This window comes from Oncorhynchus tshawytscha, linkage group LG09, assembly GCF_018296145.1.
Source record: "Oncorhynchus tshawytscha isolate Ot180627B linkage group LG09, Otsh_v2.0, whole genome shotgun sequence".
In the NCBI taxonomy this organism is placed as follows: domain Eukaryota; kingdom Metazoa; phylum Chordata; class Actinopteri; order Salmoniformes; family Salmonidae; genus Oncorhynchus; species Oncorhynchus tshawytscha.
In genome coordinates this window covers 17,982,149-18,101,575 of record NC_056437.1, presented here as the reverse complement: position 1 = coordinate 18,101,575, position 119,427 = coordinate 17,982,149, and the positions used below count along the sequence as shown (strand labels likewise).

General features: G+C 43.5%; 1 protein-coding gene across 5 annotated transcripts; it reads left to right on the top strand.

Annotated features, from left to right (window-relative positions):
• The first annotated feature begins 13,924 nt into the window (after nucleotides 1-13,924).
• Nucleotides 13,925-117,466, top strand: LOC112257267 (ras-specific guanine nucleotide-releasing factor 2-like). Of its 5 annotated transcripts, XM_042326644.1 has the most exons (26): nucleotides 13,930-14,700; nucleotides 23,353-23,459; nucleotides 24,231-24,378; nucleotides 26,195-26,284; nucleotides 26,395-26,648; nucleotides 26,768-26,847; nucleotides 36,575-36,768; nucleotides 36,956-37,065; nucleotides 39,800-39,918; nucleotides 40,091-40,254; nucleotides 40,417-40,483; nucleotides 40,644-40,780; nucleotides 40,961-41,043; nucleotides 41,179-41,427; nucleotides 41,770-41,862; nucleotides 43,980-44,527; nucleotides 44,688-44,927; nucleotides 45,053-45,159; nucleotides 102,505-102,617; nucleotides 109,188-109,248; nucleotides 115,383-115,486; nucleotides 115,571-115,655; nucleotides 115,818-116,095; nucleotides 116,228-116,345; nucleotides 116,440-116,508; nucleotides 116,613-117,466. In XM_042326644.1, exons 1-26 carry the CDS (start codon nucleotides 14,362-14,364, stop codon nucleotides 116,706-116,708), a joined length of 4,053 nt encoding a protein of 1,350 aa, XP_042182578.1. In that variant the 5' UTR covers nucleotides 13,930-14,361; the 3' UTR covers nucleotides 116,709-117,466. The 5 variants fall into 5 exon arrangements, 4 of the variants coding, with proteins under 4 accessions (XP_042182580.1, XP_042182581.1, XP_042182578.1 ...); XM_042326645.1 differs by lacking the exon at nucleotides 41,770-41,862; XR_006084043.1 differs by lacking the exons at nucleotides 115,818-116,095; nucleotides 116,228-116,345; nucleotides 116,440-116,508; nucleotides 116,613-117,466 and adding an exon at nucleotides 109,780-109,876 and having other exon boundaries at nucleotides 13,925-14,700.
• Nucleotides 117,467-119,427: the final 1,961 nt, after the last annotated feature.

The following is a 119,427-nucleotide window of genomic DNA, read 5'->3' as shown; positions in this document are numbered from 1 at the left end:
CTACTTATATCAGTACTCTCATAACAACCTTAGTATTACGAATCTTTTATTCGATCAAATAAGCCACACGTAGCAAACAAGACATGTATTTGTTTGTTGACCTCCATACAAAACCTCCTCGCTCGGCAAGAAAATATCAATTTAAAAAACGCCACCTGCTGGAGAAGACAGATTTTGGATACAGTTAACCCTCTCGCGTTGCCTCTTCCTCTCTGGTGTAATCAAATACAAATACAAAAAATGTTTATGAATTGTTTATGTTTATGAATGGCACTGCATGCTAAATAGTGCCTAAATAGACTCAGATGTGAAGTAGTCCAGTCTTATTTGTCTGCTTTGGGGATTGGGGACATAAATATAGTAAATCTTTGTTTCTTTAATAATGCTTTGTTTCACAGTCAAGTGGAGCATATTAGCCCACTGAGGGAGCCAACGGAAGTCTTCAGGTCTCAGGCACAGCGTGGTTTCAAACTACCTATATTACACTTCACCATCACCCTTGTGTTCCAATAACACGTTGTGTTAGCTAATCCAAGTTGATCATTTTAAAAGGCTAATTGATCATTAGAAAACCCTTTTGTAATTATGTTAGCACAGCTGAAAACTGTTGTGAAGAAACAAAGAACTTTCTTCTGAAACTCATCAGTCTCAAAAAAAAAATGTAGACCTCCACAAGTCTGGTTCATACTTGGGAGCAATTTCCAAACGCCTGAAGGTACCATGTTCATCTGTACAAACAATAGTACGCAAGTATAAACACCATGGGACCACGCAGCCATCATACCGCTCAGGAAAGAGATGTGTTCTGTCTCCTAGAGATGAACGTACTTCGGTGCGATAAGTGCAAATCAATCCCAGAACAACAGCAAAAGACCTTGTGAAGATGCTGGAGGAAAAAGGTACAAAAGTATCTATATCCACAGTAAAACGAGTCTTATATCAACATAACCTGAAAGGCCGCTCAGCAAGGAAGAAGCCATTGCTCCAAAACCGCCATAAAAAAAAGCCAGACTACGGTTTGCAACTGCACATGGGGACAAAGATCATAGTTTTTAGAGAAATGTTCTCTGGTCTGATGAAAGAAAAATATAATTGTTTGGTCATAATGACCATTGTTATGTTTGGAGGAAAAAGGGGGAAGCTTGCAAGCCGAAGAACACCATCCCAACCGTGAAGCACGGGCGTGGCAGCATCAGGTTGTGGGGGTGCTTTGCTGCAGGAGGGACTGGTGCACTTCACAAAATAGATGGCATCATGAGGGATGAAAATTATGTGCAACATCTCAAGACATCAGTCAGGAAGTTAAAGCTTGGCCGCAAATGGGTCTTCCAAATGAACAATGACCCCAAGTATACTTCCAAAGTTGTGGCAAAATGGCTTAAGGACAACAAAGTCAAGGTATTGGAGTGGCCATCGCTAAGCCCTGACCTTAATCCCATAGAAAATCTGTGGGCAGAACTGAAAAAGCATGTGCGAGCAAGGAGGCCTACAAACATGACTCAGTTACACCAGGTCTGTCAGGAGGAATGGGCCAACAGTCACCTAACTTATTGTGGGAAGCTTGTGGAGGAATACCTATGTGAGAATGCTGTTCATCGACTACAGCTCAGCATTTAACACCATAGTACCCTCCAAACTCGTCATCAAGCTCGAGACCCTGGGTCTCGACCCCGCCCTGTGCAACTGGGTACTGGACTTCCTGACGGGCCGCCCCCAGGTGGTGAGGGTAGGTAACAACATCTCCACCCCGCTGATCCTCAACACTGGGGCCCCACAAGGGTGCGTTCTGAGCCCTCTCCTGCACTCCCTGTTCACCCACGACTGCGTGGCCATGCACGCCTCCAACTCAATCATCAAGTTTGCGGACGACACTACAGTGGTAGGCTTGATTACCAACAACGACGAGACGGCCTACAGGGAGAAGGTGAGGGCCCTCGGTGTGTGGTGTCAGGAAAATAACCTCACACTCAACTTCAACAAAACAAAGGAGATGATTGTGGACTTCAGGAAACAGCAGAGGGAGCACCTATCCACATCGATGGGACAGTAGTGGAGAGAGTAGTAAGTTTTAAGTTCCTCTGCGTACACATCATGGACAAACTGAATTGGTCCCACCCATACAGACAGCGTGCCTCTTCAACCTCAGGAGGCTGAAGAAATTCGGCTTGTCACCAAAAGCACCAACAAACTTCTACAGATGCACAATCGAGAGCATCCTGTCGGGCTGTATCACCGCCTGGTATGGCAACTGCTCCGCCCACAACCGTAAGGCTCTCCAGAGGGTAGTGAGGTCTGCACAACGCATCACCGGGGGCAAACTACCTGCCCTCCAGGACACCTACACCACCCGATGTCACAGGAAGGCCATAAAGATCATCAAGGACAACAACCACCCGAGCCACTGCCTGTTCACCCCGCTATCATCCAGAAGGCGAGGTCAGTACAGGTGCATCAAAGCAGGGACCGAGAGACTGAAAAACAGCTTCTATCTCAAGGCCATCAGACTGTTAAACAGCCACCACTAACATTGAGTGGCTGCTGCCAACACACTGACTCAACTCCAGCCACTTTAATAATGGGAATTGATGGAAATTTATGTAAAATATATCACTAGCCACTTTAAACAATGCTACTTAATATAATGTTTACATGCCCTACATTACTCATCTCATATGAATATGTATATACTGTACTCTATATCATCTACTGCATCTTTATGTAATACGTGTATCACTAGCCACTTTAAACTATGCCACTTTGTTTACATACCCTACATTACTCATCTCATATGAATATATTGTACTCGATACCATCTACTGCATCTTGCCTATGCCCTTCTGTACCACCACTCATTCATATATCTTTACGTACATATTCTTTATCCCTTTACACTTGTGTGTATAAGGTAGTAGTTTTGGAATTGTTCAGTTAGATTACTCGTTGGTTATTACTGCATTGTTGGAACTAGAAGCACAAGCATTTCGCTACACTCGCATTAACATCTGCTAACCATGTGTATGTGACAAATACATTTGATTTGATTTGTGGAAGGCTACCCGAAACATTTGACCCAAGTTAAACAATTTAAAGGCAATGCTACCAAATACTAATTGAGTGTAAACTTCTGACCCACTGGGAATGTGATGAAAGAAATAAAAGCTGAAATAAATCATTCTCTCTACTATTATTCTGACATTTCACATTCTTAAAATAAAGTGGTGATCCTAACTGACCTAAGGCAGGGAATTTTTACTAGGATATAATGTCAGGAATTGTGAAATACCAAGTTTATTTTTTATTTCACATTTATTTAACCAGGTAGGCTAGTTGAGAACAAGTTCTCATTTGCAACTGCGACCTGGCCAAGATAAAGCATAGCAATTCGATACATACAACAACACAGATTTACACATGGAATAAACAAAACATACAGTCAATAATACAGTAGAACAAAAGAAAACAAAAAGTCTATATACAGTGAGTGCAAATGAGGTAAGTTAAGGAAATAAATAGGCTATGGTGGCGAAGTAATTAAAATATAGCAATTAAACACTGTAATGGTAGATCGGCAGAAGATGAATGTGCAGGTAGAGATACTGGGGTGCAAAGGAGCAAAATAAATAAATACCAGTATGGGGATGAGGTAGGTAGATAGATGGATGGGCTGTTTACAGATAGGCTAAGAACAGGTGCAGTGATCTGTAAACTGCTCTGACAGCTGGTGCTTAAAGCTAGTGAGGGAGATGTGAGTCTCCAGTTTCAGAGATTTTTGCAATTGGTTCCAGTCATGGGCAGCAGAGAACTGGAAGGAAAGACGACCAAAGGAGGAATTGGCTTTGGGAGTGACCAGTGAGATATACCTGCTGGAGCGCGTGCTATGAGTGGGTGCTGCTATGGTGACCAGTGAGCTGAGATAAGGCGGGGCCTTACCTAGCAGAGACTTGTAGATAACCTGTAGCCAGTGGGTTTGGCGACGAGTATGAAGCGAGGGCCAACCAACGAGAGCGTACAGGTTGCAGTGGTGGGTAGTATATGGGGCTTTGGTGACAAAACGGATGGCACTATGATAGAGGTCTGTCAGAGGTCCAGACAACAGGCCCTCCGATTTGACACATTGAACTCTTTCAGAGAAGTAGTTGGTAAAACAGTCTAGGCAATCATTTGAGAAACCAAGGCTGTCGAGTCTGCCAATATGAATGTTGTGATTGACAGAGTCGAAAGCCTTGGCCAGGTTGATGAATATGGCTGCACAGTAATGTCTCTTATCGATGGCGGTTATGATGTCGTTTAGAACCTTGAGCGTGGCTGAGGTGCACCCATGACCAGCTCTGAAACCAGATTGCATAGCGGAGAAGGTATGGTGGGATTCGAAATGGTCAGTAATCTGTTTGTTAACTTGGCTTTCGAAGACCTTAGAAAGACAGGGTAGGATAGATATAGGTCTGTAGCAGTTTGGGTCTAGAGTGTCACCCCCTTTGAAGAGGGGGATGACCGCGGCAGCTTTCCAATCTTTGGGAATCTCAGACGATACGAAAGAGAGGTTGAACAGGCTAGTAATAGGGGTTGCAACAATTTCGGCAGATAATTTTAGAAAGAGAGGGTCCAGATTGTCTAGCCCGGCTGATTTGTAGGGGTCCAGATTTTGCAGCTCTTTCAGAACATCGGCTATCTGGATTTGGGTAAAGGAGAAATGGTGGGGGCTTTGGCGGGGTGCTGTGGAGGGTGCCGGGAAGTTGACCGGGGTAGGGGTAGCCATGTGGAAAGCATGGCCATCCGTAGAGAAATGCATATTGAAATTCTCAATTATAGTGGATTTATCAGTGGTGAATGTATCGGTTTAAATGTATTTGGCTTAGGTGTATGTAAACTTCCGACGGACATGCCAGTGGCATTCTCGGGAATATAGATTTCCAGGAGAGTTCTATGTTTTATCACCAGAGAGTTCTATGTTTTACACACATAGAGCATCTGAACAACATTTTTTTAAGCAATTAGGCAGCTATGGGCTATTTCCAGGCACTCCGCGTTGCATCGTGCATAAGAACAGCCCTTAGCCATGGTACAGTATATTGGCCATATACCACAAACCCCAGAGATGCCTTATTGCGATTATAAACTGTTTACAAATGTAATTAGAACAGTAAAAATTAATGTTATGTCATACCCGTGGTATACGTTCTGCTATACCACAACTTTCAGCCAATCAGCATTCAGGACTCAAACCACCCAATTTATGATCTGTGATAAAGTCTATGGTTGAATCATTTGGCTGAACTCTGTAAAAAAAAAAAATTGCCTGCTTTATGAATACAGGATAATACATTGTAAATGTCATTGAGTCTCAATGAGAAGGCATGCACGTGAAATGAGAGGGGTGCACTGGTCTTGTCCAGCCCTAGTCTGACCGACCTGTCTGCATCAACAGGAGACTGGCTGGGAAGAAGAGAGATGGCTGGTCTGATGAATGTCACCCCCACTGTTTATTTTTCACCCACACTACCAGCCTCTCTCTCATCAACCTTTTCTCTCTCTCTCATAATATTTACCATTTAGCAGACACTTTTATCCAAAGCAACTCACAGTCACACGTGCATACATTTTAAGTGTGGGTGGTCCCAGGAATCAAATCAAATCAAAGTTTATTTGTCATGTGCGCCGAGTACAACAGGTGTAGTGAAATGCTTACTTACAGGCTCTAACCAATAGTGCAAAAAATATATTAGGTGAACAATAGGTAGGTAAAGAAATAAAACAACAGTAAAAAGACAGGCTATATACAGTAGTGAGGCTATAAAAGTAGCGAGGCTACATAAAGACCTATGGTAGTGAGGCTGATTGAGGTAGTATGTACATGTAGATATGGTTAAAGTGGCTGCATATATGATGAACAGAGAGTAGCAGTAGCGTAAAAGAGGGGTTGGCGGGTGGTGGGTGGCGGGACACAATGCAGAGAGCCTGGCTAGCCAATGTGCGGGAGCACTGGTTGGTCGGCCCAATTGAGGTAGTGTGTACATGAATGTATAGTTAAAGTGATTATGCATATATGATAAACAGAGAGTAGCAGCAGTGTAGATGCGGGGTTGGGGGGGGATGCACACAATGCAAATAGTCCGGGTAGCCATTTGATTACCTGTTCAGGAGTCTTATGGCTTGGGGGTGAAAACTGTTGAGGAGCCTTTTTGTCCTAGACTTGGCACTACCTCTTGCCATGCGGTAGTAGAGAGAACAGTCTATGACTGGGGTGGCTGGGGTCTTTGACAATTTTACAGGCCTTCCTCTGACACCGCCTGGTGTAGAGGTCCTGGATGGCAGGCACCTCTACACCATCCATACCCACTATCCTGGAGATGCAAGCGTCATGCTTTACCAACTGAGCTACAGACAACCACGTCTCATCATCTCTCTTTCCAAACTAAACATATAGGAATTTATAAAATAGATGAAAGCGAAATAATCTCTCTCTTTCTCTCCATCCCTCGCTCTCTTTTGCCGTTAACAAAACAAAACAGATTGTGGAGTGGTGGGTCATTTTAGAGATTCATGGCCTGGGTGGGGTTGATGGACAAGACATACAATACAGTATCGGTAATCCCCCATAATTCTTCAGTGCTGCCTCTGCCCACTGAGGAGAAAGAAAGGTTTTGAATGCCCCTACAAGACCACTATCTCTGTCTCTCCTCTAGTCTAATATCAACGGTGGTCACTTAAAAATACATTCAAAAGAAATGAAACCGTTTCTGTTTCTTTGGTTATTTCCTGTCTGCTTTTGAGATGGTCGCTGTCCACTGACAGGTGGTCTTGAACCGACACTGTAGTAGTCACGTTCCACGGCAATTCAGCATCACTGTGATGACAATGGCTGTTCCGGAATTCCACAGTTCAGCACCACAGGACAGTGGACAGTGAGCATCTCAAGGTCAGTCACAAACAACTGAGTGGATGGGAGGTATGCCTATGGCTTGACCAGGAAGTAAAAAGCCTAGAAGCTTGGAAGGGGAAGGCTCCCCATGAACTCTAGCCTGATTTGAGAATATTTACTTTTCCAAACAAACTTTACAATTCTAAATAATAAAGAATAAATTGCCACTAATCTAAAATATAACTATCCATTGTTCCTTTAAAATCCCATCATACAGCCTGCTCTGACTGTATATTTGGTGTTAGATTGTAACGGCATTCCTCCTCCTCTTCTGAGGAGGAGTAGCGAGAAGGATCGGAGGACCAAAGCGCAGCGTGGTAAGTGTTCATGATGTAATATTTAATGAAACGAACTGAACACTGAAATACAAAACAATAAAGTTAATGAACGAAAACCGAAACAGTACCGTGTGGACCAAACACTCACATGGAAAACAAACGCCCACAACTCAAAAGTGAAACCCAGGCTACCTAAGTATGATTCTCAATCAGAGACAACTAACGACACCTGCCTCTGATTGTGAACCATACTAGGCTGAACTCAAAACCCAAACATAGAAAAACACACAGACTGCCCACCCCAACTCACACCCTGACCATACTAAATAAAGGCAAAACAAAGGAAATAAAGGTCAGAACGTGACATAGATGGTTGCTTCTTACTGACCCTATCCTCTGCCTCTCTCCAAAATGCCTACATCATCATAGAAAAGGCTATTTATGTTTCATAATTTCTATTCCATTTCACAGCAACACTGTGAGGTCCAGCTCAGTAAAACAAGGGGCGGAATTAGGCCATCTGGCAAATCTGGATGTCAGATGGGCTGGACCTTTTTTTAGTTGGGTGGGCTGGTAAAAATGGACAAAAGAAATGTAATAATTACATTTTGGGCTGGCCCAGTTTTCTGAGGTAACGCAAAATCATGTTCAAAGTCAAACGTGGCATTAGCATAGAGACTTACTCCAACTCATCAGTTAGACAGCCAAGATCATGGATCGTAACAAAGGAAAAGGGTGCCTATACTGTAAACGTAGAAAGAGCTAATTCTACTATGTCACCTCACTCAAAAAGTCCTATTTTTGGGGTGGCTAATGGCTTGGTCAAACAGTAAAGGTTTCTTCATGATTCATGTAAGGAGGTGTCTGTCCTGCCCCTGTACCTCTTTTGCTTTGCTGGGGCCTGCTGCTGTGATGATTGAGCCACTCTCCTCTCCCCCCACGCGCTCTAGAGAAAAATGTGTTCTGATTGTATAACATTTCAAAATGCAATTGCAGGAAAAACACAGTTTTACAAGCTTTGTCCCCTTGTCCCTGTCAAAGTGAGGAGGGCCTCAGCTTTCTCTTGGTATAATTTTATTTCTCAACTCTCAATATTTAATTGGATTTTTATTTCATATTCAGCTCAATAGCAACTATTTTACAACCAAGATAGCTTTGAGATATGGAGCGGCGTGGGCACGAAATGTGCACCAACCATTGCAAGGGCATAGGCCTATATGTCTCATGGGTAGTAGCCTACAACTGCAAAAAAAATTTAACATTGCATTTACTGTTGGATGAATACATGGCTACTAGCAGTGGGTATTATATTTATAGTTAGCGATCTAGTTGATGTGTTTTGAGTTTCCACTTCTTCAGGTGTTGAACCCCAAATTAATTAGCCTATTATATTAGTTAGTGCACATAAAGATGTACAGTACCAGTAAAAAGTTTGGACACATCTACTCATTTGTAACGGGGTGAGTGACTGGTTGCCGGGAAGTCAGGCGCAGGAGAGCAGAGATGGGTGATAACAGGAGAACTTTAATATACACCCTGGCCCAAAGGCACAGGCGAGGCAGCACAAAGCACAACCACGGTAACATGAACCGGATTAAACAAAACAAACAAACCTAGGTTTGAAACAAACCTAGCGCAAGCCAGCCTGTAGCGTAACACCCTACACAAAGAACAATTCCACACACATATATGGGGAAACAGAGGGTAATATACATTTAGTCTGATGAGGGAATGTGAACCAGGTGTGCGGGAAAACAAGACAAAACAAATGGAAAATGAAAGGTGGAGCGGCGATGGCTGGAAGACCGGTGACGTCGACCGCCGAATGCCGCCCGAACAAGGAGAAGGACCGACTTCGACGGAAGTCGTGACATCATTCAAGGGTTTTTCTTTATTTTTTATTATTTTCTACATTGTAGAATAATAGTGAAGACATCAAAACTATGAAATAACACATATGGAATCATGTAGTAACCAAAAAAGTGTTAAACAAATCAAAATATATTTTAGATTCTTCAAAGTAGCCACCCTTCGCCTTGATGACAGCTTTGCGCATGCGGTAGTCACCTGGAATGCATTTCAATTAACAGGTTTGCCTTGTTAAAAGTTCATTTGTGGAGATTCTTTCCTTCTTAATGCGTTCAAGCCAACTGGCTGTGTTGTGGCAAGGTTGTCACTGGCTGGTGTCACTGTCTGGTGCCACCCACTGTTAAAGTTAGTGGCACCAGTGACACCAGGGGAAAATGTTATTCTGGAGCCCTGTAATAGTAATTCACACTTAGGGTAGATGTTGATTCAGGGGAACACATATGTGGCACTAATTTGAAACAGTGGAGGCTCCTCAGAGGAGGAAGGGGAGGAACATCCTACTCAGTGAATTTCAGAAGAAATGAAATAGTGAAACATTATCATTTTTAGATAAAACTATACTAAATATATTCACGTCACCAAATTACTGATTACAACACACTGTTCTGCAATGAAGGTCAATAGCCTTCAGTAGCCTCAACAGCACTCTCTGGGGTAGCACCAAGGTGGAGCCGGAGGACAGCTAGTTTCCGTCCTCCCCTGAGTACATTGATTTCAATACAAAACCTATGAAGCTCTTGGTCTAGAGCTAGTTAATTTAGCCTACTCAAACACCCGGCTCAAGCAGAGAGGAATGCTGTTTATGTTATATAGCTGGCTAAGAATATCCAAAACTGGAACTCTTCCAAGTCAAGGTAAACTTTTGGCTTTATAAATGTATTGCCACCAGGGCCTGCCTGTGTAACTGCTAAAATGCTTGCTGTACACGGTACTGCGTGATTGTATCGGGTTTACTAACGGGTTAGTTGTAGTAGCTATGTTGACTATGACATCAGCTAATATGGTGACAACGATGTAGGCTGTGTGTAGCGGTTAGTGGTTATGGTATGAAGGTTTGGCTTGGAAAGGTTTTTTCACCTGGTCACATACAGCTGTTGTATTTTGCACTGAAATCCACAAGTGAAGGGAAGAGGTGAGAAGATGCGAGAAGAGATTATACAATGAGCAAAGTGATAAGGCTTTTTGTATGTGGCTGCTATGAAAGTGAATTGTGTTTGCGGGTGACCAGGGGTGTTTTCATTCTGCCAATTCTGCTGAAAAACTTTTCTTAAACGGAAGCAAACGTAATGAAACAGGGATAAACCTACCTGAATTTGTCCAATAGAAACTCTTGTTTACAACAGTTTGGACTAATGATTACACCCTAGATCAGCTAGATGCAGGCAAGTGTGTGCAAGGTGATATTGAATGTATCACTGTCTGTCACCTTGATTACTCCAATTTGTCTCTCGACCTAAACTTTCATTCATAGGTTATGTCGTAGCAACCTCATGATGGGTAAAGGGACATTTGAGTATCATGTAGTAGCCTAAACCTCTCGATGTTACATTGAGCTGGGGTGATGGAATATGCATGACAGTCATCTAATATGCTGTAATAGAAATATGGCCGTGCTCATAAACAAAATCCTCCCCTGTAATCTTAAACAGCACCGACCGCCACTGATTTGCAATATAGCCTAGGTCGTTACCTTTGCTTTAATAACGTACAGTGGGGCAAAAAAGTATTTAGTCAGCCACCAATTGTGCAAGTTCTCCCACTTAAAAAGATGAGAGAGGCCTGTAATTTTCATCATAGGTACACTTCAACTATGACAGACAAAATTAGAAAAAATAATCCAGAAAATCACATTGTAGGATTTTTAATTAATTAATTTGCAAATTATGGTGGAAAATAAGTATTTGGTCAATAACAAAAGTTTTCTCAATACTTTGTTATATACCCTTTGTTGGCAATGACAGAGGTCAAACTTTTTCTGTAAGTCTTCACAAGGTTTTCACACAATGTTGCTGGTATTTTGGCCCATTCCTCCATGCAGATCTCCTCTAGAGCAGTGATGTTTTGGGGCTGTTGCTGGGCAACACGGACTTTCAACCCTCTCCAAAGATTTTCTATGGGGTTGAGATCTGGAGACTGGCTAGGCCACTCCAGGACCTTGAAATGCATCTTACAAAGCCACTCCTTCGTTGCCCAGGCGGTGTGTTTGGGATCATTGTCATGCTGAAAGACCCAGCCACGTTTCATCTTCAATGCCCTTGCTGATGGAAGGAGGTTTTCACTCAAAATCTCACGATACATGGCCCCATTCATTCTTTCCTTTACACGGATCAGTCGTCCTGGTCCCTTTTCAGAAAGACAGCCCCAAAGCATGATGTTTCCACCCCCATGCTTCACAGTAGGTATGGTGTTCTTTGGATGCAACTCAGCATTCTTTGTCCTCCAAACATGAGGAGTTGAGTTTTTACCAAAAAGTTATATTTTGGTTTCATCTGACCATATGACATTCTCCCAATCTTCTTCTGGATCATCCAAATGCTCTCTAGCAAACTTCAGACGGGCCTGGACATGTACTGGCTTAAGCAGGGGGACACGTCTGGCACTGCAGGATTTGAGTCCCTGGCGGCGTAGTGTGTTACTGATGGTAGGCTTTGTTACCTTGGTCCCAGCTCTCTGCAGGTCATTCACTAGGTCCCCCCGTGTGGTTCTGGGATTTTTGTTCACCGTTCTTGTGATCATTTTGACCCCACGGGGTGAGATCTTGCGTGGAGCCCCAGATCGAGGGAGATTATCAGTGGTCTTGTATGTCTTCCATTTCCTAATAATTGCTCCCACAGTTGATTTCTTCAAACAAAGCTGCTTACCTATTGCAGATTCAGTCTTCCCAGCCTGGTGCAGGTCTACAATTTTGTTTCTGGTGTCCTTTGACAGCTCTTTGGTCTTGGCCATAGTGGAGTTTGGAGTGTATCTATGGTGAAAATTACAGGCCTCTCTTATCTTTTTAAGTGGGAGAACTTGCACAATTGGTGGCTGACGAAATACTTTTTTGCCCCACTGTATAAGTCTTTAGTAAGCAGACAGGCTGTCACGTTCGCTGGAATAATTACCGGACCAAGCTGCAGCGCGATATGGTTTCCACATATTATTTATTAGAAACAATATCCCATCAAACACAGGTGGAAAAAATGCTACTTAAAAATGATCCCCAATTAGAGACAACGATAGCCAGCTGCCTCTAATTGGGAATCATACCAAACACCAACATAGAAAAACTAAACTCGAACCCCACATAGAAAATAATAACTAGAAAACCCCCCAGTCACGCCCTGACCTACGCTACCATATAAAATAAGGGCTCTCTATGGTCAGGACGTGACAGTACCCCCTAAAGGTGCGGACTCCGGCCGCAAAACCTGAAACCAAAAGGGAGGGTTAGGGGGGGTGTCTAGTGTCGGTGGCGGCTCTGGTGCGGGGCGAAGTACCCGCTTATCCCGCGGATCCGCCAGCATCGGGGGCGGCTCTGGTGCGGGATGAAGAACCCGCTCAGCTCGCAGATCCACCATCTTTGGTGGCAACTCTGGTGCTGGCCCGAAGAACCCGCTCATCCCGTGGATCCAGCCATGGACCTGGGCTAAACACTGTGCCTAGACTGGACCTCGGTATCAATGAAGGCTCCTGCCATGGAGCGGGACTGGGCACATGATCTGGACTGGACATCAGTGAAGAGGAAGGCTCCTGCCATGGAGCAGGACTGGGCGCCGTATCTGGACTGAGCACCGGCACGGGAGAAGGCTCCGGACATGGAGCTGAACTGGACGCCTGGACTGGGCATCGGCACAGGGGAAGGCTCCGGCCATGGAGCTGGAGGGTCCGGACCGAGGACCGTCGCAGGAGGTTCCGGACCGTGGACCGTCTCAGGAGGCTCCGGACTGGGGACCGTCGCCGGAAGCTCTGGACTGGGAAGGTACACTGGAGGCCTGATGCGTGGGGCCGGCACAGATGGCACCGGACTGGCGACATGCACCTCAGGGCGAGTGCGAGGAGCAGGCACAGGACGCACCGGACTGGGGACAGGCACTTGAGGGAGAGTGCAAGGAGCAGGCACAGGACCGGCACAGGTTGGCACTTTTTGTGTCCTTATCCACACTCCAACACTCAGGCATCATATACAAACTGAGCATTTGTATTTAGTGAGTCTGCCAGATCAAAGGCAATATGACCAGGGATGTTCTCTTAATAATTAATAAGTGTGTGAATTGGACCATTTTCATGTCCTACTAAGCATTGAAAGTGTAACGAGTACTTTTTGGTGCCAGGGAAAATGTATGGAGGAAAAAGTACATTATTTGATTTAAGAATGTAGTGAAGTAAAAGTAGTCAAAAATAGAAATAGTAAAGTACAGATACACACAAAAAATGACTTAATTAGTACTTTCAAGTATTTTTACTTCAGTACTTTACACCACTCGTGAGCTGTATCTCCAGTGGTGTGTTTACATCTTGTATTTGTTTTCAACATGAGCTGGTTAAAAAAGAGGAAGAGGACCATGTCTCACCAGTCACTGGTACAGAAATGGTCGCGAAATCTGTACTGTACTGCCAATGTTATATGTCAGCACTACTGCCTGTGTCTAAATCGGGTGTGTAGGGTCAGGGTGTAGGGTGTATTTGTGGTGATGGGTTGTGTGTGTATGGTTAGCGATGAGTTGGTGGCAGATGCAGTGATGTGGGCTGGTGTGGATAAAATTCCAAGGCAGAATTCTTGTCCCAGTCCGCCCCTACAACTGAGCGCGAGGGAGGCGCAAACGCTGCAACTAGACTGTACAATGACCGTCAGTCGTCCCGCACCGAAGGACAGACAGTAACCAGGCTATGCTACAGTGACAGACAGTAGCTCTAGTCCAGAGCGACCTGTCAAATCCGATTAGCGCTGTTTTCACCGTTTGTTCCCTCAATCTATTTTGGTTTTACGCACCTACAGCCTGAACGATACAATTGTGCGATTTTCCATTGTGTATATACATTTTCTTGTCATTTGGGTCCGTTCAGAACACTTTCTGAAAGTTTGAGGCATTGCAACGTGGGTCTATAGATTAATTTCTGGTTGGTGAGTCCTTCTGAGTGAGTAGAAGGCGCTAGTGTCTGCTGCTTTGCAGCGCGCTGCGTGGATAGGACTCCAAACTTTTCCCTGCACGTCAGTGGTAAACTTGGATTACCTCTTTCGCTCCTCCACATCTACTTCCTCTCCCTCATTTCCTGTCCAACTCTCTTTGAAAATATGAGAGAGATGTCACAGATATGACATCAACAACAATGATCACTTATCGAAATCGACAGCGAGAAGGGGTCTCACGGAAAATGCAGAAGAGCGTGCGATATAATGAGGGCCACGCTCTATATCTGTCGGTTGTCGCGCGCAAAGAGGGCACAAAACGCGGTATCCTGAGCAAGAAGTCTACGGAGAACAGTCGGTGGAACGACAAGTACTTCGCTCTCTACCAGAATGTGCTCTTTTACTTCGACAACGACCAGAGCACGCGGCCCTCTGGGATCTACTTGCTGGAGGGGTGCACGTGCGAGAGGGTTCCCGCGCACAAAGGCTCCGCGGTCAGCAAGGAGACTGTGGACAAGCAGCAGGTGGGTTAGGTACCCTAGTTACCACTGTAGTGCAGTGCACCAGACATGGTTCTGTGTTTTGGTCTCTGCTCGCAGTGTTGACACAGGTTTGTCTCCCTGTTTTCTTGCATAAAACAGATTAAGGACGAGGATTAAGCAGAGAAGGTGCACTTTAGTTGAGAGGAGAGGTGGGATTGAGGGATGACAATTGATTTCCTCCATAGGCTACCTGGAATACATGTAGAATGTGTAGAATATTTCTAAATGTGGCTTTACACTAGAAGTGTTGTGATTTTAGAACATGGCAGTGCAGACTACTTTGCCATATCCTCATGACAGTTGCTGTACTATATTCCAATGTAGTGAACTAAAGCTAAATATGGAAATACTAGTCAAGTAGCCATATGAAGAGCTCCATTACTGGCCGACATCTTTGTTATTGTGATGAGCTGCATGGAGTCAGTAACTGGCAACAAGACAGTTTTCCTGTTTACTTTACATCCTCACATTTGGAGAGTGGAGACAGCATGTTCACTTTCTCTGTATACAGTACAGTAGTCTACCTTTGGATACGCACATCAATGCAAATGTTTCTTATATAAATGTTTTTCCATTAATCTGTATTTGTATATATCTCTGTGTTTCTCAAGCTCTTTGCATACTCAGTATCTGTCTGTGTATCTCCAATGTGTGCCTCTTGACGCGGTACGGTATTCAACCCCTGCCTTTGAAATGACCCTGAAACCAACACCTGCATCCGTGTCCTGTACTAAATATAGGCTACTCACTTCATATTAACATCACTTTACAGCCTCTAAATCAGGGGTATCAACATCATTTAGCTTCAAAAATCATGTCCAGGTCCTTGTGCTTATTACATTTTTATTTTAGTTGAAAACACTAATTAGATCAGAAGTGTCAGAAAGGTGAAAATAGGACAACAACAAAAAATCCCCAACACACCACCGCAATCATCATCTAGTAAGACAGTGATTAGCTCATAGCCTGGAGGCACCAGGAAGAGGGATTTTTATTGTCACATCAGATCTTGCCATGTTATCTGAGAGGTTGGTGGTTGCTGGTGTTGGGAACACACATTGATTAGATAACATTTGGCCACATCAGATGGCCCCCGCACCCCATGTCTGACACCCTTATCTAGCTCTCACAGCTAGCTCTGGTGGTACTCAGTTATAGTCATATGTCTCCATTAAACATTGACCAAACCTTACTGCAACATGAGAAATTGCAACTGTAGTATATAACTCTCTTTCCCCCCCTCAGATTCTGTTACTCCAGTGATTGCATGTTGTAAATGAGGTCACTGAACCTCCTGTGTGCACTGTATTCTGCTCAGCTCAGGTGTGTGTGTGAAATGTGATGTGTGCATGTGGTTTATAGCAGAGGTTCCCATTCTAGGGGTCGTGCCCCCCAAAGTTACCTGGGAGCGTGGAACTTTCCGTGATTTGAGGGTTATTTGCGATTTTATATACCGATCTATAACGGCACTGAAATCTGTGATGCTTTTGGCTAGAAACAAGCTGTAAACCGCTGGGGGAAGACGCAACTCTGATGCACATGGGGGATATATGGTCTGTCTCTATGACATTCAGAATCTGAGCTACGGCTTAAATTCAAGCAGTTATACAATGTGTGACTCTGTCGCTATCAATTGATATATTCCCTTTCTGTAAAAGACTATGTATAATTAAATAGAGGGTTAATATAAATTGGGAGACAAAAGTTGGGAATGGGAACCCCTGGTTTATAGTGTGTGTGAGGTCAACGTTTTGACCACTTGGTAGGGAACATGCTCCTTAACAGGTTTGATACAGCTGAGCAGCAAACAGGTATAGAACAGTCTTATAACAGTATTATAACAATAGATATTATTACAATGTTATTACTAAGGTGTTGTAAACCTAATTAATTTCTACCTGGTGCTTCAGCTTAGCATATTCATGGTACATCCCAAACAATACAGTGTTTGATCCTGTTGGATAAAGGCCACTTAGTGGACAACAAACACACAACTCCAAAGGCTGCAAAGTGAGAGGGGTTTAAAAACGCACACACAAAAACACACACAGACACTCAAACAGTAACACACATGCAAACACAAACACACACGTGCACACATGCACACATTAGATACTTTATTTGAATCCTATGTATCACAATTACAGTCGAAAAGGATTCAAACAGGTCAAAGGTCAAAGATATCTGGACACTCATGGATTTAGAAAGCACCCTCTTTTCCATAGGCCTACAGCTAGGCTGCCCATGACCGCACAGAGAAGTACCTTGCTAGCTGCTTTGCCTTTAAACGTTTAAACCAGACAAAAACAAACACACACAAACCACACACAGACAAAAACATTGCAGATACACACACACACACACACACACACACACACACACACACACACACACTGAGCAGTTTGGAATATATTGTGCCTAGCAGCAGCCTCATCTCCTTAAAGTTGCTGTTGTCATCATTTAAAAAACTTTTATCAACTACTGTAGCAACTGTACATGTCTGGGGGGTTTGGGCTGTGCATTGTGTTAATGTCTCTGGTCCTGGTTGTCTGTGTGTGTGTGTGTTTGAGTGTGTGTGTGTATGTGCGAGTGTGTGTGTGGTGTTGGTCTTGTGAGGTAGTGGAGGATAGCATGTGTCTCTGTAGCCTTGCTGTGGGCTCTGAGGCTGTAGACAGTGTGTGAGAGGGGAGATAGTTCCATGTGAAGGCTCAGTCGCTGGTGAAAAGGCAGGGTTGGGGGGGGGTCAGACTGTAAATTAGCAAACAGCAGCAGTTTGGGAATCAGTGTTTCCTTTAATGCTTTTGGGAGGGGGGGGCATGCAAAGGACCCTGAAGCAACATTGAGAGCTACAGATGCAAATGAGGCCAAATAAAGCATGAATTGTTTTATATGGAGGACGAGCGAAGGAGGGTAGGGAGGGGCTGCAAAAAATAGGGAATACTGGCTGCCTGTAAGTGTTCTGTCTGTCTGTCTGTCTGTCTGTCTGTCTGTCTGTCTGTCTGTCTGTCTGTCTGTCTGTCTGTCTGTCTGTCTGTCTGTCTGTGTCTCTCTCTGTCTGTCTCACTGCCTGTCTCTGTCTCTCTCTCTCTCACGCACGCTCTCTGTCTGTCTGTCTGTCTGTCTGTCTGTCTGTCTGTCTGTCTGTCTGTCTGTCTGTCTGTCTGTCTGTCTGTCTGTCTGTCTGTCTGTCTGTCTGTCTGTCTGTCTGTCTGTCTGTCTTTCTGTCTGTCTGTCTGTCTGTCTGTCTGTCTGTCTGTCTGTCTGTCTGTGTCTCTCTGTCTCACTGCCTGTCTCTGTCTCTCTCTTGTGCATGCTCTCTGTCTGTCTGTGTCTCTCTCACTGCCTGTCTCTGTCTGTCTGTCTGTCTGTCTGTCTGTCTGTCTGTCTGTCTGTCTGTCTGTCTGTCTGTCTGTCTGTCTGTCTGTCTGTCTGTCTGTCTGTCTGTCTGTCTGTCTGTCTGTCTGTCTGTATCTCTCTGTCTGTCTCACTGCCTGTCTGTCTCTCTCTCGCGCACGCTCTCTGTCTCTCTGCCTGTCTGTCTCTCTCTCTGTCTCTCTCTGTCTGTCTCACTGCCTGTCTCTGTCTCTCTCTCTCGTGTTCTCTGTCTCTCTATCTCTGTTTTTCTCTCTCTTTCTGATCTCTCTCTTTATGTAAGTTGTTATATAATATACCTCTCCGCAGAGGAAAGTTCTTTGTGCTAATAAGATGACTACTTCAGCGCCAGCCAGTCGGCTGATTGAGGGGTTACCATGGTTACTATGGTTGTTGAAGTGGCACAGTTTTAGAACACATCATACACACACACACACACACACTCACACCCACACATCGCTGTCAACACACCACGCACAGCATACACACAGAAGCACTTCAAGAAATGTTATGTAAGGTAGCCTACAAGTTTTCTCAGAAAGAGGGGGAGAGATAATTAGAGAAAAAGAGAAGGAGGGAGAGAATGGGAGATGATAAGGCTAAGAGGAGGCTGGGGAAATAGTGAAAGAGGGATGGGCTGAGGGAGAGAGAGAGAGGCTAAAGATGAGTAGAGAGAAATATAGATGAGGAGAGAGAGAGCGCTGGGATGTGATTGACAGTATTTATTATGATGAGAAGAGGAGGAGGGACTGAAGGGAGGGTTTTTAGAGGTTTTGTGTGTGAAACTCTGCTGTGACAGTGTCTGACTGACTGTGACAGTTACAGAGAGACTGAGAGAAGATGAGAGACCATTTTGTTACGTCAAGTAAAGCAATGAAACTACATTTAGAACCAGCATATAATACCACAAAAATCCACCAGAGAGAGAGGGGGCGGGCGGGCGGGGGGGGCATGTTTGTGTTTTGCTGCTGTAAACAGCCATGGTAGCCAGCTAACCAGCAGAAATCATTCATCTGTCCTCACATTAACACACATTAAATGCATGAACACACACACACATTCACATACACACAAGACCTGGGTTCAAATACTATTTCAAATATCTGTTACTTTCACACACTTTCAAAGTAAGTATTCAAAAATATTTTTGGACAAGTAGTTTAATGTATTTGGAAATACTCAAATACACACCCATGCATTTATCCCAGGTACTTGAAAATAGCATTACAAATAAGTATTTGAAAATACCCTCGAATACAATTTGGTAGACTATTTGGTTTTTACAAATAACCATTCAAATATTAAAATAAAAGTACTTGTTTTGGGCCAAATACTAAAAATAAAGTACTCTCTCTCATTTTTATCCCCCAGCTGACAGCAGACCTTAGGCTGGGGAGGCCGGATGAGCAGCAGTAAGAAGCTGCACAAGCCCTGGTCGTTATGTAACCTGCACACACACATACATCCACACACACACACATATGCACACACAACACAAACAAGCCCCCAAGCCTCTCTCTGCTCACACTAGTGTCTCTTACCCGCCTATATACATGCACATTTTTGTATCATCTGATTTTATTTGATATAAACAACGGCTTGTGGTGGAATTTGAATCTAATTCTATGAAAACATATTGTCATTGAGTCCAGCCTTTTATGTATCGCATACAGATTCACATCTTTTTTTTCTAAATTAGCAGATCATTGGTGACATTATATTAATAATTGTATTAAATGACATTCTAATTTAAAATAGAAATTGAACATTCAAAATGTAACAATATTGTCAAATAGAATAGAATAGAATAGAGACATTCTTTTCACAGTCTTTCTTACATAAACAGTCACTCTCCTTTCCTCCCAAGGAATGAGTGGGCAGAAGTTACCCACAGTAGTTACCCAGCAAACATGTCCACATTGACAAAATGGTTTGATTTGATTTGATTGACAATGTGGGCCCAGTCCGGGCTAAAATATTGTCCCCATGTAGGCTGCCCACATTAGGTCGATGAGCCTTATGTATTAATTGGGCTGATGTGGGATTGCTGTGGGCTAGCCCGTGCCCACCTTGCCCACTGAATATCCATATGGGGCCAATGGGGTCATGTTTGCTGGGTAAATAAGACAATTGTTTATTTTGCAGGAAACCTGGTTCTGTACTATGACCTTTATAGCACTCTCCTGTTCCCTCTAATGTGTTTTGGTCAGTGAACTGAGTCACAGATAGAAGTCATTTGGGACGACATTTCCTGCTTTTCATGCCCAGTGGCAAGGACTCAAGAAATGTTCTCTACATTTTTAAAAACATTTTAAACAATTAACTCATTCTTTATATTCTGAGAGTATTGTTTATGTGGTGGGAACGCCTAACATGGAGGAAATTGCGTGTTTATTGGATTCCTGTCAGAGAAAGAGCAACTTGTGTGTGTGTGTCTACGTGTGTGTGTGTGTGTCTATGTGTTTGTGTGTGTGTGTGTGTGTGTGTGTGTGTGTGTGTGTGTGTGTGTGTGTGTGTGTGTGTGTGTGTGTGTGTGTGTGTGTGTGTGTGTGAATGTGTGTGAGCTTGAGCTTGTGTGGCATTCCAGGACATGCTGCTGTGCAAATCAAACACTTCTGAAAGCACTACAAACATCTTTTACTGCTACTCTCTGTTCATCATATATGCATTGTCAATTTAACCATATTTACATGTACATACTATCTCAATCAGCCCGACTAACCAGTGCCTATCTATAGCCTCGCTACTGTCTATAGCCTCGCTACTGTATATAGCCTCGCTACTGTCTATAGCTTCGCTACTGTATATAGCCTCGATACTGTATATAGCCTCGCTACTGTATATAGCCTCGCTACTGTATATAGCCTCGCTACTGTTATAGCCTCACTACTGTATATAGCCTCGCTACTGTTATAGCCTCGCTACTGTCTATAGCCTCGCTACTGTTATAGCCTTGCTACTGTTATAGCCTCGCTACTGTTATAGCCTCGCTACTGTCTATAGCCTCGCTACTGTTATAGCCTCGCTACTGTCTATATAGCCTCGCTACTGTTATAGCCTCGCTACTGTCTATAGCCTCGCTACTGTTATAGCCTCGCTACTGTCTATAGCCTCGCTACTGTTATAGCCTCGCTACTGTCTATAGCCTCGCTACTGTTATAGCCTCGCTACTGTCTATAGCCTCGCTACTGTTATAGCCTCGCTACTGTCTATAGCCTCGCTACTGTTATAGCCTCGCTACTGTCTATAGCCTCGCTACTGTCTATAGCCTCGCTACTGTCTATAGCCTCGCTACTGTCTATATATAGCCTTAGCTACTGTCTATGTACTATAGCCTCGCTACTGTTATAGCCTCGCTACTGTCTATAGCCTCGCTACTGTATATAGCCTCGCTACTGTTATAGCCTCGCTACTGTTATAGCCTCGCTACTGTCTATAGCCTCGCTATTGTTATAGCTTCGCTACTGTTATAGCCTCGCTACTGTATATAGCCTCGCTACTGCTATAGCCTCGCTACTGTTATACTGTTATACGCTCGCTACTGTCTATAGCCTCGCTACTGTTATAGCCTCGCTACTGTCTATAGCCTCGCTACTGTTATAGCCTCGCTACTGTCTATAGCCTCGCTACTGTTATAGCCTCGCTACTGTCTATAGCCTCGCTACTGTTATAGCCTCGCTACTGTCTATAGCCTCGCTACTGTTATAGCCTCGCTACTGTCTATAGCCTCGCTACTGTTATAGCCTACGCTACTGTCTATAGCCTCGCTACTGTCTATAGCTATAGCCGCTACTGTCTATAGCCTGCTATATAGCCTCGCTACTGTCTATAGCCTCGCTACTGTTATAGCCTCGCTACTGTCTATAGCCTCGCTACTGTCTATAGCCTCGCTACTGTCTATAGCCTCGCTACTGTTATAGCCTCGCTACTGTTATAGCCTACTGTCTATAGCCTCGCTACTGTCTATAGCCTCGCTACTGTTATAGCCTCGCTACTGTATATAGCCTCGCTACTGTATATAGCCTCGCTACTGTTATAGCCTCGCTACTGTCTATAGCCTCGCTACTGTATATAGTCTCGCTACTGTATATAGCCTCGCTACTGTTATAGCCTCGCTATTATTATAGCTTCGCTACTGTTATAGCCTCGCTACTGTATATAGCCTCGCTACTGCTATAGCCTCGCTACTGTTATAGCCTCGCTACTGTCTATAGCCTCGCTACTGTTATAGCCTCGCTACTGTTATATAGCCTCGCTACTGTTATAGCCTCGCTACTGTCTATAGCCTCGCTACTGTTATAGCCTCGCTACTGTCTATAGCCTCGCAACTGTTATAGCCTCGCTACTGTCTATAGCCTCGCTACTGTCTATAGCCTCGCTACTGTCTATAGCCTCGCTACTGTCTATAGCCTCGCTACTGTTATAGCCTCGCTACTGTCTATAGCCTCGCTACTGTTATAGCCTCGCTACTGTCTATAGCCTCGCTACTGTTATAGCCTCGCTACTGTTATAGCCTCTGTTATAGCTACTGTTATAGCCGCTACTGTTATCGCTATAGCCTCGCTACTGTTATAGCCTCGCTACTGTTATAGCCTCGCTACTATAGCCTCGCTACTGTTATAGCCTCGCTACTGTTATAGCCTCACTACTGTCTATAGCCCCGCTACTGTTATAGCCTCGCTACTGTCTATAGCCTCGCTACTGTTATAGCCTCGCTACTGTCTATAGCCTCGCTACTGTCTATAGCCTCGCTACTGTATATAGCCTCGCTACTGTCTATAGCCTCGCTACTGTCTATAGCCTCGCTACTGTCTATAGCCTCGCTACTGTCTATAGCCTCGCTACTGTCTATAGCCTCGCTACTGTTATAGCCTCGCTACTGTTATAGCCTCGCTACTGTATATAGCCTCGCTACTGTCTATAGCCTCGCTACTGTTATAGCCTCGCTACTGTATATAGCCTCGCTACTGTTATAGCCTCGCTACTGTCTATAAACTCGCTACTGTTATTTTTCACTGTCTTTTTAACTGTTGTTTTATTTCTTTACTTACCTATTGTTCACTTAATATATTTTTTTGCGCTGTTGGTTAGAGCCTGTAAGTAAGCATTTCACTGTAATGTCTACACCTGTTGTATTCGGCACACGTGACAAATAAACTTTGATTTGATCTGATACCTGCAATTGATTGAGTAGCACCTTCACATGTTGATTCTGTTTCTTGTTTACCATGTAATAGTATTTCTGTTTCCTGTTTCCTCCAGCACTACTTCCTGGTGGTGTTTGGCCATGACGGTCAGAAGCCTCTGGAGCTGCGGACAGAGGAGGAGTCAGACTGCAATAAGTGGGTGGAGTATATCCAACAGGCCAGGTAAGAGGATGGAGTCTATCCAACAACAAAACCTCAACACCTCTTTACAAGAGGTAGCAGCTAGGGGCTGGGGGAAGGATAGGAGTTAGGGCTTGATTTGGGTCTGGCTTGCTTGTTGTACTCATGACACACATGTAAATGCAACAGCTGACTCTCCCCTAAGTAGCCAGTGTGGCTTGATCTGCTCTAAGACACACAGTGACTGTATAGTGATCCACACGCTAAACACACACACAGAATCCCCTCTCCACATGTCTGCTCCATTTGTAAGAGATTGTGTGTGTGTGGGTGCGCGTGCTCTGCTCGGAGCGGTTCACATTTAGGTCACACTTTGGTGCTGTACTGCCATAGTGATTACAACACACCCCTGACCTCAACACTCCGTCTCGCTCTCTCTGTCTCTTCTCTTTCTCTTGTTCCCACTAATCATAACATCTCCCTCCCTCCCTGCTGTACCCTCCCTCCCTCCCTCCCTCCCTCCCTCCTCCCTCCCTCCCTCCCTCCCTCCCTCCCTCCCTCCCTCCCTCCCTCCCTCCCTCCCTCCCTCCCTCCCTCCCTCCCTCCCTCCCCCTCCCTCCCCCAGAGACTACCACTGAACTAGATGTGTATGTTCTGCTGTTACTAATGTACATTGATGGATTATGAATAAATTAATGCTATAATATTAACTTTGAAAATTATTTTTCTTGGTAATATGTATTGATGTTCGCTGTGCAATGTTCACCATGTCAACTTAGTTTTAACATTCAACACTTACCATTCCACCTGTAGTTACTCTGACATCATCATTGAGCGCGAGGTCCTGATGCAGAAGTACATCCACCTGGTCCAGATCATGGAGACAGAGAAGGTGGCGGCCAACCAGATACGCACCCAGTTAGAGGACCAGGACACAGAGATAGAGAGGCTGAAAGCAGAGGTACACACACACACTCATACACATACATACATACAGTGGGGAGAACAAGTGTTTGATACACTGCCGATTTTGCAGGTTTTCCTACTTACAAAGCATGTAGAGGTCTGTAATTTTTTATCATAGGTACACTTCAACTGTGAGAGACGGAATCTAAAACAAAAATCCAGAAAATCACATTGTATGATTTTTAAGTAATTAATTAGCATTTTATTGCATGACATAAGTATTTGATACATCAGAAAAGCAGAACTTAATATTTAGTACAGAAACCTTTGTTTGCAATTACAGAGATCATAAGTTTCCTGTAGTTCTTGACCAGGTTTGCACACACCGCAGCAGGAATTTTGGCCCACTCCTACATACAGACCTTCTCCAGATCCTTCAGGTTTCGGGGCTGTCTTTGGGCAATATGGACTTTCAGCTCGATGATTTAACAAAAGCGCATTTGCGAAAAAAGCACAATCGTTGCACGACTGTACCTAACCATAAACTCCAACGCCTTTCTTAAAATCAATACACAGAAGTATATATTTTTAAACCTGCATATTTAGCTAAAAGAAATCCAGGTTAGCAGGCAATATTAACCAGGTGAATTTGTGTCACTTTTCTTGCGTTCATTGCATGCAAAGTCAGGGTATATGCAACCGTTTGGGCAGCCTGGCTCATTGCGAAATAATTTGCCAGAATTTTACGTAATTATGACATAACATTGAAGGTTGTGCAATGTAAACAAGAATATTTAGACTTAGGGATGCCACCCGTTAGATAAAATACCGAACGGTTCCGTATTTCACTGAAATAATAAACGTTTTGTTTTCGAAATGATAGTTTCTGGATTCTACCATGTTAATGACCAAAGGCTTGTATTTCTGTGTGTTATAACTAAGTCTATGATTTGATAGAGCAGTGTGACTGAGCGATGGTAGGCAGCAGCAGGCTCGTAAGTATTCATTCAAACAGCACTTTTGTGCATTTTGCCAGCAGCTCTTCGCAATCACAGCGCTGTTTATGACTTCAAGCCTATCAGCCTAATGTCTGGTGTAACCGATGTGAAACAGATAGCTAGTTAGCGGGGTGCGCGCTAATAGCGATTCAAACGTCACTCGCTCTGAGACTTGGAGTAGTTATTCCCCTTGCTCTGCAAGGGCCGCGGCCTTTGTAGAGCGATGGGTAACGCTGCTTCGAGGGTGGCTGTTGTCGTTGTGTTCCTGGTTCGAGCCCAGGTAGGGGCGAGGAGGGGGATGGAAGCTACACTGTTACACTGGCAATACTAAAGTGCCTATAAGAACATCCAATAGTCAAAGGTATATGAAATACAAATGGTATAGAGAAAATAGTTCTATAAATACTATATTAACTACAACCTAAAACCTCTTACCTTGGAATATTGAAGTCTCATGTTAAAAGGAACCACCAACTTTCATATGTTCTCATGTTCTGAGCAAGGAACTCAAACGTTAGCTTTTTTACATGGCACATATTGCACCTTTACTTTTTCAACACTTTGTTTTTGCATTATTTAAACCAAATTGAACATGTTTAATTATTTATTTGAGGCTAAATGGATTTTTATTGATGTATTATATTAAGTTAAAATAAGTGTTCATTCAGTATTGTTGTAATTGTCATTATTACAAATAAGTCCGATTAATTGGTATCGGCTTATTTTGGTCGTCCAATAATCGGTATCGGCATTGAAAAATCATAATCGGTCGACCTCTAATAGACACACACACACATACGCACACACACATACACACACATACCCACACAAACATACACACACACTCACACGGATCTGACTGTGTTCTTCGAGATCGTACTGTTGAATAAGGACAAGGAAAGGATGCTGCCTTGCCAGACTAATGAAGAGGAGGAGGATCCAGACATTAAAAAGATCAAAAAGGTATCAGCAATTGTCTCTACGGTATTTGATTACTTTTCCCTCAAGGCTTTGATAGGTATTCTGACCTATATTTATGTGTGTATTCTGACCGTGTCCTGTCTCACCTCCAGGTCCAGAGTTTCATGCGAGGCTGGCTGTGTCGGAGGAAGTGGAAGATCATTGTTCAGGACTACATCTGTTCTCCACAAGCTGAGAACATGAGGAAGAGGAACCACATCGTATTTAACATGGTGGAGGCAGAGACAGAGTACGTATGCCAGCTCTCTGTCCTGGTCAACTTCTTCCTCAGACCACTACGTATGGCCGCCAGCTCCAAGAAACCTCCCATCAGCCACGATGACGTCAGCAGCATCTTCCTCAATAGGTAACAGACATGCATATGAAAGCACGCACACACACGCAGACTACGATGTCAGAAGCATCTTCTTCACCTGGTAGGCCTGAGATCTCAACTACATCTCTTCTTCTTCTCTCTGTCCTCAGTGAGACCATCATGTTCCTCCATGAGATCTTCCACCAGGGGCTGAAGGCTCGGATAGCCAACTGGCCCACTCTGGTGCTGGGTGAGTAGAGTGCTTAAACAGTGGGTTATTTAATGCTGAACTCTTTGATTATCAATATGGAATCGTCTTGCGACCTGTTCTATCAATGTATTGTATTTCTAGGATCTGTGCATGAATCTAGCTATGAACAAAAATATGAATGCAGCAAGTAAAGGTCCCATGTTTCATGAGCTGAAATAAAAAGATCCTATGTATTTTCGATACACATAAAAATGTGTGCACAAATCAAATCAAATGTTATTGCTCACATACACATGGTTAGCAGATGTTAATGTGAGTGTAGCAAAATGTTTGTGCTTCTAGTTCCTACCATGCAGTAATATCTAATAAGTAATCGAACAATTTCACAACAACTACCTTTTACACACAAGTGTAAAGGAATGAATAACAATATGTACATATAAATACAGTGGGGCAAAAAAACATATTTAGTCAGCCACCAATTGGGCAAGTTCTCCCACTTAAAAAGATGAGAGAGGCCTGTAATTTCCATCATAGATACACTTCAACTATGACAGACAAAATGAGGGGAAAAAATCCAGAAAATCACATTGTAGGATTTTTAATGAATTTATTTGCAAATTATGGTGGAAAATAAGTATTTGGTCACCTACAAACAAGCAAGATTTCTGTACATACATTTTACATATACATGGTACTTTTATATAAAGCAATCACATAACAATAATACATTACCAAACATAAGCTCTTTAATCCCGCCCCTCAGCCACTCTCAGCCCATCACACCTATCACCATAGACCACCCTCGTTTGGTTTCCATGTGCCATATATTTAAAAATTGTGCTGTGATGTTTTACATACATTTTGAACCTATCTAATTGTATAGTATCCATAGATTGTGATAGATATTTCCTACAAGTATTATATTATTTATTGACTGACTATGGCTTTCCAAATCGCTCAACACTGCTATTTGTAAGGTTAATTTTAAGTGAAAGTTGTGATATTTTAACCATTCCTGAACCTGTGACCAGAAACAAACATAGGAAGTTACATAGGGGCAATACCATAATACATTTCTAGTGATTCTGTCTCTTTGCAAAATCTACAGAGCTGAGATTGTTGTATGCCCCATATACAAAGTTGGAAGTTTACATACAAATTAGCCAAATACATTTAAACTCAGTTTTTCACAATTCCTGACATTTAATCCTAGTAAAAATTCCCTGTCATATCAGTTAGGATCACCACTTTATTTTAAGAATGTGAAATGTCAGAATAATAGTAGTGAGAATGATTTATTTCAGCTTTCATTTCTTTCATCACATTCCCAGTGGGTCAGTGTCACAACCTGACCATAGAGAGCTTTTTATTCTCTATGTTGGTTAGGTCGGGATGTGACTAGGGTGGGTCATCTAGGTGATTTATATTTCTATGTTGGCCTGTTATGGTTCCCAATCAGTGGCAGCTGTTTATCGTTGTCTCTGATTGGGGATCATATTTAGGCAGCCATTTCCCCTTTGTGTTTTGTGGGATCTTGTCTATGGATAGTTGCCTGTTAGCACTATTGTTAGCTTCACGTTTCGGTTTGCTGTGAGTTTCACTTAGTAAATAAAAGATGTGGAACCCAGATCACGCTGCGCTTTGGTCCACTTATTATAACGAATGTGACAGAAGATCCCACCACAAACGGACCAAGCAGCGTGGCCAGGAGGAGCAGACATCCTGGACATGGGAGGATATCTTGGACGGTAAGGGATCCTGGACGTGGGAGGAGATCCTGGCCGGTAAGGATCGCCTTCCATGGGAGCAGATGGAGACAGCGAGAGAACAACAACGACGATGACACCGGGGTTCACGGCCACGACAGAAGCCCGAGAGGCAGCCTCAAATTATTTTTGGGGGGGGCCAGGTTTGGAACCAGAGCCAACTCCCCGTACTCACCATGGGGAGCGTGTGACCGGTCAGGCACCATGTTTTGCAGTGATACGCACTGTGTCTCCAGTGCGCATTCACAGCCCGGTGCGTTCTGTGCCAACTCCTCGCACTTGTCGTGCTAAAGTGGGTATCTGTCCAGGACGGGTTGTGCCGGCTCAGAGCGCCTGGTCTCCAGTGTGCCTCCTCGGTCCCGGATATCCTGCGCCGGCTCTATGCGCTGTATCCCCAGTGCGCCTTCATAGCCCAGTGCGTCCTGTGCCAGCTTCCTGCACTTGCCGTGCGAAGGTGGTCATTTGTCCAGGGCGCGTTGTGCCAGCTCTACACTCCAGACCACCAGTGCGCCTCCACAGTCCAGTACGTCCTGTGCCTCCTCCCCACACTCGCCTCGAGGTGCGTGTCATCAGCTCGGTGTCACCTGTACCGGTCCCACGCAACAGGCCTCCAGTGTGCCTCCACAGTCCAGTACGTCCTGTGCCTCCTCCCCGCACTCGCCCTGAGGTGCGTGTCACCAGCCCGGTGCCACCTGTACTGGCCCCATGCATCAGGCCTCCAGTGCGCCTCCACAGTCCAGAGCTTCTGCGACAGTTCCCAGTCCAGAGCTTCTGGCGACAGTTCCCAGTCCGGAGCTTCCGGTGACAGTTCCCAGTCCGGAGCTTCCGGTGACCATTCCCAGTCCAGAGCTTCCGGCGACAGTTCCCAGTCCGGAGCTTCCGGCGACAGTTCCCAGTCCGGAGCCTATGACGACAGTTCCATGGTCCGGAGCCTATGACGACTGTTCCATGGTCCGGAGCCTCTGGCGACGGTCCACAGTCCGGAACCTCCTGAGACAGTCCATGGTCCGGTTCCTACGGCGATGACCCACGGTCCGGTTCCTACGGTGAGGATCCACGGTCCGAAGCTTCCGGCGACGATCCCCGCACCAGAGCCGCCATGGAGGATGATGTACCTGCGAGCGGAGTGGGTACTTCGCCCCGCACCGGAGCCACCCCCGACGGTAGATGCCCACCCGGACCCTCCCCTATTAAGTCAGGTTTTGCGGTCGGAATCCACACCTTTGGGAGGGGTACTGTCACGCCCTGACCATAGAGAGCTGTTTATTCTCTATGCTGGTTGGGGCGTGACAGTGACTAGGGTGGTTTATCTAGGTGATTAATGATCTATGTTGGCCTGGATATGGTCCCAATCAGAGGCAGCTGTTTATCGTTGTCTCTGATTGGGGATCATATTTAGGCAGCCATTTCCCCATTGTGCTTTGTGGGATCTTGCCTGCGAGCACTACTTTGAGCTTCACGTTTCGGTTTTTTCGCTTTATTGTTTTTGTTCTTTGAATTTCTCTTCCAGAATAATGGATGGAAACATACCACTCTGCAACTTGGTCCACTCCTTATAACTATTGTGACAGTCAGACGTTTACATACACGTTTACATTCAATTAGTATTTGGTAGAATTGCCTTTAAATTGTTTCAGTTGGGTCAAACGTTTCGGGTAGCCTTCCACAAGCTTCCCACAATAGATGGGTGAATTTTTGCCCATTCCTTCTGACAGAGCTGGTGTAACTGAGTCAGGTTTGTAGGCCTCCTTTCTCACACACGCCTTTTCAGTTCTGCCCACACATTTGATATAGGATTGAGGTCAGGGCTTTGCAATGGCCACTCCAATACCTTGACTTTGTTGTCCTTAAGCCATTTTGCCACAACTTTGGAAGTATGCTTGGGATATTGTCCATTTGGAAGACCCATTTGCGACCAAGCTTTAACTTCCTGAATGATGTCTTGAGATGTTGCTTCAATATATCCACATAATTTTCATCCCTCATGATGTCATCTATTTTGTGAAGTGCACCAGTCCCTCCTGCAGCAAAGCACCCCCACAACATGATGCTGCCACCCCCGTGCTTCATGGTTGGGATGGTGTTCTTTGCTTTGCAAGCCTCCCCCTTTTTCCTCCAAACACAACAATGGTCATTATGGCCAAACAGTTCTATTTTTGTTTCATCAGACCAGAGGACATTTCTCCAAAAAGTATGATCTTTGTCCCCATGTGCAGTTGCAAACCGTAATCTGGCTTTTTTATGGTGGTTTTGGAGTAATGGCTTCTTCCTTGCTGAGCGGCCTTTCAGGTTATGTCGATATTGTCACACCCTGACCATAGTTTGCTTTGTATGTTTCTATGTTTTGTCTGGTCAGGGTGTGATCTGAGTGGGCATTCTATGTTGTGTGTCTAGTTTGTCTGTTTCTGTGTTTGGCCTGATATGGTTCTCAATCAGAGGCAGGTTTTAGTCATTGTCTCTGATTGGGAACCATATTTAGGTAGCCTGTTTGGTGTTGGGTTTTGTGGGTGATTGTCTCCCGTGTCAGTGTTTGTACCACACGGGACTGGTTTCGGGTTTTCACATTTATTGTTTTGTAGTTTGTTCATGTATAGTTTTTCTTATTAAAAAAACATGAACTTCAACCACGCTGCGTATTGGTCCGCCTCTCCTTCGACGGAAGGATCCCGTTACAGAATCACCCACCACAACAGGACCAAGCGGCGTGGTGACAGGCAGTGGCAGCAGGAACAGCGCGAGGAGTACTGGACATGGGAGGATGAGTTTGAGAGGATGGTAAAGGACCCTGGGCACAGCCTGGAGAATATCGCCGCCCCAAAGAAGAGCTGGAGGTGGCGAAGGCGGAGAGGCGCTGGTATGAGGAGGCAGCACGGCGGCGTGGATGAGACAGGTAGGAGACCTGCGCCAACTTCCTGTGCTTACCGGGGGGCTAGAGAGACCGGGCAGGCACCGTGTTATGCTGTGAAGCGCACAGTGTCCCCAGTGCGGGTGCATAGCCCGGTGCGGTACATACCAGCTCCGCGTATCGGCCGGGCTAGAGTGGGCATCGAGCCATGGGCTTACATGGCACCAGCCTGGCGCATGGTGTCCCCGGTTCGCCTGCATAGCCCAGTGCGGGCTATTCCACCTCGCCACACTGGCAGGGCGACCGGGAGCATTCAATTTGGTAAGGTTGGGCAGGCTCGGTGCTCAAGAGCTCCAGTGCGCCTGCACGGTCCGGTCTATCCGGTACCACCGCCACGCACCAGCCCTCCGGTGGCAGCCCCCCGCACCAGGCTGTCTCTCCGTCCCATCCCTACAGGTGCTCCCACCTGTCCAGTGCTGCCGGAGCCTTCCTCCTCTCCAGCGCTGCCGGAGTCTCCCGCCTGTCCAGCGCTGCCAGAGCCTTCCTCCTCTACAGCGCTGCCGGAGTCTCCCGCCTGTTCAGAGCTGCCGGAATCTCCCGCCTGTCCAGCGCTGCCAGAGCTGCCTTTCTGCCAGGAGCTGCCAGTCTGCCAGGAGCTGCCAGTCTGCAAGGAGCTGCCAGTCTGCAAGGAGCTTCCAGAGCTGCCAGTCTGCATGGAGCTGCCAGAGCTGCCAGTCTGCATGGAGCAGCCAGAGCTGCCAGTCTGCATGGAGCAGCCAGAGCTGCCAGTCTGCATGGAGCAGCCAGAGCTGCCAGTCTGCATGGAGCAGCCAGAGCTGCCAGTCTGCATGGAGCAGCCAGAGCTGCCAGTCTGTATGGAGCAGCCAGAGCCGCCAGTCAGCATGGAGCAGCCAGAGCCTCCAGTCAGCATGGAGCAGCCAGAGCCGCCAGTCAGCATGGAGCAGCCAGAGCCGCCAGTCAGCCAGGATCTGCCAGAGCAGCCAGTCAGCCAGGTTCTCCCAGAACCGCCATTCAGCCAGGATCTGCCAGAACCGCCATTCAGCCAGGATCTGCCAGAGCAGCCAGTCAGCCAGGTTCTCCCAGAACCGCCATTCAGCCAGGATCTGCCAGAGCAGCCAGTCAGCCAGGATCTGCCAGAGTCGTCAGCCAGTACGGAGCTGCCCCTCTGTCCCGAGCTGCCCCTCTGTCCCGAGCTGCCCCTCAGTCCAGTGGGGTCATTTAGAAGGGTCGCCGTGGTTAGTAGGCCACTGAAGCGGACAATGTGGCGGGCTAAGACTATGGTGAAGTGGGGGCCACGTCCAGCACCAGAGCCGCCACCGCGGACAGATGCCCACCCAGACCCTCTCCAATAGGTTCAGGTTTTGCGGCCGGAGTCCGCACCTTGGGGGGGGGTACTGTCACACCCTGACCATAGAAACATACAAAGCAAACTATGTTTTGTTTGGTCAGGGTGTGATCTGAGTGGGCATTCTATGTTGTGTGTCTAGTTTGTCTGTTTCTGTGTTTGGCCTGATATGGTTCTCAATCAGAGGCAGGTGTTAGTCATTGTCTCTGATTGGGAACCATATTTAGGTAGCCTGTTTGGTGTTGGGTTTTGTGGGTGATTGTCTCCTGTGTCAGTGTTTGTACCACACGGGACTGGTTTCGGGTTTTCACATTTATTGTTTTGTAGTTTGTTCATGTATAGTTTTTCTTATTAAAAAACCATGAACTTCAACTACGCTGCGTATTGGTCCGCCTCTCCTTCGACGGAAGAATCCCGTTACAGATATAGGACTTGTTTTACTGTGGATATAGATACTTTTGTACCTGTTTCCTCCAGCATCTTCACCAGGTCCTTTGCTGTTGTTCTGGGATTGATTTGTACTTTTCACACCAAAGTACGTTCATCTCTAGGAGACAGAATGTGTCTCATTCCTGTGCGGTATGACGGCTGTGTGGTCCTATGGTGTTTATACTTCCATACTATTCTTTGTACAGATGAACGTGGTACCTTCAGGCATTTGGAAATTGCTCCCAAGGATGAACCAGACTTGTGGAGGTCTACAATTTTTTTTCTGAGGTCTTGGCTGTTTTCTTTGGATTTTCCCATGATGTCAAGCAAAGAGGCACTGAGTTTGAAGGTTCGCCTTGAAATACATCCCCAGGTACACCTCCAATTGACTCAAATTATGTCAATTAGCCTATCAGATGCTTCTAAAGCCATGACATAATTTCCTGGAATTTTCCAAGCTGTTTAAAGGCACAGTCAATTTAGTGTAGGTTAACTTCTGACCCATTGGAATTGTGATACAGTGAATTATAAGTTAAATAATCTGTCTGTTAACAATTGTTGGAAAAATGACTTGTGTCATGCACAAAGTAGATGTCCTAACCGACTTGCCAAAACTATAGTTTGTTAACAAGATATTTGTGGAGTGGTTGAAAAAACGAGTTTTAATGACTCCAACCTGAGTGTATGTAAACTTCCGACTTCAACTGTATATAGCATTCTGTTGGTGCCAATTATTTTGTATGGTAATTTACATTGAAAAACTCAAGTTTTGAATCAAATGTTGTTTTTTGTACCAGTTCATAAACCATGTGCCATGGAATCGGTACATCAAAAATCTCTTCCCATTTATTTTGCAACCTGTATGACGCAGCTGTCAACATTTTTGTCCTCAAATGAAGCTGGTATATTAATATATTTATCTCAATTCCTTTCAGCCAATTTGTATCTTTAATATATGGCAGACAAAACAGTCCCTACCTTCTCCCTTTTCCACTTGCCTCCTCCATGTGGTAATGCTGCAATCAGTTGGTTGTAAGTGTTACGATCAACTAGGAGTGGTGGGTGGAATCAGGCGCAGAGAGCAGGGTTCAGTCTTTCTTTTCAAATTTATTCCCCAGCACAACAAAACAGTCACGCCAACACACAGGGTGTATATAAGTTGCCAGTCCAAACAACAGGACAAAATAGTCCTGCTACACGAATAAATCACACCATCAAACACAGAGTAACAAAAACAAGCCCGCACAAATACCCAGTGGGCCTAGTGCCCTTAAATACCCTACAAACAAACCCTAATACAAAACAGGTGTAACCAATTACCCAATAACCCAAAACAAACGGAAAGGGAATCGATGGCAGCTAATAGGCCGGCGACGACGACCGCCGAGCACCGCCCGAACAGGAAGAGGCACCATCTTCGGCGAGGTTCGTGACAGTAAGTTTGGATTGAACAGACATTCTCATATTTTCGATAGCTGCATATGTGACATAACTCCACAGTTTCTATTAATAATATCAGTAATAAATATAATAACATTTTAAACCATTTTTTCCGTAAAGAATGTTTTTTTATTCATCAGTAAATTTGAGTTTAATCATAACATTTGTTGTAATATTTGTTCTATATTTTCTGGAGGATAAAACTGAAATTGTAACCAGTTTTGTATGGCTTGTTGAAGAAAGGGCGATACTTTAAACAAAATGTCATTTTCAATTAGTCAGAAATGAGAAATTGTAATCTGTATAAAGGCAAATTTTGAAGACAGCATGGGCCTTTCTTTATAATCTACTGGAGAACCATTTGGGGTTTAAGTATAACCAATGTATGAGTGAATCTTTTAGTGAGAGGTTTAAAGCTTTAATATTTAATCATTTTAGCCCGCCAAATTCATATTCATTATATAAATAGGCACATTTAATTTTGTCTGACTTAGCATTCCAAATAAAAGGAAATATTGTTTTATTTATTTAAAAAACGAGTTGTCTGGAGTAGGCAGAGCCATTAGTAAGTAAACTGTGATAGGACCAAAGAGTTAATCAATGTGGGTTTTCCATAAATAGACAAGTATTTACCTCTCCATGGTTGCAGAATCTTATCTATTTTTGCAAACTTCCTATTGAAATTGATTGTGGTAAGTTAATGTATATTTTTTTGAGATATGAATACCAAGTATGTCTACTTCACCATCCTCCCATTTTATTGGTAAACTACAAGGTAGCCTCCATATATCCACTAGTTCTAATGTAGCCATGATATTTGTGATGTCCTTAAGTGCTTGAGGGTGAATGTTTGTAGTGGGAATTCCTTTACGATCCATTGAGGTACTTAAAACCATATTATAATCTCCCACAATAATAATAGATTAATTTGTTGCTTGTGAGCTCAATAGATTATAATATATATATATATTTTCGAAGAAGCGTGGATCATCATTATTTGGCCCATATAGATTAATTAGCCAGATCTGTTTTTGGTCCAATAGCATATTTAAAATAATGAATCTCCTCACCAGGGTCTTGACCTGGCTGCAGTTCGGTGTCGTAACCGACTTCAGTGGGAAAATGCTCACCTTCGATGGCCACTGGCATGCTGGAGAAGTGTTCTCTTCACAAATTAATCTCGGTTTTAACTGTACCGGACAGATGGCAGACAGCGTGTATGACGTCGTGTAGGCAAGCGGTTTGCTTATGTCAACATTGTGAACAGAGTGCACCATGGTGGCGGTGGGGTTATGGTATGGGCAGGCAAGCCTAAGCTACATACACAATTGCATTTTACTGATGCCAATTTGAATGCACAGAGATACCATGACGAGATCCTGAAGCCCATTGTCGTGCCATTCATCCACCGCCATCACCTCATGTTTCAGCATCATAATGCATGGCCCCATGTTACAGGGATCTGTACACAATTCCTGGAAGCTGGCCTGCATACTCACCAGACATGTCACCGATTGAGCATGTTTGGGATATTCTGGATTGACGTGTGCATCAGCATGTTCCAGTTCCAACCAATATGCAGCAACTTTGCACAGCCATGAGTGGGACAACATTCTACAGGCCACAATCAATAGCCTGATCAACTCTATGCGAAGGAGATGTGTCATGAGGAAAATGGTGGTTACACCAGATACTGACTGTTTTTATGATCCACACCCCTACCTTTAAAAAAAGTTATTTATGACAAACAGATGCAGATCTGTATTCTCAGTCATGTTAAATCTATAGATTAGGGCCTAATACATTTCCTTATATGAACTGTAACTCAGTTGCATTTATATTTTTTTACATTTTTGTTCAGTGTAATTTATTATGTGTGTATAATGTGTAGCAATGTCTCTCTTGCTCTCTCTCTAGCGGACCTGTTTGACATTCTGCTGCCCATGCTGAATATCTACCAGGAGTTTGTGAGGAACCACCAGTACAGCCTGCAGGTCCTGGCCAACTGTAAACAGAACAGAGACTTTGACAAGCTGCTGAAGCAGTATGAGACTAATACTGCCTGTGAGGAACGCATGCTAGAGACCTTCCTCACATACCCCATGTTCCAGGTAAAACACGCATGCGCATGCACACACACTCACACACACACACACACATCCAGACCTCATTAACCTCCGACCTTTAACCCCTCAACTTCCACATCTACCATATGACCCAGACCTCCTCTCTCCTCACATGTAGAGCTATATGTCGCCTGACTGACAGACAGTCAGACATCTTTCCGATGTGTTTTAGATTCCTCGTTACATCATCAGTCTCCATGAGTTGCTGGCACACACACCTCATGAGCACGTGGAGCGCAAGAGCCTGGAGTTTGCCAAGTCAAAACTAGAGGAGCTGTCAAAGTGAGTGTGGATAATGTATCTGTTAATGTACAGTTGAAGTAGGAAGTTTACATACACTTAGGTTGGAGTCATTCAAACTAGTTTTTCAACCACTCCACAAATGTCTTGTTAACAAACTATAGTTTTGGCAAGTCGGTTAGGACATCTACTTTGTGCATGACACAAGTCATTTTTCCAACAATTGTTTACAGACAGAATATTGAACTGATAATTCACTGTATCACAATTCCAGTACGTCAGAAGTTTACATATACTAAGTTGACTGTGCCTTTAAACAGCTTGGAAAGTTCCAGAAAATGATGTCATGGCTTTAGAAGCATCTGATAGGCTAATTTACATAATGTGTCAATTGGAGGTGTACCTGTGGATGTATTTCAAGGCCGACCTTCAAACTCAGTGCCTCTTTGCTTGACATCATAGGAAAATCCAGAGAAATCAGCCAAGACCTCAGAAAAGAAATTGTAGACCTCCCAAGTCTGGTTCATCCTTGGGAGCAATTTCCAAACACTTTAAGTTTTTGCATCTGAGCTCTTTGAGTGCGCGGCTCTCCTTTTTTTTAAATTCCTGAAGGTACCACGTTCATCTGTACAAACAATAGTACGCAAGTATAAACACCATGGGACCACGCAGCTGTCATACCGCTCAGGAAGGAGACTCGTTCTGTCTCCTAGAGATGAGAGTACTTTGGTGCGAAAAGTACAAATCAATCCCAGAACAACAGCAAAGGACCTTGTGAAGATGCGGGAGGAAACAGGTACAAAAGTATCTATATCCACAGTAAAACAAGTCCTATATCGACATAACTTGAAAGGCCGCTCAGCAAGGAAGAAGCCACTGCTCCAAAACTGCCATAAAAAAGACATCCTACGGTTTGCAAATGTCGTCTGGTCTGATGAAACAAAAATAGAACTGTTTGGCCATAATGACCATCGTTATCTTTGGAGGAAAAAGGGGTAGGCTTGCAAGCCGAAGAACACCATCCCAACCGTGATTCACGGGGTTGGCAGCATCATGTTGTGAGGGTGCTTTCCTGCAGGAGGGACTGGTGCACTTCACAAAACATATGGCATCATGAGGGAGGAAAATGATGTGGATATAATTGAAGCAACATCTCAATACATCAGTATTAAAACTCGGTTGCAAATGTCTTCCAAATGGACAATGACCCCAAGCATACTTCCAAAGTTGTGGCAAAATAGCTTAAGGACAACAAAGTCAAGGTATTGGAGAGGCCATCACAAAGCCCTGACCTCAATCCTTTGTGGGCAGAACTGAAAAAGTGTGCGAGCAAGGAGGCCAATAAACCTGACTCAGTTACACCAGCTCTGTCAGGAGGAATGGGACAGAATTCATCCAATTTATTGTGGGAAGCTTGTGGAAGGCTACCCGAAACGTTTGACCCAACTGAAACAATTTAAAGGCAATGCTACCAAATACTAATTGAGTGTAAACTTCTGACCCACTGGGAATGTGATGAAAGAAATGAAAGCTGAAATAAATCATTCTCTCTACTATTATTCTGACATGTCACGTTCTTAAAATAAAGTGGTGATCCTATCTGACCTAAGACAGGGACTTTTTACTGGGATTATATATCAGGAGTTGTGAAAAACTGAGTTTAAATGTATTTGGCTAAGGTGTATGTAAACTTATGACTTTAGCTGTAGATAACAGCGTGTATGTTGTATATGTAGATAACAGTGGTTGTGGTGATAATGTAGTTAACATTGTTTGTGTTGAGAATGTAGCTAATGGTGGATGTGTAGATTATGTAGCTAACTGTGGTTGTGTGGGTTATGTAGCTAACAGTGGCTGTGTGGATAATGTAGCTGTAGCTAATGGTAGTCATGTTGATAATGTAGCTAACAGTGGTTGTGTCGATAGTGTAGCAAAGGGTGATTGTGTAGATAATGTAGCTAACAGTGGTTGTGTAGATCATGTAGTTAACAGTAGCTGTGTGGATACTGTAGCTTTAGCTAACAGTAGTTGTGTTGATAATGTAGCTAACAGTAGTTGTGTTGATAATGTAGTTGTAGTAAACAGTGGTTGTGTAGATAATGTAGCTGTAGTTAACAGTGGTTGTGTAGGTAATGTAGCTATCTGGGGTTGTGTTGATAATGTAGATAACTGTGGTTGTGTTGATAATGTAGCTAACAGTGGTTGTGTAGAAAATGTAACTGTAGCTAACAGTGGTTGCATAGATAAGGTAGCTGTAGCTAACAGTGGTGTAGATAATCTAGCTGTAGTTAATAACAGTGGCTGTGTAGATAATGTTGATAATTTAGCTAAGGGTTGTTGTCTAGTTAATGGAGTTAATAGTTCTTGCGTAAAAAATGTAGGTGTAGTTAACAGTGGTTGTGTATATAATTTAGCTAACAGTGGTTGTGTAGATAATGTAGCTAACAGTGGCTGTGTGGATGTAGCTAAAAGTGGTTGTGTTGATAATTTTTGCCAAGCGTGGTTGTGTAGAAAATGTAGCTGTCGCTAACAGTGGTTGCTTAGATAATATAGCTTAAGCTAACAGTGGTTGTGTAGATAATGTATTTTCAGCAAACAGTGGTTGTTTCTATAATGTAGCTAACGTCGGCTGTGTCGATAATATAGCTAACGGCAGCTGTGTAGATAATGTAGCTAACTGTCACTGTGTTGATAATGTAGCTAACGGTGGTAGTGTTCATAATGTAGGTAACAGTAGTTGTGTTGATAATGTAGCTAACTGTGGTTTTGTTGTCAGGATGATGCATGATGAGGTGAGCGATACAGAGAACATTCGTAAGAATCTGGCCATTGAGAGAATGATTGTAGAAGGTTGTGACATATTACTGGATACCAGCCAGACCTTTGTCAGACAGGGTGAGTACATACGCGTATTATCACCCACACACAAACCAGGCAGAATACACAGTATTATAAGATGGTTGCCGGTAACTGTCATCAGTAATACAGTATGTGTAACCTATGTTTTTTGTTTCCCCGCCTCCCACCAAATATACACACACACCACCCCTCTCCATCTACCCATCAGGCTCACTGATCCAGCTCCCATCCAGCAATGAACGGGGCATGCTCAGTAAGGTCCGTCTGGGCTCTCTGTCACTCAAGAAGGAAGGAGAGCGACAGTGTTTCCTGTTTACAAAACACTTCCTTGTCTGCACACGCACCTCCGGGGGCAAGCTGCACCTGATCAAGGTGAGAATCAAACACAGACACATATGCATATACTTTCGCATGGTCAAACACCTGCACACAAGGTAGTAGGAAACATTTGTATGTCAAGCAGATTTTAACTCAACTGACCTTCCCCCTGTACATGATGTATGACCTCTAACCTCTGCCCTTTGATCCTAACAGCAGGGTGGGGTGTTGACTCTGATAGAATGTACACTTGTAGAGGAGCTGGACGCCAATGATGAGGACTGTAAGTGTCTTTCTTAATCAATCAAACAAATCAATCACCCAATCAACAAGAAGTCTATAAATCTTGTCTCTCTGTTTCTTTCTCTCTCTCTCGCTCTCTCTCTCTCTCTCTCTTGTTCTCTCACTCTCTTTCTTGTTCTCCCCCTCTCTCCCCTATGTAGACAATGCAGGAAGTCAGGGCTTCAACCACCTGGAGTTTAAGATCATGGTGGAACCCCCTGATGGCCCCGCCTTCTCTGTCATCCTATTGGCTCCCTCCCGCCAGGAGAAAGCTGGCTGGACCAGTGACATCAGTCAGGTAAACACACCTGGGGATGAGGTGCCCAGTCCCAAATCAACTCATACTCCAACTGCTTCTGCAAGCCTCTAACCACTAATTTTGAAAGAGGTTCAGAACCAGGGACAGGGACATGTGTCTCACCACTCTTTTCTCTCTCTGTCTTTCATTCTGTAACTATTTCTTTCTCTCTGTTGATAGTGTATAGATAATATCCGCTGTAATGGCCTGATGACCAGTGTGTTTGAGGAAAACTCTAAAGTCACTGTGCCACACATGATCAAGTAAGAGCTCAAATAAAGTTTAAATCATTTTTTTCCCTTTTCTACACCAGTGAGGGTTTATAATCCCTAGGTTATCCAATTCCCTTCATCCTCTCTGGGAGATCATGTTGATCTTATTCATACGTGTCCCACCAGATCGGACGCACGTCTGCACAAAGATGATGTGGACATCTGCTTCAGCAAGACGCTCAACTCCTGCAAAGTCCCCCAGATCCGCTACGCCAGCGTGGAGCGACTGCTGGAAAGACTGACTGACCTGCGCTTCCTGTCCATCGACTTCCTCAACACCTTCCTCCACACATACAGGATCTTTACTACTGCTGCTGTGGTCATGGACAAACTGGCCGACATATACAAGAAACCCTTTACCTCTATACCGGTCAGGTAGAAAGATATACTGTATGAACCCACACACACATACACAATATGTATCTTCTCATTCATCCATCACTCCTTTATCCATTTTCTCTCTTCCCCCCTCAATCCTCATATATTAGACATGCATGCTGACCATCACCATCTCTGTCTCTTTCACTCTCATTTCTCTCCCTCCACCCCTGTCCTCCTCCACTCCCCTCCCCTCCTCCTCTCCTGTCCTCCACTACTCCTCCCCCCTACTCCCCCTCCTCCCCCCCCTCCTCTACTCTGCTCCTCTCCTCCACTTCACTCCTCCACCTACTCTCCCATCCTTTCCTGTGCTATCCTCCTCCTCCCCTCTCCTCACAGGGTTCGGTATCACTCCTCTGATCGTCTGTCCACCACGTCTCTCTGTCCTGACTACAGTTTGAAGATCACACAGCTTGCTCTGGACCAACAAGAGTAACACTCTTTTTTTCTTTCATTCCTTTATTTCAGTCCTACAGTAGTTCATACAGTACATCCTTCATTTCACTCATACAGTAGTTCATACAGTACATCCTTCATTTCACTCCTATAGTAGTTCATACAGTACATCCTTCATTTCACTCCTACAGTAGTTCATACAGTACATCCTTCATTTCACTCCTACAGTAGTTCATACAGTACATCCTTCATTTCACTCCTACAGTAGTTCATACAGTAGTTCATACAGTACATGCTTCATACAGTTGATTCTTCATTTCACTCCTACAGTAGTTTATACAGTAGATCCTTCATTTCACTCCTACAGTAGTTCATACAGTAGATCCTTCATTTCACTCCTACAGTAGTTCATACAGTAGATCCTTAATTTCACTCATACAGTAATTGATACAGTAGATCCTTCATTTCACTCCTACAGTAGTTCATACAGTAGATCCTTCATTTCACTCATACAGTAGTTCATACAGTAGATCCTTAATTTCACTCCTACAGTAGTTCATACAGTGGATACTTCATTTCACTCCTACAGTAGTTCATACAGTGGATACTTCATTTCACTCCTACAGTAGTTCATACAGTGGATCCTTCATTTCACTCCTACAGTAGTTCATACAGTAGATCCTTAATTTCACTCCTACAGTAGTTCATACAGTGGATCCTTCATTTCACTCCTACAGTAGTTCATACAGTGGATACTTCATTTCACTCCTACAGTAGATCCTTCATTTTACTCCTACAGTAGTTCATACAGTGTATACTTCATTTCACTCATACAGTGGCTCATACAGTGGATACTTCATTTCACTCCTACAGTGGCTCATACAGTACATCCTTTAAAACAAAAATATTGTAACATGAATTGTAACATTCTGTTATAAATATCACATGTTCAACTTAATGAAAAACAACTTTTCCCATCTCAAATTACTATAGTAAGTCTTTACAAGGTTGATGATTTTGTGAGGGGCGGAGGTTGAACCCAGGTGCAGAGAATGGACCAGATGAGGAATCAACAATTTGAGATAAACATAAATATAAGGATAAAAAAAAGGAAAAACAACCAACACTGGACAACTCACTCTGGGGACGAACACACAGGGAACAGAAATCAAGCTACTGCAAAGCGATACAGAAAACACACCTCTCTTAGAGGGAAATTATAATTAGTAATAGGACACACCTGAGTGTCATTTAATGTCTCCTGGGCGGTCTCTGCCACCCTCTTGTGACAGTTGGAATCATGACAGATTTAATCTTAAATCAGCCATAAATCCCCTTGTGACGGGGGAAGAAAGCTTGCTTTGTGCAACAAGGACGGGCAATTGAATGCAAGCTTCACACAATTTTTTTTTATTGTTTAAACATTTCTAGCCTATCTATGGGTAACAGGGTTGACTCGTAATGCTCGAGCCACTTAGTTTTCCACCCCAAAACACACAAAAATGGCCAAAAAGAGAATCAGTTCACCTGCTTTGACAATATGATCTGACTATTAGATGTTCAATGTTTCTTTAAAAAACATTAACACTTGACAGGTATTTTTTTTACCTTACATTTAATCACTAATCACATTAAATACATAATACATCTTCAGAAATGAGTTAGTACTTCAGAAATGACGTAATACTTCAGAAATGACTTTCTTAAAGCAACAAAATAATGAGGGCTTTACAATGATGGTAAAAACTTGGAGAAATGTTGGGGTTAAGTGGGTTCAAATCTTCCTAGAAGTCAGAGGGTGCACAGAGGGAGATGTCATGATGCTGAGCTTTGGCACTTTAGCAAGTTTATATTCATATAAAAACTTTTGGAATTTTGGAAAACATGGAAAACTTGAATTTTCCGTGTGGTATATAGGTCACTTAATTTAATATAACAAGCTTTTAAAATTCAAGATTTGTGCACAATTTCTTCCTAAAATATCAAAAGGCACTCATTTCGTAGAATGACCGTTGCAGCGGTTTGTCACATGACGTCTTTCTCAGTAGAAATAAGTGTGTCCATTTTTTTCTTTCTCCTCATCTTCTTCTACCTTTGGTCTCTCCTCTCCTCTTCTTATCCCACGCCTCTCCTCTCTCCTCTCCTCCTCTCAGGTCTCTGGAGTTGTTCTTTGCTACCAGCCAGGGGACGTGGGGCGGCGAGCACTTCAACAACAAATCTCCCCGTCTCTGTCGCAAGTTCTCCTCTCCTCCTCTCACCACCTCCTCCCCTGTCCACTCCCGCAAACTCTCCCTCGCCTCCCCCTTCCACTCCCGCAAACTTTCCCTCTCCTCCCCCTTCTCCTCCAAGGCAGGAGTCCTAGACCTCTCCACCCCTTCCTCCTCTGCTGCTAACTCCCCCACCTCCTCCCACCCTCCCTCCTTCTCCCGGTCTCCCACCTCCACCCTGGCTCCTTCAGGGTTCTTGTCCCTCCCTCCCACCTCCAACCGGGCTCCGTCAGGGTTCTCGTCCCCCCCTCCCACCTGCACGCGGGCTCCCAGCCTGCCAACAATCCCGGGGCTCTCCAACTCCCCTCACACCACCTCTCTGGACCATCCTCCCAGTTCTCCAGAACCTGCCCCCCCAACGCTGGAAGACGGAGGAGGAGACATGCCACGCATCGACGCCTGCTGTGGGAAACTCAGACGCAGCATCCGCAGGGGTAGGCTGGCACACACACACATGCAAGAACACACACACATGAACATACACACACACATGCAGGAAAACACACACATGAAAATACACACACACGCAGGAACACACGAACACACACACAAATAACGCACACTTACTGAGTGCCTGTGTATTTTAATTAACAGCTGTTCTGGAGACCGTTTCTCTGGAGAAGTTCCTTCCGGAGTCTAACCCTCAAGTCAGCGAGGACCGAGTCCCCCTGACGGAGTCCCCCTGTCGCTCCCCCTGTCGCTCCCCCTCTACACACAGACACATGCGATACAGACAGTCTGGAGGTTCCACGGGGGAGAACAATCGTGGTACTATGTCACCAGCCTCAGCCTTCGCTATTGCAACAGCAGCCGCCGGACACGGCAGTTCCCAGGGTAAAAGACAAGATCAACACCTGGTAAATACCTGCGTCGTAAATTTCCTTCTTTGACTGTCGCTTTCTCCTTATCTCTCTCTCTCTCTCTCTCTCTCTCTCTCTCTCTCTCTCTCTCTCTCTCAGGTTTCAATAATAGCGAGAGGACCTGTGACAAGGAGTTTATCATTCGTAGAGCTGCTACCAACAGAGTCCTCAATGTACTGCGTCACTGGGTCTCCAAGCACTCACAGGTCTGAACCACACACAGACACACACACACACGCACACTGCCTACCCCCTGCCAAACCTGCTCTGTACTCATGATGCCCAGAGAAATGTCACTCTGCTCGCCAGGGGCACTCTGGTGTTCTGGCGACTGTAGTAGACATGACTGGACTGTAGAAGACATGACTGTAGTAGACATGACTGTAGTAGACATGACTGTAGAAGACATGACTGTAGTAGACATGACTGTAGAAGACATGACTGTAGTAGACATGACTGTAGAAGACATGACTGTAGAAGACATGACTGTAGTAGACATGACTGTAGTAGACATGACTGGACTGTAGTAGACATGACTGGACTGTAGTTGACATGACTGTAGTAGACATGACTGTAGTAGACATGACTGGACTGTAGTAGACATGACTGGACTGTAGTAGACATGACTGTAGTAGACATGACTGTAGTAGACATGACTGGACTGTAGTAGACATGACTGTAGTAGACATGACTGGACTGTAGTTGACATGACTGGACTGTAGTAGACAAGACTAGTAGATATGACTGTAGTAGACATGACTGGACTGTAGTAGACATGACTGGACTGTAGTAGACATGACTGTAGTAGATATGAATGTAGTAGACATTACTGGACTGTAGTAGACAAGACTAGTAGATATGACTGTAGTAGACATGACTGGACTGTAGTAGATATGAATGTAGTTGACATGACTGGACTGTAGTAGACAAGACTAGTAGATATGACTGTAGTAGACATGACTGGACTGTAGTAGACATGACTGGACTGTAGTAGACATGACTGTAGTAGATATGACTGTGGAAGACATGACTGTAGTAGACATGACTGGACTATAGTAGACATGACTGGACTATAGTAGACAAGACTGTAGTAGACAAGACTATAGTAGACATGACTGTAGTAGACATGACTGTAGTAGACATGACTGTAGTAGACATGACTGTAGTAGACATGACTGGATTGTAGTAGACATGACTGGATTGTAGTAGACATGACTGGACTGTAGTAGACATGACTGTAGTAGACATTACTGTAGTAGACATGACTTTAGTAAACATGACTGGACTGTAGTAGACATGACTGTAGTAGACATGACTGGACTGTAGTAGACATGACTGTAGTAGACATGACTGTAGTAGACATGACTGGACTGTAGTAGACATGACTGTAGTAGACATGACTGGACTGTAGTACACATGACTGTAGTAGACATGACTGGACTGTAGTACACATGACTGTAGTAGATATGACTGGACTGTAGTAGACATGACTGTAGTAGACATGACTGGACTATAGTAGACATGACTGGAATGTAGTAGACATGACTGTAGTAGACATGACATGACTGTAGTAGACATGACTGGACTGTAGTAGACATGACAGGACTATAGTAGACATGACTGGACTGTAGTAGACATGACTGGTCTGTAGTAAACATGACTGGACTGTAGTAGACATGACTGGACTGTAGTAGACATGACTGTAGTAGACATGACTGGACTGTAGTAGACATGACTGTAGTAGACATGACTGGACTGTAGTACACATGACTGTAGTAGACATGACTGGACTGTAGTAGACATGACTGGACTATAGTAGACATGACTGGACTATAGTAGACATGACTGGACTGTAGTAGACATGACTGGACTGTAGTAGACATGACTGTAGTAGACATGACTATAGTAGACATGACTGTAGTAGACATGACTGTAGTAGACATGACTGGACTGTAGTAGACATGACTGGACTGTAGTAGACATGACTGTAGTAGACATGACTATAGTAGACATGACTGGACTGTAGTAGACATGACTGTAGTAGACATGACATGACTGTAGTAGACATGACTGGACTGTAGTAGACATGACAGGACTATAGTAGACATGACTGGACTGTAGTAGACATGACAGGACTATAGTAGACATGACTGGACTGTAGTAGACATGACTGGTCTGTAGTAGACATGACTGGACTGTAGTAAACATGACTGGACTGTAGTAGACATGACTGGACTGTAGTAGACTTGACTGTAGTAGACATGACTGGACTGTAGTAGACATGACTGAACTGTAGTAGACACGACTGTAGTAGACACGACTGTAGTAGACATGACTGTAGTAGACACGACTGTAGTAGACATGACTGTAGTAGACATGACTGTAGTATACATGACTGTAGTAGACACGACTGTAGTAGACATGACTGTAGTAGACATGACGGTAGTAGACACGACTGTAGTAGACATGACTGTAGTAGACATGACGGTAGTAGACATGACGGTAGTAGACACGACTGTAGTAGACATGACTGGACTGTAGTAGACATGACTGTAGTAGACATGACTGTAGTAGACATGACTGGACTGTAGTAGACATGACTGTAGTAGACACGACTGTAGTAGACATGACTGTAGTAGACATGACTGTAGTAGACACGACTGTAGTAGACACGACTGTAGTAGACATGACTGTAGTAGACACGACTGTAGTAGACACGACTGTAGTAGACACGACTGTAGTAGACATGACTGTAGTAGACACGACTGTAGTAGACATGACTGTACTAGACATTACTGGAATGTAGTAGACGTGACTGTAGTAGATATGACTCTAGTAGACATGACTGTAGTAGACATGACTGGACTGTAGTAGACATGACTGTAGTAGACATGACTGGACTGTAGTAGACATGACTGGACTGTTGTAGACATGACTGTAGTAGACACGACTGTAGTAGACATGACTGTAGTAGACATGACTGTAGTAGACACGACTGTAGTAGACACGACTGTACTAGACATGACTGTAGTAGACACGACTGTAGTAGACATGACTGTTGTAGACACGACTGTAGTAGATATGACTGTAGTAGACACGACTGTAGTAGACATGACTGTAGTAGACACGACTGTAGTAGACACGACTGTACTAGACATGACTGGACTGTAGTAGACATGACTGTAGTAGACATGACTGTAGTAGACACGACTACTAGACATGACTGGACTATAGTAGACATTACTGTAGTAGACATGACTGTAGTAAACATGACTGTAGTAGACACGACTGTAGTAGACATGACTGTAGTAGACATGACTGGACTGTAGTAGACATGACTGTAGTAGACATGACTGTAGTAGACATGACTGTAGTAGACACGACTGTAGTATACACGACTGTAGTAGACATGACTGGACTGTAGTAGACATGACTGTAGTAGACACGACTGTAGTATACACGACTGTAGTAGACATGACTGTAGTAGACATGTCTGTAGTAGACATGACTGTAGTAGACATGACTGTAGTAGACACGACTGTAGTAGACACGACTGTAGTAGACATGACTGTAGTAGACACGACTGTAGTAGATATGACTCTAGTAGACATGACTGTAGTAGACATGACTGGACTGTAGTAGACATGACTGTAGTAGACATGACTGGACTGTAGTAGACATGACTGGACTGTAGTAGACATGACTGGACTGTTGTAGACATGACTGTAGTAGACACGACTGTAGTAGACATGACTGTAGTAGACATGACTGTAGTAGACACGACTGTAGTAGACACGACTGTACTAGACATGACTGTAGTAGACAGGACTGTAGTAGACATGACTGTTGTAGACACGACTGTAGTAGATATGACTGTAGTAGACACGACTGTAGTAGACATGACTGTAGTAGACACGACTGTAGTAGACACGACTGTACTAGACATGACTGGACTGTAGTAGACATGACTGTAGTAGACATGACTGTAGTAGACACGACTACTAGACATGACTGACTATAGTAGACATTACTGTAGTAAACATGACTGTAGTAGACACGACTGTAGTAGACATGACTGTAGTAGACATGACTGGACTGTAGTAGACATGACTGTAGTAGACATGACTGTAGTAGACATGACTGTAGTAGACACGACTGTAGTATACACGACTGTAGTAGACATGACTGTTGTAGACTTGACTGTAGTAGACACGACTGTAGTAGACATGACTGTAGTAGACATGTCTGTAGTAGACATGACTGTAGTAGACATGACTGTAGTAGACACGACTGTAGTAGACACGACTGTAGTAGACATGACTGTAGTAGACACGACTGTAGTAGACATGACTGTAGTATACATGACTGTAGTAGACATGACTGTAGTAGACACGACTGTAGTAGACACGACTGTAGTAGACACGACTGTAGTAGACATGTCTGTAGTAGACATGACTGTAGTAGACATGACTGTAGTAGACACGACTGTAGTAGACATGACTGTAGTAGACATGACTGGACTGTAGTAGACATGACTGTAGTAGACATGACTGGACTGTAGTACACATGACTGTAGTAGACATGACTGGACTGTAGTAGACATGACTGGACTATAGTAGACATGACTGGACTATAGTAGACATGACTGGACTGTAGTAGACATGACTGGACTGTAGTAGACATGACTGTAGTAGACATGACTATAGTAGACATGACTGTAGTAGACATGACTGTAGTAGACATGACTGGACTGTAGTAGACATGACTGGACTGTAGTAGACATGACTGTAGTAGACATGACTATAGTAGACATGACTGGACTGTAGTAGACATGACTGTAGTAGACATGACATGACTGTAGTAGACATGACTGGACTGTAGTAGACATGACAGGACTATAGTAGACATGACTGGACTGTAGTAGACATGACAGGACTATAGTAGACATGACTGGACTGTAGTAGACATGACTGGTCTGTAGTAGACATGACTGGACTGTAGTAAACATGACTGGACTGTAGTAGACATGACTGGACTGTAGTAGACTTGACTGTAGTAGACATGACTGGACTGTAGTAGACATGACTGAACTGTAGTAGACACGACTGTAGTAGACACGACTGTAGTAGACATGACTGTAGTAGACACGACTGTAGTAGACATGACTGTAGTAGACATGACTGTAGTATACATGACTGTAGTAGACACGACTGTAGTAGACATGACTGTAGTAGACATGACGGTAGTAGACACGACTGTAGTAGACATGACTGTAGTAGACATGACGGTAGTAGACATGACTGTAGTAGACACGACTGTAGTAGACATGACTGGACTGTAGTAGACATGACTGTAGTAGACATGACTGTAGTAGACATGACTGGACTGTAGTAGACATGACTGTAGTAGACACGACTGTAGTAGACATGACTGTAGTAGACATGACTGTAGTAGACATGACTGTAGTAGACATGACTGTAGTAGACACGACTGTAGTAGACACGACTGTAGTAGACACGACTGTAGTAGACATGACTGTAGTAGACATGACTGGACTGTAGTAGACACGACTGTAGTAGACATGACTGTAGTAGATATGACTCTAGTAGACATGACTGTAGTAGACATGACTGGACTGTAGTAGACATGACTGTAGTAGACATGACTGGACTGTAGTAGACATGACTGGACTGTTGTAGACATGACTGTAGTAGACACGACTGTAGTAGACATGACTGTAGTAGACATGACTGTAGTAGACACGACTGTAGTAGACACGACTGTACTAGACATGACTGTAGTAGACACGACTGTAGTAGACATGACTGTTGTAGACACGACTGTAGTAGATATGACTGTAGTAGACACGACTGTAGTAGACATGACTGTAGTAGACACGACTGTAGTAGACACGACTGTACTAGACATGACTGGACTGTAGTAGACATGACTGTAGTAGACATGACTGTAGTAGACACGACTACTAGACATGACTGGACTATAGTAGACATTACTGTAGTAGACATGACTGTAGTAAACATGACTGTAGTAGACACGACTGTAGTAGACATGACTGTAGTAGACATGACTGGACTGTAGTAGACATGACTGTAGTAGACATGACTGTAGTAGACATGACTGTAGTAGACACGACTGTAGTATACACGACTGTAGTAGACATGACTGGACTGTAGTAGACATGACTGTAGTAGACACGACTGTAGTATACACGACTGTAGTAGACATGACTGTAGTAGACATGTCTGTAGTAGACATGACTGTAGTAGACATGACTGTAGTAGACACGACTGTAGTAGACACGACTGTAGTAGACATGACTGTAGTAGACACGACTGTAGTAGATATGACTCTAGTAGACATGACTGTAGTAGACATGACTGGACTGTAGTAGACATGACTGTAGTAGACATGACTGGACTGTAGTAGACATGACTGGACTGTAGTAGACATGACTGGACTGTTGTAGACATGACTGTAGTAGACACGACTGTAGTAGACATGACTGTAGTAGACATGACTGTAGTAGACACGACTGTAGTAGACACGACTGTACTAGACATGACTGTAGTAGACAGGACTGTAGTAGACATGACTGTTGTAGACACGACTGTAGTAGATATGACTGTAGTAGACACGACTGTAGTAGACATGACTGTAGTAGACACGACTGTAGTAGACACGACTGTACTAGACATGACTGGACTGTAGTAGACATGACTGTAGTAGACATGACTGTAGTAGACACGACTACTAGACATGACTGGACTATAGTAGACATTACTGTAGTAAACATGACTGTAGTAGACACGACTGTAGTAGACATGACTGTAGTAGACATGACTGGACTGTAGTAGACATGACTGTAGTAGACATGACTGTAGTAGACATGACTGTAGTAGACACGACTGTAGTATACACGACTGTAGTAGACATGACTGGACTGTAGTAGACATGACTGTAGTAGACACGACTGTAGTATACACGACTGTAGTAGACATGACTGTAGTAGACATGTCTGTAGTAGACATGACTGTAGTAGACATGACTGTAGTAGACACGACTGTAGTAGACACGACTGTAGTAGACATGACTGTAGTAGACACGACTGTAGTAGACATGACTGTAGTATACATGACTGTAGTAGACATGACTGTAGTCGACACGACTGTAGTAGACACGACTGTAGTAGACATGACTGTAGTAGACATGACTGTAGTAGACATGACTGTAGTAGACATGACTGTAGTAGACACGACTGTAGTAGACATGACTGTAGTAGACATGACTGTAGTAGACATGACTGTAGTAGACATGACTGTAGTAGACATGACTGTAGTAGACATGACTGTAGTAGACACGACTGGACTGTAGTAGACATGACTGTAGTAGACATGACTGTAGTAGACATGACTGGACTGTAGTAGACATGACTGGACTGTAGTAGACATGACTGTAGTAGACATGACTGTAGTAGACACGACTTTAGTAGACACGACTGTAGTAGACACGACTGTAGTAGACATGACTGTAGTAGACATGACTGGACTGTAGTAGACATGACTGGACTGTAGTAGACACGACTGTAGTAGACATGACTGTAGTAGACATGACTGTAGTAGACATGACTGTAGTAGACATGACTACTAGACATTACATGACTGTAGTAGACATGACTGTAGTAGACATGACTGGACTGTAGTAGACACGACTGTAGTAGACACGACTGTAGTATACACGACTGTAGTAGACATGACTGTAGTAGACATGACTGGACTGTAGTAGACACGACTGTAGTAGACATGACTGTAGTAGATATGACTGGACTGTAGTAGACATGACTGTAGTAGACATGACTGTAGTAGACATGACTGTAGTAGACATGACTGTAGTAGACTGGACTGGACTGTAGTTGACATGACTGGACTGTAGTAGACAAGACTAGTAGATATGACTGTAGTAGACATGACTGTAGTAGACATGACTGGACTGTAGTAGACATGACTGGACTGTAGTAGACATGACTGTAGTAGACATGACTGTAGTAGACTGGACTGGACTGTAGTTGACATGACTGGACTGTAGTAGACAAGACTAGTAGATATGACTGTAGTAAACATGACTGGACTGTAGTAGACATGACTGGACTGTAGTAGACATGACTGTAGTAGATATGACTGGACTGTAGTAGACATGACTGGACTGTAGTAGACATGACTGTAGTAGATATGACTGTAGTAGATATGACTGTGGAAGACATGACTGTAGTAGACATGACTGGACTATAGTAGACATGACTGGACTATAGTAGACAAGACTGTAGTAGACAAGACTGTAGTAGACAAGACTATAGTAGACATGACTGTAGTAGACATGACTGTAGTAGACATGACTGGACTGTAGTAGACAAGACTGTAGTAGACATGACTGGACTGTAGTAGACATGACTGTAGTAGATATGACTGTAGTAGATATGACTGTGGAAGACATGACTGTAGTAGACATGACTGGACTATAGTAGACATGACTGGACTATAGTAGACAAGACTGTAGTAGACAAGACTATAGTAGACATGACTGTAGTAGACATGACTGTAGTAGACATGACTGGATTGTAGTAGACATGACTGGACTGTAGTAGACATTACTGTAGTAGACATTACTGTAGTAGACATTACTGTAGTAGACATGACTTTAGTAGACATGACTGGACTGTAGTAGACATGACTGTAGTAGACATGACTGGACTGTAGTAGACATGACTGGACTGTAGTAGACATGACTGTAGTAGACATGACTGTAGTAGACATGACTGGACTGTAGTAGACATGACTGTAGTAGACATGACTGGACTGTAGTACACATGACTGTAGTAGATATGACTGGACTGTAGTAGACATGACTGTAGTAGACATGACTGGTCTATAGTAGACATGACTGGACTGTAGTAGACATGACTGTAGTAGACATGACTGGACTGTAGTAGACATGACAGGACTATAGTAGACATGACTGGACTGTAGTAGACATGACTGGTCTGTAGTAAACATGACTGGACTGTAGTAGACATGACTGGACTGTAGTAGACATGACTGTAGTAGACATGACTGGACTGTAGTACACATGACTGGACTATAGTAGACATGACTGGACTGTAGTAGACATGACTGACTATAGTAGACATGACTGGACTATAGTAGACATGACTGGACTGTAGTACACATGACTGGACTATAGTAGACATGACATGACTGTAGTAGACATGACTGGACTGTAGTAGACATGACTGGACTATAGTAGACATGACTGGACTGTAGTAGACATGACTGGTCTGTAGTAAACATGACTGGACTGTAGTAGACATGACTGGACTGTAGTAGACTTGACTGTAGTAGACATGACTGGACTGTAGTAGACATGACTGAACTGTAGTAGACACGACTGTAGTAGACACGACTGTAGTAGACATGACTGGACTGTAGTAGACATGACTGTAGTAGATATGACTGTAGTAGACATGACTGGACTATAGTAGACATGACTGGACTATAGTAGACAAGACTGTAGTAGACATGACGGTAGTAGACACGACTGTAGTAGACTTGACTGTAGTAGACATGACTGGACTGTAGTAGACATGACTGAACTGTAGTAGACACGACTGTAGTAGACACGACTGTAGTAGACATGACTGGACTGTAGTAGACATGACTGTAGTAGATATGACTGTAGTAGACATGACTGGACTATAGTAGACATGACTGGACTATAGTAGACATGACTGGACTGTTGTAGACATGACTGTAGTAGACATGACTGTAGTAGACATGACTGTAGTAGACATGACTGTAGTAGACATGACTGTAGTAGACACGACTGTACTAGACATGACTGTAGTAGACAGGACTGTAGTAGACATGACTGTTGTAGACACGACTGTAGTAGATATGACTGTAGTAGACACGACTGTAGTAGACATGACTGTAGTAGACACGACTGTAGTAGACACGACTGTACTAGACATGACTGGACTGTAGTAGACATGACTGTAGTAGACATGACTGTAGTAGACACGACTACTAGACATGACTGGACTATAGTAGACATTACTGTAGTAAACATGACTGTAGTAGACACGACTGTAGTAGACATGACTGTAGTAGACATGACTGGACTGTAGTAGACATGACTGTAGTAGACATGACTGTAGTAGACATGACTGTAGTAGACACGACTGTAGTATACACGACTGTAGTAGACATGACTGGACTGTAGTAGACATGACTGTAGTAGACACGACTGTAGTATACAGACTGTAGTAGACATGACTGTAGTAGACATGTCTGTAGTAGACATGACTGTAGTAGACATGACTGTAGTAGACATGACTGTAGTAGACATGACTGTAGTAGACATGACTGTAGTAGACACGACTGTAGTAGACATGACTGTAGTATACATGACTGTAGTAGACATGACTATAGTAGACACGACTGTAGTAGACATGACGACTGTAGTAGACACGACTGTAGTAGACATGTCTGTAGTAGACATGACTGTAGTAGACATGACTGTAGTAGACACGACTGTAGTAGACATGACTGTAGTAGACATGACGGTAGTAGACATGACGGTAGTAGACACGACTGTAGTAGACATGACTGTAGTAGACATGACTGTAGTAGACACGACTGGACTGTAGTAGACATGACTGTAGTAGACATGACTGTAGTAGACATGACTGGACTGTAGTAGACATGACTGGACTGTAGTAGACATGACTGGACTGTAGTAGACATGACTGTAGTAGACATGACTGTAGTAGACATGACTGTAGTAGACAGACTTTAGTAGACACGACTGTAGTAGACACGACTGTAGTAGACATGACTGTAGTAGACATGACTGGACTGTAGTAGACATGACTGGACTGTAGTAGACATGACTGTAGTAGACATGACTGTAGTAGACATGACTGTAGTAGACATGACTGTAGTAGACATGACTGTAGTAGACATGACTACTAGACATTACATGACTGTAGTAGACATGACTGTAGTAGACATGACTGGACTGTAGTAGACACAACTGTAGTAGACACGACTGTAGTATACACGACTGTAGTAGACATGACTGTAGTAGACATGACTGGACTGTAGTAGACACGACTGTAGTAGACATGTCTGTAGTAGATATGACTGGACTGTAGTAGACATGACTGTAGTAGACATGACTGGACGATAGTAGACATGACTGTAGTAGACATGACTGTAGTAGACATGACTGTAGTAGACTGGACTGGACTGTAGTTGACATGACTGGACTGTAGTAGACAAGACTAGTAGATATGACTGTAGTAGACATGACTGTAGTAGACATGACTGGACTGTAGTAGACATGACTGGACTGTAGTAGACATGACTGTAGTAGACATGACTGTAGTAGACTGGACTGGACTGTAGTTGACATGACTGGACTGTAGTAGACAAGACTAGTAGATATGACTGTAGTAAACATGACTGGACTGTAGTAGACATGACTGGACTGTAGTAGACATGACTGTAGTAGATATGACTGGACTGTAGTAGACATGACTGGACTGTAGTAGACATGACTGTAGTAGATATGACTGTAGTAGATATGACTGTGGAAGACATGACTGTAGTAGACATGACTGGACTATAGTAGACATGACTGGACTATAGTAGACAAGACTGTAGTAGACAAGACTGTAGTAGACAAGACTATAGTAGACATGACTGTAGTAGACATGACTGTAGTAGACATGACTGGACTGTAGTAGACAAGACTGTAGTAGACATGACTGGACTGTAGTAGACATGACTGTAGTAGATATGACTGTAGTAGATATGACTGTGGAAGACATGACTGTAGTAGACATGACTGGACTATAGTAGACATGACTGGACTATAGTAGACAAGACTGTAGTAGACAAGACTATAGTAGACATGACTGTAGTAGACATGACTGTAGTAGACATGACTGGATTGTAGTAGACATGACTGGACTGTAGTAGACATTACTGTAGTAGACATTACTGTAGTAGACATTACTGTAGTAGACATGACTTTAGTAGACATGACTGGACTGTAGTAGACATGACTGTAGTAGACATGACTGGACTGTAGTAGACATGACTGGACTGTAGTAGACATGACTGTAGTAGACATGACTGTAGTAGACATGACTGGACTGTAGTAGACATGACTGTAGTAGACATGACTGGACTGTAGTACACATGACTGTAGTAGATATGACTGGACTGTAGTAGACATGACTGTAGTAGACATGACTGGTCTATAGTAGACATGACTGGACTGTAGTAGACATGACTGTAGTAGACATGACTGGACTGTAGTAGACATGACAGGACTATAGTAGACATGACTGGACTGTAGTAGACATGACTGGTCTGTAGTAAACATGACTGGACTGTAGTAGACATGACTGGACTGTAGTAGACATGACTGTAGTAGACATGACTGGACTGTAGTACACATGACTGGACTATAGTAGACATGACTGGACTGTAGTAGACATGACTGGACTATAGTAGACATGACTGGACTATAGTAGACATGACTGGACTGTAGTACACATGACTGGACTATAGTAGACATGACATGACTGTAGTAGACATGACTGGACTGTAGTAGACATGACTGGACTATAGTAGACATGACTGGACTGTAGTAGACATGACTGGTCTGTAGTAAACATGACTGGACTGTAGTAGACATGACTGGACTGTAGTAGACTTGACTGTAGTAGACATGACTGGACTGTAGTAGACATGACTGAACTGTAGTAGACACGACTGTAGTAGACACGACTGTAGTAGACATGACTGGACTGTAGTAGACATGACTGTAGTAGATATGACTGTAGTAGACATGACTGGACTATAGTAGACATGACTGGACTATAGTAGACAAGACTGTAGTAGACATGACGGTAGTAGACACGACTGTAGTAGACTTGACTGTAGTAGACATGACTGGACTGTAGTAGACATGACTGAACTGTAGTAGACACGACTGTAGTAGACACGACTGTAGTAGACATGACTGGACTGTAGTAGACATGACTGTAGTAGATATGACTGTAGTAGACATGACTGGACTATAGTAGACATGACTGGACTATAGTAGACAAGACTGTACTAGACAAGACTGTAGTAGACAAGACTATAGTAGACATGACTGTAGTAGACATGACTGTAGTAGACATGACTGGATTGTAGTAGACATGACTGGACTGTAGTAGACATGACTGTAGTAGACATGACTGTAGTAGACATTACTGTAGTAGACATGACTTTAGTAGACATGACTGGACTGTAGTAGACATGACTGGACTGTAGTAAACATGACTGTAGTAGACATGACTGTAGTAGACATGACTGGACTGTAGTAGACATGACTGTAGTAGACATGACTGGACTGTAGTACACATGACTGTAGTAGATATGACTGGACTGTAGTAGACATGACTGTAGTAGACATGACTGGACTATAGTAGACATGACTGGACTGTAGTAGACATGACTGTAGTAGACATGACATGACTGTAGTAGACATGACATGACTGTAGTAGACATGACAGGACTATAGTAGACATGACTGGTCTGTAGTAAACATGACTGGACTGTAGTAGACATGACTGGACTGTAGTAGACATGACTGTAGTAGACATGACTGGACTGTAGTACACATGACTGTAGTAGACATGACTGGACTGTAGTAGACATGACTGGACTATAGTAGACATGACTGGACTGTAGTAGACATGACTGTAGTAGACATGACTATAGTAGACATGACATGACTGTAGTAGACATGACTGGACTGTAGTAGACATGACAGGACTATAGTAGACATGACTGGACTGTAGTAGACATGACTGGTCTGTAGTAAACATGACTGGACTGTAGTAGACATGACTGGACTGTAGTAGACTTGACTGTAGTAGACATGACTGGACTGTAGTAGACATGACTGAACTGTAGTAGACACGACTGTAGTAGACACGGCTGTAGTAGACATGACGGTAGTAGACACGACTGTAGTAGACATGACTGTAGTAGACATGACTGTAGTAGACACGACTGTAGTAGACATGACTGTAGTAGACATGACGGTAGTAGACACGACTGTAGTAGACATGACTGTAGTAGACATGACTGTAGTAGACACGACTGTAGTAGACACGACTGTACTAGACATGACTGTAGTAGACACGACTGTAGTAGACATGACTGTTGTAGACACGACTGTAGTAGATATGACTGTAGTAGACACGACTGTAGTAGACATGACTGTAGTAGACACGACTGTAGTAGACATGACTGTAGTAGACACGACTGTACTAGACACGACTGTACTAGACATGACTGGACTGTAGTAGACATGACTGTAGTAGACATGACTGTAGTAGACACGACTGTACTAGACATGACTGGACTATAGTAGACATTACTGTAGTAGACATGACTGTAGTAAACATGACTGTAGTAGACACGACTGTAGTTGACATGACTGTAGTAGACATGACTGGACTGTAGTAGACATGACTGTAGTAGACATGACTGTAGTAGACATGACTGTAGTAGACACGACTGTAGTATACACGACTGTAGTAGACATGACTGGACTGTAGTAGACATGACTGTAGTAGACATGACTGTAGTAGACACGACTGTAGTATACACGACTGTAGTAGACATGACTGTAGTAGACATGACTGTAGTAGACATGTCTGTAGTAGACATGACTGTAGTAGACATGACTGTAGTAGACACGACTGTAGTAGACTGACTGTAGTAGACATGACTGTAGTAGACTGGACTGGACTGTAGTTGACATGACTGGACTGTAGTAGACAAGACTAGTAGATATGACTGTAGTAGACATGACTGGACTGTAGTAGACATGACTGGACTGTAGTAGACATGACTGTAGTAGATATGACTGGACTGTAGTAGACATGACTGGACTGTAGTAGACATGACTGTAGTAGATATGACTGTAGTAGATATGACTGTGGAAGACATGACTGTAGTAGACATGACTGGACTATAGTAGACATGACTGGACTATAGTAGACAAGACTGTAGTAGACAAGACTGTAGTAGACAAGACTATAGTAGACATGACTGTAGTAGACATGACTGTAGTAGACATGACTGGACTGTAGTAGACAAGACTGTAGTAGACATGACTGGACTGTAGTAGACATGACTGGACTGTAGTAGACATGACTGTAGTAGATATGACTGTAGTAGATATGACTGTGGAAGACATGACTGTAGTAGACATGACTGGACTATAGTAGACATGACTGGACTATAGTAGACAAGACTGTAGTAGACAAGACTATAGTAGACATGACTGTAGTAGACATGACTGTAGTAGACATGACTGGATTGTAGTAGACATGACTGGACTGTAGTAGACATGACTGTAGTAGACATTACTGTAGTAGACATTACTGTAGTAGACATGACTTTAGTAGACATGACTGGACTGTAGTAGACATGACTGTAGTAGACATGACTGGACTGTAGTAGACATGACTGGACTGTAGTAGACATGACTGTAGTAGACATGACTGTAGTAGACATGACTGGACTGTAGTAGACATGACTGTAGTAGACATGACTGGACTGTAGTACACATGACTGTAGTAGATATGACTGGACTGTAGTAGACATGACTGTAGTAGACATGACTGGTCTATAGTAGACATGACTGGACTGTAGTAGACATGACTGTAGTAGACATGACTGGACTGTAGTAGACATGACAGGACTATAGTAGACATGACTGGACTGTAGTAGACATGACTGGTCTGTAGTAAACATGACTGGACTGTAGTAGACATGACTGGACTGTAGTAGACATGACTGTAGTAGACATGACTGGACTGTAGTACACATGACTGGACTATAGTAGACATGACTGGACTGTAGTAGACATGACTGGACTATAGTAGACATGACTGGACTATAGTAGACATGACTGGACTGTAGTACACATGACTGGACTATAGTAGACATGACATGACTGTAGTAGACATGACTGGACTGTAGTAGACATGACTGGACTATAGTAGACATGACTGGACTGTAGTAGACATGACTGGTCTGTAGTAAACATGACTGGACTGTAGTAGACATGACTGGACTGTAGTAGACTTGACTGTAGTAGACATGACTGGACTGTAGTAGACATGACTGAACTGTAGTAGACACGACTGTAGTAGACACGACTGTAGTAGACATGACTGGACTGTAGTAGACATGACTGTAGTAGATATGACTGTAGTAGACATGACTGGACTATAGTAGACATGACTGGACTATAGTAGACAAGACTGTAGTAGACATGACGGTAGTAGACACGACTGTAGTAGACTTGACTGTAGTAGACATGACTGGACTGTAGTAGACATGACTGAACTGTAGTAGACACGACTGTAGTAGACACGACTGTAGTAGACATGACTGGACTGTAGTAGACATGACTGTAGTAGATATGACTGTAGTAGACATGACTGGACTATAGTAGACATGACTGGACTATAGTAGACAAGACTGTACTAGACAAGACTGTAGTAGACAAGACTATAGTAGACATGACTGTAGTAGACATGACTGTAGTAGACATGACTGGATTGTAGTAGACATGACTGGACTGTAGTAGACATGACTGTAGTAGACATGACTGTAGTAGACATTACTGTAGTAGACATGACTTTAGTAGACATGACTGGACTGTAGTAGACATGACTGGACTGTAGTAAACATGACTGTAGTAGACATGACTGTAGTAGACATGACTGGACTGTAGTAGACATGACTGTAGTAGACATGACTGGACTGTAGTACACATGACTGTAGTAGATATGACTGGACTGTAGTAGACATGACTGTAGTAGACATGACTGGACTATAGTAGACATGACTGGACTGTAGTAGACATGACTGTAGTAGACTTGACATGACTGTAGTAGACATGACATGACTGTAGTAGACATGACAGGACTATAGTAGACATGACTGGTCTGTAGTAAACATGACTGGACTGTAGTAGACATGACTGGACTGTAGTAGACATGACTGTAGTAGACATGACTGGACTGTAGTACACATGACTGTAGTACACATGACTGTAGTAGACATGACTGGACTATAGTAGACATGACTGGACTGTAGTAGACATGACTGTAGTAGACATGACTATAGTAGACATGACATGACTGTAGTAGACATGACTGGACTGTAGTAGACATGACAGGACTATAGTAGACATGACTGGACTGTAGTAGACATGACTGGTCTGTAGTAAACATGACTGGACTGTAGTAGACATGACTGGACTGTAGTAGACTTGACTGTAGTAGACATGACTGGACTGTAGTAGACATGACTGAACTGTAGTAGACACGACTGTAGTAGACACGGCTGTAGTAGACATGACGGTAGTAGACACGACTGTAGTAGACATGACTGTAGTAGACATGACTGTAGTAGACACGACTGTAGTAGACATGACTGTAGTAGACATGACGGTAGTAGACACGACTGTAGTAGACATGACTGTAGTAGACATGACTGTAGTAGACACGACTGTAGTAGACACGACTGTACTAGACATGACTGTAGTAGACACGACTGTAGTAGACATGACTGTTGTAGACACGACTGTAGTAGATATGACTGTAGTAGACACGACTGTAGTAGACATGACTGTAGTAGACACGACTGTAGTAGACATGACTGTAGTAGACACGACTGTACTAGACACGACTGTACTAGACATGACTGGACTGTAGTAGACATGACTGTAGTAGACATGACTGTAGTAGACACGACTGTACTAGACATGACTGGACTATAGTAGACATTACTGTAGTAGACATGACTGTAGTAAACATGACTGTAGTAGACACGACTGTAGTTGACATGACTGTAGTAGACATGACTGGACTGTAGTAGACATGACTGTAGTAGACATGACTGTAGTAGACATGACTGTAGTAGACACGACTGTAGTATACACGACTGTAGTAGACATGACTGGACTGTAGTAGACATGACTGTAGTAGACATGACTAGTAGACACGACTGTAGTATACACGACTGTAGTAGACATGACTGTAGTAGACATGACTGTAGTAGACATGTCTGTAGTAGACATGACTGTAGTAGACATGACTGTAGTAGACATGACTGTAGTAGACAGACTGTAGTAGACATGACTGTAGTAGACTGGACTGACTGTAGTTGACATGACTGGACTGTAGTAGACAAGACTAGTAGATATGACTGTAGTAGACATGACTGGACTGTAGTAGACATGACTGGACTGTAGTAGACATGACTGTAGTAGATATGACTGGACTGTAGTAGACATGACTGGACTGTAGTAGACATGACTGTAGTAGATATGACTGTAGTAGATATGACTGTGGAAGACATGACTGTAGTAGACATGACTGGACTATAGTAGACATGACTGGACTATAGTAGACAAGACTGTAGTAGACAAGACTGTAGTAGACAAGACTATAGTAGACATGACTGTAGTAGACATGACTGTAGTAGACATGACTGGACTGTAGTAGACAAGACTGTAGTAGACATGACTGGACTGTAGTAGACATGACTGGACTGTAGTAGACATGACTGTAGTAGATATGACTGTAGTAGATATGACTGTGGAAGACATGACTGTAGTAGACATGACTGGACTATAGTAGACATGACTGACTATAGTAGACAAGACTGTAGTAGACAAGACTATAGTAGACATGACTGTAGTAGACATGACTGTAGTAGACATGACTGGATTGTAGTAGACATGACTGGACTGTAGTAGACATGACTGTAGTAGACATTACTGTAGTAGACATTACTGTAGTAGACATGACTTTAGTAGACATGACTGGACTGTAGTAGACATGACTGTAGTAGACATGACTGGACTGTAGTAGACATGACTGGACTGTAGTAGACATGACTGTAGTAGACATGACTGTAGTAGACATGACTGGACTGTAGTAGACATGACTGTAGTAGACATGACTGGACTGTAGTACACATGACTGTAGTAGATATGACTGGACTGTAGTAGACATGACTGTAGTAGACATGACTGGTCTATAGTAGACATGACTGGACTGTAGTAGACATGACTGTAGTAGACATGACTGGACTGTAGTAGACATGACAGGACTATAGTAGACATGACTGGACTGTAGTAGACATGACTGGTCTGTAGTAAACATGACTGGACTGTAGTAGACATGACTGGACTGTAGTAGACATGACTGTAGTAGACATGACTGGACTGTAGTACACATGACTGGACTATAGTAGACATGACTGGACTGTAGTAGACATGACTGGACTATAGTAGACATGACTGGACTATAGTAGACATGACTGGACTGTAGTACACATGACTGGACTATAGTAGACATGACATGACTGTAGTAGACATGACTGGACTGTAGTAGACATGACTGGACTATAGTAGACATGACTGGACTGTAGTAGACATGACTGGTCTGTAGTAAACATGACTGGACTGTAGTAGACATGACTGGACTGTAGTAGACATGACTGTAGTAGACATGACACTGTAGTAGACATGACTGTAGACTGTAGTAGACATGACTGTAGTAGATATGACTGTAGTAGACATGACTGGACTATAGTAGACATGACTGGACTATAGTAGACAAGACTGTAGTAGACATGACGGTAGTAGACATGACTAGTAGACTTGACTGTAGTAGACATGACTGGACTGTAGTAGACATGACTGAACTGTAGTAGACACGACTGTAGTAGACACGACTGTAGTAGACATGACTGGACTGTAGTAGACATGACTGTAGTAGATATGACTGTAGTAGACATGACTGGACTATAGTAGACAAGACTGTACTAGACAAGACTGTAGTAGACAAGACTATAGTAGACATGACTGTAGTAGACATGACTGTAGTAGACATGACTGGATTGTAGTAGACATGACTGGACTGTAGTAGACATGACTGTAGTAGACATGACTGTAGTAGACATTACTGTAGTAAACATGACTTTAGTAGACATGACTGGACTGTAGTAGACATGACTGGACTGTAGTAAACATGACTGTAGTAGACATGACTGTAGTAGACATGACTGGACTGTAGTAGACATGACTGTAGTAGACATGACTGGACTGTAGTACACATGACTGTAGTAGATATGACTGGACTGTAGTAGACATGACTGTAGTAGACATGACTGGACTATAGTAGACATGACTGGACTGTAGTAGACATGACTGTAGTAGACATGACATGACTGTAGTAGACATGACATGACTGTAGTAGACATGACAGGACTATAGTAGACATGACTGGTCTGTAGTAAACATGACTGGACTGTAGTAGACATGACTGGACTGTAGTAGACATGACTGTAGTAGACATGACTGGACTGTAGTACACATGACTGTAGTAGACATGACTGGACTGTAGTAGACATGACTGGACTATAGTAGACATGACTGGACTGTAGTAGACATGAGACTGTATAGACATGACTGTAGTAGACATGACTGTAGTAGACATGACTATAGTAGACATGACATGACTGTAGTAGACATGACTGGACTGTAGTAGACATGACAGGACTATAGTAGACATGACTGGACTGTAGTAGACATGACTGGTCTGTAGTAAACATGACTGGACTGTAGTAGACATGACTGGACTGTAGTAGACTTGACTGTAGTAGACATGACTGGACTGTAGTAGACATGACTGAACTGTAGTAGACACGACTGTAGTAGACACGGCTGTAGTAGACATGACTGTAGTAGACATGACTGTAGTAGACACGACTGTAGTAGACATGACTGTAGTAGACATGACTGTAGTAGACACGACTGTAGTAGACATGACTGTAGTAGACACGACTGTAGTAGACACGACTGTAGTAGACACGACTGTAGTAGACATGACTGTAGTAGACACGACTGTAGTAGACATGACTGTTGTAGACACGACTGTAGTAGATATGACTGTAGTAGACACGACTGTAGTAGACATGACTGTAGTAGACACGACTGTAGTAGACATGACTGTAGTAGACACGACTGTACTAGACACGACTGTACTAGACATGACTGGACTGTAGTAGACATGACTGTAGTAGACATGACTGTAGTAGACACGACTGTACTAGACATGACTGGACTATAGTAGACATTACTGTAGTAGACATGACTGTAGTAAACATGACTGTAGTAGACACGACTGTAGTTGACATGACTGTAGTAGACATGACTGGACTGTAGTAGACATGACTGTAGTAGACATGACTGTAGTAGACATGACTGTAGTAGACACGACTGTAGTATACACGACTGTAGTAGACATGACTGGACTGTAGTAGACATGACTGTAGTAGACATGACTGTAGTAGACACGACTGTAGTATACACGACTGTAGTAGACATGACTGTAGTAGACATGTCTGTAGTAGACATGACTGTAGTAGACATGACTGTAGTAGACACGACTGTAGTAGACACGACTGTAGTAGACATGACTGTAGTAGACATGACTGTAGTAGACACGACTGTAGTAGACACGACTGTAGTAGACACGACTGTAGTAGACACGACTGTAGTAGACACGACTGTAGTAGACATGACTGTAGTATACATGACTGTAGTAGACATGACTGTAGTAGACACGACTGTTGTAGACACGACTGTAGTAGACATGACGGTAGTAGACATGACGGTAGTAGACATGACGGTAGTAGACACGACTGTAGTAGACATGACTGTAGTAGACATGACTGTAGTAGACATGACTGGACTGTAGTAGACATGACTGTAGTAGACATGACTGTAGTAGACATGACTGGACTGTAGTAGACATGACTGGACTGTAGTAGACATGACTGTAGTAGACATGACTGGACTGTAGTAGACATGACTGTAGTAGACATGACTGTAGTAGACACGACTTTAGTAGACACGACTGTAGTAGACACGACTGTAGTAGACACGACTGTAGTAGACATGACTGTAGTAGACATGACTGGACTGTAGTAGACATGACTGGACTGTAGTAGACACGACTGTAGTAGACATGACTGTAGTAGATATGACTGGACTGTAGTAGACAGGACTGTACTAGACATTACTGGACTATAGTCGACATGACTGGACTGTAGTTGACACGACTGTAGTAGACACGACTGTAGTAGACACGACTGTAGTAGACATGACTGTAGTAGACATGACTGTAGTAGACACGACTGTAGTAGACACGACTGTAGTAGACATGACTACTAGACATTACATGACTGTAGTAGACATGACTGTAGTAGACATGACTGGACTGTAGTAGACACGACTGTAGTAGACACGACTGTAGTATACACGACTGTAGTAGACATGACTGTAGTAGACATGACTGGACTGTAGTAGACACGACTGTAGTAGACATGACTGTAGTAGATATGACTGGACTGTAGTAGACAGGACTGTAGTAGACATGACTGGACGATAGTAGACATGACTGTAGTAGACATGACTGTAGTAGACATGACTGGACTGTACTAGACATGACTGTAGTAGACATGACTGTAGTAGACTGGACTGGACTGTAGTTGACATGACTGGACTGTAGTAGACAAGACTAGTAGATATGACTGTAGTAGACATGACTGGACTGTAGTAGACATGACTGGACTGTAGTAGACATGACTGTAGTAGATATGACTGTAGTAGACATGACTGGACTATAGTAGACAAGACTGTAGTAGACAAGACTGTAGTAGACAAGACTATAGTAGACATGACTGTAGTAGACATGACTGTAGTAGACATGACTGGATTGTAGTAGACATGACTGGACTGTAGTAGACATGACTGTAGTAGACATGACTGTAGTAGACATTACTGTAGTAGACATGACTGGACTGTAGTAGACATGACTGTAGTAGACATGACTGTAGTAGACATGACTGGACTGTAGTAGACATGACTGTAGTAGACATGACTGGACTGTAGTACACATGACTGTAGTAGATATGACTGGACTGTAGTAGACATGACTGTAGTAGACATGACTGGACTATAGTAGACATGACTGGACTGTAGTAGACATGACTGTAGTAGACATGACATGACTGTAGTAGACATGACATGACTGTAGTAGACATGACAGGACTATAGTAGACATGACTGGACTGTAGTAGACATGACTGGTCTGTAGTAAACATGACTGGACTGTAGTAGACATGACTGGACTGTAGTAGACATGACTGTAGTAGACATGACTGGACTGTAGTACACATGACTGTAGTAGACATGACTGGACTGTAGTAGACATGACTGGACTATAGTAGACATGACTGGACTGTAGTAGACATGACTGGACTGTAGTAGACATGACTGGACTGTAGTAGACATGACTGTAGTAGACATGACTATAGTAGACATGACATGACTGTAGTAGACATGACTGGACTGTAGTAGACATGACATGACTGTAGTAGACATGACTGGACTGTAGTAAACATGACTGGACTGTAGTAGACTTGACTGTAGTAGACATGACTGGACTGTAGTAGACATGACTGAACTGTAGTAGACACGACTGTAGTAGACACGGCTGTAGTAGACATGACTGTAGTAGACACGACTGTAGTAGACATGACTGTAGACATGACTGTAGTAGACATGACTGTAGTAGACATGACTGTAGTAGACATGACTGTAGTAGACATGACATGACTGTAGTAGACATGACTGTAGTAGACATGACGGTAGTAGACTGTAGTAGACACGACTGTAGTAGACATGACTGTAGTAGACATGACTGTAGTAGACACGACTGTAGTAGACTTGACTGTAGTAGACATGACTGGACTGTAGTAGACATGACTGAACTGTAGTAGACACGACTGTAGTAGACACGACTGTAGTAGACATGACTGTAGTAGACATGACTGTAGTAGACACGACTGTAGTAGACACGACTGTAGTAGACATGACTGTAGTAGACATGACGGTAGTAGACACGACTGTAGTAGACATGACTGTAGTAGACATGACTGTAGTAGACATGACGGTAGTAGACATGACGGTAGTAGACACGACTGTAGTAGACATGACTGGACTGTAGTAGACATGACTGTAGTAGACATGACTGTAGTAGACATGACTGGACTGTAGTAGACATGACTGGACTGTAGTAGACATGAAATTAGTAGACATGACTGTAGTAGACATGACTGGACTGTAGTAGACATGACTGTAGTAGACATGACTGTAGTAGACACGACTGTAGTAGACATGACTGTAGTAGACATGACTGTAGTAGACACGACTGTAGTAGACATGACTGTAGTAGACACGACTGGACTGTAGTAGACATGACTGTAGTAGACATTAGTAGACATGACTGTAGTAGACATGACTGGACTGTAGTAGACATGACTGTAGTAGACATTAGTAGACATGACTGTAGTAGACATGACTGGACTGTAGTAGACATGACTGTAGTAGACATGACTGGACTGTAGTAGACATGACTGGACTGTTGTAGACATGACTGTAGTAGACACGACTGTAGTAGACATGACTGTAGTAGACACGACTGTAGTAGACACGACTGTACTAGACATGACTGTAGTAGACACGACTGTAGTAGACATGACTGTAGTAGATATGACTGTAGTAGATATGACTGTAGTAGACACGACTGTAGTAGACATGACTGTAGTAGACACGACTGTAGTAGACACGACTGTAGTAGACATGACTGTAGTAGACACGACTGTACTAGACACGACTGTACTAGACATGACTGGACTATAGTAGACATTACTGTAGTAGACATGACTGTAGTAAACATGACTGTAGTAGACACGACTGTAGTAGACATGACTGTAGTAGACATGACTGGACTGTAGTAGACATGACTGTAGTAGACATGACTGTAGTAGACATGACTGTAGTAGACACGACTGTAGTATACACGACTGTAGTAGACATGACTGGACTGTAGTAGACATGACTGTAGTAGACACGACTGTAGTATACACGACTGTAGTAGACATGACTGTAGTAGACACGACTGTAGAAGACACGACTGTAGTAGACATGACTGTAGTAGACACGACTGTAGTAGACATGACTGTAGTATACATGACTGTAGTAGACATGACTTTAGTAGACACGACTGTAGTAGACACGACTGTAGTAGACACGACTGTAGTAGACATGACTGTAGTAGACATGACTGTAGTAGACATGACGGTAGTAGACATGACGGTAGTAGACACGACTGTAGTAGACATGACTGTAGTAGACATGACTGTAGTAGACATGACTGGACTGTAGTAGACATGACTGTAGTAGACATGACTGTAGTAGACATGACTGGACTGTAGTAGACATGACTGGACTGTAGTAGACATGACTGGACTGTAGTAGACATGACTGTAGTAGACATGACTGGACTGTAGTAGACATGACTGTAGTAGACATGACTGTAGTAGACATGACTGTAGTAGACATGACTGTAGTAGACACGACTTTAGTAGACACGACTGTAGTAGACACGACTGTAGTAGACATGACTGTAGTAGACATGACTGGACTGTAGTAGACATGACTGTAGTAGACATGACTGTAGTAGACACGACTGTAGTAGACATGACTGTACTAGACATTACTGGACTATAGTCGACATGACTGGACTGTAGTTGACACGACTGTAGTAGACACGACTGTAGTAGACACGACTAGTAGACATGACTGTAGTAGACATGACTGTAGTAGACACGACTGTAGTAGACACGACTGTAGTAGACATGACTACTAGACATTACATGACTGTAGTAGACATGACTGTAGTAGACATGACTGGACTGTAGTAGACACGACTGTAGTAGACACGACTGTAGTATACACGACTGTAGTAGACATGACTGTAGTAGACATGACTGGACTGTAGTAGACACGACTGTAGTAGACATGACTGTAGTAGATATGACTGGACTGTAGTAGACAGGACTGTAGTAGACATGACTGGACGATAGTAGACATGACTGTAGTAGACATGACTGTAGTAGACATGACTGGACTGTAGTAGACATGACTGTAGTAGACATGACTGTAGTAGACTGGACTGGACTGTAGTTGACATGACTGGACTGTAGTAGACAAGACTAGTAGATATGACTGTAGTAGACATGACTGGACTGTAGTAGACATGACTGGACTGTAGTAGACATGACTGTAGTAGATATGACTGTAGTAGACATGACTGGACTATAGTAGACATGACTGGACTATAGTAGACAAGACTGTAGTAGACAAGACTGTAGTAGACAAGACTATAGTAGACATGACTGTAGTAGACATGACTGTAGTAGACATGACTGGATTGTAGTAGACATGACTGGACTGTAGTAGACATGACTGTAGTAGACATGACTGTAGTAGACATTACTGTAGTAGACATGACTGGACTGTAGTAGACATGACTGTAGTAGACATGACTGTAGTAGACATGACTGGACTGTAGTAGACATGACTGTAGTAGACATGACTGGACTGTAGTACACAATGACTGTAGTAGATATGACTGGACTGTAGTAGACATGACTGTAGTAGACATGACTGGACTATAGTAGACATGACTGGACTGTAGTAGACATGACTGTAGTAGACATGACATGACTGTAGTAGACATGACATGACTGTAGTAGACATGACAGGACTATAGTAGACATGACTGGACTGTAGTAGACATGACTGGTCTGTAGTAAACATGACTGGACTGTAGTAGACATGACTGGACTGTAGTAGACATGACTGTAGTAGACATGACTGGACTGTAGTACACATGACTGTAGTAGACATGACTGGACTGTAGTAGACATGACTGGACTATAGTAGACATGACTGGACTGTAGTAGACATGACTGGACTGTAGTAGACATGACTGGACTGTAGTAGACATGACTGTAGTAGACATGACTATAGTAGACATGACATGACTGTAGTAGACATGACTGGACTGTAGTAGACATGACATGACTGTAGTAGACATGACTGGACTGTAGTAAACATGACTGGACTGTAGTAGACTTGACTGTAGTAGACATGACTGGACTGTAGTAGACATGACTGAACTGTAGTAGACACGACTGTAGTAGACACGGCTGTAGTAGACATGACTGTAGTAGACACGACTGTAGTAGACATGACTGTAGTATACATGACTGTAGTAGACACGACTGTAGTAGACACGACTGTAGTAGACATGACTGTAGTAGACATGACGGTAGTAGACACGACTGTAGTAGACATGACTGTAGTAGACATGACGGTAGTAGACATGACGGTAGTAGACACGACTGTAGTAGACATGACTGTAGTAGACATGACGGTAGTAGACACGACTGTAGTAGACTTGACTGTAGTAGACATGACTGGACTGTAGTAGACATGACTGAACTGTAGTAGACACGACTGTAGTAGACACGACTGTAGTAGACATGACTGTAGTAGACATGACTGTAGTAGACACGACTGTAGTAGACACGACTGTAGTAGACATGACTGTAGTAGACATGACGGTAGTAGACACGACTGTAGTAGACATGACTGTAGTAGACATGACTGTAGTAGACATGACGGTAGTAGACATGACGGTAGTAGACACGACTGTAGTAGACATGACTGGACTGTAGTAGACATGACTGTAGTAGACATGACTGTAGTAGACATGACTGGACTGTAGTAGACATGACTGGACTGTAGTAGACATGAAATTAGTAGACATGACTGTAGTAGACATGACTGGACTGTAGTAGACATGACTGTAGTAGACATGACTGTAGTAGACACGACTGTAGTAGACATGACTGTAGTAGACATGACTGTAGTAGACACGACTGTAGTAGACATGACTGTAGTAGACACGACTGGACTGTAGTAGACATGACTGTAGTAGACATTAGTAGACATGACTGTAGTAGACATGACTGGACTGTAGTAGACATGACTGTAGTAGACATTAGTAGACATGACTGTAGTAGACATGACTGGACTGTAGTAGACATGACTGTAGTAGACATGACTGGACTGTAGTAGACATGACTGGACTGTTGTAGACATGACTGTAGTAGACATGACTGTAGTAGACATGACTGTAGTAGACACGACTGTAGTAGACACGACTGTACTAGACATGACTGTAGTAGACACGACTGTAGTAGACATGACTGTAGTAGATATGACTGTAGTAGATATGACTGTAGTAGACACGACTGTAGTAGACATGACTGTAGTAGACACGACTGTAGTAGACACGACTGTAGTAGACATGACTGTAGTAGACACGACTGTACTAGACACGACTGTACTAGACATGACTGGACTGTAGTAGACATTACTGTAGTAGACATGACTGTAGTAAACATGACTGTAGTAGACATGACTGGACTGTAGTACACATGACTGTAGTAGACATGACTGGACTGTAGTAGACATGACTGGACTGTAGTAGACATGACTGGACTATAGTAGACATGACTGGACTGTAGTAGACATGACTGGACTGTAGTAGACATGACTGGACTGTAGTAGACATGACTGTAGTAGACATGACTATAGTAGACATGACATGACTGTAGTAGACATGACTGGACTGTAGTAGACATGACATGACTGTAGTAGACATGACTGGACTGTAGTAAACATGACTGGACTGTAGTAGACTTGACTGTAGTAGACATGACTGGACTGTAGTAGACATGACTGAACTGTAGTAGACACGACTGTAGTAGACACGGCTGTAGTAGACATGACTGTAGTAGACACGACTGTAGTAGACATGACTGTAGTATACATGACTGTAGTAGACACGACTGTAGTAGACACGACTGTAGTAGACATGACTGTAGTAGACATGACGGTAGTAGACACGACTATAGTAGACATGACTGAAGTAGACATGACGGTAGTAGACATGACGGTAGTAGACACGACTGTAGTAGACATGACTGTAGTAGACATGACGGTAGTAGACACGACTGTAGTAGACTTGACTGTAGTAGACATGACTGGACTGTAGTAGACATGACTGAACTGTAGTAGACACGACTGTAGTAGACACGACTGTAGTAGACATGACTGTAGTAGACATGACTGTAGTAGACATGACAGTGACTGTAGTAGACACGACTGTAGTAGACATGACTGTAGTAGACATGACATGACTGTAGTAGACATGACTGTAGTAGACATGACTGTAGTAGACATGACGGTAGTAGACATGACGGTAGTAGACACGACTGTAGTAGACATGACTGGACTGTAGTAGACATGACTGTAGTAGACATGACTGTAGTAGACATGACTGGACTGTAGTAGACATGACTGGACTGTAGTAGACATGAGACATGACTGTAGTAGACATGACTGGACTGTAGTAGACATGACTGTAGTAGACATGACTGTAGTAGACACGACTGTAGTAGACATGACTGTAGTAGACATGACTGTAGTAGACACGACTGTAGTAGACATGACTGTAGTAGACATGACTGGACTGTAGTAGACATGACTGTAGTAGACAGTAGACATGACTGTAGTAGACATGACTGGACTGTAGTAGACATGACTGTAGTAGACATTAGTAGACATGACTGTAGTAGACATGACTGACTGTAGTAGACATGACTGTAGTAGACATGACTGGACTGTAGTAGACATGACTGGACTGTAGTAGACATGACTGTAGTAGACATGACTGTAGTAGACATGACTGTAGTAGACACGACTGTAGTAGACATGACTGTAGTAGACATGACTGGACTGTAGTAGACATGACTGTAGTAGATATGACTGTAGTAGACATGACTGTAGTAGACTGTAGTAGACATGACTGTAGTAGACATGACTGTAGTAGACATGACTGTAGTAGACATGACTGTAGTAGACATGACTGTACTAGACACGACTGTACTAGACATGACTGTAGTAGACATGACTGTAGTAGACATGACTGTAGTAGACACGACTGTAGTAGACATGACTGTAGTAGACATGACTGACTGTAGTAGACATGACTGTAGTAGACATGACTGTAGTAGACATGACTGTAGTAGACATGACTGTAGTATACACGACTGTAGTAGACATGACTGGACTGTAGTAGACATGACTGTAGTAGACACGACTGTAGTAGACATGACTGTAGTAGACATGACAGTAGACATGACTGTAGTAGACACGACTGTAGTAGACATGACTGTAGTAGACATGACTGTAGTAGACATGACTGATACATGACTGTAGTAGACATGACTGTAGTAGACATGACTGTAGTAGACACATGACTGACTGTAGTAGACATGACTAGACATGACTGTAGTAGACATGACTGTAGTAGACATGACTGTACTAGACACGACTGTAGTAGACATGACTGGACTGACTGTAGTAGACATGACTGGACTGTAGTAGACATGACTGTAGTAGACATGACTGTAGTAGACATGACTGGACTGTAGTAGACATGACTGGACTGTAGTAGACATGACTGGACTGTAGTAGACATGACTGTAGTAGACATGACTGTAGTAGACATGACTGTAGTATACATGACTGACACGACTGTAGTAGACACGACTGTAGTAGACATGACTGTAGTAGACATGACATGACTGTAGTAGACATGACTGGACTGTAGTAGACATGACTGTAGTAGACATGACTGTAGTAGACATGACTAGTAGACATGACTGTAGTAGACATGACTGGACTGTAGTAGACATGACTGTAGTAGACATGACTGGACTGTAGTAGACATGACTGAACTGTAGTAGACAGACTGTAGTAGACATGACTGTAGTAGACATGACTGTAGTAGACATGACTGTAGTAGACATGACTGTAGTAGACACGACTGTAGTAGACACGACTGTAGTAGACATGACTGTAGTAGACATGACTGTAGTAGACATGACTGTAGTAGACATGACTGTAGTAGACATGACTGTAGTAGACATGACTGTAGTAGACATGACTGTAGTAGACATGACGGTAGTAGACACGACTATAGTAGACATGACTGAAGTAGACATGACGGTAGTAGACATGACGGTAGTAGACACGACTGTAGTAGACATGACTGTAGTAGACATGACGGTAGTAGACACGACTGTAGTAGACTTGACTGTAGTAGACATGACTGGACTGTAGTAGACATGACTGAACTGTAGTAGACACGACTGTAGTAGACACGACTGTAGTAGACATGACTGTAGTAGACATGACTGTAGTAGACATGACTGTAGTAGACACGACTGTAGTAGACACGACTGTAGTAGACATGACTGTAGTAGACATGACGGTAGTAGACACGACTGTAGTAGACATGACTGTAGTAGACATGACGGTAGTAGACATGACGGTAGTAGACATGACGGTAGTAGACACGACTGTAGTAGACATGACTGGACTGTAGTAGACATGACTGTAGTAGACATGACTGTAGTAGACATGACTGGACTGTAGTAGACATGACTGGACTGTAGTAGACATGAAATTAGTAGAAATGACTGTAGTAGACATGACTGGACTGTAGTAGACATGACTGTAGTAGACATGACTGTAGTAGACACGACTGTAGTAGACATGACTGTAGTAGACATGACTGTAGTAGACACGACTGTAGTAGACATGACTGTAGTAGACACGACTGGACTGTAGTAGACATGACTGTAGTAGACATTAGTAGACATGACTGTAGTAGACATGACTGGACTGTAGTAGACATGACTGTAGTAGACATTAGTAGACATGACTGTAGTAGACATGACTGGACTGTAGTAGACATGACTGTAGTAGACATGACTGGACTGTAGTAGACATGACTGGACTGTTGTAGACATGACTGTAGTAGACATGACTGTAGTAGACATGACTGTAGTAGACACGACTGTAGTAGACACGACTGTACTAGACATGACTGTAGTAGACACGACTGTAGTAGACATGACTGTAGTAGATATGACTGTAGTAGATATGACTGTAGTAGACACGACTGTAGTAGACATGACTGTAGTAGACACGACTGTAGTAGACACGACTGTAGTAGACATGACTGTAGTAGACACGACTGTACTAGACACGACTGTACTAGACATGACTGGACTATAGTAGACATTACTGTAGTAGACATGACTGTAGTAAACATGACTGTAGTAGACACGACTGTAGTAGACATGACTGTAGTAGACATGACTGGACTGTAGTAGACATGACTGTAGTAGACATGACTGTAGTAGACATGACTGTAGTAGACACGACTGTAGTATACACGACTGTAGTAGACATGACTGGACTGTAGTAGACATGACTGTAGTAGACACGACTGTAGTATACACGACTGTAGTAGACATGACTGTAGTAGACACGACTGTAGTAGACACGACTGTAGTAGACATGACTGTAGTAGACACGACTGTAGTAGACATGACTGTAGTATACATGACTGTAGTAGACATGACTTTAGTAGACACGACTGTAGTAGACACGACTGTAGTAGACACGACTGTAGTAGACATGACTGTAGTAGACATGACTGTAGTAGACATGACGGTAGTAGACATGACGGTAGTAGACACGACTGTAGTAGACATGACTGTAGTAGACATGACTGTAGTAGACATGACTGGACTGTAGTAGACATGACTGTAGTAGACATGACATGACTGTAGTAGACATGACTGGACTGTAGTAGACATGACTGGACTGTAGTAGACATGACTGTAGTAGACATGACTGTAGTAGACATGACTGGACTGTAGTAGACATGACTGTAGTAGACATGACTGTAGTAGACATGACTGTAGTAGACATGACTGTAGTAGACACGACTTTAGTAGACACGACTGTAGTAGACACGACTGTAGTAGACATGACTGTAGTAGACATGACTGGACTGTAGTAGACATGACTGGACTGTAGTAGACACGACTGTAGTAGACATGACTGTAGTAGACATGACTGTAGTAGACACGACTGTAGTAGACATGACTGTACTAGACATTACTGGACTATAGTCGACATGACTGGACTGTAGTTGACACGACTGTAGTAGACACGACTGTAGTAGACACGACTGTAGTAGACATGACTGTAGTAGACATGACTGTAGTAGACACGACTGTAGTAGACATGACTACTAGACATTACATGACTGTAGTAGACATGACTGTAGTAGACATGACTGGACTGTAGTAGACACGACTGTAGTAGACACGACTGTAGTATACACGACTGTAGTAGACATGACTGTAGTAGACATGACTGGACTGTAGTAGACACGACTGTAGTAGACATGACTGTAGTAGATATGACTGTAGTAGACATGACTGTAGTAGACATGACTGGACTGTAGTAGACATGACTGTAGTAGACATGACTGGACTGTAGTAGACATGACTAGACATGACTGTAGTAGACATGACTGTAGTAGACATGACTGTAGTAGACATGACTGTAGTAGACTGGACTGGACTGTAGTTGACATGACTGGACTGTAGTAGACAAGACTAGTAGATATGACTGTAGTAGACATGACTGGACTGTAGTAGACATGACTGGACTGTAGTAGATATGAATGTAGTAGACAAGACTGTAGTAGACATGACTGGACTGTAGTAGACATGACTGGACTGTAGTAGACATGACTGTAGTAGATATGACTGTAGTAGATATGACTGTAGTAGACATGACTGTAGTAGACATGACTGTAGTAGACATGACTGGACTGTAGTAGACAAGACTGTAGTAGACAAGACTGTAGTAGACAAGACTATAGTAGACATGACTGTAGTAGACATGACTGTAGTAGACATGACTGGATTGTAGTAGACATGACTGGACTGTAGTAGACATGACTGTAGTAGACATGACTGTAGTAGACTTTACTGTAGTAGACATGACATGACTTTAGTAGACATGACTGGACTGTAGTAGACATGACTGTAGTAGACATGACTGGACTGTAGTAGACATGACTGGACTGTAGTAGACATGACTGTAGTAGACATGACTGTAGTAGACATGACTGGACTGTAGTAGACATGACTGTAGTAGACATGACTGTAGTAGACATGACTGTAGTAGACATGACAGGACTATAGTAGACATGACTGGACTGTAGTAGACATGACTGTAGTAGACATGACTGGACTGTAGTACACATGACTGTAGTAGACATGACTGGACTGTAGTAGACATGACTGGACTATAGTAGACATGACTGGACTGTAGTAGACATGACTGGACTGTAGTAGACATGACTGGACTGTAGTAGACATGACTGTAGTAGACATGACTATAGTAGACATGACATGACTGTAGTAGACATGACTGGACTGTAGTAGACATGACAGGACTATAGTAGACATGACTGGACTGTAGTAGACATGACTGTAGTAGACATGACTGTAGTAGACATGACTGTAGTAGACATGACTTTAGTAGACATGACTGTAGTAGACACGACTGTAGTAGACATGACTGTAGTAGACATGACTGACTGTAGTAGACATGACTGGACTGTAGTAGACACGACTGTAGTAGACATGACTGTAGTAGACATGACTGTAGTAGACACGACTGTAGTAGACATGACTGTACTAGACATGACTGTAGTAGACATGACTGACATGACTGTAGTAGACATGACTGTAGTAGACACGACTGTAGTAGACATGACTGTAGTAGACATGACTGTAGTAGACATGACTGTAGTAGACACGACTGTAGTAGACATGACTACTAGACATTACATGACTGTAGTAGACATGACTGTAGTAGACATGACTGGACTGTAGTAGACTGACTGTAGTAGACATGACTGTAGTATACACGACTGTAGTAGACATGACTGTAGTAGACATGACTGGACTGTAGTAGACACGACTGTAGTAGACATGACTGTAGTAGATATGACTGGACTGTAGTAGACAGGACTGTAGTAGACATGACTGGACGATAGTAGACATGACTGTAGTAGACATGACTGTAGTAGACATGACTGGACTGTAGTAGACATGACTGTAGTAGACATGACTGTAGTAGACTGGACTGGACTGTAGTTGACATGACTGGACTGTAGTAGACAAGACTAGTAGATATGACTGTAGTAGACATGACTGGACTGTAGTAGACATGACTGACTGTAGTAGACATGACTGTAGTAGATATGACTGTAGTAGACATGACTGACTATAGTAGACAAGACTGTAGTAGACAAGACTGTAGTAGACAAGACTGTAGTAGACATGACTGTAGTAGACATGACTGTAGTAGACATGACTGGAGTAGACATGACTGGAGTAGTAGACATGACTGGACTGTAGTAGACATGACTGTAGTAGACATGACTGTAGTAGACATTACTGTAGTAGACATGACTGGACTGTAGTAGACATGACTGTAGTAGACATGACTGTAGTAGACATGACTGGACTGTAGTAGACATGACTGTAGTAGACATGACTGGACTGTAGTACACATGACTGTAGTAGATATGACTGGACTGTAGTAGACATGACTGTAGTAGACATGACTGGACTATAGTAGACATGACTGGACTGTAGTAGACATGACTGTAGTAGACATGACATGACTGTAGTAGACATGACATGACTGTAGTAGACATGACAGGACTATAGTAGACATGACTGGACTGTAGTAGACATGACTGGTCTGTAGTAAACATGACTGGACTGTAGTAGACATGACTGGACTGTAGTAGACATGACTGTAGTAGACATGACTGGACTGTAGTACACATGACTGTAGTAGACATGACTGGACTGTAGTAGACATGACTGGACTATAGTAGACATGACTGGACTGTAGTAGACATGACTGGACTGTAGTAGACATGACTGGACTGTAGTAGACATGACTGTAGTAGACATGACTATAGTAGACATGACATAACTGTAGTAGACATGACTGGACTGTAGTAGACATGACATGACTGTAGTAGACATGACTGGACTGTAGTAAACATGACTGGACTGTAGTAGACTTGACTGTAGTAGACATGACTGGACTGTAGTAGACATGACTGAACTGTAGTAGACACGACTGTAGTAGACACGGCTGTAGTAGACATGACTGTAGTAGACACGACTGTAGTAGACATGACTGTAGTATACATGACTGTAGTAGACATGACTGTAGTAGACACGACTGTAGTAGACATGACTGTAGTAGACATGACGGTAGTAGACACGACTGTAGTAGACATGACTGTAGTAGACATGACGGTAGTAGACATGACGGTAGTAGACACGACTGTAGTAGACATGACTGTAGTAGACATGACGGTAGTAGACACGACTGTAGTAGACTTGACTGTAGTAGACATGACTGGACTGTAGTAGACACACTGACTGTAGTAGACACGACTGTAGTAGACTGTAGTAGACACGACTGTAGTAGACATGACTGTAGTAGACATGACTGTAGTAGACATGACTGTAGTAGACACGACTGTAGTAGACATGACTGTAGTAGACATGACTGTAGTAGACATGACTGTAGTAGACATGACTGTAGTAGACATGACTGTAGTAGACATGACGGTAGTAGACATGACGGTAGTAGACACGACTGTAGTAGACATGACTGGACTGTAGTAGACATGACTGTAGTAGACATGTAGTAGACATGACTGGACTGTAGTAGACATGACTGTAGTAGACATGACTGACATGACTGTAGTAGACATGACTGTACTGTAGTAGACATGACTGTAGTAGACATGACTGTAGTAGACATGACTGTAGTAGACATGACTGTAGTAGACATGACTGTAGTAGACACGACTGTAGTAGACATGACTGTAGTAGACACGACTGGACTGTAGTAGACATGACTGTAGTAGACATTAGTAGACATGACTGTAGTAGACATGACTGGACTGTAGTAGACATGACTGTAGTAGACATTAGTAGACATGACTGTAGTAGACATGACTGGACTGTAGTAGACATGACTGTAGTAGACATGACTGGACTGTAGTAGACATGACTGGACTGTTGTAGACATGACTGTAGTAGACATGACTGTAGTAGACATGACTGTAGTAGACACGACTGTAGTAGACATGACTGTACTAGACATGACTGTAGTAGACATGACTGTAGTAGACATGACTGTAGTAGATATGACTGTAGTAGATATGACTGTAGTAGACACGACTGTAGTAGACATGACTGTAGTAGACACGACTGTAGTAGACATGACTGTAGTAGACATGACTGTAGTAGACACGACTGTACTAGACACGACTGTACTAGACATGACTGGACTATAGTAGACATTACTGTAGTAGACATGACTGTAGTAAACATGACTGTAGTAGACACGACTGTAGTAGACATGACTGTAGTAGACATGACTGGACTGTAGTAGACATGACTGTAGTAGACATGACTGTAGTAGACATGACTGTAGTAGACACGACTGTAGTATACACGACTGTAGTAGACATGACTGGACTGTAGTAGACATGACTGTAGTGACTAGTATACACGACTGTAGTAGACATGACTGTAGTAGACACGACTGTAGAAGACACGACTGTAGTAGACATGACTGTAGTAGACACGACAGTAGACATGACTGTAGTATACATGACTGTAGTAGACATGACTTTAGTAGACACGACTGAGTAGACACGACTGTAGTAGACACGACTGTAGTAGACATGACTGTAGTAGACATGACTGTAGTAGACATGACGGTAGTAGACATGACGGTAGTAGACACGACTGTAGTAGACATGACTGTAGTAGACATGACTGTAGTAGACATGACTGGACTGTAGTAGACATGACTGTAGTAGACATGACTGTAGTAGACATGACTGGACTGTAGTAGACATGACTGGACTGTAGTAGACATGACTGGACTGTAGTAGACATGACTGTAGTAGACATGACTGGACTGTAGTAGACATGACTGTAGTAGACATGACTGTAGTAGACATGACTGTAGTAGACATGACTGTAGTAGACACGACTTTAGTAGACATGACTGTAGTAGACATGACTGTAGTAGACATGACTGTAGTAGACATGACTGGACTGTAGTAGACATGACTGTAGTAGACATGACTGTAGTAGACACGACTGTAGTAGACATGACTGTACTAGACATTACTGGACTATAGACATGACTGGACTGTAGTTGACACGACTGTAGTAGACATGACTGTAGTAGACACGACTGTAGTAGACATGACTGTAGTAGACATGACTGTAGTAGACATGACTGTAGTAGACATGACTGTAGTAGACATGACTACTAGACATTACATGACTGTAGTAGACATGACTGTAGTAGACATGACTGGACTGTAGTAGACATGACTGTAGTAGACACGACTGTAGTATACACGACTGTAGTAGACATGACTGTAGTAGACATGACTGGACTGTAGTAGACATGACTGTAGTAGACATGACTGTAGTAGACATGACTGGACTGTAGTAGACATGACTGGACTGTAGTAGACATGACTAGTAGACAAGATAGTAGACATGACTGTAGTAGACATGACTGACTGTAGTAGACATGACTGGACTGTAGTAGACATGACTGTAGTAGATATGACTGTAGTAGACATGACTGGACTGTAGTAGACATGACTGGACTGTAGTAGACATGACTGTAGTAGATATGACTGTAGTAGACATGACTGGACTATAGTAGACATGACTGGACTATAGTAGACAAGACTGTAGTAGACAAGACTGTAGTAGACAAGACTATAGTAGACATGACTGTAGTAGACATGACTGTAGTAGACATGACTGGATTGTAGTAGACATGACTGGACTGTAGTAGACATGACTGTAGTAGACATGACTGTAGTAGACATGACTGTAGTAGACATGACTGTAGTAGACATGACTGTAGTAGACATGACTGTAGTAGACATGACTGGACTGTAGTAGACATGACTGTAGTAGACATGACTAGTAGACATGACTGGACTGTAGTACACATGACTGTAGTAGATATGACTGGACTGTAGTAGACATGACTGTAGTAGACATGACTGACTATAGTAGACATGACTGGACTGTAGTAGACATGACTGTAGTAGACATGACATGACTGTAGTAGACATGACATGACTGTAGTAGACATGACAGGACTATAGTAGACATGACTGGACTGTAGTAGACATGACTGGTCTGTAGTAAACATGACTGGACTGTAGTAGACATGACTGGACTGTAGTAGACATGACTGTAGTAGACATGACTGGACTGTAGTACACATGACTGTAGTAGACATGACTGGACTGTAGTAGACATGACTGGACTATAGTAGACATGACTGGACTGTAGTAGACATGACTGGACTGTAGTAGACATGACTGGACTGTAGTAGACATGACTGTAGTAGACATGACTATAGTAGACATGACATGACTGTAGTAGACATGACTGGACTGTAGTAGACATGACATGACTGTAGTAGACATGACTGGACTGTAGTAAACATGACTGGACTGTAGTAGACTTGACTGTAGTAGACATGACTGGACTGTAGTAGACATGACTGAACTGTAGTAGACACGACTGTAGTAGACACGACTGTAGTAGACATGACTGTAGTAGACACGACTGTAGTAGACATGACTGTAGTATACATGACTGTAGTAGACACGACTGTAGTAGACACGACTGTAGTAGACATGACTGTAGTAGACATGACGGTAGTAGACACGACTGTAGTAGACATGACTGTAGTAGACATGACGGTAGTAGACATGACGGTAGTAGACACGACTGTAGTAGACATGACTGTAGTAGACATGACGGTAGTAGACACGACTGTAGTAGACTTGACTGTAGTAGACATGACTGGACTGTAGTAGACATGACTGAACTGTAGTAGACACGACTGTAGTAGACACGACTGTAGTAGACATGACTGTAGTAGACATGACTGTAGTAGACACGACTGTAGTAGACACGACTGTAGTAGACATGACTGTAGTAGACATGACGGTAGTAGACACGACTGTAGTAGACATGACTGTAGTAGACATGACTGTAGTAGACATGACGGTAGTAGACATGACGGTAGTAGACATGACTGTAGTAGACATGACTGGACTGTAGTAGACATGACTGTAGTAGACATGACTGTAGTAGACATGACTGGACTGTAGTAGACATGACTGGACTGTAGTAGACATGAAATTAGTAGACATGACTGTAGTAGACATGACTGGACTGTAGTAGACATGACTGTAGTAGACATGACTGTAGTAGACACGACTGTAGTAGACATGACTGTAGTAGACATGACTGTAGTAGACACGACTGTAGTAGACATGACTGTAGTAGACACGACTGGACTGTAGTAGACATGACTGTAGTAGACATTAGTAGACATGACTGTAGTAGACATGACTGGACTGTAGTAGACATGACTGTAGTAGACATTAGTAGACATGACTGTAGTAGACATGACTGGACTGTAGTAGACATGACTGTAGTAGACATGACTGGACTGTAGTAGACATGACTGGACTGTTGTAGACATGACTGTAGTAGACATGACTGTAGTAGACATGACTGTAGTAGACACGACTGTAGTAGACACGACTGTACTAGACATGACTGTAGTAGACACGACTGTAGTAGACATGACTGTAGTAGATATGACTGTAGTAGATATGACTGTAGTAGACATGACTGTAGTAGACATGACTGTAGTAGACACGACTGTAGTAGACACGACTGTAGTAGACATGACTGTAGTAGACACGACTGTACTAGACACGACTGTACTAGACATGACTGGACTATAGTAGACATTACTGTAGTAGACATGACTGTAGTAAACATGACTGTAGTAGACATGACTGGACTGTAGTACACATGACTGTAGTAGACATGACTGGACTGTAGTAGACATGACTGGACTGTAGTAGACATGACTGGACTATAGTAGACATGACTGGACTGTAGTAGACATGACTGGACTGTAGTAGACATGACTGGACTGTAGTAGACATGACTGTAATAGACATGACTATAGTAGACATGACATGACTGTAGTAGACATGACTGGACTGTAGTAGACATGACATGACTGTAGTAGACATGACTGGACTGTAGTAAACATGACTGGACTGTAGTAGACTTGACTGTAGTAGACATGACTGGACTGTAGTAGACATGACTGAACTGTAGTAGACATGACTGTAGTAGACACGGCTGTAGTAGACATGACTGTAGTAGACACGACTGTAGTAGACATGACTGTAGTATACATGACTGTAGTAGACACGACTGTAGTAGACACGACTGTAGTAGACATGACTGTAGTAGACATGACGGTAGTAGACACGACTATAGTAGACATGACTGAAGTAGACATGACGGTAGTAGACATGACGGTAGTAGACACGACTGTAGTAGACATGACTGTAGTAGACATGACGGTAGTAGACACGACTGTAGTAGACTTGACTGTAGTAGACATGACTGGACTGTAGTAGACATGACTGAACTGTAGTAGACACGACTGTAGTAGACACGACTGTAGTAGACATGACTGTAGTAGACATGACTGTAGTAGACATGACTGTAGTAGACACGACTGTAGTAGACACGACTGTAGTAGACATGACTGTAGTAGACATGACGGTAGTAGACACGACTGTAGTAGACATGACTGTAGTAGACATGACTGTAGTAGACATGACGGTAGTAGACATGACGGTAGTAGACACGACTGTAGTAGACATGACTGGACTGTAGTAGACATGACTGTAGTAGACATGACTGTAGTAGACATGACTGGACTGTAGTAGACATGACTGGACTGTAGTAGACATGAAATTAGTAGACATGACTGTAGTAGACATGACTGGACTGTAGTAGACATGACTGTAGTAGACATGACTGTAGTAGACACGACTGTAGTAGACATGACTGTAGTAGACATGACTGTAGTAGACACGACTGTAGTAGACATGACTGTAGTAGACACGACTGGACTGTAGTAGACATGACTGTAGTAGACATTAGTAGACATGACTGTAGTAGACATGACTGGACTGTAGTAGACATGACTGTAGTAGACATTAGTAGACATGACTGTAGTAGACATGACTGGACTGTAGTAGACATGACTGTAGTAGACATGACTGGACTGTAGTAGACATGACTGGACTGTTGTAGACATGACTGTAGTAGACATGACTGTAGTAGACATGACTGTAGTAGACACGACTGTAGTAGACACGACTGTACTAGACATGACTGTAGTAGACACGACTGTAGTAGACATGACTGTAGTAGATATGACTGTAGTAGATATGACTGTAGTAGACACGACTGTAGTAGACATGACTGTAGTAGACACGACTGTAGTAGACACGACTGTAGTAGACATGACTGTAGTAGACACGACTGTACTAGACACGACTGTACTAGACATGACTGGACTATAGTAGACATTACTGTAGTAGACATGACTGTAGTAAACATGACTGTAGTAGACACGACTGTAGTAGACATGACTGTAGTAGACATGACTGGACTGTAGTAGACATGACTGTAGTAGACATGACTGTAGTAGACACGACTGTAGTATACACGACTGTAGTAGACATGACTGACTGTAGTAGACATGACTGTAGTAGACACGACTGTAGTATACACGACTGTAGTAGACATGACTGTAGTAGACACGACTGTAGTAGACATGACTGTAGTAGACACGACTGTAGTAGACACGACTGTAGTAGACATGTCTGTAGTAGACATGACTGTAGTAGACATGACTGTAGTAGACACGACTGTAGTAGACACGACTGTAGTAGACATGACTGTAGTAGACATGACGGTAGTAGACATGACGGTAGTAGACACGACTGTAGTAGACATGACTGTAGTAGACATGACTGTAGTAGACATGACTGTAGTAGACACGACTGGACTGTAGTAGACATGACTGTAGTAGACATGACTGTAGTAGACATGACTGGACTGTAGTAGACATGACTGGACTGTAGTAGACATGACTGGACTGTAGTAGACATGACTGTAGTAGACATGACTGGACTGTAGTAGACATGACTGTAGTAGACATGACTGTAGTAGACATGACTGTAGTAGACATGACTGTAGTAGACATGACTTTAGTAGACACGACTGTAGTAGACACGACTGTAGTAGACATGACTGTAGTAGACATGACTGGACTGTAGTAGACATGACTGGACTGTAGTAGACATGACTGTAGTAGACATGACTGTAGTAGACATGACTGTAGTAGACACGACTGTAGTAGACATGACTGTACTAGACATTACTGGACTATAGTCGACATGACTGGACTGTAGTTGACACGACTGTAGTAGACACGACTGTAGTAGACACGACTGTAGTAGACATGACTGTAGTCGACATGACTGTAGTAGACACGACTGTAGTAGACATGACTACTAGACATTACATGACTGTAGTAGACATGACTGTAGTAGACATGACTGGACTGTAGTAGACACGACTGTAGTAGACACGACTGTAGTATACACGACTGTAGTAGACATGACTGTAGTAGACATGACTGGACTGTAGTAGACACGACTGTAGTAGACATGTCTGTAGTAGATATGACTGGACTGTAGTAGACATGACTGTAGTAGACATGACTGGACGATAGTAGACATGACTGTAGTAGACATGACTGTAGTAGACATGACTGGACTGTAGTAGACATGACTGTAGTAGACATGACTGTAGTAGACTGGACTGGACTGTAGTTGACATGACTGGACTGTAGTAGACAAGACTAGTAGATATGACTGTAGTAGACATGACTGGACTGTAGTAGACATGACTGGACTGTAGTAGATATGAATGTAGTAGACAAGACTGTAGTAGACATGACTGGACTGTAGTAGACATGACTGGACTGTAGTAGACATGACTGTAGTAGACATGACTGTAGTAGATATGACTGTGGAAGACATGACTGTAGTAGACATGACTGGACTATAGTAGACATGACTGGACTGTAGTAGACAAGACTGTAGTAGACAAGACTGTAGTAGACAAGACTATAGTAGACATGACTGTAGTAGACATGACTGTAGTAGACATGACTGGATTGTAGTAGACATGACTGGACTGTAGTAGACATGACTGTAGTAGACATGACTGTAGTAGACTTTACTGTAGTAGACATGACATGACTTTAGTAGACATGACTGGACTGTAGTAGACATGACTGTAGTAGACATGACTGGACTGTAGTAGACATGACTGGACTGTAGTAGACATGACTGTAGTAGACATGACTGTAGTAGACATGACTGGACTGTAGTAGACATGACTGTAGTAGACATGACTGTAGTAGACATGACTGTAGTAGACATGACAGGACTATAGTAGACATGACTGGACTGTAGTAGACATGACTGTAGTAGACATGACTGGAATGTAGTACACATGACTGTAGTAGACATGACTGGACTGTAGTAGACATGACTGGACTATAGTAGACATGACTGGACTGTAGTAGACATGACTGGACTGTAGTAGACATGACTGGACTGTAGTAGACATGACTGTAGTAGACATGACTATAGTAGACATGACATGACTGTAGTAGACATGACTGGACTGTAGTAGACATGACAGGACTATAGTAGACATGACTGGACTGTAGTAGACATGACTGGTCTGTAGTAAACATGACTGGACTGTAGTAGACATGACTGGACTGTAGTAGACTTGACTGTAGTAGACATGACTGGACTGTAGTAGACATGACTGAACTGTAGTAGACACGACTGTAGTAGACACGACTGTAGTAGACACGACTGTAGTAGACATGACTGTAGTAGACACGACTGTAGTAGACATGACTGTAGTATACATGACTGTAGTAGACACGACTGTAGTAGACATGACTGTAGTAGACATGACGGTAGTAGACACGACTGTAGTAGACATGACTGTAGTAGACATGACTGTAGTAGACATGACTGTAGTAGACATGACGGTAGTAGACATGACGGTAGTAGACACGACTGTAGTAGACATGACTGGACTGTAGTAGACATGACTGTAGTAGACATGACTGTAGTAGACATGACTGGACTGTAGTAGACATGACTGGACTGTAGTAGACATGAAATTAGTAGACATGACTGTAGTAGACATGACTGGACTGTAGTAGACATGACTGTAGTAGACATGACTGTAGTAGACATGACTGTAGTAGACACGACTGTAGTAGACACGACTGTAGTAGACATGACTGTAGTAGACATGACTGTAGTAGACATGACTGTAGTAGACATGACTGTAGTAGACATGACTGTAGTAGACATGACTGTAGTAGACACGACTGTAGTAGACATGACTGTACTAGAAATTACTGGACTGTAGTAGACGTGACTGTAGTAGACATGACTGGACTGTAGTAGACATGACTGTAGTAGACATTAGTAGACATGACTGTAGTAGACATGACTGGACTGTAGTAGACATGACTGTAGTAGACATGACTGGACTGTAGTAGACATGACTGGACTGTTGTAGACATGACTGTAGTAGACACGACTGTAGTAGACATGACTGTAGTAGACACGACTGTAGTAGACACGACTGTAGTAGACACGACTGTACTAGACATGACTGTAGTAGACACGACTGTAGTAGACATGACTGTAGTAGATATGACTGTAGTAGATATGACTGTAGTAGACACGACTGTAGTAGACATGACTGTAGTAGACACGACTGTAGTAGACACGACTGTAGTAGACATGACTGTAGTAGACACGACTGTACTAGACACGACTGTACTAGACATGACTGGACTGTAGTAGACATGACTGTAGTAGACATGACTGTAGTAGACACGACTGTACTAGACATGACTGGACTATAGTAGACATTACTGTAGTAGACATGACTGTAGTAAACATGACTGTAGTAGACACGACTGTAGTAGACATGACTGTAGTAGACATGACTGGACTGTAGTAGACATGACTGTAGTAGACATGACTGTAGTAGACATGACTGTAGTAGACACGACTGTAGTATACACGACTGTAGTAGACATGACTGGACTGTAGTAGACATGACTGTAGTAGACACGACTGTAGTATACACGACTGTAGTAGACATGACTGTAGTAGACATGTCTGTAGTAGACATGACTGTAGTAGACATGACTGTAGTAGACACGACTGTAGTAGACACGACTGTAGTAGACACGACTGTAGTAGACATGACTGTAGTATACATGACTGTAGTAGACATGACTGTAGTAGACACGACTGTAGTAGACACGACTGTAGTAGACACGACTGTAGTAGACACGACTGTAGTAGACATGACTGTAGTAGACATGACTGTAGTAGACACGACTGTAGTATACACGACTGTAGTAGACATGACTGTAGTAGACATGACTGGACTGTAGTAGACACGACTGTAGTAGACATGACTGTAGTAGATATGACTGGACTGTAGTAGACATGACTGTAGTAGACATGACTGGACGATAGTAGACATGACTGTAGTAGACATGACTGTAGTAGACATGACTGGACTGTAGTAGACATGACTGTAGTAGACATGACTGTAGTAGACTGGACTGGACTGTAGTTGACATGACTGGACTGTAGTAGACAAGACTAGTAGATATGACTGTAGTAGACATGACTGGACTGTAGTAGACATGACTGGACTGTAGTAGATATGAATGTAGTAGACAAGACTGTAGTAGACATGACTGGACTGTAGTAGACATGACTGGACTGTAGTAGACATGACTGTAGTAGATATGACTGTAGTAGACATGACTGGACTGTAGTAGACATGACTGGACTGTAGTAGACATGACTGTAGTAGATATGACTGTAGTAGACATTACTGTAGTAGACAAGACTATAGTAGACATGACTGTAGTAGACATGACTGTAGTAGACATGACTGGATTGTAGTAGACATGACTGGACTGTAGTAGACATGACTGTAGTAGACATGACTGTAGTAGACATTACTGTAGTAGACATGACTTTAGTAGACATGACATGACTTTAGTAGACATGACTGGACTGTAGTAGACATGACTGTAGTAGACATGACTGGACTGTAGTAGACATGACTGGACTGTAGTAGACATGACTGTAGTAGACATGACTGTAGTAGACATGACTGGACTGTAGTAGACATGACTGTAGTAGACATGACTGGACTGTAGTACACATGACTGTAGTAGATATGACTGGACTGTAGTAGACATGACTGTAGTAGACATGACTGGACTATAGTAGACATGACTGGACTGTAGTAGACATGACTGTAGTAGACATGACATGACTGTAGTAGACATGACAGGACTATAGTAGACATGACTGGACTGTAGTAGACATGACTGGTCTGTAGTAAACATGACAGGACTGTAGTAGACATGACTGTAGTAGACATGACATGACTGTAGTAGACATGACTGTAGTAGACATGACATGACTGTAGTAGACATGACAGGACTGTAGTAGACATGACTGGACTGTAGTAGACATGACTGTAGTAGACATGACTGGACTGTAGTACACATGACTGTAGTAGACATGACTGGACTGTAGTAGACATGACTGGACTATAGTAGACATGACTGGACTGTAGTAGACATGACTGGACTGTAGTAGACATGACTGGACTGTAGTAGACATGACTGTAGTAGACATGACTATAGTAGACATGACACGACTGTAGTAGACATGACTGGACTGTAGTAGACATGACAGGACTATAGTAGACATGACTGGACTGTAGTAGACATGACTGGTCTGTAGTAAACATGACTGGACTGTAGTAGACATGACTGGACTGTAGTAGACTTGACTGTAGTAGACATGACTGGACTGTAGTAGACATGACTGAACTGTAGTAGACACGACTGTAGTAGACACGACTGTAGTAGACATGACTGTAGTAGACATGACTGTAGTAGACATGACTGTAGTATACATGACTGTAGTAGACATGACTGTAGTAGACACGACTGTAGTAGACATGACTGTAGTAGACATGACGGTAGTAGACACGACTGTAGTAGACATGACTGTAGTAGACATGACGGTAGTAGACATGACGGTAGTAGACACGACTGTAGTAGACATGACTGGACTGTAGTAGACATGACTGTAGAAGACATGACTGTAGTAGACATGACTGGACTGTAGTAGACATGACTGGACTGTAGTAGACATGACTGTAGTAGACATGACTGTAGTAGACATGACTGTAGTAGACATGACTGGACTGTAGTAGACATGACTGTAGTAGACATGACTGTAGTAGACATGACTGGACTGTAGTAGACATGACTGTAGTAGACATGACTGTAGTAGACATGACTGTAGTAGACACGACTGTAGTAGACACGACTGTAGTAGACACGACTGTAGTAGACATGACTGTAGTAGACACGACTGTAGTAGACATGACTGTACTAGACATTACTGGACTGTAGTAGACATGACTGGACTGTAGTAGACATGACTGTAGTAGACATGACTGTAGTAGACATGACTGGACTGTAGTAGACATGACTGTAGTAGACATGACTGTAGTAGACACGACTGTAGTAGACATGACTGTACTAGACATTACTGGACTGTAGTAGACGTGACTGTAGTAGATATGACTCTAGTAGACATGACTGTAGTAGACATGACTGGACTGTAGTAGACATGACTGTAGTAGACATTAGTAGACATGACTGTAGTAGACATGACTGGACTGTAGTAGACATGACTGTAGTAGACATGACTGGACTGTAGTAGACATGACTGGACTGTTGTAGACATGACTGTAGTAGACACGACTGTAGTAGACATGACTGTAGTAGACATGACTGTAGTAGACACGACTGTAGTAGACATGACTGTACTAGACATGACTGTAGTAGACACGACTGTAGTAGACATGACTGTTGTAGACACGACTGTAGTAGATATGACTGTAGTAGACACGACTGTAGTAGACATGACTGTAGTAGACACGACTGTAGTAGACACGACTGTAGTAGACATGACTGTAGTAGACACGACTGTACTAGACATGACTGGACTGTAGTAGACATGACTGTAGTAGACATGACTGTAGTAGACACGACTGTACTAGACATGACTGGACTATAGTAGACATTCCTGTAGTAGACATGACTGTAGTAAACATGACTGTAGTAGACACGACTGTAGTAGACATGACTGTAGTAGACATGACTGGACTGTAGTAGACATGACTGTAGTAGACATGACTGTAGTAGACACGACTGTAGTAGACACGACTGTAGTAGACATGACTGTAGTAGACACGACTGTAGTAGACATGACTGTAGTATACATGACTGTAGTATGACATGACTGTAGTAGACACTGACTGTAGTAGACATGACTGTAGTAGACATGACGGTAGTAGACACGACTGTAGTAGACATGACTAGTAGAGTAGTAGACATGACTGTAGTAGACATGACTGTAGTAGACACGACTGTAGTAGACATGACTGTAGTAGACATGACTGTAGTAGACATGACTAGTAGACATGACTGTAGTAGACATGACTGTAGTAGACATGACTGGACTGTAGTAGACATGACTGTAGTAGACATGACTGTAGTAGACATGACATGACTGTAGTAGACATGACTGGACTGTAGTAGACATGACTGGACTGTAGTAGACATGACTGGACTGTAGTAGACATGACTGTAGTAGACATGACTGTAGTAGACATGACATGACTGTAGTAGACATGACTGGACTGTAGTAGACATGACTGGACTGTAGTAGACATGACTGTAGTAGACATGACTGGACTGTAGTAGACATGACTGTAGTAGACATGACTGTAGTAGACATGACTGTAGTAGACACGACTTTAGTAGACACGACTGTAGTAGACATGACTGTAGTAGACATGACTGTAGTAGACATGACTGGACTGTAGTAGACATGACTGGACTGTAGTAGACATGACTGTAGTAGACATGACTGTAGTAGACACGACTGTAGTAGACACGACTGTAGTAGACATGACTGTTGTAGACTTGACTGTAGTAGACACGACTGTAGTAGACATGACTGTAGTAGACATGACTGGACTGTAGTAGACATGACTGTAGTAGACATTAGTAGACATGACTGTAGTAGACATGACTGGACTGTAGTAGGCATGACTGTAGTAGACATGACTGGACTGTAGTAGACATGACTGGACTGTTGTAGACATGACTGTAGTAGACACGACTGTAGTAGACATGACTGTAGTAGACACGACTGTAGTAGACACGACTGTACTAGACATGACTGTAGTAGACACGACTGTAGTAGACATGACTGTTGTAGACACGACTGTAGTAGATATGACTGTAGTAGACACGACTGTAGTAGACATGACTGTAGTAGACACGACTGTAGTAGACATGACTGGACTGTAGTAGACATGACTGGACTGTAGTAGACATGACTGTAGTAGACATGACTGTAGTAGACATGACATGACTGTAGTAGACATGACTGGACTGTAGTAGACATGACTGGACTGTAGTAGACATGACTGTAGTAGACATGACTGGACTGTAGTAGACATGACTGTAGTAGACATGACTGTAGTAGACATGACTGTAGTAGACATGACTGTAGTAGACACGACTTTAGTAGACACGACTGTAGTAGACACGACTGTAGTAGACATGACTGTAGTAGACATGACTGGACTGTAGTAGACATGACTGGACTGTAGTAGACATGACTGTAGTAGACATGACTGTAGTAGACATGACTGTAGTAGACACGACTGTAGTAGACACGACTGTAGTAGACATGACTGTTGTAGACTTGACTGTAGTAGACACGACTGTAGTAGACATGACTGTAGTAGACATGACTGGACTGTAGTAGACATGACTGTAGTAGACATTAGTAGACATGACTGTAGTAGACATGACTGGACTGTAGTAGGCATGACTGTAGTAGACATGACTGGACTGTAGTAGACATGACTGGACTGTTGTAGACATGACTGTAGTAGACACGACTGTAGTAGACATGACTGTAGTAGACACGACTGTAGTAGACACGACTGTACTAGACATGACTGTAGTAGACACGACTGTAGTAGACATGACTGTTGTAGACACGACTGTAGTAGATATGACTGTAGTAGACACGACTGTAGTAGACATGACTGTAGTAGACACGACTGTAGTAGACACAACTGTAGTAGACATGACTGTAGTAGACACGACTGTACTAGACATGACTGGACTGTAGTAGACATGACTGTAGTAGACATGACTGTACTAGACACGACTGTACTAGACATGACTGGACTATAGTAGACATTACTGTAGTAGACATGACTGTAGTAAACATGACTGTATTAGACACGACTGTAGTAGACATGACTGTAGTAGACATGACTGGACTGTAGTAGACATGACTGTAGTAGACATGACTGTAGTAGACATGACTGTAGTAGACACGACTGTAGTATACACGACTGTAGTAGACATGACTGGACTGTAGTAGACATGACTGTAGTAGACACGACTGTAGTATACACGACTGTAGTAGACATGACTGTAGTATACATGACTGTAGTAGACATGACTGTAGTAGACACGACTGTAGTAGACATGACTGTAGTAGACATGACAGTAGTAGACACGACTGTAGTAGACATGACTGTAGTAGACATGACGGTAGTAGACATGACGGTAGTAGACACGACTGTAGTAGACATGACTGTAGTAGACATGACTGGACTGTAGTAGACATGACTGGACTGTAGTAGACATGACTGTAGTAGACATGACATGACTGTAGTAGACATGACATGACTGTAGTAGACATGACTGGACTGTAGTAGACATGACTGTAGTAGACATGACTGTAGTAGACATGACTGGACTGTAGTAGACATGACTGTAGTAGACATGACTGTAGTAGACATGACTGTAGTAGACACGACTTTAGTAGACACGACTGTAGTAGACATGACTGTAGTAGACATGACTGTAGTAGACATGACTGGACTGTAGTAGACATGACTGGACTGTAGTAGACACGACTGTAGTAGACATGACTGTAGTAGACATGACTGTAGTAGACACGACTGTAGTAGACACGACTGTAGTAGACATGACTGTAGTAGACATGACTGTAGTAGACATGACTGTAGTAGACACGACTGTAGTAGACATGACTGTACTAGACATGACTGGACTGTAGTAGACATGACTGTAGTAGACATGACTGTAGTAGACATGACTGTAGTAGACATGACTGTAGTAGACACGACTGTAGTAGACATGACTGTACTAGACATTACTGGACTATAGTCGACATGACTGGACTGTAGTTGACACGACTGTAGTAGACACGACTGTAGTAGACACGACTGTAGTAGACATGACTGTAGTAGACATGACTGTAGTAGACATGACTGTAGTAGACACGACTGTAGTAGACATGACTACTAGACATTACATGACTGTAGTAGACATGACTGTAGTAGACACGACTGTAGTAGACACGACTGTAGTATACACAACTGTAGTAGACATGACTGTAGTAGACATGACTGGACTGTAGTAGACACGACTGTAGTAGACATGACTGTAGTAGATATGACTGGACTGTAGTAGACATGACTGTAGTAGACATGACTGGACGATAGTAGACATGACTGTAGTAGACATGACTGTAGTAGACATGACTGGACTGTAGTAGACATGACTGTAGTAGACATGACTGGACTGTAGTAGACATGACTGTAGTAGACTGGACTGGACTGTAGTCGACATGACTGGACTGTAGTAGATATGACTGTAGTAGACATGACTGGACTGTAGTAGACATGACTGGACTGTAGTAGACATGACTGGATTGTAGTAGACATGACTGCAGAAGCTGGGGGCATAGTAACTAAAGGCTGCCTCTCCATGCCTCTTGGTCTAGGCTTTGGGATAGTTATAAGGCCAGTGCCAGAGGACTTGAGGACTGTAGTAGACATGACTGTAGTAGACACGACTGTAGTAGACACGACTGTAGTAGACACGACTGGACTGTAGTAGACATGACTGGACTGTAGTAGACACGACTGTAGTAGACACGACTGGACTGTAGTAGACATGACTGGACTGTAGTAGACACGACTGTAGTAGACATGACTGTAGTAGACAAGACTGTAGTAGACACGACTGTAGTAGACACGACTGTAGTAGACATGACTGTAGTAGACATGACTGTAGTAGACACGACTGTAGTAGACATGACTGTACTAGACATTACTGGACTGTAGTAGACGTGACTGTAGTAGATATGACTGTAGTAGACATGACTGGACTGTAGTAGACATGACTGTAGTAGGCATGACTGTAGTAGACACGACTGTAGTATACACGACTGTAGTAGACATGACTGGACTGTAGTAGACATGACTGTAGTAGACATGACTGTAGTAGACTGGACTGGACTGTAGTCGACATGACTGGACTGTAGTAGACATGACTGTAGTAGACATGACTGGACTGTAGTAGACATGACTGTAGTAGACATGACTGTAGTAGACATGACTGTAGTAGACACGACTGTAGTATACACGACTGTAGTAGACATGACTGGACTGTAGTAGACATGACTGTAGTAGACACGACTGTAGTATACACGACTGTAGTAGACATGACTGTAGTATACATGACTGTAGTAGACATGACTGTAGTAGACACGACTGTAGTAGACATGACTGTAGTAGACATGACAGTAGTAGACACGACTGTAGTAGACATGACTGTAGTAGACATGACGGTAGTAGACATGACGGTAGTAGACACGACTGTAGTAGACATGACTGTAGTAGACATGACTGGACTGTAGTAGACATGACTGGACTGTAGTAGACATGACTGTAGTAGACATGACATGACTGTAGTAGACATGACATGACTGTAGTAGACATGACTGGACTGTAGTAGACATGACTGTAGTAGACATGACTGTAGTAGACATGACTGGACTGTAGTAGACATGACTGTAGTAGACATGACTGTAGTAGACATGACTGTAGTAGACACGACTTTAGTAGACACGACTGTAGTAGACATGACTGTAGTAGACATGACTGTAGTAGACATGACTGGACTGTAGTAGACATGACTGGACTGTAGTAGACACGACTGTAGTAGACATGACTGTAGTAGACATGACTGTAGTAGACACGACTGTAGTAGACACGACTGTAGTAGACATGACTGTAGTAGACATGACTGTAGTAGACATGACTGTAGTAGACACGACTGTAGTAGACATGACTGTACTAGACATGACTGGACTGTAGTAGACATGACTGTAGTAGACATGACTGTAGTAGACATGACTGTAGTAGACATGACTGTAGTAGACACGACTGTAGTAGACATGACTGTACTAGACATTACTGGACTATAGTCGACATGACTGGACTGTAGTTGACACGACTGTAGTAGACACGACTGTAGTAGACACGACTGTAGTAGACATGACTGTAGTAGACATGACTGTAGTAGACATGACTGTAGTAGACACGACTGTAGTAGACATGACTACTAGACATTACATGACTGTAGTAGACATGACTGTAGTAGACACGACTGTAGTAGACACGACTGTAGTATACACAACTGTAGTAGACATGACTGTAGTAGACATGACTGGACTGTAGTAGACACGACTGTAGTAGACATGACTGTAGTAGATATGACTGGACTGTAGTAGACATGACTGTAGTAGACATGACTGGACGATAGTAGACATGACTGTAGTAGACATGACTGTAGTAGACATGACTGGACTGTAGTAGACATGACTGTAGTAGACATGACTGGACTGTAGTAGACATGACTGTAGTAGACTGGACTGGACTGTAGTCGACATGACTGGACTGTAGTAGATATGACTGTAGTAGACATGACTGGACTGTAGTAGACATGACTGGACTGTAGTAGACATGACTGGATTGTAGTAGACATGACTGCAGAAGCTGGGGGCATAGTAACTAAAGGCTGCCTCTCCATGCCTCTTGGTCTAGGCTTTGGGATAGTTATAAGGCCAGTGCCAGAGGACTTGAGGAACCTACTAAGTACTAGGTACTGTAGTAGACATGACTGGACTGTAGTAGACATGACTGTAGACACGACTGTAGTAGACACGACTGTAGTAGACACGACTGTAGTAGACATGACTGTAGTAGACATGACTGTAGTAGACACGACTGTAGTAGACACGACTGTAGTAGACACGACTGGACTGTAGTAGACATGACTGGACTGTAGTAGACACGACTGTAGTAGACATGACTGTAGTAGACAAGACTGTAGTAGACACGACTGTAGTAGACACGACTGTAGTAGACATGACTGTAGTAGACATGACTGTAGTAGACACGACTGTAGTAGACATGACTGTACTAGACATTACTGGACTGTAGTAGACGTGACTGTAGTAGATATGACTGTAGTAGACATGACTGGACTGTAGTAGACATGACTGTAGTAGACATGACTGTAGTAGACACGACTGTAGTATACACGACTGTAGTAGACATGACTGGACTGTAGTAGACATGACTGTAGTAGACTGGACTGGACTGTAGTCGACATGACTGGACTGTAGTAGACATGACTGTAGTAGACATGACTGGACTGTAGTAGACATGACTGTAGTAGACATGACTGTAGTAGACTGGACTGGACTGTAGTAGACTGGACTGTAGTCGACATGACTGGACTGTAGTAGACATGACTGTAGTAGACATGACTGGACTGTAGTAGACATGACTGGACTGTAGTAGACATGACTGGATTGTAGTAGACATGACTGCAGGCTATTGCAGAAGCTGGGGGCATAGTAACTAAAGGCTGCCTCTCCATGCCTCTTGGTCTTGGCTTTGGGATAGTTATAAGGCCAGTGCCAGAGGACATGAGGAACCTACTAGGTACATAACTTAAAAGCATGTCTGACATTTATTCGGGTGTACAATCGTAGATTGATTTAAAAACCAATAAAATAATCTTAAAAGGAATTCTAAAACGCAGCAAATGCAGAGATCTTAAAACAGGTGTAATGTGTGTAAACTTTTTCAGTACCCGTGCTGCAGCATTCTCTATGTTTCACAGTTTACCAATGGCTTTCTTGGGTTGACCAGACAGGAGAGCATTACTTTAGTCAAATCTGCTTGTAATAAAAGCATGGATGAGTCTCTCTGTATCATCCTGAGAGAAATGGCCTCACCTTGGCAATGTTCCTCAGGTGGAAAAAAGCTATTTTGGTCACATTACTAATGTGTGATTCAAAATTGAGTTCAGAATCTAAAACAGCACCTAGGTTTTTTACCTGGTGTTTTATTTTTATTGCCAGTGAATTAAAATGTGCGGCCAGATTCTATCTCTGTGCTTTGGCTCCAACAATAAGCACCTCGGTCATGTCTTGATTCAGCTGGAGGAATTTGTGAGACATCCAAGTATTTAAATCACTAATACGGTCTAATAATTTATCCGTGGAGCTAAAAATCCTCTGGTGACACAGAAATGTAAAGTTGTCTATCGTTTGCATAACAGTGAAAATCAATGCTGTGCTTTCTGATAACACTTGCCAAGGGGTAACATATATAAACTGAACTGTACCGGATCCAAATCAAACCTTGTGGAACGCCACTTGTGATAAATATTTTCTCTGAGTTATGCACACCAAGGGTGACAAAAAAATCTTGACTGGTTTAATAGGTCCTAAACCAATTTAGAACTGGACCGAAGAGGCCAACCCACCTCTTCAGTCTGTCCAGAAGGACATCATGGTCAATGATAATGGACCTACATTCATACAGTTTCTTGACTGGGTCCAGCTCGCTAATTATCACCTAAATGAAAGCTAGAAATTCAGGGAGCATCAAACATTCCAAAAACAGTAGATAGAGGACAATTTTTTTGCAAACTTTGACACAGAGGAAACACATTTTCAGTTCAGCCCTCCGGACCTTGTTGAAGACCGAATGCGGGTTTGACACCGCTGGTTTAAAGCATCCTCTGTAGATGTATTGCACTGGAAATTATTGAGGATATGATCTAAAAAGTGTGTGTGTGTGTGTGTGTGTGTGTGTGTGTGTACGCCTGTATGTGCGCCTGTGTGTTCCTGTGTGTGTGTGTGTGTGTGTGTGTGTGTGTGTGTGTGTGTGTGTGTGTGTGTGTGTGTGTGTGTGTGTGTGTGTGTGTGTGTGTGCGTGCCTGTGTGTGCGCCTGTGTGTGTGTGTGTGTGCCTGTGTGTGTGTCAGGACTTTGAGATGAACAGTGAGCTAAAGATGGGTGTAATGACTCTACTGGAGGAGGTGCTACGAGGCCCCGACCTGCTGCCTCAGGAGAGGAAAGCCACTGGCAACATAGTAAGGTACACACATATACACAGACACATACACCACACACACACATGCACACACCAGTGGAGGCTCCTCAGAGGAGTAAGAGGAGGACCATCATCTTCACTGAATTTCATAAAAATACAAATGTTAAAACATTTCAAAAGTTATCATTTTTAGATAAAACTATACTAAATATGTTCACATATTACCAAATAATTTATTAAAACACAATGTTTTGCAATGAAGGTCTACAGTAGCCTCAACATCACTCTGTAGGGTAGCACCATGGTGTAGCCGGAAGACAGCTAGCTTCCGTCCTCCTCTTGGTACATTGACTTCAATACAAAACCTCGGAGGCTATTGGTTCTCACCCCCTTCCATAGACTTACAAGGTAATTATGACAACTTCTGGAGGATGTCCTCTGACCTATCAGAGCTCTTGTAGCATGAACTGACATATTGTTCACCCAATCAAAGGATCAGAGAATGAATCTAGTACTGAAAGCATAAACTGCAGCTAGTGAGCACTGCAGTGCATACAATGTGGTGAGTAGTTGACTCAAAGAGAGAGAAAGACAATAGTTTAACAGTTTTCAACAAATTAATTTCTTAAAAAATGAAGGAGAAGCAAGAGAGAGAGAGAGAGAGAGATTTTTTCACATTGTTTCACTTACTTAGCTTGCAAATGCAGCTGGCTAGTTTAGCCTACTCAAACACCCGGCTCAAACAGAGGGATGCTATGTTAGCTAGCTGACTATGACTATCCAACACAATACTGGAACTCTTCCAAGTCAAGGTAAGCTTTTGGTTTTATTAATTTATTGCCGCCTGGGCCCTCCGGTGTAACTGCTAAACTGCTTACTGACTATACACTGTAATGTTACTGCATGGTTGTAGTGGGTTCACTAACGCATTAGTTCTATTAGCTATGTTGACTAGGACGTTACTTTAGCTAATATGGGACAAACAATGTATGCTGTGTGTAAATCAAATCAAATTTATTTATATAGCCCTTCGTACATCAGCTGATATCTCAAAGTGCTGTACAGAAACCCAGCCTAAAACCCCAAACAGCAAGCAATGCAGGTGTAGAAGCACGGTGGCTAGGAAAAACTCCCTAGAGAGGCCAAAACCTAGGAAGAAACCTAGAGAGGAACCAGGCTATGTGGGGTGGTCAGTCCTCTTCTGGCTGTGCCGGGTGGAGATTATAACAGAACATGGCCAAGATGTTCAAATGTTCATAAATGACCAGCATGGTCGTATAATAATAAGGCAGGACAGTTGAAACTGGAGCAGCAGCATGGCCAGGTGGACTGGGGACAGCAAGGAGTCATCATGTCAGGTAGTCCTGGGGCATGGTCCTAGGGCTCAGGTCCTCAGAGAGAGAGAGAGAGAGAGAGAGAGAGAGAGAGAGAGAGAGAGAGAGAGAGAGAGAGAGAGAGAGAGAGAGAGAGAGAGAGAGAGAGAGAGAGAGAGAGAGAGAGAGAGAGAGAGAGAGAGAGAGAGAGAGAGAGAGAGAGAGAGAGAGAGAGAGAGGAGAGAGAGAGAGAGAGACTCCAGATATAACAAACTGACCCTAGAGAGAGAGAGATTAGAGAGACTGCAGCATAGATACTGGAGGCTGAGAGAGAGAGAGAGAGAGAGAGAGAGAGAGAGAGAGAGAGAGAGGAGAGGAGAGAGAGAGAGAGAGAGAGAGAGAGAGAGAGAGAGAGAGAACACAGGACACCGAATAGGACAGGAGAGGTACTCCAGATATAACAAACTGACCCTAGCCCCGACACATTAACTACTGCAGCATAGATACTGGAGGCTGAGACAGGAGGGGTCAGGAGACACTGTGGCCCCATCCGAGGACACCCCAGACAGGGCCAAACAGGAAGGATATAACCCCACCCACTTTGCCAAAGCACAGCCCCCACACCACTAGAGGGATATCTTCAACCACCAACTTACCATCCTGAGACAAGGCTGAGTATAGCCCACAAAGAACTCCGCCATGGCACAACCCAAGGGGGGCGCCATCCCAGACAGGATGACCACATCAGTGAATCAACCCACTCGGGTGACGCACCCCTTCCAGGGACGGCAAGAGAGAGCCCCAGTAAGCCAGTGACTCAGCCCCTGTAATAGGGTTAGAGGCAGAGAATCCCAGTGGGAAGAGGGGAACCGGCCAGGCAGAGACAGCAAGGGCGGTTCGTTGCTCCAGAGCCTTTCCGTTCACCTTCCCACTCCTGGGCCAGACTACACTCAATCATATGACCCACTGAAGAGATAAGTCTTCAGTAAGGACTTAAAGGTTGAGACCGAGTTTGCCAGTGTAGAGAGGCTAGCACTGGAGTAATATGATCAAATTTTTTGGTTCTAGTCAGAATTCGAGCAGCCGTATTTAGTACTAACTGAAGTTTATTTAGTGCTTTATCCGGGTAGCCGGAAAGTAGAGCATTGCAGTAGTCTAACCTAGAAGTGACAAAAGCATGGATTAATTTTTCTGCATCATTTTTGGACAGAAAGTTTCTGATTTTTGCAATGTTACGTAGATGGAAAAAAGCTGTCCTTGAAATGGTCTTGATATGTTCTTCAAAAGAGAGATCAGGGTCCAGAGTAACGCCGAGGTCCTTCACAGTTTTATTTGAGACGACTGTACAACCATTAAGATTAATTGTCAGATTCAACAGAAGATCTCTTTGTTTCTTGGGACCTAGAACAAGCATCTCTGTTTTGTCCGAGTTTAAAAGTAGAAAGTTTGCAGCCATCCACTTCCTTATGTCTGAAACACATGCTTCTAGCAAGGGCAATTTTGGGGCTTCACCATGTTTCATTGAAATGTACAGCTGTGTGTCATCCGCATAGCAGTGAAAGTTAACATTATGTTTTCGAATAACATCCCCAAGAGGTAAAATATATAGTGAAAACAATAGTGGTCCCAAAACGGAACCTTGAGGAACACCGAAATTTACAGTTGATTTGTCAGAGGACAAACCATTCACAGAGACAAACTGATATCTTTCCGACAGATAAGATCTAAACCAGGCCAGAACTTGTCCGTGTAGACCAATTTGGGTTTCCAATCTCTCCAAAAGAATGTGGTGATCGATGGTATCAAAAGCAGCACTAAGGTCTAGGAGCACGAGGACAGATGCAGAGCCTCGGTCCGATGCCATTAAAATGTTATTTACCACCTTCACAAGTGCCGTCTCAGTGCTATGATGGGGTCTAAAACCAGACTGAAGCATTTCGTATACATTGTTTGTCTTCAGGAAGGCAGTAAGTTGCTGCGCAACAGCCTTTTCTAACATTTTTGAGAAGATTCGATATAGGCCTATAGTTTTTTATATTTTCTGGGTCAAGGTTTGGCTTTTTCAAGAGAGGCTTTATTACTGCCACTTTTAGTGAGTTTGGTACACATCTGGTGGATAGAGAGCCGTTTATTATGTTCAACATAGGAGGGCCAAGCACAGGAAGCAGCTCTTTCAGTAGTTTAGTTGGAATAGGGTCCAGTATGCAGCTTGAAGGTATAGAGGCAATGATTATTTTCATCCTTGTGTCAAGAGATATAGTACTAAAACACTTTAGCGTCTCTCTTGATCCTAGGTCCTGGGAGAGTTGTGCAGACTCAGGACAACTGAGCTTTGAAGGAATACGCAGATTTAAAGAGGAGTCCGTAATTTGCTTTCTAATAATCATAATCTTTTCCTCAAAGAAGTTCATGAATTTATCACTGCTAAAGTGAAAGTCATCCTCTCTTGGGGAATGCTGCTTTTTAGTTAGCTTTGCGACAGTATCAAAAAGGAATTTCGTATTGTTCTTATTTTCCTCAATTAAGTTAGAAAAATAGGATGATCGAGCAGCAGTAAGGGCTCTACGGTACTGCACGGTACTGTCTTTCCAAGCTAGTCGGAAGACTTCCAGTTTGGTGTGGCGCCATTTCCGTTCCAATTTTCTGGAAGCTTGCTTCAGAGCTCGGGTATTTTCTGTGTACCAGGGAGCTAGTTTCTTATGAGAAATGTTTTTAGTTTTTAGGGGTGCAACTGCATCTAGGGTATTGCGCAAGGTTAAATTGAGTTCCTCAGTTAGGTGGTTAACTGATTTTTGTCCTCTGGCGTCCTTGGGTAGACAGAGGGAATCTGGAAGGACATCAAGGAATCTTTGTGTTGTCTGTGAATTTATAGCACGACTTTTGATGTTCCTTGGTTGGGGTCTGAGCAGATTATTTGTTGCAATTGCAAACGTAATAAAATAGTGGTCCGATAGTCCAGGATTATGAGGAAAAACATTAAGATCCACAACATTTATTCCATGGGACAAAACTAGGTCCAGCGTATGACTGTGACAGTGAGTGGGTCCAGAGACATGTTGGACAAAACCCACTGAGTCGATGATGGCTCCGAAAGCCTTTTGGAGTGGGTCTGTGGACTTTTCCATGTGAATATTAAAGTCACCAAAGATTAGAATATTATCTGCTATGACTACAAGGTCCGATAGGAATTCAGGGAACTCAGTGAGGAACGCTGTATATGGCCCAGGAGGCCTGTAAACAGTAGCTATAAAAAGGGATTGAGTAGGCTGCATAGATTTCATGACTAGAAGCTCAAAAGACGAAAACGTCTTTTTTTTTTTTGTAAATTGAAATTTGCTATCGTAAATGTTAGCAACACCTCCGCCTTTGCGGGATGCACGGGGGATATGTTCACTAGTGTAGCCAGGAGGTGAGGCCTCATTTAACACAGTAAATTCATCAGGCTTAAGCCATGTTTCAGTCAGGCCAATCACATCAAGATTATGGTCAGTGATTAGTTCATTGACTATAATTGCCTTTGAAGTAAGGGATCTAACATTAAGTAGCCCTATTTTGAGATGTGAGGTATCATGATCTCTTTCAATAATGACAGGAATGGAGGTGGTCTTTATCCTAGTGAGATTGCTAAGGCGAACACCGCCATGTTTAGTTTTGACCAACCTAGGTCGAGGCACAGACACGGTCTCAATGGTGATAGCTGAGCTGACTACACTGACTGTGCTAGTGGCAGACTCCACTATGCTAGCAGGCTGGCTAACAGCCTGCTGCCTGGCCTGCACCCTATTTCATTGTGGAGCTAGAGGAGTTAGAGTCTATGTTGGTAGATAAGATGAGAGCACCCCTCCAGCTAGGATGGAGTCCGTCACTCCTCAGCAGGTCAGGCTTGGTCCTGTTTGTGGGTGAGTCCCAGAAAGAGGGCCAATTATCTACAAATTTTAACTTTTGGGAGGGGCAGAAAACAGTTTTCAACCAGCGATTGAGTTGTGAGACTCTGCTGTAGAGCTCATCACTCCCCCTAACTGGGAGGGGGCCAGAGACAATTACTCGATGCCGACACATCTTTCAAGCTGATTTACACGCAGAAGCTATGTTGCGCTTGGTGATCTCTGACTGTTTCATCCTAACATCGTTGGTGCCGACGTGGATAACAATATCTCTATACTCTCTACACTCGCCAGTGTGTAGTGGCTATGACATGGTTTTTCGCCTGGTCACAGACAGCTGATGTGTCGTGCATTGAAGTCCACAAACGAAGGGAAAAGGTGAGAGGAGGAGAGCGCATAGAGGCAAGAAGGAATACAACGTGGATGCTTTGAAAGTGAACTGTGTTTACACGTACTCAGGGGTGTATTCATTCTGCCAATTCTGTTGAAAAAAATTCTTAAACGGAAGCAAGCGAAACAGGGATGAAAATACCTGAATTTGTCCAATAGAAACTCTTGTTTGCAATTGTTGGACTAACGATTACACCCTAGATAAGCTAAATGCAGGCAAGAGTGTGCAAGGCGGTATTGAATGTGTCACTGTATGGTCACCTCAAATGTTTCTCTCAACCTGTTATGCACCTATGTTGTAAACTTTCATTCATAGGCTAGGTTGTAGCAACCTCATGATGGGTATAGGGAAACATTTGAGTATCATGTAGTAGCCTAAACCTATCAATGTTACATTGAACTGGGTGAATGGAATATGAATGACAGTCCAATACAATCCAATATGCTATATTGGAAATACGGCCATGCTCATGAAAAAAAATAATCATCCTCCCTCATCTTATACAGCACTGACCGCAACTGGCACACACACACACAGCATGCACATGCTAAAGAATTTGTTCCCAACCAGGGGTACTAGGATCCCTGGGGGTACTTGGCCTATCCACATGGAGTACTTGAGAAGACTCACAAGACCATAGGCAGACTGGTCAAATCCACATGAATGGGTACTTCCAGGGTACTCCAGGCAGAGCAAAATGTAGTTGGTGGTTCAGTAACCGAAAAAGGATGGGAACGACTGTGCTAAAGTACATACACACACACATGCTAACACACACACAAATACACGCATTTGTTTTACTATCCTTGTGGGGACCAAACAATTGATTCCCATTCAAAATCCAATTTTTCCTTACACCTAAACCTAACCCTAACTCCTAACCATAACTCTTAACCCTAATTGTAACCCTATGCCTAAAATAGCCTTTTTCTTTGTGGAGACCGGCAAAATGGTCCCCATAAGGATAGCAAAACCATATCCCCCCTCCACTATTATATGTATTAATGAGACTCTGCTTGTCCCTCAGTGCCCTTTCTCAAGATGATCAAGATGATGCTCAACTTAAGATAGAAGACATCCTACAGATGGTAAGTATGGTTCAATCACACACATAAATACTATCTAGATTAGATGCTAAGCCGTTTAATTTACAGGGATGTAGTGGTAAAACTATGTTGAGTCAGTAAATAAATGGTGATGTAATTTGGAATGCTGACTTTGGAGCAGAGAAGTTCACTGCTCCACTTCATCCTGGTAAGACGTGGTCTAGAGACATTGTCTCGATATAGTCTGTGTGAAAAGGTTGTCTCCGTAAGGAATCAGAACAAATCAGTTGTATTGGTGTGTATTGTGGTGGAGCCTGTCCCCTGAAGACCCAACTAATACATTATTTCAAATACTTTAGAATGCATTTAGAAGTATTTGAGGTGAGCTTTATTTAACACTGAACAAAATATAAATGCAAGATCACACGGACAAAAAGCTTATTTCTCTCAAATTATGTGCACAAATTTGCTTACGTCCCTGTTAGTGAGCATTTCTCATTTTCCAAGATAATCCATTCACCTGACAGGTGTTGCATATCAAGAAGCTGATTAAACAGCATTATCATTACACAGGTGCAGCTTGTGCTGGGGAGAGTAAAAGGCCACTCTGAAATGTGCAGTTATGTTTCACTATATTGGCATCACTCCGCGGCGGAGGGATACATCCGAGGTGAGGTCTTACAGATTTTCTCCCATTTACACCTGTGTCACGGCTGGGGTCCACCCCTATATATAGGCCCCATGCCCGCGACACACGTTCTATTTCATTTTCTCGGCGGACGTCCGTATGGTTTAAGGTACAGACTTTCTGAAGTTCGCTTGGTAAGTCACTGGTAAGTGTAATATCTTGCGTGGAAGTTTACTCACTGGCTGTTTGCAGCCTGGAACAGCTGGCCAGCCCCTCCTCTTGAGTGATCTGTATCTTCCGCCCGTGGTTTGTCGTACTTGTGTTTGGTTAGCGTTACACTATGACTGTGTGCATCCATTAGTATAGCAGCTCTTGCTGCCACAAACTGTAATTTACCTGACACAACTTGCCCACTAGCTTGTTCTATGTGTGTGTTGTGAATTGCTTTAACATGCTGCTTGGTTCTCTGCTAATTACCCTGCAGGGTTTTTTCTTCTTCTTTCCCCTGCAGAGTGTAAGATTATAGTGATGGGCTTTCCACTATGTTGAGACATTACTTTTCCTTAACGGAGTTACTCCATCATATGGTGCTGTTTTTGCTGCTTGGATATTAAACCGGCTAGGTAATATTGCAACTAATAAATCAAATCCATTAACTGGTTGCTGTTTTTTTGTCTGTCTGTTTTTCCCACACGAGTCATCCCTGTTTTTTGCAGAGGTACTGGATAATTTATCCCTCACTGTGTTCCTATTCCTCCAAGCAGGTCACGACATAAGCTTTCCCAGGGCGTCTGACCCCTGCTCCGTGGCCTTGTTGACTTGGCTGAGCTCATGGCTTCCCTATGTGACAGGTGTGATGGTGGCATCGCCCTGGGGATCTATCTGCATACCTTGTGAATGCACTGCCTGGGTTTGAGCCACGCAGAGAGGGCAGGGGAGCCCCTACTGGATGCCTGTTTTGTGTGGTGTTCTCAGAACGCCTACGCCTGGCGTGATTGGAGGCCATGCGCAAGTGGGTTTGCCAGGCTCAGGCTGGGGACAAGCTCTCTCCCTCAGGAGTGAGGTGCCAGCAAGCTGTTAGTCCCTCTACTGGGCCCAATACCCTTCCCAGGAAGCGTGACCGGAGCCGCCGCAGGCAGAGCCCATCTGCTGCCAGTCCTGGATGGGGGGTTTATAGCTTTGATGGCAACGACATCTGTTATCTGTAGGCCAGTGATAAGCTGTTCCTGGGGGACAATGCTGGCACTGTTCAACACCGTGAGCGGGGCTACCAGGCTGACAGGCCATCAGAAGCCGGCAGAGGGGCTTCATCGCCCCCAGTTGTTCTAGAGGTTATGAGTAACCTACTCACTCGGGTAGCCACTGCACTGGACATCAAACTGGTGGACAGTAATGACTCTCCATCTGTCCCCATCTCTGCTGAGTTCCGCGAGGCCTTGCAGGAGAGCTGGGCCTCTGCCAGGGGGTGCTTCCAACTCACAGCAGAGACTGGACCATGGAGTTATGTTGCGGGCGCAGAGTCACTCGGCTTCTGGGAGTACCCGACCATGGACAACATGATAGCTGCCATGGTCCTCCCGGGCGGGTAGATTATAGTATGAAACCCGCGACTGAAGCCGGGACACCCCAGAGTCTTTGATTCGGACTTGAAAACCATATATGGGTCCCTCTGCTCTCTTGGTCGCCTTACTAACGCAGCCATGCTGCTGCAGGCCTCCCTGCAGACTCTGTTGCACCGGCTGCAGGAGGGTACAGAAGTGTTCCTCTGGGAAGCGAAGTGTCTTGCCTGCTTTCCATGCTCCAGAGAGATTTGGCCTGCACCAACGTACGGGCCATGGTGCGGGTGGTTACCTCCTGGCTCCAACTCTGGCTGGCCCAATCCCATCTGCCAGCTGCTCTCCAGAGCACATTTGCCACTCTCCCCATCACCCCAGGGCTGACGTTTGGCCCAGGGGTTGATGACATTCTGGAGCAGACCGATAAGGTTCGTAGGGACCGGGAGACCCTGAGACGGTTCATGCCGCCTCCTAAGGCCCCGGGTTCAAGGCAGACGGACCGTCGCCACCCACCTCTAACCTAATGACGGTGGGGCCTCTCTCCTGACCCATCGCCTGGTGCTGAGGGACGACAGCAGTGAGGGGCACAGTGTGCGGTTGAGCAACAACCTGTCAACCGTCGCCGCCATAGGGACGTGCTTGGGGGACCCAGGTGCCCGCGGCACCAGAGGTGAGGCAGGCCCCGGCAGGACCCCTGACACACCCTTCCGCTTCTCACAGACTCAAAGGGCAAAGTAGGAGGAGGGTGTGGAGTCCCCCTGGGTGATATCCACAATGCTCGAGGGGTACCGACTCTAATTCCGGTGCCTGCCCCCGTCCTTTAGGGGCCTTCGTGTCACCACGGTGGCCGACCCCCTGAAGAAAACCCTGGGTCTGGAGATCTCCTCACTCCCGGACAAGGGTGCCATCCGCAGGATCGAGACATCAGAACGGCTAGGTGGGTTCTACTCCACTTATTTTGTAGTCCCAAAAAGAGACGGAGGGTTTCGACCGATTCTGGACCTCCGCAACCTCAGTGGGTACTTGAAGGTACTGAGGTTCCACATGCTGTCCCCAGCCCGTGTGTTGCAGGCCGTGTCCAGGCACCAGTGGTTTGTGATGCTGGACCTGAGGGATGCATACTTCCATGTTCCTGTTCACCCAGCTCATTGGCAGTACTTCCGATTCACTTTCGAAGGGACAGCTTACAAATTCATGGTTCTTCCATTCGGCCTCTCCTTGGCACCCCACACTTTCACAAAGTGCATGGACACTGTCCTGGCACCTCTCACGTCCCGAGGATTGTTGATCCTCAATTACCTGGACGATTGGCTGATTTGTGCCCCGACCAGAACCCAGGTCCTGTCAGACAGAGACATGTTCCTGACCCACATCGGCAGGTTGGGCTTTACTGTAAACGACAAGAAGAGTTGTCTGACACCCACCCAGAGAGTGGCCTTCATTGGCATGGAACTGGACTCAGTCTTCACGAGAGCACGCCTGCCCACCAGAAGGGTTCAGGCGATCTTATCTTGCCTTGACCACTTTCGGCAGGGGCGGGTGTTATCCCCACCTGTTGGGCTTGCTGACGGCGACCTCCCACCGGCAAGCACCCGAAGCACCACCATAACCGCCAGCTGCGGGTGACTGCACAGTGCCTCAGGGCATTGTTGAGGTGGCGCTGTTGCTCCTTTCTCTCAGGTGGGGTGGAGATGCTGAGGATGTGCCACCGGGAGCTGGTCAGCACAGATGCCTCCCAGATGACTGGGGGGTGACCAAGGGCAGGTCGGCCATCGGCTGTTGGCTACCCCCTTGGAGCGGCAGGCTCATCAATACACTAGAGCTTCGAGCTGTAATGCTGGTCCTGCTGTCTTTCCTTCCACATGTGAAGGGAAGACATGTCCTGGTGAGAACGGACAACACCACAGTGGTGGCTTACATCAAACATCAGGGTGGACTGAGGTGCCCCACCTCCTCCATCTTATGGCACGGGAGTTCCTTCTCTGGGCTCAGGGATTTCTAGCATCTCTACACGCAGTGCACGTACCAGGGTTCCTGAATGTGGCAGCAGATATGCTCTCAAGGGAGGGCCCGCCACCTTGGGACTGGAGCTTACATCCTCAGGTGGTGCAGCACCTGTGGGACAAGTTCGGGAGTGCGCAGGTGGACATGTTTTCCTCCCTGGACAATGCACACTGCCCCCTGTGGTACTCCATGTCAGAGCCACCAGGGCTTCTGGGCTTGAATGCTCTGGCTCACGGTTGGCCAGGGCTGGAGCTTTACGCATTTCCCCCTTTTCCGCTGATGCAGGCTGTGCTGGACATATTGCTGTCTCAGGCCGGGGGAACTCTGTGGCAACTGAGACCATACCGCCTCAGTTTTTGGGCTTGGCCGCTGAACGGCACCAACGGCTGCCTAGGTGGAGCGGACACGATCAGTGAGAACAACAGACCAGCTCTTTGTATGCTATGGTGAGGGAGTCCTGGGGGCTGAGCTGTCAAAGCAGAGGCTCTCTCACTGGATTGTGAACATGATTACGACAGCATACTGCCTGGCTGGAAGGCCAGTGCTGGGATCTATGGTGGCACATTCAACACGAGGTGTGGCTGCGTCCTGGGCTCTACTGAGAGGAGTGCCCCTCGCTGATATCTGTGCTGCGGCCAGCTGGGCTTCCTCTTGAACCTTTGCTAGGTACTATCGGGTGAATGTGGCACCTCCCTCTGCGGTTGGGTCAGCGGTCCTGGGCGTCGCCTCCCCTTCTGGGGACTGTGCCGGGATCTCCTTCCACATTGATGGCCTCTGCATCTTGGTCCCGCGCTGGGACTTCGCCGTTGGCTGGCCAGGTTCCTCTAGCACCGACAAAATCTGGTACAGGTATACCAATATATTGGAGTGATCTAATATAGTGAAACATAATGAAGGTTACGTATGTAACCACGGTTATGTGAGTTATATGGATCACTCCAATCCTCGACAGTGCTAGAGGCGCCTCAGAAATGATGTAGAGAATGTGTGTCACGGCCATGGGGTTTATATATATATATGAGGCGGACCCCAGCCATGACACAGGTGTACACGGGAGTAAATCTGTAAATCCTCACCTCAGATGTATCCCTCTGCCGTGGAGTGATACCCATATATTGGAGTGGTCCATATAACTCACATAACCGTGGTTACGTACGTAACCTTTGTTTTGTCACACCACACAATGCCACAGATGTCTCAAGTTGAGGGAGCGTGCAATTGGCATGCTGACTGCAGGAATGTCCACCAGAGCTGTTGCCAGATAATTTAATGTTAATTTCTCTACCATCGTCGTTTTAGAGAATTTGGCAGTAAGTCCAACTGGCCTCACAACCGCAGAACATGTGTATGGCATCGTGTGGGCGAGTGTTGTGCTGATGTCAATGTTGTGAACAGAGTGCCCCGTGGTGGGGTTATGGTATGGGCAGGCAAAACTATGGACAATGAACACAATTGCATTTTATCGATGGCAATTATAATGCACAAAAATACTGTGATGAGATCCTGAGGCCCATTGTGAGGCCCATTTTTTTGAGGTATCTGTGACCAACAGATGCATATCTATTCCCAGTCATGTGAAATCCATAGATTAGGGCCTAATGAATTTATTTCAATTGACACATTTCCTCATATGAACTGTAACTCAGTAAAATCTTTGAAATTGTTGCATGTTGCCTTTATATTTTTGTTCAGTATAGATTGGAGATTGCACTTTTGAGAAAACTCCATTGCTTCTATTTTACAGGGAAAATAAATCAAGCTCAGCTCATATACTGTAAAGTATTTGACATGCACCATGTGCAGCAACATGCCAACCAGGTTTTATCCCCTGTAGAACCACATTGGTCCACTGTGTCCTTGTGTATATTAGTTTATATTAGCTGTCAACAAGCCCAGAGTATACAGTTCATAGTGGAGAGAGTGTAGACATGGAATACTGTTTGTGGCACTTTGAAAATACATCAACCAATTGAATATTGGTTTAACAGACGGAGTGTCCCAAAGCAGAGTGTTTTGATGCTCTGTCTGCGATGGAGCTGGCTGAACAGATCACCCTGCTAGACCACATTGTGTTCAGGAGCATCCCTTACGAGTGAGTGTATATTCTACATCAGAGAATAGTATTGTTGTGCTGTTGTTGTTTTTGAATAATTGTGGTGTGTTCTGTGTCCACCAGAGAGTTTCTGGGCCAGGGCTGGATGAAGCTGGACAAGTTGGAGAGAACTCCATACATCATGAAGACCAGTCAGCACTTTAATGATGTAAGATTTAAAACAGATCTATACTCTATAGCTCTATACCAGACAGCACTTCAGATCTAAACTCATATCTTAACATATCTCTTTATCCCGTCTTTTCTTTAACTGCCTCTTTCCCACCCCCCATTTCTCTCACCCCCTCCCCTCTGTTTTGTCCTGCTCTAGATGAGTAACCTGGTAGCGTCTCAGATCATTGCCCATACAGACGTGGGCTCCAGGGCTAACTCCATAGAGAAGTGGTTGGCTGTGGCTGGTATCTGTCGCTGCCTCAACAACTATAATGGAGTTCTGGAGATCACCTCAGCTCTCAACCGCAGCGCCATCTACAGGCTGAAGAAGACATGGGCCAAAGTCTGCAAACAGACCAAGTCACTGATGAGCAGGCTACAGAAGACCGTGTCATCAGAAGGCCGATTCAAGAACCTGAGAGAAACCCTAAAAAAGTAAGGAGAGAAAAAAGGGTGAACGTGTGTCTCTGGGGATTTACTCCTAGATTATCACTAAGGACTTTGTGACAAGTTAGGAAAAGCATGAATATTATGTGAATATTGATTGATGGATTGATGTTTGTGCAGCTGCAACCCTCCATGTGTGCCCTACCTGGGGATGTATCTGACTGACTTGGCCTTTATCGAAGAGGCAACATCCAACTTCACTGAGGAGGGACTTGTCAACTTCTCCAAGATGAGGATGGTAAACACACACACGCACACGCACACACACACACAGTCAATCACTCTGCCTGTATCTCTCTCATTTTGTCTCATGTCTCTTGTCTCTGTTCCAGATGTCTCACATCATCAGAGAGATCCGTCAGTTCCAGGGTGCGCCCTACAGGATAGAGCACCAAGCCAAGGTAACACACACTACACAGTCGACCAATGGAGTTGTTTTTTGTCACATGCGCCGAATAAATCAGGTGTAGACTTTACCATGAAATGCTTACTTACTCTCTCCCAGGTTACTCAGTTCCTGCTGGATAGGACTCTGGTGATGGATGAAGACACTTTGTATGAGCTGTCCCTGAAGATTGAACCCCGCCTCCTTCCTAGTTAAACACAAAGAAACACCACACAGTTGGTTTCACTCCAGCTGGCACTTAATTTAGTATTCTTATTATCATCAGCTTGGTAACCATGGAACCGATGGACGGGAGAGCCCTGAGAGTCACCTGGTTTAGGGTTCTTGTTACTTTAGCAGCATTGCCAATGAACAACTCATGTGAAGACGTGCCTTGCTTGTAAATATGTACATATCAAGATGCTGTAATAAACTGTATTAGTGTAGTGATAACTGTTATAATGATGATCTTGCATACATTTCAATGTAACATATAATAATATATGCCATTTAACAGATGCTTTTATCCAAAGCAACTTACAGTCATGCATGCATACATTTTAAGTATGGGTGGTCCCAGGAATCAAACCCACTGTCCTGGCGTTGCTAGCATCATGCTCTACCAACTGAGCTACAGAGGATTCACATTGAAGAAGACTGAACCCAGTTAGATTTAGGTTTGGCTGTACCTGTGACTTTGAGAGGGAGAAGTTTAGCTGGCCAGACTAATGGCAGCTGTGGGAAGAGACTAGTGAGGAGGGGCAGTGGCTGTCTCTATATTGTCCTCTACTGGTGAACTAGTGGAAGTCAACCTCAAATCTTAAAGTGATTGTGAGCATTCCCCAAAAGATTTTTCAAATCAAATGTTATTGGTCATATACACGTATTTAGCAGATGTTATTTGCAGGTGTAGCGAAATGCTTGTGCTTCTAGTTCCGACAGTGCAGCAATATCTAACAAGTTATATCTAACAATTTCACGACAAATACCTAATACACACAGTAAAGGAATGGAATTAAGAGTATATAAATATATGGACGAGCAATGTCAGAGCAGCATAGACTAAGATACAGTAGACAATATAGAATTAAGCAATAAGGCCTGAGGAGGTGTGGTATATGGCCAATATACCACGGCTAAGGGCTGTTCTTATGCACGACGCATCGCAGAGTGCCTGGACACAGCCCTTAGCCGTGGTATATTGGCAATATACCACTGAGGTGGCTTATTGCTATTATAAACTGTTTACAAATGTAATTAGAACAGTAAAAATAAACGGTTTGTCATACCCGTGGTATACGGTCTGATATACCACGGCTGTCAGCCAATCAGCATTCAGGGCTCGAACCACCCAGTTTATAATACAGTATTGTCACGCCTCCACCTGCTCCCCCTCCCTGATGCTCGAGAGAGCCAGGCTCCCCATCATTACGTGTGTCCGCGCAATATTGGACTCACCTGGACTCCTTCACTTTGTTGATTGCCACTTTTATATGTCTATTCCTGAGTTTGTTCCCATTTCAGCATTAATATTGTTTGTTTTCCCTGTCCTGACGCTGTCCGTGTTTGTTTCATGTCCGTTATTTATTGAATGTTCACTCCCTGTTCACTCCCTTCTCGTCTCACAGCGTGAACAGCCATTTTTCTCAACCTTGTAATGGGTAATATACAGTAACTTATTCTCCTCAGAGCCAAACAATATAGAGAATATACATGTATATGGCTCCACTACTCCCAGTCTTTACCCAAATTGCAGTTTCAGCAATGTTTATTTCAAACGTCTCTGTTTTGGAGATGACAAGATTCAGATTCTGTTCTTGGGTTAAGGGATTTGAGCCAAACAATTTCTCACTGCTTGTGTGAAGTACAGTCTTTAAAGTTACTAACAGCTTTTGTCTGAATATTTATGTGTTGTAGTTTATCTTTGGATGTGTTTATGTATTAGTATTTGTTTGATTGTTATCTGATTACTTGTTCCAACAGTATTATTAAAAAACCTGCACTATTGATTCGTAAAGTATGTCAATAGATTTGTTTTACTTATTTGAATTTTTATTTGCTTTTGGCCATATTTTCCAAGGGGGGTTACAGGTACAAAAAAACAATTCAAGAAATGTATCCAAAAATAACCCCAGCCCATTCCTCATTCCCCATCCTCCTCCCCACCCGGAAACCATGCCCCCACCACGCCTATTTTCCAAATTTTGGAATGTTCTCAAACCAGCACTGTCCATAATATCGGTAAAGGTACAGATTCTACATTTGGACCAGTAGGGGGATGCAAAAGGCTGCCCTACAGATTGCAAGACATTGTGAAATTATGGTGTAGGGGCATGCCATTTTGATTCCCAGTTACATTGGTATTACATTTTGCGCCAAGTAGAAATGATTAGTGCAATAAAAGGACAGAAGCGTAGTTTACATTATTTAAGGGATGTACAGGGCATTCAGAAAGTATTCAGAACCCTTCACTTCTTCCACATTTTCTTACGTTACAGCCTTATTCTAAAATGGATTCCATTGTTTTTTCCCCCCACATCTACACACAATACCCCATAATGACAAAGCAAAAACGGGTTCAGACATTTTTCAAAACAGAAATGATCATTTGCTTAAGTATTCAGACCCTTTTAGTCAGTACTTTGTTGAAGAACCTTTGCAAGCGATTACAGCCTTGAGTCTTCTTGGATATGACGCTACTGTCAGTGTCGTGTGTATAAGTGGCAGGGAAGTCAGGCGCAGGAAAATCAAACTGAGTGTAATGGAGTTATTTAATAACAATGAACGAAACATACTCCAAACACTAAATGTAACTATAAACAAAGTGGGTACGAGGACCCGTCGCGCACCAATACAAAAACAACACTGAATAACAAACAATCTCTGTCAAAGACATGAGGGGAAACAGAGGGTTAAATACACAACAGGTAATGAA

Coding starts and splice junctions, on each gene's coding strand:
- LOC112257267 (XM_042326644.1), top strand. CDS start 14,362: ATGACATCAACAACAATGATCACTTATCGAAATCGACAGCGAGAAGGG. Junction 115,487..115,570: donor TTCAGGAGCATCCCTTACGA/GTGAGTGTATAT, acceptor TGTGTCCACCAG/AGAGTTTCTGGGCCAGGGCT. Junction 115,656..115,817: donor CCAGTCAGCACTTTAATGAT/GTAAGATTTAAA, acceptor GTCCTGCTCTAG/ATGAGTAACCTGGTAGCGTC.